Below are 144,179 nucleotides of genomic sequence, written 5' to 3'. Positions count from 1 at the left end.
TGCGCCTTATTACCCCACATTAAGCCTCTCTGTTATTCAATCGCTCCGCGGTTCCTCGGCCGGGCTGCCATTGGCCGGTGCCGGGCCGCTCCTCCTCTTCTTCTCAGAACCCGCCGGTCAGTCCTAATCACCCCCACCGCGGTGCGAGCCGGAGGTGCATGCCTTTGCACATGGCAGCACACATTAAAAAACGTCGCCCTAATTCCCTGGCACTGTGCCCGGCCCCGGCCCACCAATTACCGCCCCTGTACCTCCCCCCACGCCGCGCAGCCAGCAGGGGGCAGGACGCCTTATTGACATCAGGCTGCTCCCGTCGGTCAATAAGCGTCTGCAGGACTAAAGCGCTGACGTTGGAAACACTGGGGTGGTGGAGCAGCGAGGGTCGGGTCATTAGCAGGAGTCTTGTGTGTAATTACGGGAGGGAATGGGAGGTTAGGCTGCGTTAATCTATTTAGAGCGGCGCGGGGAGGCCTTATACAAGAAGCAAAGGGTCTGAGCTGTGAAAGGGCTCAGTTTGGATCAGTGGCTTTTTAATCTGTCGCGCTGGCTCAAAGTACTGTTTGCAGAACTTTTGCATTGTGCATGGAGTGACAGTTTGATAATTTCAAGTTTTCTCACCAAACAAAAATTCAATTTCAAGTGGAGCTCATGGAACAAAGGAAAATGGAAGAGAAACCTCACCAGGAAAAAAAAAATGTCACATGCTCTATTTCCTTGGTCCGCCCTGGATTACAGCACCGTTAGCTATGGCTTTGTCACAATTGAAATGGATCTTTTTGACGTTGCAGAAGCTTAATAATAAGATTCTTCTTAGAGTCAGAAGATCCAGTCTAGCCAAGATCTTGTGGTAATGATGGGAGAGGGTGACCACTGAGAGTGTGATGTCCGGCACATCCCAAAGATTCTCAATTGGGTCAAGATCTGGACTCTGTGGTGGCCAATCCATGAGTGAAAATGATGTCTTGTGCTCCGTGGAACGCTCTTTCACAATGTGAGCCCGATGAACCCTGGTATGGTCATCTTGGAATATGCCGTGTCATCATGGAAGAAGAAATCCATTCATGGAAGAACCTGGTCATTCAAGATGTTCAGCTGATCTCGTTCTAGTTGTGGTTCACTAAATGTTTGTTTGAGAGAGACAGTTTGCAGTTTATTTGGACAAAGAATCCCATTGACTTCAATGCATTTCAGCGACCGTATTTTCAGCTTTGTTCTACGTCACTTCCGTTTTATTTTTGCCAGATTAAGGGAAATTTTTAACTACGTATCTGTGAAAATGTAGTCGAATGTGTATATAGAATTTGTGTGACATTTCAACCAGGTCTGAAAATCCTAAAATCTCCGAGCTTTAGCTGTAATATGCATCATGGGTGAATCACGCCAGGCGAAAAAGAACGTAAAGAACAGCAGTGAACACAGCAGACTTCAGAGGCTCGTGTTAAAATGTTACAGTTCGCCACAACAAAGCGCAGCCCAAAAATGGATGAAAATGCTATAAATTTGAGTAAGAAAAGTTCCTCGCTTTGTTCTCCGCCGGCCACATTCATGTTCTGGCTTTTATACGACGGAAGAAATGGCTGGAAAACACTGCAGTGCTAAGTATTGTGAAATCGTGACCGCAGTTACGCACATACGGAGACAGAAATGTACATGTCCAGAACAGCCCCTCAGACTAAACCCAGACACCCACCGTTTGTTTCTTCAGTCCAGGTTTTCAGCGTCTAAGAGAAAAGTGGAGAGGCTTATGTTGAAATGAACAACCACAAGCTGCTATTTTTAGCCCGAAAAGAGTTGTTATTATTGTACTTTTATGTTTTAAAGGTTTCTGTCATCAGAAAAAGCGCTGCTGCTGCCTGGTCTGGCTGAATGTAGACTATAATGTACATACACTATCAGACTCAAATACACATTGAGCTACTTTTATGTAACAAAAACGTCGGAGAGCTTCTTGTCCCCCACATGTCAAGGGGCGCTCCATTAATGGACCAAAACTAACTACTTTGGCTTTGCAGATATTTCAACATAATTCAAGAAAATGAATTGAATGTTGTCATTGAATTTAAGGTGAGACACTGCAGGTGAATAAGGATTTTCTTATTTATTTATAGATATCAATTTGAAACTTTTGCTGTAGATTACTGGTATAAATATGAGAAAAAATATATTGCAAGTTTTCTGCCATTTTATGTTTTCATACAAAAACAAGGTGTTTTATATCGAAAAATGCCCAAAACGGATTGAGATAGATTCAAATGTACAATTTTTATTTATTGATAAATGAGTTACTGAGACTTTTTAGCTGGGATTTTGGATAGCTTGTTTTCTTTTAAAATAAGCATTTTTTTTTGCGTGGAAAAATCTGTAAAAATTTAAATTTCACTTCCTTTTTTGACATTCAAATCTCAATAAATCAGGTTAGGAATTAGCTGTTAGAAAATCCCTCTGAAAAAATCTTCAAAATATTAGAGACGGCATCTCTGGAGTCACCCATATGGTCATGTTTGAAAACAGTTAAGGGGGAAAACAATTTGGAGAAAAATCTAAACTTTCTTTATTCAAAATCTACTACTACAAACGCTGAATTATGAATATAGTTTTCTACTAAATAAATATACAAAGACATGGAGAGGAGCAAAGTGGTTCAACAGCCCATAAATACATAAATAACGGAGAATGCTAACATGATGCTTCATGTTTGCAACGTGCTAATGCTAACGGCTAGCTGCGACTGCCGTTTTTTCACTTCTACTGAACAATCTGCTGTAACGAAATATCCACATGGGCCTGAGTTACACTTTACTTTATTTATGTGTGATAAATAAGTTCATATTCCACCGGAAAATGGCTTAAAAGAGTGAAAAATTGTGTTTTCCAAAAGATTGTATTTTTCCCCTTGGTGAAGCCCCACCCCCTTCTATGACGAGATGCCGTCTATACTGACGTGGAGATAGTGTCGCCACAATGAGAGAAACATGCATTTTGAGAAAATGGTTCTTGAAATTACCTTTTCTTATATAAATCTATGGGAAAACATTGAATTCAGCGCAATATTTAAACATGTTTTTGTGAAGTATTTGCCTGTAGTGTCTCCCCTTAAAAACATAGATGCTTTCAGATTCTGTTCAAAACTGATGTTGAAGCGATGAATCCATCTCGAAGCAGCAGAACCATCTCACTCTCATCCATCGCTTGTGTTTGCTGTGTCTATTATCGGCACAAACATATAAAAGCATTTACTATCACTTTTATCTCCACGAAACACTTATATATCAGGCATTTCCCCGTAAAGTGCCCGTACATTTGTGAGTGAGTCCGTGTTTCTGCTCGTGTGGTGTTTTTCGAGTGGCGAGTTGTTTTGAAGCGTTCCTGCCGGCCCTCTGTTCTGGGACACATGTACTCTGGACGTACGATGTTAGGCCAGTGTCAGGTAACCAACATGACCCACTGCGCAGTGTAAACAACACTCGTCACGACATGTGCTACAGCGCGGGGGCATGAATAAAAGTGTGAACGCTGCTGTCGCCCACAGCGCCAGGTAAATAAGAGGTTCAATGATATGTGTACTACGACTACTACTACTACCACTGCAGCTACTTTGGCCTTTCTTTTTGTTTTGTTCGGATCCAGTGAGAGGGAAAAACAACAACACCTCATTTTTGCCCCCCGTAGAATGTTCCAGAGAGTATTAGTTACAGCAATGTTGATAAAACTAATAACTATCAATGCTTTATCTGGGGTTGGGTCGTGGAGGACGTCTGAGCAGAGATGTCCAGACTTCCTTGTCCACTAGCACCTTCTCCAGCTGTTCACCAGCTTAGAGACATCGTCCCTCCAGCGTGTCCTAGGTCTTCCCTCACTGAACTCCTTACCCTATCTCTCAGGGTGTATCCAGCCACCCTGTGGAGGAAACTCATTTCGACCGACTGTATGCACAATCTCATCCTTGTGGACATGACCCAGATCTCCTAGCCATAGGTGAGAGTAGCATAGATTGACCAGTAAATCAAGAGTTTTGCCTTTCGACCCAACTCTTGATGAAGCCAGTTGTGACAGATTTGGGTGTCAAAATGGATTCAGACTTGAAACTTGACCAGCCAATTACCTTTGGTGTTTAGTCAAGCTTTTTTTCAGTTTAGGCAACTTGCCAAAAACCTTTTATTGGATTTTTGTTTTACTGCACAGACTCCATAGCCATGAAGGAGCCATGAAGGACCCATGTTTGCAAAGAGGCACCAAGAGCCCCCACACCTGCAGCCCAGTGGAGACGACACAAGCGGAGATACAGGAAACAAAAAAGGGACAAACAAGGTGGTGAAAGACTGTTGTGGAGCAGAGGGAGCGGAGGGAGCGGAGGGAGCTGCGCAGGAGTAAGAAGGAGATGGAGGAGCTGGCCAGTGCAGGACACAACGCTCTGAAACAGGGACAAACCAAGGAGGCTGTGCCCCGTTTCAACCAGGTTTTCTCTGCGGGTGCTTAGGTTGGCCCACTATGCCGGCGCCAATCGGCGAGGAACGTGCTTCCCTGTGGTCCTTATGGCGGGGAGCTGACATTGCTGTAACACCACCCCCTGGGGGCGACTCCAAGAGACACTTGGGAGCTTTGATTCTCATGGGACTTCAAACGCCCCAAGAACTGGTAAAAAGCCTGGCTCCAAAGAGTTATTCTTTTTCTATAAATCGCTATGATCCATGTGACAACGCTGGGGTAAGTCAAATAAGGCAAGGTAAGAGAAATATTTTTAACCACGCTGGTTTTTGTTTAAAAGCCAGAAATGGGAAGCATTTTCCAGTGCATTGACTGGGTCCAGAGCCTGTCAATCAAGCTCTGGAGCTCCGCCCACCCCGCTAGTGCAGGGCTTCACGCCTTTTTGCACTTTAAAGGAACAGGCCTCGTGGGTGGAGACAGTGTGGCCATTAAGTGTCACACACGATTCGGGAACCTTTACAATGAATGGGGCTGAATGGGACCTGCTCATCTTTATTATATTATATCTATGGGCGGTGCTCAGTCGCAGCGGCTCAGGACTAACACAACACTTGAACGCAATGTTGATGAGGATTACAAACTAACATTTTGTGCTCCATGTTACATGAATTTCTGTGCTTGTGAAATCCTGACTAAAAACCCTCCCTCTCAGAACAAATAGAGTTGGGAGAATAAATCTGTAAAGCTCTACTCAGAGAACCAGGGTTACATTTTATTAGCATCTGCAGGTTGACGCAAATAAAAAGGCTCTAAAGTGAGAACATTTAGGATTCACAATCACCAATGTTAAAATAAAGGGACATTTCTAAGGAAAATTGATCAGAGTTATGTTTAGTACGTTCTGCGATATTACAATCTGGATGTTTTGTTGGTGTAGTTGTAGTAGTAACCATGACTCACTCCAGTGCCTCTGCCCTTACACTCCGCTCTGTTGTTGTTGTATTCCCTCTCTTTTGTCCGTCACAGTCCTGCCATAGAAACCCCGTGTTTACATCCTGTCTGCTCTCATCTGCGGCCTGTTTATTCTGCCTGTGACTCTGCAACTATCGCTCGCAGGAAATACCAGGAGTGGCGTGCCAGTCCCGGCTGACCGCAAACCCAAACCGGGCCGGGGGAGGGGTGTATTTTTTTTCATATAAATCATGGAATATGGCTGCGCAATGGGCGGGTCTCTTTGCCAGGCTGCTCAGTGAAGATCCACAAATAGACCGGGGGCATGTCGTAACAGCACAGAGCAAAAACAAAGGCCGCTGCAGTGACGAACTGTAGGAGAGAGGGCTGTCATTGTTATGCGCGCAAAGATATTAAGAGGTCCCGGACTAGGTCAAATGTTTGTACCTTCGAATAGACATGTCCAAAGGGCGATTTAAGGGGCACAGGGCACCCGGATCTCATGACATTTTACCCTCCAAACTCTGCTGCAAGTGTTATTTCCATTTTATCCAAGACCATATTTGTTATGTTAAACACATGTTGTTGGTTAGAAAAGGCAATATTGATCCAGAACAGCTGAAACAAAATATCCAGTAGTTTTACTTCCTGATTTTCAAGCAGTCTCACCATAAGCTCCTCCTACATGGTCCTTTTTTCTCCCCTTTGCTGTGCAGCTGTTTCAGCAAAGGCAATAAATTAATAGATGGTACTGCTCGTGTGGCTGTAGTAAAGCTATGGCGAGTGTTTATACTTTGAGGTGAGAGGATTAAAAGGACCAGATGCAAGTTGGCCATTTTATACTCACTACTGCCACCTCAGGTCTTACACAAAACTGCAGGTTCTATATTAAGCTTATTGAAACATGGACAATGTATCAATAAAGGCCTTTTATTTATCCACTGCAGAATGCCTTGGAACCTTGACTGAGTTTTTACATTACATAAATTGTTCATAGACTGCTTTGCATTTATATTTCCTGGATATGTAGGTCCCAAGGAGGAGATTTTGCTAAGAACCTCCACTGGAGAAGGTAAAAAGATTACTCAAAGATGCGTGAGTGCCGCGAAATACAGCTCCAGGTGTTTTGAAGAACATATCTCAGTATGGAAAAACGGCGGTGGCCTATTCCTTTAAACAGTGTCAGGTCAGGGGTGACTCGCAGCTCGACTGCCTGAACCAGGACCTGGGCACATCACAAGACCATGTAAACAGAGAAGCTTGGACAGACTTCTATCAGACTTAAGATAAGGGAAACCATAAAGTGCAGCTCTCATTTCTGAAAAAAAGATTACTACTGTAAACTGATGAAACACAAAAAACAACATGTGATAACAAAAACTATTCGGCGAAGCAGCTGTAGCCTGCTGTCTTTACAGTAATTGTGATACAAAGCTTTGTTTTTCATAGAGATCTCCAACCAAACTTTGGAAGGTTTCTACGTTTACATTCCTTCGATGAGTCTTTTGATGCATTTCTTTTCTCTTCTGAACATGCACAACACCATCTGCAAACTTTAAGGTAAAAAGTGAAGTATAAAGAGGACACTCAAGTGATTTTCCTTCTTTGTGTTGAAATACTGGATCATCTTCTATCGCTCCAAGATGAACTCCACTTAAATCAAGTGTATTTGAAGCTTAAGTAGCTCTCTGCCCTTTTCATCACACAAAATTAACTTTACTTTTACTAAAGACGGCTGTCAGGGAGTCTGGAGAGACCCCTTTTGAGCCTCAAGGGCCTCTCCACATTTTGTTTAACATCTTCTCTCAGAGCTGGCATCTTCATTGAAAACCACAGCGTACACAGAGCGGAGTGGTCATGAAAATACAACGTCAAAGTGTGGGAGTAAGAATGTTAAACAATCCGTGTCTCTCACGTCCACGACGTAGGACTGCAAAACAACATCGCTCAGAGACGAACGTTTCTCTGTAGCTACAACAAATCTTTTTCAATATGTTTTCTATTTCATTTTTGCTTTCGTAATCCATGTCAGCCAAGGGTTTTTCCTAGTTTTGTCATGGTTTATGTTAGAGAAATAATAAGAGGATCGATGAAAAATAGGAGTCTGGAGGTCTTATGCTGGAGAAGTTTATTTTCCATCAGTGCAGGACCCGGAGACATGAACTCAAGACATTGCGCTCGTCTGACAATTCAATTCTGCCTCTGTTTCCACTTGAAGAGGGAAATGACTAACTGTCGCGCGTCATACTGATATGTAAGTTGAAACATGCGGTGCCTGGGAGCCAAAGTTATGGCTATTTATAAACCCGGCTTTATAAACTCAGGGGATCCCAGTTACCTCTTAAACTAGGGATGCAGGATTAAGTTTATATCATCTTATTTTGACAGTTGTTTTGATGTTTTACTTTTCATACCACTTTGGAATCATCTGCTCTAGATTTCATCATACATGACTGCGCGGTTTGAGACTTCCTTTGCACAGTTCATTCCAGGGAATATCTGCTGAGCTCAGTGGTTCTCAAACTCCTCACATTCCACCTCATAAAATCGTTGACCTTTCAAGTACCGCCAGGCCTTGATCAAGGTCAAATCAGGACTAAACCGGGTGGAAAAAGCCTCTTAAACAGATCTAAATTAGACTAAGTGGGTTCTGGACTGGGTGTAATTAAGTCTTAAGCAGAAAAACACTAAAGAAGAAATGTAATGAGTGCAGTCTAACATTGCAGGGATCCTTTAAGCAGCACCTGGTAAAGACCAAAGACAGAGACCTTTATGCATTTTAACTTACCGTTGATACTCTGGCCTCTTCCTGGCTGCCTGACCTCTGTGTCTGTCAGTGGGACGTCCTGCCACGATGACAGATAGCAAACTAATACCAGGAGTTCTCTCAGACTTGAACGTGCGACAGGAGAGGAGCTATAGGCAGTGAGACCGGTGAGGAATGCTGCTAACCTTGAAGCAGAAGTCACTCCGGGCTAATCGGTTCCAGACAGCTGAGGTGAGCGGCGGCACGCTCAGAAACATATAAAATAAAAAAAGAAGAGCAGAGAAAATGGCACCAGCGTGAGTGCGGCGTCTTCAAACGGACTTATCACAGAGGTCGAGTCGGGACATCCCCTTTCCACAATGCAGCCCTCGAGACGGGGCCATAAACTCAATATTTAACCTGCTGATGCATTTAGGTCAGCTGTTTTCTGACTCACACGAGGCCCCTTTGATCAGCCATGCTGCTCTTTCTGTCACAGCGAAGAGGAAATGGGCTCTTTCACTCAACATAAGAGAAAGTGGTGGGAACTACTGATATCTTTAGACTCTAATTCAGTCGGTTTCTAACGGTTTTACCTGTGGTCCATCTGCACGCCACTATTCGTCTGTTCGTTTGCCCTATTTGTTTAGTTGTTGTCTTTTTGTTTGGGTGAAACTGAAGCACCATGAAGACGCCCATCCAGTCTAGCAGGGAACGTGCAATTCCACACAGAAAGGCCTACAGTGGTCCAGAGATTGAACCAGAGACCTTCTCACTATATAGTCCATGGGCCAGACCAAATATCGGTACCGAAAAGGTGGCAAAGGCTATCATTGATTTTTAAGTAGGTCCATGTCTGAGGTTTATATTTTTGTATGATAGCCTTTTCAGAGTTACAGCTTTATCATAGTTTTCAGCTGTTGAAGTGAACCACCCCCTTGTCAAAAAAGTCGCTTTTGACACTGGTCCATATTTTGGTTTAGGCCATTTCCAGCCCATTAGATACTGATTTACACCATGGTATTTGGTATCATTGTAAAGAAGACATTTTCAGGTTTCATTTGAGCCCAAATGTACTACCCTGTGACTATTACCGTGGTAACCAAAGCTCCTCAAACACAAACCTGAGGACGTTTTTTCACCATTTTCACAAAAACAGTTTTACTATGTTTAACGCTGTTTCTTCAAGGAACATCACAGAGACAAATGTTTGATACTGGGAAACTCTCTAGACTCAGAGGATTCAGGAAATGTACAACATGTCAGTACTTTCTCAACTTAAGGCCTCACAGTGAGCCATGAAGTAAAAGAATGTCCACCTCACATGAGCCTCTCCCATTGAAATAAGCCTATATCTGCCATTCTAAGGTTGGAACAGCTGGTGAGACTTTCTGTCCAGGACAGGCCAATGCAACTTGAACATACATTTGTGGAGAAGAACAGTTCTGTATTTCACCAAAAAGTTGTTGATATATTTTATATATTATAGCTATTTATCATATACTATGCCATACACACAATGGCATTCTGTTTCTTTCACTACCATACGTAGTCCTTTACATTTGTCTAAATGTCTCAATAATCCAAGATAATTCCAAAGGTTTTTCTTTGTAGACACCACATGGTTATGAAGCTGAAGCTGAATTTGCCGTAAACCACACGTTTTCTATGAACATCACCCTTTTTTACTGATTAGTAAATTAATAAAGTAAATAATTTTGTAAGGTCATTTCAGTAAAGTTGTTTTATTTCATTACTAATAAATCAAATATAGTAGTATAAAGATGGTGAGGTGTGAGGTGTTAGAACCAGGACATGAGTCAACACAAAACTACAGCTTAGCCTCATCCAGAACTAAATCACAGAGGCAGTCGACTAAGCAAAACAGTCCATATTTTTATTTGATTAAACAATTTCTCCAGCTTTTCTGAAGTTATTTTAAGTTCTTTGTACATGAATTGTTTTTTTGTGTATGTATGTGCTGTATTAACATATTTGAGTTTATTTTTTATGTTGTGTAATTTATTTATTTTCTTCCCAGGCATATTGAGTCTGTGCGCATGAAATATGCTGTATAAATGACTAAACAAAAGTTTACTTATTAGTTTTATGGACAGAACCTAAAAACACAGCCAGGAACCGGAGGGTGTCCGATTTGGGAACCCCAGGATCTCAGGTGTTGTTCTGTTGGCTTCATCAAACCAGGACCTTCAGCTGCCCTGGGGCGGTTTGCAACCGACTGTGAAGCGGGTTGAGTATCAGCACCTCCAAATCCGAGGCCATGGGTGGCTTCCCCTCTACAGGTCGGTGGAGAGGCCTTGCCTCAAGTGGAGGAGTTCAAGTATCTCAGTGTCGTGTTCACGAGTGAGGGACGGATGGAGCGTGAGATCGATAGACGGATCAGTGCGACATCGGCAGTGATCATTGTTACTGTGACTGTTGTGGTGAAGAGGGAGCTGATTTACTGATCGATCTATGTTCTACCCACCTATGGTCATAAGATCTGGGTAATGACCAAAAAGACAAGATCGCAGATACAGGCGGCTGAAAGGAGTTTCCTCAGTCAACTAAGAGGAGCTTGGAGTAGAGCCGCTGCTTTTCCCATCATAACTTAGCAGATAACAAACCTGTTGATGATTGTGGAGGTTTAAATGTAGAGTTGTGCCCATATCCTGAATTATTCTTCATGCTCTTCAGAAAATGCTGGAAACAAATCTTTTGGCGATGGCACTTATTGAGTTGTCATCCTGGACTGTGCCACCTCTGCAGGGTTCAGTATCACCTCAGGCTGACAATAGTTATATCGAGCCCAGTCAAATGCTACTAGAAAACTGTCTCTCGGAAGCTCAGCAGGCTCCACCTCTGAAACCATTCCTGTTTGGGATTGTCTCTTGTTGCCTCTTGTGCACATTTTATCTCAACACCTCAACAAGTGTAGAGTGAAAAAAGAACATGCAAATTGTAGCATGAGAATACTTTATCCAGCACAAGGAATGTATCACAAGAGTTCTTTTGTTGAAATTTGTGTTTTTGAAGATACTTCATATGCTCAGACTGGACTCAACAAGTTGCACATGAATGTTGTATGAGGAGATGAAAACAGCAAGTATGCATAGGGAAATGGTGAGGACAATGCAGAAGAACAAGGGTCTGAGGCCAATTGATTCTAGATTTGGACATGCACAGAGTAGGGATCGAGGTCCAGAAGAAGACAACGAAGTGAAGATTTATGGATATTCCGAACTTTTACAACTGTTTGTGAACTGTAATTCAGATAATGCATTTCAATTGGGGCCACAGATCGGAGCTGTATGTTATTGTCCCTTTACAATAATTAACCATTTAACCCATCCATCTGCCCCTGGAACATGTCAGGAGCAGTGGACAGCCATGCTCATGTTCAGAATCACCAAGTTAGAGGATTATCCTCCTGTTCATCTTTTACGTTGATGGAAGAAACCAAAGCACCCCCAAAAAAATCTGTCCAGACACAGAGAGTGGATGTAAACTCCACACAAAAACACCTAAATTGAACTTCATGCTGAGAGGCAAGAGAACGCTAAGCACTAAGACTAACCACTGAGGGCATGCAATCTCTCCTGCGCATTCAACACTTTTTGGGCCAGTTCTTCCACCTGGCACAAGGACAGCGCTGCTCCAAACAAGACAAGACCCACATTCTTTTCCTAGCTTACATCGTGCTGTCTCATGTTCTTCCTTTAGTGTTATGGGCTTCTATAAGCTCTATCAGGTCAAACTTAAAAACTTGAGTTAACCAGTGTCCGTATCTGAGAGAAAAAGATGTGAAGCCGGTCCTGCTGTGGTTCCAGTCTGTACTCAGCCGTAATTCACCCCCACTCTTACACCACCTTTCTCCCTCGCCCCTTCCCGGTCGCGGAGTCTGGTTGGAAGAAAACACAACATTGCCATTGGTCACGAGTCGCCATTGTCAACTGTTGCAGGAAAAGCTTGGTTCTTGGATAACCAACTGTCTAACCAACTGCAGTTTGTGTGTCTTCTTGGACATAAAGGTATTCCCTTCGCCCTTTTCTATCAGCATAATGGTTTTTGTACAAGGGGATTCAAGAGTGACTAAATGTCTAGCTGTCACCTCACAGCAAGACGTTCCTGGGTTCGACATCCCAGGCCATGTGGGACCTTTCTGTGTAGAGTTTGCATGTTGTTCTTTTCGTTTCATGTCCCCTGAGTTAATTTTCTGTAGAATCCAGTTCTAGTACGGTAGAACACCTTGGTGCTTCTAACCTAGCTTTTGACTCAAAATCTAGCGATAGTAAACCCTCTTTTGTCTTTGTCCCGAGGGCTATTCGACTGCACAACTCTCTAGAAGCAAAAGACAATGGTGTCTGCAATGTTATATCGCTAGAAATGTTATTCATTTACCAAATACAAATGTAAAATGATGTGGTTTCAGTAGTGAATGAGTGCACGTGAATGAGACTGTCAGTGAGTGCATTGTGTAGGCTACATAATATGGATATTTTTTTTACAATTTAGGGTACAGTTTATACACTGCTTACAAAAACTTAGGGCACACTCAAAAAACACAATGTAACTCCAAGTCAGTCAAATTTCTGGGATATCAGACTGTCCAGTTAGGAAGCCACGCTTATTGAGAATCAGTTTCACTTGGTGTTGTGGAAATTAAACAGACACAGGTGGAAATGAGAGGCAATTAGCAAGATCACTCCAAAAGAGGAATGGCTTTGCAGGTGGTGACCACAGACCATTTCCTTGTCTTCTTCCTTTGTACCGTATTTTTGGAACACTTTTGCATTTGTCCAGTGTTCTCACCACTAGAGGCATCATGAGGAGCATCTACAACCCACAGAAGTCGCTCAGGGAGTGATGCTCATCCAAAATGGCACGTCCATTTGTGCTGTGGCAAGAAGGTTTGCTGTGTCTCCCAGCGCAGTGTCCAGAGCATGGAGGAGATACCAGAAGACAGGCCAGTACACCAGGAGACCTGGGGGGGGGGCGACCGAGGTCAACAACCCAGCAGAAGGACCGCTATCTGCTCATTTGTGCACGGAGAAACAGGAGAAGCACTGCCCGAGCCCTACAAAATGGCCTCCAGAGGGCCACAAATGTGCATGTTGGTCCTCAAACGGTCAGAAACCGACTCCATGAGGGGGGTATGAGGGGGGTATGAGGGCCCGACGTCCACAAGTTGGGCCGGTGCTTACTGCCCAACACCGTGCAGCACGATTGGCATTTGCCCGAGAACACAGCGATTGGCAGATTGGCCAATGGTGCCCTGTGCTCTTCACGGATGAGAGCAGGTTCACCCTGAGCACATGTGACAGACGTGACAGAGTCTGGAGACGCCCTGGAGAACGTTCTGCTGCTGCAACATCATCCAGCATGACCGGTTTGGTGGTGGGTCAGTGATGGTCTGGGGAGGCATTTCATTGGAGGGCCGCACAGCCCTCCATGTGCGAGCCAGAGGTTCCCTGACTGGCATTGGGTACCGGGATGAGATCCTCAGACCTATTGTAAGACCATATGCTGGTGCTGTGGGCCCTGGGTTCCTTCTGATGCCTGATAATGCCAGGCCACATGTGGCAAGAGTGTGTCAGCAGGTCCTGCATGATGAAGGTATTGATGTTATGGACTGGCCTGCCCGTTCCCCAGACTTAAATCCAATAGAGCACATCTGGGACATCATGTCTCGGTCCATCCATCAACGCCACGTCGCACCACAGACTGTCCAGGAGCTGACTGATGCTCTAATCCAGGTCTGGGAGGAGATCCCTCAGGAGGACATCCGTGGTCTCATCAGGAGCATGCCCAGGCGTTGTAGGGAGTGCATTCAGGCACGTGGAGGCCACACACATGACTGAGGATGATACAGACTCGTTTGGAGGAATTTCTACAGAATTTGGATCAACCAGTGACCTGATTTGTCACTTTGATTTTGACTATAATTTTGGATCCAGACCTCCAGGGGCTGAGAATTTGATTTCCATTTATCATTCTTATGTTATTTTGTTCTCAACACATTGCCCTATGCTATGAATAAAGATTTTCATCCGAAAAATCGAATTGATTGACATCTAGGATGTGTTTTTTGGGTGTGCCCTAAGTTTTTGTGAGCAGTGTATTATACCGAATAATTGTAATTTTTATAAATGTATGTTCAAGTTGCATTGGCCTGTCCTGGACAGAAAGTCTCACCAGCTGTTCCAACCTTAGAATGGCAGATATAGGCTTATTTCAATGGGAGAGGCTCATGTGAGGTGGACATTCTTTTACTTCGTGGCTCACTGTGAGGCCTTAAGTTGAGAAAGTACTGACATGTTGTACATTTCCTGAATCCTCAGAGTCTAGAGAGTTTCCCAGTATCAAACATTTGTCTCTGTGATGTTCCTTGAAGAAACAGCGTTAAACATAGTAAAACTGTTTTTATGAAAATGGTGAAAAAACGTCCTCAGGTTTGTGTTTGAGGAGCTTTGGTTACCACGGTAATAGTCACAGTGTAGTACATTTGGGCTCAAATGAAACCTGAAAATGTCTTCTTTACAATGATACCAAATACAATGGTGTAAATCAGTATCTAATGGGCTGGAAATGGCCTAAACCAAAATATGGACCAGTGTCAAAAGCGACTTTTTTGACAAGGGGGTGGTTCACTTCAACAGCTGAAAACTATGATAAAGCTGTAACTCTGAAAAGGCTATCATACAAAAATAGAAACCTCAGACATGGACCTACTTAAAAATCAATGATAGCCTTTGCCACCTTTTCGGTACCGATATGCCAGATTTTGGGGTTTGGCCCATGGACTAATAAGGCTGTCTCCTATATTTAATGGCCTGACTTTGTGAATGTAAAAAGTTTCAAATGCAGAGGGCACATTTCATTATACAGTTGTATAATTAAAGCACCTTAACCTTGAGCCTCTTCTAATGACAGTTCTCAAGTGCAAATGGTGGGATTTATGGGATTTGTTGCTGGCCACAGAGTTGAAATAGTTCTCTTGTGTGTTGACTAGTCTTAGGCCCTGTCCTCACGAAGTCGAGCTCAATCCAGCGAATCATCCACACGAAACCAAACTAGGTCCCGTGTGGAAAGATCTGACCGTGCCGTTTACGTAGCTCTGTTGTTGCGGCGTTTCCACAACTTTTCCTAAAACGATGACGTTGTATCTGTTATCCATCGGCTTTATCCACACAAAGACAAAACGCTTATGTTTTCAGAAACTTTCTTTGTAAGCCTGAAGCCGGCTTAGTAAAAGTGTGCGTCCACATGGGTCGACTCAGGTCTGTGAAAACGGTGCAATTCATCTTCCAGGCCTGTGTGAGGCGCTGTGACGCTAACACAGATGTAGAGGCGCATGTGCAGTAAACTTTAGTGGAATGTAAACAGTGACAATGAAACTGATTCTAGGATTTAGGATCTACAGAAGAGACGAGGAGGAGAGTTTATTCAGACGTAACGGGACTAAAGCAGAAAAACCTGTCAGTGACTTTGACTGTCAGTCCAAAAACACAGACTGACTCGTGTTTTTCTTCTTGTCACCTGTGGCTTGTGGACTGCAGTGGAGCAAAGAGGAGCAGAGTAAAACCATCATAGATATAAGGTCAGCAGATAATGGATAACAGACACCACTCTGGAGCTGTGATGTCATCGTTAAAAGTAAGTGAAAGTTGCGGAGGTGTTGTAACAAACGGCGTTTTGAGATCTTTCCACTCTGGGATCTAGTTTGGAAAATGTTCGTTTACAGACCCCCTAAACACCGGGCTCGTATGGACGATTCACTGGATTGATAAAATATCTTTGCGTTTGGTCCACAGCTTGACTTCCTATGGATAGGGCCATGATCTACTGACCTTATTATTACTTTTACTCCACATCGAGCCACAGGTGACGAGTAGAAAACCACCTCAGAGTTAGCCTCCATTCAGTCTGTGTTTTTTGGACTGATATTGAAAGTCCGGTCACTGACAGTATTTCCGCTTGAGCCGCACGAGCCTGAAGAATAAATTCACCTCCTCGTCTCTTCTGTGGTAGATCGTAAACCCATGAAGCAGTTTCATTTTTATGACGTGTTACTGTTTACTGTCCAAAAGTTTAAAGCAGTACTAAGTAACTCTTCCCCCTAGAGGCCATAAGCGCAACTGCAGGTGTAGTAGCAAGTTAAGATTTTTTAACTTATTAATTATCTTGGAGAGTAAATACTACGCTGACAAGAAAGGCGAAGGGAGAGAGGGTTACTGTGCATCCAATTATTCAATGGAAATATTTTTTTTCACTCAAACCTGGCTGTAAATACTGTTTAAAGTGACGTTAGCCCGCAGTTAGCTTTGCCCGTTAGCATGTTAGCTTCTTCTTCGTGATTCCATTAGTGTGTATTGCTTTCTCCGCACCGGTGGCAGTGAAGTTGCAAACATGGTTTTCTGGTCAGAGACACCAGGGGGAGATGAAAGACCCTCCAATCATCCCATAAACACTTGTATTACCCCCACAGGGACTACGAAAAGGATTTATTAAGGTAAACACGTTACTTAGTACTGCTTTAATGCGCATTTGCTGTCTACAGTCTTGTTCTTTTTCCTGTGGTATAGCGCCACAGCGCCTCACACAGGCCTGGCAGATGCATCACTGCATTTTCAAAGACGTGAGTCAATCCATGTGGACGCACACATTTACTGAGCTGGCTCCGTGTTTACGTAAAGTTTCTGAAATCTTTGTGTGGATATAGCCTTAAATTCTGACCACAATAGTTAGAAGAAGACGATATTTGAAAATCTCTACTACGATATAAGGCAATCTAATCAGGGGATCATGGCTTCCATATTCTGTGAGTGGGCTTCCTCTGGGATTTCAGTTTTCTCCCTCAACAAACTATACTGTAGATAGAACCTGGAAATGTTCTCTGCATTTTCAAAGCTCATTAATCACCAGACCCATTCTGAGCTCAAACTACGTCTATTACTACTCCGTCAACTTTATTAGCATGGAGTTGGCTACAAACTGTGGCTTGTGTCCACCTTAACTTAACTGGGGATACTGTTTGCAGATACAAGAAAGTCATCCTTCACATGTTCCTTATTGCGTAGTAACCAGTTGCTTCAGACCTCGCTGCAGCTTTGGCTCATGCCCTGGTGAGCAGCGCTGAGTGCGGCCGGTGGCACCCGCGGGCTCTTCTCTGGATACAGGCCCCGTCTTGCTGGCGTCCTCCGGGGTCGGCGGAGTCGCACCGGGACCTATTTGCGTCGCCTGCCGAACCGTGGAGACGCTCCCCTGACACACCGAGCGCGCAGAGGGCGAGTCCGGACCTGCTTCGGAGGGACACGGCGGGACAGAGAAGGCGGCGGTGGATACAGTAAGGAGTGTAATGAGTCAGAGGGCCCACGGCGCTCACTTAAGGCAGGTGCTTTTGACGTTAAATAGGTTTGTATCGCCGTGGTTAAAGACACTGTGGCAACATCCAGGAATTGTAAAGATCATGTGTTGTGCTATAGCTAGGCCTTTACACTGCTTTTCAACTAAAATAAAACCAAATACAGTTCAGTCCTAACTTATGTAGCCTAACCTGCCAGACCCGCATCCTTCTGATCAAGAGAGGAGTCTGGATGCAGCTGATGGGGCAGCACATGATCAATGGAGCTCCACATGAAATGACATCACATAGACAGGGCAATGCTAGCGAAGAAGAAGAAGAAGAAGAAGAAGAAGAAGAAGAAGAAGAAGAAGAAGAAGAAGAAGAAGAAGAAGAAGAAGAAGAAGAAGAAGATTTGTTCATACCTGAATTTAGACAAGTTGATGTGTAAGTGTCTGGTCTTTGTGCCCGCTGAAGAATGTGGTAGTTTCCAACTTCACCCCCATTTGGAGCTATAGGAACACATTGGGAGAGGCCAAATGCTAGCAAATTCTTTGGTTGTTTTGCGTGACTGAGGGCACGCACAAAGACCAGACAGGTACACATCAACTCGTCTAAGCACAGGCAAGAACATATCTCAGTATGGAAAAATGGTGGACTGTTCCTTTAAGGAGAGTGGAGTTTACTAAAGGGGTCTTTTTGAGATTCATTGAAATATTATGTGTCCTTTCCTGTGGAGGCGAGAAGCTCCACTAAATGGTTATATTTGTATAGCGCTTTGAGCACTCAAAACATATTACATCAAGGAGCCACTCTCCTATTCAGACACCAATGTCAAACACTGGAAGCCAGGTGGGTGAAGTGCCCAAGGACACAATGATTGTGTGCACCTGCAGGATTTGAGCCATCAACCCTCCAGTCACAAAACGACCCGCTCTACACTCTCCCCAAATACTTAACACTCCATCCGCTGCATTCAGACTAACTTGAGTGGGTTTGGGGATGTACAGATGGGCAGTATCTGTAGACATTCAACCCAGCCAATCCGAGCGGCTCCCTGAGGGTCAGCGCTAGGGCTAACGTGGAGCTGGCTCAGGACTAGCTTAGCTGTGGAGGATTGTGCTTCTGTGACCTGAGCAATTTCATCTAAACTTCAGCAGACTCTAAAGTTCTTCTGTTTTGGCGTGACTTCCACAAACAAGTTGTAGCTATGTTACCGCTCACGCTAATATTTCTGAAGTCCTGGAAAAAACTAATTGAAATGGAAGTTCAAGTGGAGTCTTCTATAATTGGATTTGTCTCATTTTCCGCGTGAGAGAAGACAGAGGAACGGCAGATGGTACAGTGTTTTTTTCCCCTCTGTTTGGTGGAAAACTTGCCCCACACCCTTCTCCAGAGCCACCAGTGCGCCGCCATGTTTTATTCTGCCACTCGGCCTTGATTGGCTACAAGTCACCCGGCTTCGTGTCCGGACTACTCTTCCTCTGACTGATCAACAAAAAAAAAAGTTTGATGATGATGGTGTACAGCATTGTCTTGGTAAATATTGACCCATCCAGAAGCAAGCGGGGGATTTCAAAGCTTCAAAGAGATCCACTCTACATCAAGCAAAGACTCGCATTTTCTGTTTTTATTGCCTTTACAAGGAAATGTAAGAGATGAAATATAGGCCATGCAAGGCTCCCTATGTGTCCTGACACGGCCCAAGTTCTGAGAATCCTCACAGTACACGTTATTAACGGCCTTTCGGTGTTTTCTGGGTTTGCTTTGAGGTCAAGGCGTGATTTAAGCAACAACATACAAAGGAGACACTATATTATAACGTCCATAGACAGCTATGCATAATGTAAAGTAAGTGGAATGGCCCTATACTGTCCGGAAAAGGATCCTGGAATCTCTTCACTGACAGAAAATTGTCTGTGCAAACTGCTGTCTGCTTTTATAACAACCAGCTTTAAGGACAAAATGTTCTTGTTGCTTCATGTGACACACTGTCTATGAAATGTTCATGTAGAAAAGGTTAACAGGCAAGTGTAGACATATGCTCATAGGGTTAGCCTGAGAACAAAATGTCTTCACTTCTTAGACTCAATATTGTCCTCACCACAGGCAGGTAGGGCTTGGGTAACTTTATGAAGTAAGTGTACTTCTTTGAGTACTTTTATCACATAATATCAAATAATATTAATTGAAAACAGATTTCAATCAACTGAAAAAAGGACACACTCATTTTGTTGATTAAAAAGTGAATAAAATTTGAATAAAGATGAAATCATGGTCAATAGAACTCAGCACCAGATATTTTACCAGACGTAGAAATGTTTTCAGTGGATGAATATTTAAAGATATCTTGCAAAGGCTCGCGACCCACAAGTTGAGAACCAGTGTTTTCAAGGGATATTTCAGGATTTTTGACATAGGGCCTCATTTCATAGTTTTCCAGAGTGTAGTTGATTTCTGGAGATGTGTATACTTTTTAATTCATGCAGTCCTTACATTTGAAGAGTTTAGTGGTGCTAGGCTAGTTCTAGGCTAGCGCATGTCTATGGTAACTAGTAGCCTGCATTAAAAACCTCTTCAAAATCATGGGGTCGTCCTCCAAACGTTGCCATATCTGATTTGTAGAAAGCTCCTTTGTGATGTCCACGTGTAGTAACGCCGGCCGCAGGTAAACAAACTACTGTAGATCCGGTAACTGAGCAGATCACTCCGCCGCTGCGTAGCTACAACCAGGAAGCTGATGCTGCTCAAATATAAGTTCTTTTAAATGCAAAATGGTTATATATCAAAAACGATTGAGTCAACACAGACATTTGGGTAGTCTGGTGTTATAATCAACTGTTTTGTTTTTAAAGTGCATCATAAAGTAAAGCTGGATTGTATTCCAGCACACATCCGCTGTGGCGTTGTTTCAATGAGCTTCTGCAATCTCAAAAGATCCCGTGTTTCATTCATTCTTCACCAAGATCTTGTATTGATGATGGGAGAGTGTGACCACTGCTCTCCAGCACATCCCAAAGATTCTGGTTAAGACTCATTCAGGTGCTCCCTGAGCCACTCTTTCACAATGTCAGCTGATGCATCCTGGCATTGTCATCTTGGAATATGTCAGTGCCATCAGGGAAGAAGAAATCAATTACTGGAATAACCTGGTCATTCAGAATGTACAGCTGATCTAATTCTTTGGGCTCATAATGTTGCTCAACCTACACCTGACCAACTAAATAACATTTTGTCAAAAGACTAAAACTTTGTCGTCAATATTGTCACTTTCACCAAGTACTTTTTACTTGATTATCTGAGTAATGACTTTCTACTTGAGTGATGATCATTTAAATCTACTCTGACTTGAGTCGCTTTAGGTTAGGTTGGTGTTAGGTTATGTCAGGTTACTCTATACCCACACGGGTCTTACGGCAAGAACTCATTACACTCCCCTCGCACAAAGATTCTTTGTCCGCTTCAAACAAAGACGAGCACCTGTAGTTTTCCGGCGCCTCTTAAAGGGGAGTTATATGACATGAAAATGCGGGCCATGCTACATAACGATTCCACGTTGAGCGCACATGAACCCGGTGACTCCTCTCTCTTCCCCGCGCTGTAACCCGCTGTCCTGACATGGCCCCGGCCGTCTCACCGCGCTCGGACTCCTCGCTCAGGGGGAACATAAGGATCGCATATGGCCTTTGGCAGCGGTCCACACCCACATTCCTCAGCTATGTGCTCACAAGCGTCTTGCGCTCCCCTCCCTCCCCTCGGCTCACCCCTCCTTCTTGCAGCCGAAGCGTGGCACACTTTTCTCCCTCTGCAATGTAAAGAAACTCAGAGCCCTCACTGCCCCGTGTTTACAGCCGCAGACTGGTGTTTTTCATGTATCTGTTGCAGATGTGGGCCTCGGATGGAAGGGGCATTCGAGGTTATAGTTTCAAGCCGGGGAAACAAGCGAGCACTGATACTGTATGTAGGTGTTTATTTGTGGGAAATGTAAACAGTTGTGATGAAAGTTTTATTTCTATTAAACAGAGTATTAGTTCTGTTTACTCAAGAACAAATAGCACAATTAGTCTACAATATTAAGTTACTTTTTCCAACGTGTTCAAGTCTGGAAGTGAAAAGAGCCAAATGAAAATGGACTTCAATTTATCTTAAAGGAACAGGCCACCGTTTTTCCATACTGAGATATGTTCTTACCTGAGTTTAGACGAGTTGATACGTACTTGCTGGTCTTTGTGCCCGTGGAAGAGATAGCTTCTAACTTCACCCCCGTTTGGAGCCATAGGAATACATTGGGAGAGGCCAAATGCTAACAACATCTTTAGTCATTGTGCATGACTGAGGGCACTCACAAAGACCAGACAGGTACACATCAACTCGTCTAAGCTCGGGTAAGAACATATCTCAGGATGGAAAAATGGAGGACTGTTCCTTTAAGACTCATTTATTTTATGCAGTATCTTTTATGTTGCCTCTTCTTTGGATGTATTTGATATTCGTCAAACTCAAAGTGTGTTAGTACTAGATAGTAGGGCTGAGACAAAATATCGTTTTGCAATATGTCGCAAAATGTTTGTGAAGGATCTCATTCGTCCAGGAAGTATTCATCGTAGTCGACTGGACTCGGTTTGGACGGTGACATGTCCTTTTGCCACGAAGTATCTATTATTATCAATTATTAGTCACAAAGTTAGTTTGTTTGTTTGGTTGATGACCGCTAATGCTAATTTGCTGCAAAGTAAAAGGTAAAATAGTGACATATCTCGAATGATTTGCATAAAAAACAACTGTCCTGACTTTATTGTTGTAGAGATTTTCAAATATCGTCGATGGGACGGGTTTGTTTGATTGATTGACTGACGTTCCACTAACAGGAGTTCAGGCCATAAACCTGACAACTAGAGCTCTTTAGAAGAGGCCAGACTTTAACTAGACCTCTCGTGTGTAGGGCACAAGAGGTCCCCCCGATATCAGTACTTTAACGATACTTGGTTTACGATACCGATAACTGAACAATGTTTGTAATCAAGAACCAGAAAACAGAATAATCATGTTCATTTATTCCATAAAATACAATTTCCCTTAACCTCTTACCCCTTGCATGATCCAAGTGCGTTTGCTCCAGTTTGGCTTTACCCTAAAAGCTTCTCAACAAGAGAGCAACAGTGTAATGCCTCATTTGAAAGCTAAGACCTACAAAAGTGATGGTAGCTTTTCTGTCACATTGTCGCCGCGCCGCGTAAAGGAACAGGCCACCGTTTTTCCATACTGAGATGTGTTTTTTCCCTGAGCTTAGACGAGTTGATACGTACCTGTCTGGTCTTTGTGCCTGTGGAAGAGCGTGGTAGCTTCTACCTTCACCCCCGTTTGGAGCTATAGGAATGCATTGGGACAGGCCAAATGCTAACAACATCTTTGGTCGTTTTGCGTGACTGAGGGCACAAACAAAGACCAGACAGGTACCCATCAACTCGTCTAAGCTCAGGTAAAAACATATCTCAGTATGCAAAAATCGTGGCCTGTTCCTTTAAAGCTTTCGATTTGAGTCAAGCCAAACTGGAGAAAATGTGCTCACTTCAGGTGGGGGTTGAGAGATTATATTTGTCTCCGAGAAACTTCATTTAATGTTGTCCTAGGACTTGGTCTCTCTCTCGTTTTTTCTCGGTGCCTCCTTTCCACACTTTTATTTGTTCGATACCAGAAGTACCTAACCTTGTTTTCTCGATACCATACGGGCATACCAAGCCCTACTCGCTTCTGATTGCTTATTGCAATGAATATGCTGTTTTATTATTATGTTTTAACACTGTGAAGCGCTTTGTGACTCTGTGTCTGTGAAAGGCGCTATACAAATAAAGTTTACTTACTTACTTACTTACTGATGACACAGTAGAAGCGAAACGTCCTCATCCCACTCAACCCAGTCCACAACAAAATGCAACACTAATGTCAAACATCCACGAAAAGTCAAAGCCAAAACTATGGAGTCACCACTTTTACTGCTGTTTCTTGGCCGTACAAGTATATGCTGTAATATTTAAGGAGCTGAACATTTTGTCTTACGTACAGACTGTTTAAATACGAACGTTTAGTCGACTCTGGCGCACGTTTCTGAGCAATAAAAGCCAACTTTGAACTTACTGCACATCGGGTACGAACGTCTCCAAATAACATTACAACTCCTGGCGCCGATTTCTGCGGGGAAGATTTTCCTGGAAGACGATTCACTTCGGCATACACCATATTAATTATAGCCCCGTATACATCCCCCCATACATCGCAGAAAAACAGATTCCTTTGGTCGAAGCGCTCAGGAAAAAAAAGCCCCTGTGTGCGGCACTTTTTTTACGAGCGTCCTCCCCAGGGGCCTGTGCAGCGAAGGGTTATCTGTTAAAGTCAAAGACACGGGGCCCACGGGCTGCCGTTTCGCCGGGGTGACTGGGTTCAGGGGTACGAGGGGTGACAGCGAGGGGGGAGGGAGGGAGGGGAGGGAGGGGCGGGGAGGTGCGTGTTTTGCGGAATGTGGCTCAGAGGAAAAGCCGGGAAGAATCATTACTGGGATTCGAGGGAGACGCCAGGACCAGGCGGGCGGGACGTTTCAGGGCCGTGCAGGGGAGGCCGGGGCTGGTTGTCACCGCTCATCAACACAAACGTCCCACAAGCGCCATGAAAGCCTGGAGCCTTGACTTGAAATAGGCCTCTCTTCCTTTTTCATATCTTATTGCAATGAGTAGATATTAACCGTCAAAAACATGGAAAATAGACAACGACAATGACCCATAATAGGTTGTCCCTATTGATGTTGATTGGGTTTTTGGTTGTAACATGTGAAAGTGATTATATACTGGGAAACACTGCATTTACATTTCTTGAAGGACATTATGAAAGTAAAACCAAACACCTGTAACACGTTTGTGGATGGTGAATTGGGTTTTGGGATTTCCTACATTACAGTCAAGAAAAGAGTGATAGGACAGACACACTAGGGCAGGGGTAGGCAAGTTGGTGTTGCGGAGGGCCGATTTTCCATATTGCCAACACACCAAGGGCTGGACCTCACAATAGCCTATTTAAAAAACTTTTTTTGTGGAAATGCCAATTATCGCCATTACCTTAATGACAAGCTGCAACCCAAATGAAACTGTAATTTGTCATATATCGTATAGAATATTGTATTTTCCACACAAGCTTTTATTGATTAAGCAGACGATGTGCTTTTAAGACTGAATTCATGAACCAAACAGCCCAATATCATTGATTTGATCAGACTCCGGTTTTCCATACAGTTTCAGATGGAAAATATTGAAAAAAAAGTTATCCTTGAGAATGGTTCCGTGACCCACTATTGGGTCCCAACCCACAAGTTGAGAATCACTGTTTTACATTATATAAACGGAATGTTCTGCCAGGAAATTTTAAAAATACTGACACTATTTTTCACATTTTTAGAGTACTTTAACGAGTATTTGATCTCTTATTTGCATGATAATATTTCTCAAATTCATCTTGGAGCCAGAGGTTCTGTGCTTGAGGGCCGGATTTGGCCCCCGGGCCTGACGTTGCCTACCCCTGCACTAGGGCTTTGCAGAAGTAAAGCTGGTTTATTTTGTTGTCATCAACCTGTGAGACATTTCTGTGATGTCCCTGCAATGTCTCCTCGGATACGAAGGAGGTCTTCAAGTGACAGTAACGATGACATTGCAGAGAAGTCACAGAGACATCTCTGTGACTGAGAGTACTGTATGTCTCAGAGAGGTCATGTGACTTAGCCGTCATGTTGTTTGGAGAGATGTTCCGGAGACATCTCTGAGGCGTCGCAGTGATGTGTGCGAGATGCAGAGAGGTGGCAGCGACCAGAGCCACCTTAAAGGAATAGGCCACCGTTTTTACATACTGAGATATGTTCTTACCTTAGCTTGGACGAGTTCTTTAGGACCTGTCTGATCTTCACCCGTGCCTTCAATCACGTAAACACAGCGCAGACGGCGTTAGCATTTAGCCTCTCCCTCTCTCCACTATAGCTCCAAAACTGGTCAAGATAGAAGCTACCAAGCTCCTCCACGTTTTCCCTATTTAAATATGGTTACGTGAAGTGTTACACTACAAAGTATAATTACACAAAATTAAACAATGTGGATTTTTTTTAAGGATAAAATACCAGGAGTAGTTTGGCATCCGCACAGTAAAGTGAAGATTAGGGCGCGGATTTCGAACTACTCCTGGTATTATTACGCCTTACAATATAGTTCCCCCTTTTAGGCCCGCCCTACCTGGCCCAGAGGGATGCATGTAGGAGGAGCAAGGTTAGAGTTTTTGTGGGATTTATGGTTAGGGTTATACTTTAGCATTAGGGTTAGTGTTTGCACTGAGGGGTGGTGGGGGCCTACCATTCTGTTTAAGCCCCGGGGCCTATGGGTACATACAGTGGGCCTGGCAGCGACGTCTCTTCCGGTGAGATATGGTAAACTTGCACAGCGCTTTTTCCACCTATATTAGACACTCAAAGCACTTTACAGCAAGGAACCAAACACACATTCACCCTGTCATTCTTACACCAGTGTGCGCTGACACCGAAGGTCAAGTGTCTTACCCATGGACACGACGACAGTGTGCACCTTGAGGAGGCGGGATTTGAAACGTTTTCATATTGAATTTAAAGTGTTTGTTTTTCGAACCGCTTCATGGTCTCGGGTTATATCTAACTGAGATGTTGACTGTACTTGGTCAACTGGTTCTGGACATGCCCAGGTACAAATGGTGGTGGCGATCGTTCCTCTGCGGTTGCTGCGCCTAAACTGTGGAACAGCCGCCCCTCAGTCTGCGTGTTCTCACGGACCTGTCCCTTTTGAAGTCCAGATTAAAGACTCCTTCAAACTGGCCTTTAATACTTAGAACACACTAAATTATGTCTAGGATACAATAATTTTGTGTTTTTATTGAAACTTTTTAAATATTTTTTTCTTTCTGTGAAGCACTGTGGTCTTCCTGGTGTCGTTGTACAGTTACCATGGAGATCCGCCATCTTAGCAGCTGTTAGCATACATTTCCATAGACGAACATTAGCTAAAAACAGTATTAAAAGTGGAGGAAAAAGCTGTGGAACAACTTAGCTGCTGAGTTACTGCTGGTAAATATATAACACACTTTGGCGTTCATGTGTTTTAATGTGAACAATAACTCAGTGTTTTAACTTTTTAAATCTCCATTAGTTTACAATTGCTGCTAATCCCATAATGCTTAGCGATATGACGTCACATTCCCAAACTCTATAGAAAAAAACTTTGATTTATTGATTGATTGACTGAATGCCGGGATATATATATTTGAAAAGTTCTTGCTATGCATCTGCCATCTGAAATTTCAGACCAAATGGAAAGAAATAAGAGAATATGTGTAAATACAGTAGTTGTCGTATTAGAGAGAATATGCCTCTGTGTATTTCAGTCTCAAAGCACAAAACAAAAGTACTTCTACTCAAACCCTTGAAATGCTCAGTTTACAAACTATCCTTCGCTGTCCATCGAACAGGGATCATTCCTCTCCTCCAATCACCATCCTCCGACCAGACTCATGCCCCGCCCCCTGCCGTCACAAACTCGTAAAGACGCCAAGAACCACCGAACACACGTTTCATACACAGAAGTACATTTATTTAGGTCTTAATACATTAATATAGAACAAGTTACATATTCTTATTGATTGCAAGTCACACAAAAAAAAACGTCCCAATCATTTCCGTATAAGTTAATGTAACAGAATTTAGTTTCAAAACGGGCATCGGGCCGTCGTCCTCTCAGCACGAGGAGCGCTTTGTTACAAAATATAGGCAAGAGTGCAACGTTTTACTCTGAAAAAATTACAAAAAACTTGGTCCGGGATTTCTTCATCGGATTAAATATGTGTCTACTGTGTTAAAAATGCAATATATATATATATCTTTACAAATATCTTTTTTTTTCTCGAGGCTACTTTCTAAAAACTGTAGCTAGATACATGAAATACAACAATGTCAGTTTTACAAAAGCTTATAGCATATCAATCACTGGATCGTCTAATTGAATCTAAATAAACTTAACCCCCCCCCCTCATAGAACTATCTGGAACATAGAGTTTTGACAATGACGATAACCATATAATCTCACAGCGCTATGTTACAATAATAATAGAATATCTCTGGGGGAAAAAAAGTACGACTGCGACGCAAAATTAAGATTATACAATGCATAGATTCGAATCACGGGTGAAATATGGAGCTATAATTTAAGAGCGAACCCCCGGCGACTATACGCGGATTCGGTACAAACTAAAACTCGAGTGACCGGCACGATATATATATATTTATATATATTTATATGTACAAATCTGAGCGTATCACATGGTTAAAAGGCAGAGAGATATAATAAACACGTAACTTTAAACTGTTGAAAGGCAGATTTTGGCTACACCAGAGAGAGAGAGAGAGGCGGAACAGCAGCTTCAGAAACGGCTTCTCCTCAGAGTCGCCTGAAACGTGACAGTAAAGAGCAGTGGTTCTCAAACTCCCAGCGGCCATTTTTATAAACGGCATTTTAATGAGAATAAGTGAAATGGGAATAAGTGAAAATGTCATGTATATTTGACTTTAAAATCTGTCTCTTTGTACATTAGTTTACCTCTTAACCCCCACCTTAGCGGAGTGCATTTTCTCCGGTTCAGCTTTACCCGAATCTAAAAGCTTCTCGACTGGAGCTTTTCAGGATATAAGCCATTGTGACGCCTCATTTGAAAGACCTGCAAAACTGATTTCAAAACCCTAATCCTACAATTGCAACTTTCTTGCCACCGGACCGGAGCCACCAATACACACTAATAGAACCACAAAGAAGAAGCTAACAGGCTAGCGGGCAAAGCTAACTGCGGGCTAGCGCCACTTAAACAGCAAAGCCAAGTTTGAGTGAAAAAACTGATCTCCATTGTGTAATTGGATGTACAATATCCCTCTCTCCCTTCTGTAAACGTAGTATTTACTCTCATGGACAATTAAAAAACCGTAACGTTCTACGACACCTGCAGTGGCGCTTATGGCCTCTAGGGGCAAGAGTTACGTAGTACTGCTTTAAGTGCTTTTGTAGTTTTTTTTTGCCGTATTTCAGTCACTTTTTCATTGCATTTTTGTCGCTCTTTCGTGGCTTTCTTACTGATTTTTTTTTTGCTTTTTCATCCCTCTTTAGACGTGTTTTTGTGGCATTTTTTGTTGCGTTGGTGCTTTTCCATCACCTTTTTGTCTCTCTTTTCTTTTTTCTTTTTTCTTCCATGTCACATCTTGTCATGTTTTTGTCGTGTTTTCGTCACTTTTTCATCTCATTCTTGTCACTTTGTTGTTGCGTTTTCATCAATCTTTAGTTTTTGTCGCTTTTTTTTATCGTGTTATTGTTGATTTCCCGGCAAAAGATCAGTTTAGATCAGTATTGTGGCTTTTCAAATGAGGCGTCACACTGGCCTGTAGCCTGTACGCTACAGTCAAGATGCTTTTAGATTTGGGTAAAGCCGAATAGTTAAAGTGGGGGGTTTTAAGACAAAATAAATGCAGAGACATCAATCACTGCTATAAATACGAGACAAAACTGCATTGCGAGTTTCCTGTTGTTTTCTGTATTTGTGATTTAAAGCTCAATGAATCAGGCAGATACTTAGATACTTAAAAACCTCTTGAAAACCTTTTAAATGTTTTGTTAAGTACAAGAGTGGAAAGTTTGGAGTCTGTAGGAGCTACTAAAGTGGAGTTGCAAGAGCGTTAAGGAAAGGAAATGACCATATTTGGATAACAGCCTCATCTCGGCCGCCTTTCGTGCTACACCTGGATACCAAACATGTCAATATGAATGAACAGGCTATTTTAGACTCCTTTTAGTCCTTGTTAGGTCAACTTTATACGAGATGATATTTGGTATGAAAAGTTTGAGAACCACTGATACAGAGCGTTCTACTTTTTCTTTGCTTCTGTGACAGCGATGCAAAAGAGTCAGGGTACAACGGCACGAAATCCAACACGCCCAAAGAGTAAGTGCTTTTACATTCACACTAGAACAGAGCATATTTCAAACAATATCCTTGGTATTTGTCTCCATTGGGTCCTTTTAGGTTTGACACGTGGTAACCCTGTAGTTTAAATCTCTGTTAATATAATCTTAATTCCTATTTCGGCTTTATTTCAATTAATAATGCTCCTGGACCAGAAAAAAGAAGAGTTTACATTATGCATCATGCCCACCTTTAAAGTGATAGTGTGTAAGTTTAAATGTTTTACATATTTCAAAGATTGTGTATAATTGACCGCCTGGGCCTGACGTTTGACACATAGGTAATAATAAATAACAATGACTTCCTCAGCAACTAATGAGAATCACCGGGATACAACTTTGACCAATGAGACAAGCTTTTCCTTTGAACCGGCCTGTCAGGTCCAATCAGGATGGAGGGGGAGGAGCTTAATTGTTTACTTTGTGCCTGCTCTCCTCAAACTATAAGGAGTAGATTTAAGGGCGGGACAAATTTGATTGTTAACCTTCTTATCTCTCCTCACTTTGCAAACTTACAGACTATCACTTTAAGAGAAAAGTGGGTCTCGTAAAACATTTCTTTATCAATGGAGACAAAAGTAGGATTATCTTTTCCGTTTTTGCCCAGCGAGTTCAAAGGCAACTGGGAAAAAAACAACATAAATGTGAAATTGAACCGTTATACCCTTACTACAGAAAATGCGACATATTTTTCAAAAGTTAAACATTGGCAAAACCACTGACACGATTTATATAAAGGTAGTTTTGCAAACCTTCAATTCATTTGCGTGAGACGCCTTCTTCTGAGTTTTTCTCGATCGACAAAACACAACTCGATATATCGAGGCAGGAAAAGATCGCGATAAACGATATCATTGAAGACCTTCAGAAACGAACTCTAAAGCTTAAAATGACAGAAAAAGCTACGTTTGTCCAAACATATCCAGCAGCAAACATGAAATACAATAAAAGTACTTACTTTGGGGAAAATATACAGCACTACATTAGAAAAACAGGGAAATAAATGCGCAGACGATAAATATTGAGCTAAAAAATGTATAGTTTATCTGTTGATTTATTTATTGAACTTTGATTTTAAACTGACACTTCATCTGGCTGATACCGATCCGATGTAGTCTTTTTGTATTATTATATTTTTATACAATATATATCATTATATATTATAGTCAATGGATATTGCAGTAGTTTTACCAGGGTTTACCAGGTTAGATCCATGACCACAGATTCACGGCCGTCTTGTATCGGACCCGTCCTGTCATCAAATCCGATCCAATCCGATACTCTCAAAATGTCTGGATCGGCTACCGATACCGATACTGAATATCGGATCGGTACATCCCTAGTAGTAGTTACATTATATTTCACGTTTATTGCTTGTGTAGTATCTTGGGATATGATTATGTACTTCTAGAATACAGGTTATTGTTATGCTTTAAAAAGTATCAAGTATCTTTCAAGTCAATTATATCGTTTATCGTGATATTTTCCTGCCTCAATATATCGATCTTCAAAAATGTTGAAGATCGAAATCTGAAACTTTACACGATGCAGAGGCTGGCAGTTCGTGCAGATGTAAGAAAAAGGCAGGTCAGAAATGCATATCAACAAGCGAGATACAAGACTTAACACTTAGTGGCGCTTTTGAGAAACAACATTGAAAACAATTAAGACGAAAACATTATCTTAAAAAAAAAAAACATCTGCGCTTATCGAGTCACATGTTCAATAGAAGTTTTTTTTTCCAAAACACGTAGATAGAGGTAGGAGGGGCGGCGTCAGGCGGAGTCTCGTGGAAAAAGCGTAAAGCATTTGGCCTCGAAAGAGTTGGTTACAAAGAACAGTCAGTCACACGTCGTGTTTCCCGGACACAGATTTGGAGTCGTTGTAAAGGGACAGGCTCACAGTGTCTCTGAACGTTCACAGTGCCTCTGAGTATCGCTTTACACAAAACCACTTCCAAGGAAAAGTCAAACAGAAACTTTAAACAATAGGTTGCGTTCACGGCGTCATAAAGTGAGATGGAGCGCAGTGGCCTCTGCGTGACTCTACGGGAGATTCGGGTTTCTGACAGAAATATCCTCATGGTGAACTTTGTTATTGTTTGAGAGCGAGTGTGAGTGTTTAGCTTTTGTATCTATGAAAGAGCAACTGTCAACAAAAATCTCTCTCTCTTGAACTTATCTTGAGCAATTCTGACTTTGACAAGGAAAAAAAATCATCAGAAATCGCATTTATTATGTTTTTTCCCCCCGGATCACTGAGATATTTTAAATATGTGTTGTTTTTTTTATTCTAAGTGAAAAAATACTCACTTTACTTTGTTTTTTCACTGACTTTTAGATTAGGGGATGGGCGGGTTATACCATAGTACTGATGTATTTATACCAAATGAGTACTTTTTGAGTGTTGACGTATGGGTAAAGAGTACTGATACAATAAGGCAGCAGTTATCGTCGAAAGGGGCGACTTGCTATTTGTATCATTATGTTTCCTATAAAGCTCATTGTCCAATAACATTTAATTGTATTCTATACAGGGGGAAGAAAACTTCTAACAATTTTTCACTCTTTCTAGCTGTTTTCTGGTGAACTGTAAACATTTCACCAATAAAGTGACTTTATTTCACCAATAAAGTCAGGCTAAAATCAGGTCCAAATGGATGATTTTCACCTCAAATTGTTCAGTAGAAGAGAAAAACTGCACTTGTTGCTAGCGTTAGCATATGTAGCATGAAGCTAACATTAGCTTCCATGGCATTGTCGTTTTTTTTATGTATTAATGGGCTGTTGAACCACTTTGCTCCTCTCAACGTCTCTGTATCTTTATTTAGTAGAACAATATATTCATAATTCAGTATTTGTTTTTAAAGGGGCTAGGCGCAACTTGGCCATTTTATACTCACTACTGCCACCTCAGGTCATACGTGTAAATGCACCTTCTATGTCAAGCTCGTTCATGACAAAAATTCAAACCCGAAGTAACAACTTTTTGAGTGACAGTGCAGGATTTTAGAGGCAGTTGTGGTGAACAGGTCTGGGCTCATTCTACACATTAGGACATGGCTGGAACATGTAGGGGGAGAAAAATACTTAGTTTTAACATTTTTAAACTCTGTATAGTCCTTTTAAGCAATGGGGGAGAAATGAGTTCAGTTTGTTTTCCCTCTGGCTGCTTCATACATGACCATATATGGGCATTTCCAATGATGCCATATGTATCTATGTAAAATGTGTGGTTATAGGAGAGAGGGCTAAAGGAAGGAGAGAAAGAAAATCACTTTGCTGACTGAGAATGAGAAGATTCTGAACTTTGTGCCAGATTTAGCTTCATGAGGATAAGCCCGTAAACGTCATCACAGCATCTGCATTTTGACATCGAGTCGTGGCCTGTCCTCCATCTGCGACGTCGAGTGAACGCAACCCAGTCACCGTTACTTCAACACAGCTGAGGATCTCGCGGACCGTGGCTATTTACAAACAAAAAGAAAAATCTGCTATTTCAGGCACGTTGAGTAGGCCCCTGTGGTTTAAGGTTTACAGGCTTGAGACAAATAAAAACTTTGAAACAATCGCTGCGAGCGGCTTTCGCACCAGCACAAATTTACACCAATAATTTAGGTCTCAAATATATAATCAATCTAGTAAACATCCACTACATCATTTTAATTTACATTCGGAAATATGTACACAAAAAAAAAGCCTTGAAGGAGATTCTCTACAAAGATCTGCGTTTAAAAAAAATAAAAATAAAAGAAGAAAAGGCCTTGAAACAAACGTGTCCAGTTTTCAATCCGGCTGCCCTGTTTTTTGCTTCTACTTTTGTAAACACTATTTACAGCGGTGGAAAGTACACCGTGAAATGATTCGTCTGACAATATTATATGTACATTCAGGCGATGACACGAGTTGCGTAACATCCCGTCATCCCGCGCGAAACCGCCACTTAACGTGACGCTGGCCCTGACGCCGACGCCCGCCGTGTCATTACCTCCGCAAACGCGACGGCAGCTCCGGCGCGCGGCTCTTCACTGTACAGAGCAGAAAGTAAACAGTATGAAGATTGTGCTGGTAGATGCTGATGAGATGTAGCTGGCGTTGTTTTCAAGCCTTGTTTCCACCAATATTCCAAGAACACGTCTGTCTGATACGGATTGTCCATAAAAAGCGATAACAGCTCCTCGCAATTGACTCTAGCTTTGGATTAAAGGGGAGGTGATGTGTGATTGTGAAAAGAGATGCATCGATCCAGCTTTTTTGCTACTGATGCCGATACTGGGGTTTGAGCATCTGCCGATATCCGATATTTACCGATACCAAGAAGTGGTTTTCTTTGAGTGAAAAATTCAATTGACTCTTTTCTCCATTTTAAGGTCAATAAAGTCATATTTTATTGTTATGATGTTACATATCAATTATCAATTACATTTAACAAGGATTACTGGACTTTTCTCCACTAAATATCCTTGGGTATATGACAGGCTTTAGTTTGCAATAATATAAACAACTCACATGAAGTGATCTGATCATTACAAATATGTGAGATCAGATATTTCTTCAAACTAAAATACAAACACTTGGCTTCAGCAGTGGCCGATTTGATTGAAATAGGCTTCATTTCTATCATAGTTTCTGACCCAGCCTTGATTAGTTTGCGTTAGCATTAGCTCCCGCTAGCTCTAGCATGCTGATGCTAACCACTGCATTTTGCGCGAGGATCAACAGTACATTTGCGGAGGTTAAAACTAACTGATCGATTGGATTCTCCGGGTTCTGAGGTTTAAAATGATATACAGCCCTACATATGCCCATATTCACTAAGATTAAGGTGGTAAAAGAGAGAGCCAAAACTGGTATTGGTTCAGTATCGGATATTTGTTTTTCCAGTGTCGGTTCTGATATTGTGCATCCCTAATTGTGTACCTATTGAATGGAAATATCTGAGCAGGGAGTCAGTTGAGGAAGAAAAGGTTTTCATTACCGACTGGGTCACTTCATGATACAGATAAGACAGTCTGGTATTAGTCTATTGAGCCTGGTGGTGGGATTAAAGTTGCGCTACCTGAATAAGGTGAAAAATATAACTCATGAGAGATTTGTGACAGTCTCAAATTCAAGGACTTTGCCCCAAAATGCAAATCCAGTCCAAAACTGTGGCTGACAAGCGGATTGCTGTCAACTTTGAGAACAGAGACAAGAAAGACCTCAAAATGCATCAGTGTTTGAACCTCTTTCTCCACTGTGATTCTTAACTCACTCAAGCTACATTGTGTTGATGATCAGCGGAAAAAACACTCCCTGCTTGTGTCATTCAGACAAGCGTCGGCGATTGGTAAAAATGCTCTATATTTAGACACATTAAGCGTTTCTTACATAAATGCTACGTTTACAATGTAGATAAACAGTGGAAACAAGGAGTTTACTCTGCTACAAGAAAATACATAGCCTTTCCTTTCCTAAAACTGCTTTAATCCAATCAGGTTAATATGAGGTTTACGTCTTTGTGAAGAGACAGCTGTAGATCATTTCAAAATCCAGTATCACGGTAAATAATGGCGTCTATTGTTGAAAAAACATTATTTGAAAGCAGCCACTTCCTCATTTCTCTTAAAACAGAAGCACATTGATACAAACATGATTCAAAGTGTCTGATTTAAGCGCTTAAATGTTTGGGTTTCTATTCTATCTCCCTCCCTCTGCGCTGTGATTGGTCCGGTCAGATTTGCCTGGAGGGAATTCAATCTCTATAGAGCTGTGCCAGACTGTCTTACTCTGTATAAAACCCAGCCATCTGGATCGGAACGATCTTTGTCACGAAATATGGGAAGGCCGATGTAATTCCCAAACATTCCTTTAAGGTGTTGGCGGTGGTGATTCTTCGATAAGCGTTCGGTGTAATTGATTTGGGTGAAATCATCGAAAATCAAGTGGTGGTTGGTGGAAACAAGGCTTAAGGACTAGAAATGTCGTCCTTTGTAAATTCAACCCCTGAAATAAGTTCATTTATGTGATAAGGCAAACATGTTTGGCACTTTGTTTCGAGTTTACCCAAAATAGAATTCAAATTTAACAGTTCTGGGGCCACGAGAAGAAGTCTTTGCAATGAGGTGATCCGTGAAATGTGGATGAGATCCAGAGAACGTCCCGTGTCCGCCTTCACCCCGACACCCAGCTGTGCGTGGTGGTCTTCACTCCGTGCGTGAACCCCTGCTGCCCCACCACGGGCTCAAAGTTAAAGTCGAGCGAGTCCCCGTCCATCAGGGTGTCGTGGAGGACCGTCTCCATGTCGAACTCGAACCTCTCGATCGACATGTCGTCCAGGTCGCTGGGCAGCTTCTCCGCGTGCAGGGGGGGCGGGGGGCCGGGCCGTCCGTACCCGTTGGTGTTGAGGGGGCAGAAGCTCCCGGGGATGCCGCCCCCGACGCCGTGGTGGAGGCCGTAGGGCAGGTGCATGGGGGTCTTGACCGACGACGGGAGGCGGGTTTGGTTGAGGGACATGAGCATGCGTCCGTTCATGGAGGGGGCGCTCGGGGCTTGGGTCATGCTGTGCGGGTGAGCGTGGGGCATGCAGGGGTGCCCGTTGCCCCCCATGATTTTGTGCTGGGTGCTGTTGTAAGGCGGCAGCATCGACTGGGACACGACGCTGTCCACCGAGGGCATGAGGTCCCCGTGTGGGTCCGTGTCCGAGGTGAGGAGTTCCTTCAGTAACCCCGCTGTGCAGCCGTACTGTCCCATAACTCCTCCGAAATTGGGCTTGGCCTCCGGGACGCTCTGTAGCGGCATGGGCGGCAAGCTGCCCATCCCCGCCTGGCCGTACCCGCATTTCCGGTAGTCCTGCTGCGACGGCGAAGTGTAGGCAGGATACCCGGGGCTCTGCTGCATCATGGGAGAAGGCGACGACTGGGACGAGCCTGGAGTCACGGCCCCCCCGCCCCCGACCTGGGAGTTATTGGGCGAGAGCAGGTTGAGGTTGTCCAGAAGGTTCTCCATGACGTTCTCCGAGCTGTGTCCAAGAGATCCGGTCATCTCCGACAGGCTGGGGAGCGTGGCGGTCATTTTGGCGGCGGGGGGCCCCGGGTATCCCATGTGCACGTCGGCCTCCCCCAGGTCATCCTCCGGGACAAAGGGGGACAGGCGGCCGCTCAGGGTGCTGGCGTTAGAGCTGGCTCTGGGCCTGAAGCTGTTCCAGGCGTCGAAGTCGTCGTTGCTGTGGGAGTTGGGGCTGCCGGGCCACTTGGAGTACGAGCTGGGACTGTCCGCTCCGCCGTCGGGACCGCCCTGCATGGACAGCTGTGCACAGACAAACACACACACAGTTTAGAAACGCGCTCTGACTCAGGGTTCATTTTGACAACATCTCAATTTAGGACAAGGAACCAATCACAGCGTCACAAAGCAGGTCCATGTGAGAAGGTGCTCCTCAGGAAACTACAATAGAACCATAAACTACAATGTGTACATGGACACCAACACGTTTTCGACCAATGGGAAACGCTTTTCTTTGGTCCTCATGGCAGGGGGCTGACATAGCTGCGATACCACCCCCTAGTGGTCAGGGGCGACTCCAGAAGTTTAACATGTTTCAAAAGCAACACAATGGCCTGGATCCAAAGACTTTCATTGTTTCTAAAAAATACAGTTGATTCCTGTGACAACACTGAAGAGAAGAGTAATATTTTTTAACCTAAAACTTTTATATTTATTTTAAAAGTTTTAGCTTTGGGCTTTGATTGACAGGCCCAGGAGCACTGTCGAGGCTTGGTGCTGCTCAGCCCGCCTCACAAGGCCGAGTTCCACACCTTTTTGTCCTTTTATCGAACATGCTCTGTAGGAGGAGATTGAGCAGCATCATGGATTCTCTCTCAAATGGATTAATTACTGTAAAAGGGGAGGAGTGAGCTATGACGGTCTATAAACGATAAATATTGTCCCTGAGGCCCAGAGAGAGAAACTTTTACCCAAACTACAGTCACTGTCTATTAATCCTTCCTCACAAGTGAAGAACCTGGGTGTGATTTTTGACTCTGAGCTGACTTTTATTTCACACATTAAGAGTATCACAAAGGGTAGGTTTTTTACCATCTAAAGAACATAGCCAGAGTCCGCCCCATTCTCTCTCGGGCCAACACGGAGACGCTAACGCATGCTTTTATCACCAGTCGTACCCACTACTGTAACGCCCTGCTATCTGACGAAGACCAGGAGGCGGGACCACATTACACCGGTTTTAGAATCGCTGCATTGGCTCCCCTTGTGTTTCAGGATCAACTTTAAAGTTCTTTTAATGATTTTTGGCCATACCGCCTATGCTATGCCCAATCCCGTCAGACCTTGGAAGCTAAGCAGGGAAGGGCCTGGTCGGTACTTGGATGGGAGACCGTTTGGGAACACTAGGAAGCCTAGCGAATGTAATTCGTGAGTAAGTGAGTGGTGGTGGTCGGAGGGGCCGATGGCGCAGACTGGTTGCCTCGCTTCCGTCAGTCTACCCCCGGGCAGCTGTGGCTACAATAGTAGCTTACCACCACCGAGTATGGAGTGAATGAATAGTGCAATGTAAAGCGTCTTTGAGTGTCCAGAAAAGCGCTATATAAAACCAATGCATTATTATTATTATTATTTTTAAATGTCTTAATGGTCTGGGCCCTTCTTATCTTTCAGAACTGCTTTTACCTTATGAACCTTCACGGTTAACTGACATCTATTTATTTAGTCCTAATATACAATATGGGAGGTTGTGCCAAGTTTCAAGTTTAATGGTTTTGTATAGCCCAATATCACAACAGAAATCGCCTCACAGGGCTGCACCAAACATTAAGGCAATAAAACAGAGCAATAAATATGACAACAGAGCAATAAATATGACAGGCGTATTGCTTTAAATGTTTTTGTGATACCTTTCGGTATGAAAAGTGCTTTATAAATAAAGTTTGATTGATTGAAACATTAAGTCTATGGCTTTGACACAGACTTCATAAGGGCAATCAAAAAGATAAAACCATAGATTTAAACCTGGCTCTACCTATTATTTATATTTAGCTGCTGAAATAGACACAATTTTAGACATTTTTGTGCTGAACCCTGATGAAGTGCGTAACCAAAACGTTGCAATAACAGAGTGAGAGTGTTTTAATGCTAAAATGCCTGTTTGATATTTTTCATTTTTTCTGCCTCATTCTACTGCAGTGTTTTCGCTAAATTCTGACACCAAATCAAAAATTGGATCAAATGCCAAAAAAAAACAGTTTTAAAAGTTCAACCTTTTTGTAGTAAGATGAATGGGTTTATAAAAGTACAGTAACAGTTTTGCTCACTGGTGTCCCTCATGTTGCCCTGCGTTACAAGCCATTGTTTTTATCTCATTCCCAAAAGCTATTTTCAGGAGGCTGGACTTACATAGCTTCACGTGATTGTTTTTCTAACTTGGACTCATGTCATTTAAATCTTGATTAGAGCGTGTGCCCGTGCACTCTGACAACGCCAAGGCCATTCACAAAAACAAACCTTGGAGTGATGCCAGTAATCTAATGAATACAGATAATGATGTATTGCTAATCGTAAAACCTAGATGTCGTTAATTATACGACCAAATATGTAATAAATCCATGTCAATTCAAGTTCAAAGGAAGTTTATGAGTCTGTACTAAGATCTCTGGACACGGGCGGACTGAGAATAAAGAGGGGTGCGACTCGGACTGGGACTCCTGCCAGTGCTTTTATATTGATTTGCATTATATTTATGTACAAATGAGTCATATAATTAAAAACATGTAGACTATGTTCATTGAAACGCCTCTTGTAAACTTATTAGGAATGCAAGAAGTGCTTTGTAAATGCACTAGATCACAGCAGATCACAGGACGGTGCACATGTGTGAGTCTTAAATCTTTATTCATGTTTTGGGAGGAGAGACAGATCATTGATTATCATGTAGCTAACATTAAAGGCGCTATACCTGTTTTTTTTCTAGTTATGGACTGAAATTTGTTTTGTTTTCCTTTAGTAACTCAGACATTTGTGGGGAAAACAATGTAGATCTAATCATAAAGCATTTGTATCAATTTCATGAACTTGCAGGATAGTTTTGTAGCATTTATTGCGTAAGTTACCCTGAAAAATGACCCCGCAAGTTGTGAAAAGTGCCTATAAACATGTCCCTGTAAAGAAGTGGGATGTTACAAATATGTTAGGAAGATTGGGGATAAGTGTGTACCTCAACCAACATTTTAATTTACTGGTTTCCTCTTTCATTGTTTGAAATGAAAAAAATAGGTATAGGGCCTTTAATGTAAACAAATCAAACTAAACTAGTTTGAAAGTAAAAGTGAGGTAATGCCTCACAGAGATAAACTTTCCTTGATCGTTTCTTTATTATGAATGTGCAATATGAAGCTGAAATATAATGATTAAATACTGCAATGTATTCCTTTGATTTTAGGAAACTAACTGTATTCTCAATACCCTCACATGAAAGAGTAACTGTACCCAAATACAGTTACTCAAAACGAGTATTCTTGATACATGTAATCAGTTACTCTCCAACACTGGAGATCGACAAGTAGCCGGAAACTTGTTTATTGAGAAAACCTTCCCCCTTTAAAGGGAGACATGTCGTGCAAAATCAACTTTTTTTGCTTTTAACAACGTTATGATGAAACATCCCCCGAATAGTTCTTTTCTTCATTCCCACATTCTGCACTTTTGTATACTTTGGTTGCTTCTTCTTCTACTGCAGAAGTGCTTTGAACTGTATTAGTTGGATTGGAATTCTATAAACCACAATCCCTTAACCCTTTCTGAACAGTTCTGGTTTCAAACTGTGCTTATTATAGTGAATAAACAATAATAGATGCTCATGTATTGGTTTTGGCATGTTTAGCAACGTATAATAGTTATGGGGAAAACAAAATGTCAAAGCTGATGTCCCCAAAATCAGGTTTATAGGCCACAATATACTTCTACTAGGTATTTTTAAATCAAAGCAAATATAGCTGTAGACATTGTTACCTTTTTCTTGGCCGCGCGGCCTCTGCTCTTGCTGAACTTGCTGTTGTTGTCCATGGAGGCGGCCCTGCGTCTGGGGGACTTGCCGCTCTTGCCTCCCTCTGGGTTCAGCATCCACCAGGAGCTCTTCCCGGTGCCCTCGTTCTGCACGCGAATGAACCGGCTGTGCAGCGACAGGTTGTGGCGGATGGAGTTCTGCGAGAAGACGACAGGGGGAGAACGACCTTAAGTGAAGGCAAGTTTCAAAGGATCATATGTTTCAGGAATTGTCCCAAACAAATCCAAGTCAAAGATTGAGCTTAGCGTGAGATCGAGAGGTGAGGAAAGCATTTCTTACATAAGGATCTCAGGAGGAGCTTTTGTAAGAACAGCCTCCAGGAAAAGATCCAAAGATTAATCAAAGGTGCGCTAGCGGCTCGAAACACAACTCCAGACATGTTTATGAAGAAAAAACACATAGTAACACAGTTCTAAAAAGTCAGTTTAGCAGAAAAACCCTCCCTTTAATTGGAATTACTTTATTCAAACACTTATTCCGCAGTTTTGTTACACAACACATTCTTTAGACACTTAAAGGGGCTGGATGCAAGTTGGCCATTTTATACTCACTACTGCCACCTCAGGTCATACGTGTAACTGAACCTTCTATATTAAGCTCGTGCATGACGGCAATTCGGACCCGAAGTGACAACTTTTTGAGTGACAGTGCAGGATTTTAGAGGCAGTTGTGGTGAACAGGTCTGGGCTCATTCTACACATTAAGACATTGTTGAAACATGTAGGGGGAGGAAGATACTTAATTTTAACATTTTTAAACTCTGTATAGTCCCCTTAAAAAAGGATACAGAGCCGTGGGAACTTACTTTGGTTATGGGGTGCTGAGGGACAGGATTTCCCCCCCAAAACGCCTTTTCTTTTTTAATTTAATAATATTGCTTGCAATGCACAAACTATCCACCAGGGCATGCTGCAGCACCCTCAGCACCCTGGGTTACCACGGCCTTGAAAGGATATCATGTCAAATCTGTTTACTTTTGTACCCTCATATAAACAAAAATTTGAGGGGAAAATGGGGGAAACATTGAGGAAACAATGGGGGAAATTTGAGCGGGAAGAAAATAAAGGAAAATTGGGGAAAGGGGGGAAAAAATGGTGAGAAAAAAGGGAAAATAAATGGGAATTGAGGAAATAATGGGGGGGGGAACATAAGAAAAATAAAAGGAAACAATGGGGGGGATATAGAAAATAACCTAAAAGGGAACATTAGGGAAAAAGCAGGAAAAATGGGGGAAAATTAAGAAAATATTTGGGAAAAAAGGAAAAATATTGAGTAAACAATAGGAGAAAATTTGAAAAAAACAAATGAGGAAAAACAAGGGTTAAGTGGGGAAAAGTGTTTTTGTGCAGTTTTGTAGTCTGTTTAGGACAATTATCTTTGAGAGCGACAAAGCAAGGGAAATGTAGATGTAAAACATTGCTTCATCATCGTGATCGAGATGTTCATTTTTGTTAATATTACCCATTCAACCAATAACTCCATGTGACATTCGTAATCGTGATAAATCCCTCAGATTACGGCGTGAAAACACATCTTTCAGTGAATCTTATCTGCACATACTGTACATGTGGGCTTTGATTTCCTCCACAAAAGCACTGGGGCCCGTCTTCCACGCTGAACCAACAGAACATTCCAGGCCGAGCGAGTCTCGTCTAAAACAGCGCCGCCTGAAAGGGACGTCCCGATCTCTGCGCTTTCACCGACGCCCCGATACACTGCTCCGATGTTGCCTGGTGACGCGCTCGGTGGAAAAACTAATTTCTGCGCCGGAAGCAAGTGGAGCATTATTAAAACTGTGCAAACAAGAGAGCGCGAATATTAGGCAAACATTTGCTGCTTTGGCAAACTGGGTGAAGCAACGGCCGCGTCTTTCACTGGTGTTTTTACAACTACAGAAGTGATTCAGATCAGGGAAAGTGGAATGAGGCGAGACATGAGGAGATCATCAGGGAACATGACTCAGAACATTTCACCGTAATTTGAGTAACCTTGCCAGTGGAATACGTATTTTTGTGCTTAAAATAAAGAAAAAACATCTTAGCAAACATCAAGTACATTGAGATTTGAGATTTATCGTCTAATTTGTCCTTAACCTGAATGCAAAAATACCAATAACTAATCAATGACTAGTATCCAAGTAGTAGCAGTACCAATGATGCATGTTCAGTTTCCCGGTGCAGCTTTCACTGTGGACTCTTGCATGTTCTCCATGTGTCTGCGTAGTTTTCTTTACTGTGCTCAAATATCCCCCATACCACTAAAACAAGTACAATAGGATCCCTGAAAAATAACTCAAATTCAGAATGTTTTAAGTCAGTGGAGCAAGTATCGTGGACTTAGAATAAGTAACTGCTCTTATTCTAAATGAAAGTATCGAAAGCAACCAAAAAGAAATGTAAAGAAAAGTTGAACAAAAATGAAAAAATTGGGAAAAACAAGTAGAAAAATGGGGTTGAATTAAAATAATAATAGTAATAAATGGAAAAAAAAAGAAATAAAAAAATTGAGAATTTCTTGGGGGAGAAAATTGGGAAAAAAACACGTTAAAAAATTGGGGGAAAAATTGAACTGAATTGACAAAATTTTTGGGGAAAAATGTGCAAAATGTGTTATTTTTGCCCTTTTATCGTTTAAAGGGACTATGCGGAGTTTAATAATGTTAAAATGATGTATTTTCTTCCCCCTCGATGTTCCAGCCATGTCCTAATGTGTAGAATGAGCCGAGGTCTGTTCACCACAACTGCCTCTAAAATCCTGCACTGTCCCTCAAAAAGGTGTTACTTCGGGTCTGAAGTAACACCTGCACGAGCTTAATATAGAAGCTGCAGTTACACGTATGACCTGAGGTGGCAGGAGTGAGTATAAAATGACCAACTTGCATCAAGTTTCCTGGAGGAAGTTTCTTGGTTGTTTCACCTCAAACAAATGATCCATGTAAAATAAATTATATGGAAGGAAAAGGAATAAATTAACATTGTTAATCTGCTTCATGGTTCTAAATGACAAATAGTTTAGTGTGGTAACGGAAAAAGTATTGTTCGGGTTTCGGTATCGGAAACCAAGTATCGTTAAAGTACTGATATCATAAAAAATGTAATGGTACTCAGCCCTAGTAACTCATACACCTAAAATAAGACAAAAAATAAAAATAAAAACTTGGAATAAAACTAAACAGTCCATTGGCAGTAAGACAATCCACTTTTATGTAATTTTTTAACTAGCAGATTTTGTATTTACTAAGTCACAACCTATTCCTAAAACTCCAATCAAAGGCAGATTCTTATTTCTTGATGACTTTTCGCAGCCTTTTGCCAGATTGACTTAAACTGCAGATAAAGATATAATCCAGAGGAACGTCTCCCACCGCTTCCATCTCGGCTGCGGATAATCATCTACACTCCACTGTTTGCTAACGCGGCGTAATGGTCTTTGCCCAGACATTACCACGCCGGAGCGAGGCCGCTTGTTTTGAAGGAAGCGCTGAAAGTCCTGACACGCACGAGCAGTTAGCGTGTGTTAGCGTGTGTTAGCGTGTGCTCGCGTGCATGCCGGACTAACGTCATCACGCGCGCTCCCGCCGTGAGTCACCGCAGCTCCACATCTGGTTCAGTCTGAGGCGTAATTCAGCTGAGCTTCCCCCCAGCCCGACTGTCTGCCCCTCTCATGCGAGCGGCCGGGGCTTACGGGATCAGCACCGACGTTTTTCTCTCTCTCTCTCTCTTTTTTTTTTTTTTGCCGTGATCGATAACGTGTTTAGTCTGAAAAAGGCGTCGACATGTGTCCGCCATGTGTCGTCCGAGAAGTTGACGAGGGTCTGGAGGATTTTTCCAGAAATGCCACACACGAAGGAGCTGGATGGGTGGCAGGGGCAATCGTTTCGTTGAAGAATCATCAGTGAGATATTTATGTAAAGGGCCAAGGAATGACAGGGCCGTATCGCTATGACGACGACAACTTCAATGACAGAAACTCCATAGAATCGATGGGAAAAAGCCACTTTGTCCATCGTTCATTTACTTCACTTCATTTACTGCAGCCGATCTTCGAGCCACAAAGTACAGTCATTTGTATTTACATATTTACTCAAGTAAGAGTTACTTTGAAGAAGATGATGATGAAGAACAGGAAAAAGAAGAAGTAGAATGAAAAGAAGAGGAAGAAGAAGAGGAAGAAGAGGACAGAAGAAGAAGAGGAGGAAGAAGGACGAAAGAAGGAGGAAAGAAGAAGAGGGAAGAAGAGAAGGAAGAAGAGGAAAGAAGAAGAGGAGGAAAGAAGAGGAGGAGAAGGAGGAAGAAGAAGAAAGAAGGAAGAGGAGGAAGAAGAAGAGGAAAGAAGAAAGAGGAGGAAGAAGAAGACAGGAGGAAGAAGAGGAGGAGGAAGAGGAAGAAGAGAAAAGAAGAAAAAGAGGAAGAAGAGGAAAGAAGAAGAGGAGGAAAAAGAAGAGGAAGAAGAAGTAGAGGAGGAAGAAGAGAAAGAAGAAGAGGAAGAGGAGGAAGAAGGAAGTGGAAGAAAAAGAAAGAAGAGAAGGAGGAGGAGGAGGAAGTAGAAGACAAACAAGAAGAGGAGGAAGAAGGAGGAAGAGGAAGAAAAAGAGGAGGAAGAAGACAGAAAAAAAGAAGAGGAGGAAGAAGAAGACAGAAGGAAGAGGAGGAAGAAGAGGAGGAAGAGGAAGAAGAGAAAAGAAGAAAAAGAGGAAGAAGAGGAAAGAAGAAGAGGAGGAGGAAAAAGAAGAGGAGGAAGAAAAAGAAAGAAGAGAAGGAGGAAGAAGAGGAAGACGACAAACAAGAAGAGGAAGAAGAAGAAGAAGAAGAAAGAGGAGGAAGAAGAAGACAGAAGGAAGAGGAGCAAGAAGAGGAGGAAGAAGAAGAGGAAAGAAGAAGAGGAGGAGGAAGAAGAAGAAGAGGAGGAAGAAGGAAGAGGAAGAAAAAGAAAGAAGAGGAGGAGGAAGAAGAGGAAGAGGAGGAAGAGGAGGAAGAAGGAAGAGGAAGAAAAAGAAAGAAGAGGAGGAGGAAGAAGAAGAAAGAAGGAAGAGGAAGAAAAAGAGGAAGAAGAGTAGGGGAGAAAGAGGAGTAGGAAGAAGAAGAAGAAGAAGAAGAAGAAGAAGAAGAAGAAGAAGAAGAAGAAGAAGAAGACAATACAATACAACGGCTGTGAAGAATCAGCTCAAACTAAAATTGTGATCGTCTGAACCAGTAACAGAGAACGTTGTCGCTGCAGAAGTGACTTAAGTGCTTTTTGACGCTACAATGAGACTGACGACCTGGTGCCATGATGTTCCTCAAGACTCTGACCCGGCCCTCACACGTGGAGGACCTCACGCTCCGGCCCTCACACGTGGAGGACCTCACGCTCCGGCCTCACGAAGCTCCCTCTTAACGCAAACAAATGCAATTACCTTCCAATCCAATGAGCCCACCTCCTCGGCCAATGGTGCGGGCTCGGCTCGCATGATCCGAGCGGGACGGGACCGCCCACGCCGCGACAGAAGTGAGGTCATGAGCCTCCGCTTCTCATGACCCGCCGAGGAGAGGGTAATTTTGGCCTGTGCGGCGGGAGGAATGCCGGGATGTCCCACTCTCTGGGGCTGAGCCTTGACTAATGACAGGACGCACGTGCTCGCTCTCGGGTTTCCACACAGGACGACTCGATATGTGCAAGGGCAACGGAGCCGCGGGGTATTACATCAAGTCACTCGCTCCAAATACTCAAAGGTACTACTGTGAATATCTCATATAGATCGCGTATAGTTTTACACGTTCTTTGCCAACACAGATGGAAACAAAGATACGTCAGTGACTTAAGGCGAGACGCTGGAGGTAAATGAGGAAACTTTTTAAATTTAGAGATATCACATTGGTGTGACAATATCTCTGAGTCACAATATCACTTCAGTCGCTCCTACAGACTTCAACCTTTCCAGCCTGGGACCAAATAATATTTTGAATGAGGAGGGATAAATCATTTTAACCATTTTGCATTTAAAATAACTTATATTTGAGCAGCATCAGCTTCGTGGTTGTATAAGCTACGCTGGGGTGGAGTGATCTGCTAGAAAATAGTCCCTCAAAAAGCGACAATTCATGTGATGCAAGGTCTGTTATATTCCAAAAATTATTCTATGGACACAGACATTTATATGGTTTTTAATGCAGGCTAGCTGATACCATAGAAATGCGCTAGCCTTGCACTAGCCTAGCGCCATGAAACTCTTCAAACACACTCTGGATAACTAGGAAATGAGGCCCTGTGTCAAAAATAGAAATATCCCTTTAACCCTAACCCTAGAATGATTACTGATGCTTATTAATACTTGAGCACACCTTAATCTAAAGCGATACACATTTTTTATATCAAACATGGTGGTTCCCAGAGTCAGGACTAAACACGGTGAGGCTGCGTGTCAGTTTCATGCAGCTAAAATCTGGAACAGTCTTCATGAAGATGCGAGACAGGCCTCAACTCTGACAATGTTCAAATCCAGGCTGAAAACGGGTATTTAATCTGCACTCGTGCTTTTCATGTTGATCTGCTTTCTTGTAATTTTACGCAACTGTGAAGCACTTTGAATTGACTCTGTGCATAACTTCAAATCATAACAACACCGCCCAAGAGCTGACTTCCTGTTTCGATCCAGCGCGCCAAAATAAAAGCACACAGCTCGTCTTATTGAGTTGTTCAGCAGGTACTTGCAACATTACAAGAATATAGTTAAATACGCACATTTTAAGTGTTTTGTCTGTTAATAGTTAGGCAGAAAGAAAGATGAACAACTGAACTGCTGAACTAATGAATAAGATGGTGCTTTTATTTTGGCGTGCTGGAGTGAAACAGGAAGTCTTGGGCGGCATTTGAAGTTATGCACAGAGTCAATTGCCTTGTGTATGACTGAAGTTGCCTCACTGATAATGACAAAAAAGCAATACATTTTTTCCTCATGTTAGGGCTGTGCAATTAATCGAAATTCGATTACAATTTCAATTATTCCGCTAAACGATTACAAAATTAGCATAATCGGGACTTTAAAAAAAATATATATATATATTTTGGCAAAGCACACTTGCATATTTCATGGCGCTGGGATTATTTCCCCTTCTCATTTCACGTGCCATGGCTCATGCTTTTGCCTGGCTTAAAAACAAACAGTGCTGCTCAGTTTGCTTGTGCAGGTGTGAGGGCTGGCCAGCAGGGGGCAGGTGTGAAACAGAGACCTCTCCTTAATCGAGGCAAACTTGAAATCATCTGTACTTTTATGACTGTTCAGAAAACAGAAAATATTCAGCATAGTTTTTTTTTATTAATAAATATATAAATAAAATAAAGACCTTTTTTATAGGGAACAAATAATCGTTAGAATAATCCTGATTTCAATTATGACAAAAATAATCGTGATTATTATTTTGTCAATAATCGAGCAGCCCTACCTCATGTTTATGCCAATAATCCACAGCAAAAGTTTCAAATTTAAATCTCTAAATTTAAAAATGTTCCCTATTCATCTGCAGCGTCTCGCCTTTGTCCACATAGGAATATCAAAGGTGAAGTAGCTTGACAAAATACTTGTAATACTTGACTTTGCAGCACTAAATCTAAGACTAGACAAGCTTAAACTGGAGGATCCGACCATACCAAAGTACTTAAAGCAGTACTAAGTAACTCTTCCCCCTAGAGGCCATAAGCGCAACTGCAGGTGTAGTAGCAAGTTACGATTTTTCAATTTATTAATTGTCTTGGAGAGTAAATACTACACTGACAGGAAAGGCGAAGGGAGAGAGGGTTACTGTACATCCAATTATACAATAGAAATATTTTTTTTCACTCAAACTTGGCTGTAAATACTGTTTAAAGTGACGTTAGCCCGCAGTTAGCTTTGTCCGTTAGCATATTAGCTTCTTCTTTGTGATTACATTAGTGTGTATTGCTTTCTCCGCACCGGGGGCAGTCAAGTTGCAAACATGGTTTTCTGGCCAGAGACACCAGGGGGAGATGAAAGACCCTCCAATCATCCCATAAACACTTGCATTACCCCCACAGGGACCACGGAAAGGATTTATTAAGGTAAATAAGTTACTTAGTACTGCTTTAAGGGGAGACACTACAGGCAAAACTAAATGTTTTCAGTTTTCAGGTTTTGGGCCAAATTGGTCTCTGAACATAAAAGCTTTCACCCGGAAACAGAAAATATACCTAATCTTCACAATAACATGTTTAAATATTGCGCTGATTCAATGTTCCCCCATAGACTTATATGGGAGAATGCAATTTCAAGGCCCTTTTTCTCAAAACACATTTTTCTGTCATTGTCGCGACACTATGTCCACGTCAGTAGGACCTAAAGACTTCAAATTTTCCAGCCTTGGACTGAACAATATTTGGAAGATAAGGCGAAAATTACATTTTTACAAAATTTTCCACTAAAAAACAGCTTATTTTAGACCTAAACAAGAAATCCAAAATCCCCTCTGAAAAAGTCTTGGAAACTCATTTACCAATAAAATGAAACCATAAATTTCAATGTAGCTCAATCCATTATTCAGATTTTGTCGCCGAAAAGATGGGAAATTTGGGGCATTTTTAGGCATAAAACATATATGAAAAGATAAAATGACAGAAAACTTGCAGTGTATTTTTTTCTCACATTTATGCCAGTGATCTACAGCAAAAGTTTCAAATTGATATCTGTAAATATACATTTTTTCCCTATTCACCTGCAGTGTCTCGCCTTAACCAGATTTAAACTCTCCAAATAAGTTTAAACATCAAAAGGCCGCCTCCACAACAGGGAAGTGTGCTCCTTTGTGACTCGACCTCCCGCCTGTGAAATAAACAGCGTTTCCACCGGACCGTCGTCGTGACAAACGTTTATCTCGCGGCGCAGGAATCTCCGCATTCCAGCTAATCACAGTGTGCAAAGTGCGCGGCGTAATCGCGGCCCCGACTCGCCGGTATCTCTTAGGAAACAGCGGAGGCAGGATTCCCAGCCGGGCAGCCATCACAATCAACATTCCACGGCAAGGTTACAAAAGCGGCGCTCTCTCACACACACCGCCGCCGGGGCCTGATTACCCATGTCCCCCTCTGCCTCTGCCCCGGCCTCTATCTGCACCGGAGAAACAACACCGCGACGAGCTTCCTCTGCCGGGCACACACGCCAAGCGGAGTTTAAACAAATGTCACAAACCGCTCGGAAAGAACGGGCGACTCTGAATAAAAGGTCACACGCGCTGATATTTGCCTGTAGCGCCGTTAGCTTTGATTACGGCGCAGATTAGCGGCGGCGTTTTTCCATTAAAGCCACTGTTTATCTATACAAAGATATGTTGTCACCTGAGCTTAGACGAGTTGATGCGGACCTGTCTGGAGTCATCTTCGGTCTTTGTGCGTGGCTGAGCACACGCGTAAAGACTGGACAGGTACGCATCAACTCATCTAGGCTCAGGTGAGAACATGTAGATACAGGCGGCATCGCGTCATAGAAGGGGGCGTGGCTTCACCAAGGGGGAAGAAGAGGAGGAGGAAGAAGAAGAGGAGGAAGAGGAAGAAGGGGAAAGAAGAAGAAAGAACAGAGGAAGAAGAAGAAGGAAGAAGTAGAAAGAAGGAAGAAAGAACAAAGGAAGAAGAGGAAGAAGAAGAGGAAGAAGAGGAGGAGGAAGAAGAGGAAAGAAGAGGAGGAAGAAGGAAGAAGTAGAAAGAAGGAAGAAAGAACAAAGGAAGAAGAGGAAGAAGAAGAGGAAGAAGGGGAAGAAGAAGAGGAGGAGGAGCAGGAAGAAGAGGAAAGAAGAAGAAGAAAGAAGTACAAAGAAGGAAGAAAGAACGAAGGAAGAAGAAGAAGAAGAAGAAGGGGAAGAAGAAGAGGAGGAGGAAGAAGGAAGAAGAGGAAAGAAGAAGAAAGAAGTACAAAGAAGGAAGAAAGAACGAAGGAAGAAGAAGAGGCGGAAGAAGAAGAAGAAGAAGAAGAAGGAGAAGAGGAAGAAGAGGAAAGAAGGAAGAGGAAGAAAAAGAGGAAGAAGAAGAAAGAAGAGGCGGAAGAAGAAGAACAAGAGGAGGAAAATAGAATCTTTTGGGAAACACAATCTTTCACTCTTTCTAGACATTTTTTAGCGAAATATGAACTTATTTATCTCACACAAATAAAATTAAATCTAAATCGGGTCCATGTGGATGTTTATTCACAGCAGAATATACAGTTTGAATAGTATTTCATTGTAACTTAGAGACAGTCGGGACCAAACCTTATAAAACATGCTTATTTCTGACTCTGAAAGGCCAGCGACTATTCGTCCATGAGTTATTATCTCATTGATGCGTTTGGGAAGATATAAACTGACCGTGAACCAAGTCACTAATCATTTCACACAACTATATCTTCTTCTTCTCTGAAAACTTCAGCACTACAGCAACTACAGCACCTTCCGCTACAGAAAAAACAAGTGTGCTTACAATCACATATGAAGCGTATCACGGGCAATTAGGCGGATTTATCACAAAAGACCAGTAGCATCATTGCTTTACAAGAAAGTTAGACTTAAGGCCTTACAGGGACTGGATGCAAGTTGGTCATTTTATGCTCACTACTGCCACCTCTGGCCATTTGTGTAACTGCAGCTTCAGGCTTTTAAGCTCGGCTTTTTGAGTGACTGCAGGATTTTAGAGGCAGTTGTGGTGAACAGGTCTGAGCTCATTCTACACATTAGAACATGGCATCATTTTAACATTTTTAAACTCTGTATAGTCCCTTTAAGTGCATTTTCTCCAGATCAGCTTTACCCAAATCTAAAAAGTTACAGGCTAAAGGCCTACAAAACTCATCTAAATGGATAATTTTCTTCCTTGTACTCACTTTTTCTGACATTTTTCTTTTCACTTTTTGTATTTTTTTTTGTTGCTCTTTTATTGTTTTTTTTTTGCATTTTCATCACATTTTTATCACTTTTATTTTAAACAAATTTTCTGTTGCTCTGATGTGCCGGTTTTGTTCGGTTTTCTGTCACTTTTTGCCACATTTTTTGGCTGCATTTTCCTCCTACTTTTTGGTCTCTTAACCCTCACCCTAACCCCAAGAAGCTTTTAGATTTGGGTAAAGCCAAACTGGAGAAAATGTGCTTGGTTCAGGTGTAGTTTAAGAGGTTAAATGACAATCAAGGCTTTAATTATGGCACATTTAGTCGACCTTTACTGCTTTTCAACGTCCTGCAGAAGCACGGATTTTAGATTTGCATTTTTTGTCGAGAAAACCGGCTCCAGCCTTTAACCACGGACAGATGACAACAAAATAAAAGCACAAATCACAGTAAACACGAGGACATGACCTCACTCCTCTTCCTAAAGGTGTCGAGTTTTGCCCCGTCGTAGGAGACCCCCTCGTTCCCCCTCGGCTCTGGCAAAACACCGGGAAGTGGCCACATGAAAGAGGCCAGTGACACGGAGCCGCGCTGACTTCCTGCCGCACAGGAAGCGCGGCGGTGGCGAGGCGGGGGGGGAAACAGCCGTGGAATGCCCCCCCCCCCCCCTTCCCCGTCTTCCTCAACCTGACGCGCCGACTTCAGCACCGGGAGCTAATCCCCCGAGCGTTTATGAGACGGAGGTGTTGCTGACACATGACCTCATGGTGAGTGTGTGCTACTGCAGCTCACACAGGCTGTTTTTAAGTCAGTGACGCCATTTCTGCCTTACATTGGAACCAACAAGCATGAAATTTTCAATATTAAAGGGATATTTCAGGATTTTTGACATAGGGCCTCATTTCCTAGTAATCCAGAGCGTTGCTGATTTCTGGACATATTTCCTTTTTGTAATTCATGCAGCTCTTATATTTGAAGAGTTTCGTGGCGCTAGGCTAATGCAAGGCTAGCGCATTTCTATGGCATCAGCTAGCCTGCATTAAAAACAGTCAACAATCAGCAACACTCTGGATAACTAGGAAATGAGGCCCTATGTCAGAAATCCTGAAATATCCCTTTAAGAAGATCTTGACCCGGAGCGCTCTCTGCAGGCAGAAGTGGGAATGGCGTGTTGTGAAACTGAAGATAAGCTTTCACTTTTGGTTTGGAACACCTGGAGCTGTGATGAACAGACGGCGAGCGCAGAAGGAGTCTGGGGGTGGATTATGGGATGGCAATCAAAGGGGTTTACTACATGGCTGGATCAGAGGGTTAGCGGGGTAAGTTTAGCGTTACCCCTGGATAACATTCTAGCAGGGTATATCTCCATGGAAACATGCCCTTAGCTCAAAACCTGCTCTGGTTTAGTGCCCAGCTGTGATAAGAAGATGGCTCTTTGACCAATCAGAGGAGAGAATCCTCCGCTTGGTCACCCAAACTCTGCTTTGTACGGAGGGAGTGAGGAGCAGAGAGGGAAGTTCTTTATTTGAAAGCACACATGGATAAAGTATAAAGTAGTGACATGGTGTGTTGTATAATTTCTATGTGGCTGATGCAGATTGTGGATGACTACCGGAAAAACGGCTTATTTCTTAAAACAGTACTAAGTAACTCTTGCCCCTAGAGGCCATAAGCACAACTGCAGGTGTTGTTGCAAGTTGTGATTTTTTTAACTTATTAATTGTCCGTGAGAGTAAATACTAGACTGACAGAAAAGGCGAAGGGAGAGAGGGATATTGCACATCTAATTAATGGATGGAAATTATTTCTTTATTCAAACTTGGCTGTAAATACTGTTTAAAGTGGCGCAAGCCCGCAGTTAGCTTTGCCCGTTAGCCTGTTAGCTTCTTCTTCGTGATTCTATTAGTGTGTATTGGTGACTCCGGTCCGGTGGCAGTCAAGTTGCAAACATGGTTTTCTGACTAGAGACACCAGGGGGAGATGAAAGACCCTCCAATCATCCCATACCCTTGTATTACAGTACAGTACGACTCAAACTGCATGATTGAAGGGTAGTTCTTCTCCAGGTATGTTTTTTGGCGAGGGAACAGCGTTGGGTATAACTGCCGCCTCGCTCACAAGTGCATTCATGGATCTGCATCTCAGCATCTCCTCTCCTGACCCTCCACACACCATCACGACGCCTCTGTAGCACCAACAGCCTTTCTCCTTCTTCGCACCAGGACCATATGGGACACCACGAGAGACAGGGCTTCTGAATCATCGGCTCCTATAGGCTCCGGGACACCCTGCCTGACCTCAGGGCCCGACAGTCTGAGGACATGGAAACAAATTGCACCGCTCTGATTTTTTGCATCATTTTGAGATTAGTGTCCGAACGTTAAGTGCATTACAAATGAAATGTGATTAAATCGGATATGGTTATATGAGGATAATCTCGTAAATTACTTTCCTCATGATGTCTTCTTGAAGGTTTTTTGTTTTCAACTGGTTCCTTACTGTCACATGTTGATGAGAATAAAATACACAATATAATATCAATAATAACATGCTATTGTTGCTATTGTTGAGTAATTTTAGGCAATGTTGGCCACCTGAGTCTTTCCTATTAATGAGAAACAATGGGCCCCTCTGTAAAAGCTGTTTTACTGTAGTCTATTATTACTGCACTCCGCTCTCTGGTGGTGCAGCTGCAGCTCCAGACTGACATGACTGTGGCTGACATTATCACACAGTCACACTAACATATTTGTACGGGCACCGCATGTGAAGAGCCTGGCACAAAGACACGAGATACAACAATACGCAACAATACGACGGAGATCAAACCTCGACGAATTATTGGGCTGATATTTGCTTTTTTTTTTTAGACAATATCAATAAGGCCTGGAGCTCCACGGGTCATTGTTTTCTTCAGGCACACGAGTCACCCAAAGGAACCTTGGCCTTTTTGACCGACAGTAGTCCCTTCAACCACAAACAACGACTAGCACGCCACTCAATTTAATCAACTCAGATCCACAATGGTGAGTCTCATGCTCGGAGTTTCAATGTTTTCAATGCTATTCTGCTTTGTTTAACATTTTCCTGATGCAGCAGTGCAGAGAAACCAGGAATATGTCAATCCAGACTCTCCATTGTCATGACTGTGTAAGTCTTCTGAACCAACCATGTGGAGAGTTAGTTTATGTGTAGGGCTGGGTACTGTTAAAAAAAGTTTAGGTACTGTAAAAAATGAAAGCATCAAAAGGTACCTGAAAAACTCATATCTTTAGATCCAAGTTCTGATGATGTCGGTCCAGCATTACAGAAAGTGACTTGGTTGTTTCAGCTCAAAAAAAATGTTCCCCTTTATTTTTTATTTTTTTTGCCCAATGTTTGCCCCATTTTTCCCAATTATTTACACATTTTATACTTAATTTTGCCCCAATTTTTTATTATTTTTACTCATTATTTATTACGAATATTTTCACTATTTCCCCCATATTCTCCAATTTTTTGAATTTATTCCCATTTTTTTCATTTTTTTTTTACACAATTATTCCCCATTTTTCACAAATATCTTGATATTGGAGATGAACCCTTATTGTAAATGTGCAGATGTTCCCCACATTATTGTTCTGTTTTCAGTTTCTAGACAGACAAATATTCTAGTACAGGGGTGGCGAACACGCGGCTCTCGAGCCGCATGCGGCTCTTGGCCAATCAGAGTGCGGCTCTTTGCATGACTGGATAATACAATGCTGCTCTTTACAAGAGTATTGGAACATATTTCCCATAAACTGTAAAACAGTCTTTGCGAATCTTGACCAGAAATCCAACCATAGTCCTACAGACCCTGTTTCCATCTCCAAATGAATGAGAGCCCGTATCACCCTCGTTTTCGAGGCGGCGTGTAAAAGGTGCCCGTGCAGCCTCACTCACAGCAGGATGTAGGTTGAACAACAGACAGGCAGATCATGGCACTGGGATCAGCTTCTGTGCTTTTCAGGTTTCTGATCAGCCTACTCTTTATTTGATGGAATTTGGCCTCATATTCACAGAAAAAGATCAAAATTAGGAAATGGAAAAAAGCGGAGCTCTTATGAAGCATATGATGCGAAGCGCGACATCGCGTATCGCAGGAATACGCAAAGTCATTGACCTTTCTTTCACATGTGACAGTAACTGTAACAAATACAACTTAAAACACAATCTCAGACGTCGTCCAGAGGCTCCTGATTAAAGTTTATGAACTTTGTGCAGCCTAGAGTGCGTTCTCTCTGCACAGTCCAGTCAGGACCGAGCTGCATTGAGCGCACGGGGCAGGGGCGAATCAGAGGAGGGGTCTCAGTGGGCAGGGCCCCCATACAAACATACCCCAGCATTAAAATAAATAAATAAATCTAATTCAGATGTCAGAACAGAACACATTATATTTAATCACAATAAAGTACCACCCCTGGATCTCGCAAATGGTCGGTGCCTTTGTGGCTCTTCACAGGATCAAGGTTGAAAATTTCGGCTCTTGGTCTCTGACTAGTTAGCCACCCCTGTTCTAGTACATGTATAGGGAAAAGTATCGTTCAGGTATCGGTATCGAAACCCAAGTATCGCTGAAGCTCCGGTATCGGAAAAATCAAATGTACCGCCAGCTCTATTCATGTGGGGAGTTCATGTGGATATGGTTCGGGTGGGGAGTTCGGGTGGAGCGCAGATCTCTATGATTCATTTCTGGTCAAACATTTGCAAACAGCAAGTCTCCAAGACTCCAGCACAAAGTCAGACATGGCCGCAGGTCTGGGCTGCCAGGCCTGAGTGGAGGTGGCTCTGCGGATGCGCTGGGAGAGAATGAGGCTTGTGTGCGACAGAGGAACACGATGTGATGAATGACTGGACGACTGAAAGGCCTCTGTGTTCGCTCTCCCGCTGCATCTTTCCTGGCAGCCTCACCTCGTCTCACCTCCTTCCTACTCTTAAAGTCGTCGCTCTGACATGGACTTGAAAGAGTTTCTCTATACTTTATAGTACTTTGTATGTACATGGAAAATGGCTTAGAGTGGAGACATCATGCATGATTTTGGCTTAGAAACTGACTTATTTTTCACATTTTCAAACTTAAAATAATATCTATATCCGCAAAGACTATATTGTTTGTTCTATTACATGAAAATAAGTTGGGCACTTGTGCTTTGAGGTACAAAAATACAAAATAAATTTGTTTTGTTTTTGCTGCGATGTGAAAGGGACTGTATGGAGTTTAAAAATGTTAAAACTAAGTATTTTCTTACATGTTCCAGCCATGTCCTAATGTGTAGAATGAGCCCAGACCTGTTCATCACAACTGCCTCTAAAATCCTGCACTGTCACTCAAAAAGGTGTTAATTCGGGTCCGAAGTACTGTCATGCATGAGCTTTATATAGAACCTGCAGTTACAGGTAAGACCTGAGGTGGCAGTAGTGAGCATAAAAATGACCAACTTACATCTAGTCCCTAGATGTTAACTCCCGCTTTAACCAAGTGCATTTTCTCCAAGTCACCTTTACCCAAATCCATAATGTCACAGCCTATAGGCTCATTTGAAAGCTAAGCCCTACAAAACTCCTTTTTTCCTCACATTGTCGTCACTTTTTGAAAAGATTTTTCCGTCGCTTTTTTGTTGGGTTTTGGTCCCATTATTGCAACATTTTTATCACTTTTTGTCCCTTTTTTTGTCCCGTTTTCTTCACTTTTCTGTTGCTCTTTTTTTGTTGAATTTTTGTCACTGTTTTGTCACTTTTTTGCTTTTGTGGATTTTTTTTTTATTGCGTTTTGGTCACACATTTTCATCACATTTCCATTGCTTTTTTTGTCACGTTGTTGTCGCTCTTCTGTAGCATTTTCATCTTTGTTTGTGTCTCATTTTTGTTGATATTTTTTTCCCTGTGTTTATTTATATGGCACATTTCATGTACGTGACAACCCAGTGTGCCTCACAGCAACACCAGACACCCAAACACGAAAAAAACCCCAATAAAAACACAATAAAATCAGTGAAACAGACCTGAGTATCGTATTGTGATTGGACACATTGTTGTAAAATCAAACTGGAGAAAATATCCCTGGTTCAGGTGGGGATTTACCGGGATACATCTGGGGGTTAGATGCAACACTGCGCTTCACACTCTGCCAGTATGCTCTCGGGCAAGACACTTTTCCTGCATATTGTTGGACTTTTTGATGATGTAATAGACAATTTTGGTAAAAAAGAGCAAACACTGACATTTAATTCCCCCTGGTGTAATTTCCTTTCTCTTGTCCCTGACAATCATCCTAATAATGGAGGAAGGAAATAAGGTGATTATGTGTATTCTGGGTTTATGCCTAAAATATTCCCTGATAGAAGGAAATGGACAAAAAGCGACAATCACAGACTCTGAGGTGGTTCAGGTTAGACCAGAGCTTCTCAGCTGGCGGGTCAGGACCCCAAAGGCGGATCAATCTACGGATGTGAAGAAACACTATTTCAACCTGGATAGACTCAAACAGACAAAAGCAGCGATTAGGAAGATTTATTGACATGTATGTTAGTTTTGGCAATCAGACCCCGGGGATAGACGTCGATGTATGAAAGTCAGTATGGATGAACAGCTTGGAGTTAGGGATGTGAGATCAATAAAGGATTATCTTATCTATTTGATACCAGTAGCACTAGGGCTGTCACGATAATTACTATATTAACTTATCGTTCAATAAATAAGAGATAAACGATACATTTTTGGCCTTGATATTTATCGTCTGTACATTAATTAGCATTTCCCCCCTATTTGTTCTTTGTAAAACTTTGATTTTTAACAGAAGCCAATTTAGTTACATTATATTTCATGTTTAGTGCAGCTTGTGTAGTATTTTGGGATATGATGACGCACTTTTAGAACAAAAGTTTATCATTTTTAAGCCTGAGAGTTGACAGTATCGTTAGAGTCAATAATATCGTTTATCACGATACTTTCCTGTCTCAATATATCGAACTTGAAATTTGTTATCGTGACAGGCCTAAGTAGCGCCTAAACCTTCTTTTTTCTATTACCAAATCGTTTAGCGGTGCCCAGTCCTACTCAAGAGCATGTTTTCTGATGGTAAAACATACTACGGTTTGCTAGCCTAACCTTTTCTCGTTTCTGAAACTGGCCCGTCATCTCTTTTTTTTTTTTTTTTTTCCACCTCTGCTCTGCTCCTGCCGCTGACACTCGCACGTTGTCGCACATTACACACATTGACCTGACATTTTCAGCAACCGTTTCAAATGCAAAACTGATAACAGAACAAAAAGATAGAAAGTAAAAAAAAAAAGAGAAAAAAAATCCCCATTAGCATTCTGCACGCCACCTACGTGCGAGGCCGCGGCGCTTCAGATCCTGCACGGGCCACAAGCGAAACCGCCGTTTTTCAGGTTATGCATTTCTTTTTCACACGCACACGCTCGCCTCGCCCACTACACACGAACGGAGCAGGTTCACATGTGGAGGGGCGCCCCGGTCTGAAAGTGAAAGCGGTTTCGCAAGAATTTCCATCAAAGTCAAATGTCACTAAACTTTGGCTTCCCCTCGCGTGTCTCGCAGGTTTAAACAATAGAAAACTTGACTATCCAGTTTAGGCTTTAGAAATCATAGAAATCTCTTCAGCTTTATGAGCGTGTTCCAACAAATGCGAACTTCTACAGCCAACAGCTTCCATGAATGGTGAAGCCAGGCCCTATATCAAAGTATGGCGAGGCATGATTTGTTCCATTTCAAGACATACACTGTGGTTTCTCCATCATTAAAGCTGTGGTTATTAAATTATTTTCTCGTAGTAGAGCAAACTTCACTCAGCACCATAGATCTCCATAGTAAATGCAACATTTGTGAAAGAAAAACAGACCCTGTGCGCTTTTGTGTGTCTAAATATAGCACATGTTGCTCCAGCGTGAGGCTAAATTAAGCTCTGACCTCTGACCTCTTAGGCTGAGCCATAACATTGTGGAACCAAAAAAGACACAGCAGGGCATGAAGAAAGACGTAATATACAAAATATAATCAGGCCAGATAATTATAAAGTAAAGCACAACTTAAAGGGGCTAGATGGAAGTAAGCCATTTTATACTCACTACTGCCACCTCAGGTCATACGTGTAACTGCAGCTTCTATATGAAGCTTGTGCATGACGGCACTTCAGACCCGAATTAACACCTTTTTGAGTGACGGTGCACGATTTTACAGGCAGTTGTGGTGAATGGGCTCATTCTACACATTAGGAACATGTAAACTCTATATAGTCCCTTTAAATACCCAAAATAATAATATACAAACACATGACACAAATCTAATACTACAGTTTGAATCATGGTTTGATTCAGGTCGTACAGCTTCAACATATTATAAGACAATGTTTAGTTGGCAATGGATGTGAATCTGACATCACAAAAAGGGGAAACTTGATGGAATTTGATTTAGCATGCAGCACAGAACGATATATCGCTGGTGTTTTTTCAATTATTAATTAATTAATATCCTGAATGCTCATATCTCGATATCGATATGATAACGATATCTCTTTCAGCCCTATACTCTATATATGAAAAGATCATAGTGTGTAAAAACATTCTAGCAGCTTTCAGGGTCTTAAAAGGCCTTATGTGTCTAAAGTTCTGTACATTAAAGGGCTAGATGCAAGTTAGTCATTTTATACTCACTACTGCCACCTCAGGTCTTGTGCGTAACTGCAGCTTCTATATTAAGCTCGTGCATGACGGCACTTCAGACCCGATTTAACAACTTTTGAGTGACGGTGCAGGATTTTACAGGCAGTTGTGGTGAACAGGTCTGGGCTCATTCTACACATTAGGACATGGCTGGAACATGTAGGGCAGGGGTAGGCAACGTAAGGCCCAGGGCCAAATTCGGCCCTCCCACATAAATTTTTTGAGGAAACATTAATGTTTCTTCAAAAAAGAGAGCTTTGAAGAAACATTAATTCATAAATCAGAGACCAAATACGTGAAAAGGACTCTAAAATCTGGAAAATACTGTCAGTATTTTCACATTTCACAGCAAAACCCCCCATTAGGTCATATAGGATGTGCAAAACGTCCATTTGTAGAAAAAAAGGTGCTTTGCTTTCAGCTACAATTGTGACTTTTGGCCCTTGGTGTTTTGGCAATGAAGAAAATTGGCCCTCCATGACACAAACTTGCCGACACCTGATGTAGGGGGAGGAACATGCTTAACAATTTTAAACTCCCTATAGTCCCTTTAAATTTGACTGTATGTGTGATCCTTTTGATGTGCCTTTTAAGAGTGAAATATGAATCCAGGGTCAAGCCTAGGTATTTAAATTCAGTTACTGGGTTGAGCTCAATGTCACCTAGGAAGACATGAGACTGCTGAAGTTCAGATGGTCGCTAACCAAACATCATGCAGTTTTCTTTGTGTTGAGTTGTAAAACAAGGCCTTGATCCAGTTTTGAAGCTGAGCCACAGCTAAAGTTAGAATTTGAGAAGCCTCCTGTGATGTTTATGTGTCAATATAACAGCGTCATCAGCATATAACTGAACATGACATTGAATTTGCTTTGGAATATACAGATGAGAAGATAAAACGCCATAAAAAAATGCAGTTATGCAGATTATCGTCATCCCCAACTATCAGCAGTCTGTGGTTTATAACAATAATAATAACTTAAACATTTGCTGCTGCTTTCTCTCTGCTGTCTATTTCCCGCGTAACGTCTGACCTATAGACGTGATACTGTGCCATTTGTTGACCGCCACAGTTAAGTAAGTCGCCCTAAAGCTGCAGCTAGGTCATGTCTGGAGAGAGGATTGCTTTGTGCTGAGTTTGGAAGTGCGGTCAGGGCCAAAACATGCAATTAGCCCCGGCACTAGCTCAGCACGTCTGCAGCCGGAGCGACAGGCGGCAGGTGAGTGACTGCAGCACGGCCAGGACTGAAGAGGGAGAAAGGGAAACTACCCAGGCCTTATCAGGGCTTTCCCTCCGAGATTTATTACTACAGGGGTGAGGAGTTAGGAAGAAGTCTCATAATGGTAATGTGAGGCAATAATGTGGTATAACGTTTGACTTTAGATCAGAAACACCAGCACTGACTTAAGCACACTGGGAAACGTGTATTGTAGCTGCAGGTGAATGGGGGAAAAATTGTGTAATCTGGAGATAACAACCTGAAACTTGAAACTCCTACATATTACTGATATAAACTGGAGGGAAGATTAACAAGTCAAGGTTTCTGTCATTTTTTGGTTTCATAGAAATAAGGTGTGGACACAGGGGCGTGCTGGGACTGAAAAACGGCCCTGGACTCTGGCCCAAGTTAGTGTAAATGCAGCCCTTCCACAAAGACATCTTACCTCCCGTCTTAACTGAGTGCCTTTTCTCGAGTTCAGCTTCTAAAAAATCTAAAAAGATTCTCAACTGGAAAGCAACGGTGTAACGCTTAATATGAAAGCTATGCCTACAAAAGTAATCGCTGCATTTTTGTCACATTTTATGTTGTTTTTTGTTGCTTTTTCATCAAACTCTGGCCCTCGAGATGATTTTGAGAAATATTATGACCCAAATCAGAGATCAAAGGCCTGTTAAAGTACCTTAAAATGTCTTAGCAGAGCACCCTTTTAGGTCTTAATCCTAAATTAATACTCATCTATAGGTTGAAATGACTTAAATCTACTTGAATTTAGATCTAAAGTTTGGAGTAGATTTGGTCTGGCCTTAGAGCAGATAAAACCTATTCTTGCCAATGGAACAAGCACAAGTTTCTTCTTAATTCAGATTATTTTGTATAATTTCAAGTGAATAAAAAATATTTTTTACAGTAAAAGTTAATTTACCTGATTTCCAGTGGGATTTATATTTGTTCCATTGGCTTTAGCGTTTTTATCTGATTTATACAAGTGATTTTGAGTCATTTATCTAATTTAAGATGGACATTTTAACAGTGTATATGATGTACAACACTGACATATGTAGAAAGTGATGCTTTACTTCAATTGCTTCAATTGGAGGGTCCGGCCCTTGGTCTTTTGACGATAGGGGGAAAAAAGGCCCTACACCGAGCAAACTTGCCTACCCCTGGAATATTAGATACAAAGATTTTTTTCAGTGGAGATTTTTGATATCTTGTTCAGTTTTTGAATCGGCTAGTTGTTAGTGGGAAAAAATGGACGTTTTGCCTTGTATTTTGGGATGCAAGAGGCTAGGAATGAGATAAAAACCTGTTACATCTTAGGGTTAAGTTAAGGGTTAGCAATTATGCAAACCTTGTGCCTATACCTACCCTGATCAGGTAAGGATAAAAAACCTTAATATATAAAATATCGTTAAGTACAAGACTGTAAAGTTTGGAGGCTGTGCGTGAGTTTTGCCACATCTGCACATGCAACTCTCTGACTTTTTGCTGCTGTTTCTCCCAGAAAGGAAATGACCTTTTTACTTTACAGAGTCATTTCGGTCGCCCTGCGTACAACATGCGGGCATCAAACATGTCAATATTTTTGAATGACGTACTATGAAAACGTGTGGGAAAGACGAGTCGATGAATAACTACCTGGTCTTTGTGCGTGCGCTCAGTCACGCAAATGTTGTCAGCATTTTTCCTCTCCCAGCAAAGGTATAGCTCCAAACTGGGGTGAGTTAGAAGCTCCCAAGCTGTTCCACGTTTTCCCGATTTAAATACAGTTATGTAAGCCTTTACATGATCCAAGTCTAGTTACACAAAATTAAAAATGTCGATTTTCTAAGCGGCTAAAAAAGGGAACTATATTGTGAGGCGTAATAACACCTGGAGTACTTTGACTCCAAAGACCGGACAGTTATACATCAACTCGTATAAGCTCAGGTAAGAACATATCTCAGTATGTTAAAACTAGCATAATTGAAAAAAATTAAAAAAATAACTCAAAATGTATTATTATTTTTTGACTTGCATTTTTTTAATGCCGCTGGGATTATTTTCCCTTCGCATTTCGTGCTCTGTGATGATGTCATCAGGCCGCGCTGCTCAGTTTACTTGTGCAGGTGTGAGGGCTGGCCAGCAGGGGGCAGGTGTGAAACAGAGACCTCTCCTTAATCGAGGCAGACTTGAAATCATTGGGCGGCACGGTTTAGCGTTCACGCCTCACAGCTAGGAGGTCCCGGGTTCGATTCCCACTTGGACGGGGCCTTTCTGTGTGGAGTTTGCATGTTCTCCCCGTGTCTGCGTAGGTTTCCCCTACCACTAAAAACATGTAGGGGATATTGTATATTGTCTAGGTTAGGTTTGCTGATTTTACCTGCCTTAGGATAACAGATGAAAACTAGCTACTGTGCTAACTCCGGCATATTTACATTGATGCTCTTAGCTGACATGTTGATTAATATGTACTGCCCTAATTCAAATAAATAAATAAATTCCCCTCTGGGGCCAGGACTCCCCTGAAAAAGAGACTCTTAATCTGTTATTTAACCAGATTATCCAGGTTAAAAAAGGTCAATAAATAAAAAAAGTAACAATTTGTGCTTTTATGACTGTTCAGAAAACAGAAACTCTGCATTTTTTATTCATGAATGAATAAATAAAATAAAGATAGACTTTTTTTTAAATGGCAACAAATAATCGTTTGAATAATCATGATTTCAATTATGACTAAAATAATCGTGCTCATAATTTTTTCAATAATCACGCTTTCCCTCTTTCATCGTTTGCAAACAAAGAAAAAACAAATTAAGTATGAGGCTTTCCAATGTGCAAAGTAAAAATAAAACTGTGTGAATGCCAAAACTCACACATAAACCACACGCATTGTGAACTGTAGGGGAGGACACGCAAACTCCTCCTAACCGGGTCACGACTTTCACAACCTGCGAGTTGAATCAAGACGCAGAGGTTACTCATAACGGTCCTAATCCTCTGACTGAAGCTTTGCTATGTCGCCCTCATTTTGTGCATTAAAATAAAGGTTCTGTTTACGGCGAGTGACTCATAATTTCTCATCTGCACAAAGTGTTTATACTGCAGTTCATCCCGCCCCGATGCCCTTCTTTAAATCTTATTAGTCACTTTTAGTAAAGCTGCAAAAACACTCCGCTGCTCCATGACCTCGCCTGGACAATAGGGCTGGAGTGACACAGAGGAAGGAGGTCCAAAACATGCACAATAGGGGGTTAGCGCTCCAGCCAGATTCCCCTCCTCTCCGACACACAGACCGCAGTGTCCAAAGGCTAACTCTCGCCGGTAATTAATGGCTCACGATGATTACATAATAGATTGCGTAAGGCTCGTCCTGACTCAGCACTTTTGGTTTACATGGACCGTGGTCGGCCCCTGCGCGGGACCAAGAGTTCAAACTCTCCAACGTCTCCTACGCACAAGCCAGGCCGGGAGCTCGTGCGGCCGCCGTCTGGACACATCCATCCTCACACCCTGTCAGCGCGCAAGAAATTCAGCAAAACAGACCAGATCATGTAACGTGAGCACGATGTTAGAGTTTTACAGATTATTACAGTAACGGCTTGTAAAAGGCTGCAATTGTTTATCTATATATCATTACTGCGATCTTTTACAAAAAACATTTCAATACTGACTAGAATTCACATTTTTCCATATGCCCAACAGCTCAACAGCAATTTAGAAAATAGTATATGTGTGGGCATGTTGCATCAACGACTTAGAAAATGTGCTTTTGGACGTGCTGTTCATTTTGCACGAGAGGAAACACTCTATTAGTGACACCTATGTAGTACGTACACAATGGAATAACTTGTATTAGTACATAATGAAATAGGACACGAGGTTAGAGTTAGAATTATGTCTTAAAGTCTTAAATCGACTTTTTCAAGCTTTACATCATGTTATTATGTCATTCCCTCATTAAAAACATGCCTGAAGTGTTGCCTTGGCACATTCATACGTACTTTTGAGTAATCTCTAAAAACTCTGATGGCAGCCATTTTAGGGACGGCTTTGCCTGAGTCCTCCTAGGAACGCCCCCACCTCCTGGTGACGCCTCCGAGCTTTCGTCACCAGCCGAGTAACCAATCACTGCTCCTCAGCAGAACCCCCTCCCCACTGATGCCACAGACAGCGTGTGGAGGGGGCGTGTCGGAAAGGGTCAGAGGTTCTTAAAGAGACAGAGGCCTATTTCAAGACATTCACTACAGCCATTTTGAAAGAGCAATTTTATACAAGGCAGTTATTCTAATTTACTGCATTTACAGACCAACAGAAGGTTGCGTCATCATTGTAGTGTGATATAGACTGGTGCTATGTGATTGAAAAAAGCTTAATACCCCCTCTTTAATACATTATGTACCAACAAACTACAGACACATGTTATTCCATTGTATATTGAACACATAGGTACAACTTATTACACAGCAAATTACATTGTACTAAATTTAGTTAGGTACAATGTATCAAGGGTAGTATAAGATGAAGTGTTTTGTTGCATTTTGTTTGGCTATTTTGACACTTTCCTCAAGAAGCTTTTAGATTTGGGTAATGCCTGGATAAAAACGAAACTAAATAAAGGCCATACCGCCTTCGCTCTGCCTGATCCCGTCGGACCTTGGATGGGAGACCTTTTGGGAACACCAGGAAGAGTGAATGAGTGAGTGAGTGAGTGAGTGAGTGAGTGAGTGAGTGAGTGAGTGAGTGAGTGAGTGAGTGAGTGCCTCTCGCTTCCGTCTCTGAGTGTCCAGAAAAGCTCTATATGAAACCGATGCATTATTATTATATTAACTGGAGAACATGTGCTCGGTTAAGGTTAGTGTAATTGTTACATTGAAGCATTATCCTTCAATGCCTATGAAACAATACAGTGCCCAAGGTCCAATAACACATAAAAACCAACATAACAGGAGGTTCTTGCCTATTGTGCATATGTATGTGCCGTTGTGTCCTTGGGCAAGACACATGGGTGAGCGATTCCTTTATGTAAAACACTTTGAGTGCCTCATGTAGGTGGAAAAGTGCTGTATAAATAGAGACCATGTACTATTAGTAGGTTTAATAAAAAAATAAAATAAACTTAAAGCTGGCATTTCACCACAAAACAACCAGCAAATCCGTTTAATCGTCTGGTTTCAAAGTGAGAGTGCAATGCTGTTGTGTCCTTGGGCAAGACACTCATTACAGCAGATCAAATCAGCACGATTTCCACTGCCTCTCTCCTCATATTCGCCGGCACTGAGGGAACTTCAGGCCTTTGACTCGGTGTTTGCACTTTGATATCATCAGCCGCTGTTATGAAGGCCGTAACGGTAATCACTGACCAATTTGCAGAAAGTCAATGCGGCAATGAACATAAACGCAGTGGGATAAAAGCGGAAACATTGCGCCGCGGGCTTTTACTGTGATATTTGCTCTTTCTCAAACGGGCTGGAAAAGGCCTGCGATTGTTAGCGTCAGTGTTGCGTAGCAGCCGCACAACACTCCGTGGCCTGAGGATCGAGCGACTCACAGAGGATCAATGTGTCAGTGTTTGCCGGGGTATAAATAAAGATTGTGCTTTACGGACATTTCTGTATTTAGACCGATTCAGGGGTAAAATTGGAAAGTGACCCGGGGACATAGTAGCACCGACCACAAGCAGGACAAATCTGGCTTTTTTCTCCCCTCCCAAAGCAAAAGGCCTCGTAGTTTATACATGTTTTCTGGCTATTTCTCTTATTTGAAGCAACACTGCGGGGTGTTAAAGGTTCTACTTTGCTATGTCAGAAGAACTAAGCCAAACATGCTCCCACGGTCCGACACGACAGCACTGTTTCTGCAGTGGGTTCTGAACCTCATACCCTCCACCTTACTTTTAACCCAGCACTTTTTCTCCAGTTCAGCCTTACCCAAATCTAAAAGCTTCTTGACTGGAGCTTACAGCCTCGTTTGAAAGACCTACAAAACTGATCTAAACTTTTTTGTTGCATTGTCACCGCATATTTGTCACATTTCTGTTGTGTTTTTGCAGTTTTTTTGCCATGTTTTTGTTGCTTTTGTGTCACTTTGTTGTTGCTTTTGCATCAGTTTTTGTTTTCATCTTTCATCTTTGTGTTTTCATCTCTATTTTGCTGCTTTTTTTTAAAGAAGCTTTTAGATTTTGGTATAGCCAAACTGGAGAAAATATGCTCAGTTCAGGTGGGGGTGAAGAGGTCAAAATAAGGATGCTAACCATAAAACAAAGGTTAGCCGTATGCTACATGCTAGCAACTAGAAACTAGCTGATGTTTTTTTTTACTTATATACGGAACAACTTATCACATTTGCAATTTTGATGTTGTGACATTATTCTACATAACGCAGTTTCCAATTGGCAGAGGCACATGTTTTTGGCCCAGGGCGGCCGTGGTCCATAGATGTGAATGCAGTGGCGAAAGTTGGCGACGTGAAGCACCACCATGTCACCATGTTCTCTGTCTAGTTAAGGTGTGATTGTTGATGTATTGTGATAATATCAGTGTTTATAATGCAGCCACAGCAAAGGACTAAGCTTTCTTCTCTGTTAGCATTAAGTTAGCCGTGGCTAATCACTCATTCAGAGTCCTGGGCCGAGCTGCTACACGCTCCCCCCACACAGACCATGAGCGCTGCTCTCGTCTCCATAATCTGCTCGACAGCCTCTGACTGGATTCACGTGTCTCCGCCCTGCACAGGTGAAGGTGAGCCGCGTGCTGCTGATATAATAGAGTCATGAGCAGCGCTCAGATGATCAGGACGTGTTAAATATCTTATGAGCAATAACATTGTTTCAGTTTATGTGAGTTTTACGCAACAAAAAGTAATTTATTAGTTAATGAAAGAAAACATCAAAAATTGCAATTACATCTTTGGCTAAATCGAAACATTAATAAGAACCCGATTTTGTTTGATCATGCTAAATATGCTTAGTCCCCTAGAAAAAAAAAATTAAAAGGGTGAAAAAAATAGCAATTCCCAAAACGGTAGGACCTAATGTGGTCACCCGTACTCAAAGCAAAGCAGCAAAATCTCCATGGAAACAAGCCTGCTCCCAGCTTCTTTAACACTGGTATGTGCGATCAAAGCTCATTAAGTTAAGCTAAGTTATACTTTATTAATCTCTGTGGAGAAATTTGTTTTCTTCATTTGGCCCATCCTCCATGTCGCTGGGGACCTGTAGGAGCACATCATGGACCCATCTCCATGATGTGGAGCCAGGCTGGTGGTCAGAAACACCTGTCTGGAGGATAAACCTACTGCACATGTTTCTATCACAAACCTACGCAGACATGGGGAGAACATGCAAACTTCACACAGAAAGGCCCCGTCCAGGTGAGAATCAACCCCGGGACCTTCGAGCTGTGAGGCACGAGCGCTAACCGCTGTACTACCGTGCCGCTCATCATGGCATCACTGATTATCCAGCAAGCCGTTAGCTAAAAGTAAAAAAAAAATCACAGTTTTATATGTCATTCCCAGGGAGCGCCAGGTCAATTTGAAATCCTTCTTTTTTTTTACAAAGACATTATTACTAATCTAAGCATGTAAAATGTCCGTGCAGAGAAATGTTTCCAAGCCTCAAACATGCGTGTCCACTTTAGTACAAACCATTCCCCTTGTTGGCCGCTCGACTGGCCTCTGTGCATTCAAACTGGAGACCCACAGATGACGGGGCAGAAAGGAGGCCTTCTCTGACCGGGCTGACGTCAGGCCACATGCACTAACTCGATTTGGGGGCGAGGAGACGGGCGAGGGCGGCCGGCGCACAGAGCGGCCACTGTGGAGCTAACTCGACTCACTTGAGCGCAGCGCGAGCCAAAGGAGCACCCGATGAATTTCCAGGAAAAAAAAGAAATAAATCTGCTCATTGTCCCGAGCATTAAAGTGCTGCAAAGTCACACGGCGGGACGGAGAAACGGGTAATATGCTTAGTCAGGGTCACTTTGACATTCAAGATATTCCCTTTAAGTTGTCAGCTTAACAATGTTCAATGGGCTGGACTTAAACATAGACCGACTTTCTTGATCCACACGGGAAATCTCATTATCACAGTGGAAATGGGGGTGGGATTGAATAAGTTTTCTTCTCCCCACTCTCTTTCAGGCTCAATTGGTACTTAGTATTATTTTATCCCCAATACCTCATGTGTGTCAAAGATACAGTGTTGCATTCATTTTTCATCAAGAGCCTGTATTGCTGATGGCAGAGTGTGACCACTGCGCAAAGCCTTCTCCAGCACACCCCAAAGATTCTCAATGGGGTTAAGATCTGGACTCTGTGGCGGTCGATCCATGTGTGAAAATGATGCCTCATGCTCCCTGAACCACTCTTTCACAATATGAGTCTGATGAATCCTGGCCTTGCCATCTTGGATTATGCCCCTGCCATCAGAGAAGAAGAAATCCACTGATGGAATAACCTGGTCATTCAGGATGTTCAGGTCTGATCTCCTTCTTTGGCCTCATAAAGGGCTTTTTCACCAAGGTGCTGGTTCGGAGCTGGTTCTGGTGCCGGTTTGGTTTCGTGCTGACTTGGTTTTCCACCAAAATGAGAGCTGGCATTGTGCCTATTGCCATAGCAACCCTTTGGGAAGTCAAAAATATGCATAGTAACATCATACTACAGACATGTTTGGATATAAAGTACACAAAAATAAGTTCATGCTCCTGTCCCAGCAGCCGTTAACATTTTGATGTCTTCTCTCTAACTGCTCCCTCTTGTTTTAGCTGTAGCTAAAGAGCATAAAGCAAAACAACAGTTAGTTTCCTCCACAGAGACTGTTTTCTTCCCCAGGAAGTTATCAGCACTAGCATTGGTTGTTTGTCAAAAGAGAAAGCCACACCCCCATTCGCCAACATCACGGGTGCTCCTTTCTTGGTCCAGCTTTTAACTGGTTCCCAACCAGCACCAGTTTTTAGAGCCAAGAGCCAGCATTTTTTCAGTGGAAAACGAAAGAGCCGGTTCTGAAACTGGAACCAGCACCGGCACCAGCTTGGTGGGAAAGGGCTAATAAGTGTCGCTGAACCTAGACCCGACCAACTGCACCAACCCCAGGTCATAACAGTTAGTAAAGGGGACTTTTATTTATGGTCAGGCAATGTATATGTAAAATGCCCACAACAATGTGCTATTTTCCATCTAGAACTCGCAATTAAGCCTTTGGGGAGTAATTAACTTGATCACATTAGTGGCACAGTCGGAGAGCGGGTCATATCATGATCACAAGGTCAGGGGTTCGAATCTCAGCTCCTGAAGTTGAAGGTGGGAAAGCGCAATATAGGTTGAGACCATTTACCATTCCCACAGTTTTTGTTCGACCTTTTTTTGGTCAGGCCGTGTAAAAGCATTTATAAGACAGGCACAGGGAACCAGGACAGGCTTCCAGGTCAGATCAAGAGGGGAGGGGGCGGGAGCTTGCTGTCTCTCTCATCATTTTGCAATCTTACAGACTATTTGCATTTGTGGCATTATAAAGCCTCATCGTGCGCACATTGATCTCCTCTCCAAATCTCCCTGAGCTAAACTTGGCCCCTGCAGAGCTGCTGATCTGGAGACGGATGGCTCTCCTAAACTCCGCAGACAGTTTGATAAATACGCCGGCTTCTCCTCTTCCCGAGACCCTCCGGGATCTTTTCTGCACCTCGCGACGGAGCGGGGCGAGCGGCGCACTGGGGAAACCCTGTTAGACTGACTTCCCCCTCCATTGTGAGAGAGGGAGGGCGCAGGAAGAGCTGGTTACTCCTGATACTGAGGCCACTCATGCGGGACCTTCCATGCCAAAAAAAAAAAAAACGTGGTAAGAGAAAGCAGTGAGTTTGAGAGGCGTAGATGAATGTGGTTTTACAGAGAGGAACAGCAACTTTCAGGTCTAGGTTGGGCAACACTATGAGCCCAAAGATTGAGATCAGCGGCTCACCCTGATGGCACATATTCCATGATGACAATGCCAGGATTCATCGGGCTCACTTTGTGAAAGAGTGGTTCAGGGAGCATGAGATGGACTGGCTACAGAGTCCAGATTTAACTCCACTGAGAATCTTTGGGATGTGCAGGAGAAGGCTTCATGCAGTGGTCGCACTCTCCCATCATCAGTACAAAGACCTTGGTGAAAAATGAATGCAACATTGGAGCTTTTTTCTTTGCAGAAGCTAGAATCAAATCTAAAAGTGGTCCAACAAAATATTACAACATGTGACCTTTTTTAATGGCAGCCTGACACTTTATTTACCTTGATACATTGTACCTAACAACATTTAGTACAGTGTAATCCACGTTGTAACTATCTCTAATAACTAGCACCTATGTAGAATGATTTTGAAGAGTTTTTTAAAGCAGGCTACTAGTTACCATAGACATGCACTAGCCTAGCACTAGCCTAGCACCACTAAACTCTTCAAACATAAGGACTGCATGAGGAAATGAGGCCCCATGTCAAAAATCCTGAAATATCCCTTTAATGTAAAAGCTGCAGTTACGCATAAGACCTTGCATAGTCTCTTTAAGGTTAGGGTTAGAGTCTTATGTCTTATTACATTATGTACCTCCAAACTATAGTATTGTATATTATGTATGTAACCCAGAGGTACTAGTTATTACACATTGCTACAGTACATTACATTGTACTAATTTCAGCAGGTTCATTGCATTAAGGGTAGTGTAAAATAAAGGGTTACTCAGCTTTTTCTTTGGGTTAGTCAATACATTACACAATACACACTGCAGTATGGGGCACCAAATCTGATACGTAAATGTGCTACAGTGGAATATGTGCAGATTCCTCTGCTGCTGATCCACTTTTGCACATCCTGCTAAGTTTGTTACAAGCAAACCCTTAAAGAGGGGGTATTATGCTTTTTTCAATCACATAGCACCAGTCTATAGCACACTACAATGATGACCAAACCTTCTGTTGGTCTGTAAATGCAGTAAATTAGAATAACTGCCTTGTATAAAATTGCTCTCTCAAAATGGCTGTAGCGAATGTCTTGAAATAGGCCTCTGTCTCTTTAAGAACCTCTGACCCTTTCCGACACGCCCCCTCCACATGCTGTCTGTGGCATCAGTGGGGAAGGGGTTCTGCTGAGGAGCAGTGGTTGGTTACTGGTGACGAAAGCTCGGAGGCGTCTCCAGGAGGTGGGGGCGTTCCTAGGAGGACTCAGGCAAACCTATCCCTAAAATGGCCATCAGAGTTTTTATAGATTACTCAAAAATACGTGAATGTGCCAAGGCAACACTTCAGGCATGTTTTTAATGAGGGAATGACATAATAACATGATGTAAAGCTTGAAAAAGTCGATTTTGCATAATACCCCCCCTTTAAATGTCCACCCAAAGCCTGTTTTTGACCAGAGGAAAACTTTCTAACAAGGTTAAAGGCTGAATTTTGCATCACGCGTGCTGGTTGCTCCTCGCCGATCTGATATCATCATGTTTTCACCGCATGAACCCACGCCTGTGTATATCGCTGACTGTGGCGGGGCCCTGGCGTCGCACACTGGCCCGTCTTGTGCTGGCCCGGTGCTCCGCGCTAAAATATGTGCATGTGTTTCAATGGGCCGCACAATGTTCGTCTGTGACACGCACAGAGCGGCGACTGTGGAGCGGCCGCGGGCATTTTTCACCCCGATGGCCGAGCGGAGAACGGGGGCCATAAGGCTGCAGTGTAAGAGCGCTCTGCTGGGGGCCCGGGCGGGGAGGGAGGGGGGACGACGGGTTAAGAGGAAATACAGATGCCCTGGTTCGACCTGGCAAACACGGGATATCCCCAAGGTTTTTCCAACGCTTCCAACTGTCAGTCAACGCCAAGCCCCGGAGCAAAGAGGATTCCTTCTGATGAAGAATGTGCTGCTGTCGCACAACCAGCAGCTCCACATTCAGAGGCATTTAAATATAGAGATGTCACTTTGAAACCTGTAGATTACTGCCTAAATGTGAGGACAAATGTGTTCTTTAAAGGGGCTAGATGCAAGTTTGCCATTGTATACTCACTGCTGCTACCTCAGGTCATACGTGTAACTGCACCTTCTATATCAAGCTCGTGCATGACGGCAATTCGGACCCGAAGTAACAACTTTTTGAGTACACATTAGGACATTCTTGGACATGTAGGGGGAGGAAAACACATAATTTTCACATTTTTAAACTTTGTATAGTCCCTTTAATTTATTGTTTTCATACAGCACAGCTCATGCTTCACAGCTAAAAGGTCCCGGGTTTGATTCCCACCTGGACCGGGCCTTTCTGTGGAGTTTGCATGTTCTCCCTGTGTCTGCGTAGGTTTCCTCTAAAAACAATGGGATGGCTGAGAGTGTGATTGTAGAGTGTGATTGTTGGACAACAATCACACTCTCAGCCATGGGTTAATTTGCAAAGGCAAATTAACCCATGGCTTCAACCCGGTGTGGTGCGTTCATTAACATGTCCCTTCCAAAAAAAACAATAAAAATATGATAGTGTCAACAAAAATAATTGATGGTGCAGGTTTGAATTGATGGTTCTTGTCATTAGTTACAAAGATTAGGTTTTGAATAAGCTAAGTATAAGGGTTTATGGGGTTCAATAAATTGGGTGATGGTAATTTTGTATCTGTAGTGCTACATGCAGTGGCTCTTTACCTGATTTTATTTCAAGAAATGGAACAAATTTTGTTTTTTCCTCCTTTAGTATACTGTAAACTCAAAGATTTGTGGGGGGGAAAAAACACTGTGTATCTAATTATAAAACATGCAGCAATTTCATGAACTTTCAGGCTATTTTGTTTTTGTGAAATGACCCCACAAGTTGTGAAACAAGCCTCGTCGATGTCTTACGAGTTTTGCGTTTCCAGGTGAAGGTTTATGTGCTGAGAAAGCTCAAACCCTGAACATTTAGTACTTCTTATCCTCGAGAAACTACATTTCACACACCTGAGGCGGAGGGCCCGGCGTTCAGACAGATCAACTCCCTGAAATGTGCAGAGATTCTCGTGAGACGAGGTGTAAAAATGTCTCAATTTTAGCTCGAGCCATGAGGTGTAGATTCCACTTTTCTCTCTATAATTATGCATTTTCTATCACCCTCCGATCGTAATTTGCTGCATGTTTTTCAGCCGTAACGCATTTAGCTGTTTTCCACGTCCAACATTAGCCTAATGCTTTTTTCCCAAACCGAGAAAAACACGCGAAAAGAGGAGACCCGATGAATCACGGTGACCCTCTTACCGACCACATAATGGAGCATTGTGGTGCACGCAGATACCACATTTCTCTGTAATGCATTTGAATTTATCTCTACAACTGCGGCGTGAAAGTATAAATGTAGTAAAGACCTTTAAGGACACTGATGGTGCGATAGTAGTTTTTCACACATGTACACGTGGGGAGTGAGAAATGAGCTTTAAAATGATCCTATCAGTGTTATTTTTCCATATAGCCATGCATTTTTCATATTTAATTTCAGTTTGTTGTCATAACTTCTTTTGTTTTTTCTTCTATTTAACCCCTGCCTACACAAGCACATTTTCAGGCTTTACCCAAATCTAAAAGGACCTGAAAAAAAAAAAAAAAGTCAAAATAGCCACAAAAACTAAAGGAGTGCCCCAGGGCTCTGTTTTGGGGCCACTCCTGTTTTCCATTTATGTGTACCATTATATGTTGGCCAGGTTCTTGTGGACACTAAATGCCATGTTTATGCTGATGATATGGTGATCTATAGCTTTGCCAGTGTCTCTACTTTACAAAACGCTTTTAATATACAGTAGTTCAGAGCATGTTTCTACAATTAGATCTTTCTTTAAATGCAAATAAGAGCAAGTTGATGCTATTTTCAAAAACAAATAATCTGCAGATTAAATATTTTAAATATCTAGGTATTTTAATTGACGAAAATGTAACTTTAAAGTAGGGCTGAAAGATGCATTGTTATCGTATCGATATTGAGATATGCACATTCAAGATATTAATATCGAAAAAGCAACCATATGTCGCTATCGTATTGATATCGAGATGTCGGGAATGTGACATCATATCGCTAAGCATTATGGGATTAGCAGCAATTTTAAACTAATGGAGATTTTAAAAGTTGAAATACTGGAGTTATTGTTCACATTAAAACACTTTTTACCAGCAGTAACTCAGCAGCTAGTTGTTCCACAGCTTTTTTCTCCACTTTTTATAGTGTTTTTTAGCTAATGTTAGTCAATGGACATGTATACTAGCAGCTGCAAAGATGGCGGATCTCCATGGTAACTGTGGAATTTCTCGAACTCTATAAAATTGTACTCTTTTGTATTAAGTTTTTATTTTTCTGAAAAATGCTTGTTTTTCACTTAACCCATAGTTATATCGCATCGTACCTATATTCAGATATCTGGCATGAATATCGTTCAGCCCTACTTTAAAGGCCATGTTGAACCATTAGTTAGGAAGCTGAGATTGAAAATCGGCTTCAGAAATAGGTTATGCTTTTCTTTTGATGAGAAAAAGAAACTAGTGGCAGGAACATACACACCACTGTGAACTTTATACGCGTGTGGGCCGACCAGCACTGAAACTCGTAGACTCACTCACTGGTTCTTTTATAAGGGTATTCTGCGTCTGCTCCCACCATATCGGCTGGTCGGTATTCTTTATGTTCTCAAGAATCACTGCTACTGTCTGCACCAAGTGTTCTGCCCCCACAACATGGAACAATTTACAAAAAAAGACTGAACTGATTTCAATCGGACAGTTTAAACTATAGCTCAAAGGTTTGGAAATGAAATCTATAGTTTGTAAATGTGTTTAAATAGTTTTATGAAATTGTTGCTTGAAATTTTTCCTGTATTCTAAATTGTCTTGACTGAAACTGTTCATTGGGGCCTGTTTGGTTATTTTTTTAAGTCCTGGGCAGGAGTTATTTCACTTTTTAATCAGTTTTACCAGAAAGTAGTTCCAGCTCAGTTGTTTATCGTTACTATGGAAACAGCTAGAACGTGATTTAGCTGTTGCCGGGCTAGATGTACATTATAGATAGTAGATAACAGTTAAGGGGGAAAACTTAACTGTTAACTTAACTTATTTCAAAAACTACTTTAACAAATGCTGAAATATGAATATAGTTTTCTACTAAATAAAGATACAAAGACATGGAGAGGAGCAAAGTGGTTCAACAGCCCATGAATACATAAATAACGGAGAATGCTAACTTGATGCTACATGTTAGCATCGGGCTAATGCTAACGGTTAGCTAGTGCTTGCTACAACTGCCGTTTTTTCACTTCTACTGAACAATCTGCTGTGAGAAAATATCCATATGGGCCTGATTTACACCTGACTTTATTTATGTGTGATAAATAAGTTCATATTCCACCAGAAAATGGCTAAAAAGAGTGGAAAATTGTGTTTCTCTAAAGATTCTATTTTCCCCCTCAGCGAATTCACGCCCCCTTCTATGACGAGATGCCGTCTGTATCTATCACTTTTTAACGGACACCTTCCAATCAGAATCGAGTATTCACCCAGACCATGGTATAAAAAAATAAAAAATAAACAACGCATGGAAACACGAGGAAAATGGTAGATCAGTTTTGTAGGTCTTAGCTTTCAAATGAGGCGTCACTCTGGCCTGTAGGAAGATTTTAGATTGGGGTAAAGCCGAAATGTAGAAAACGCGCTCCGTTAAAGTGGGGGTTGAGAGGTTAACCACCACATGGATTCAAACTTCTCTTTTCAGGGGAGTCCAGGCAACAGTTTCCCAGCCGTGAGCGGGTCCGAGAGGAAGAAAGCAAAAACAAAACCCAACATGGCGGAAGCGAGGAGGAAGGAGGAAGTCAATCATTTGCTTCCTGTGGTGACGTGTGCAGCACTCGCGCTCTCACAGCCGCACTTCCGCTCTCACCGCTTCACCGCAAGAGCAGGTGGGGCAAGTTATGCAAGACTGGCTCCAAATGTAAACACAACATTATATCCGTGGAAGGTCTTAAGTTCAATTCCTAGACTGTGAGAAACTTAAGTGTTTACCTACTTAAGAGGAGCAATTATTATAAACACAAACCTTAAAATGGGGAATGAAAGTTCAGTATGTATTTTGTGTCAATATTCCTCAGTCGATTTGCTCTTTTATCGTATGTGAGCGGTCCAGTAGTCGACTGGACCGGTGTGGATGAATGACTACGACAAGTCAAAGTTCAAGTGCCAGGCCGAGCCTTCCAACATGGCTGACTCACTGACCAGTTCCCGATGTTTGAGTTTCGCCGAGCGGACGCTGCCAGGATGTTTTCACATTCTTTGGCTCCGGTCGGTTTCGTTCCCAAAACATGACGTATGACGTAAACTTTCGAGCGAAACTATTAAGAACACGGTCTTAAAGCTTGATCGAAATATGAAGTCCCTGCTGCCATGTTGCATCTGTAAATAAACTTTAAAAAAAATAAAAAAAATAAAAACAAACTACAAGCCTCTGTATGTGCTGTTAGCTTTAGTATGCTAAAGCTAATTGGAATTGTTCTCGTAGTTTTTTTGTCGTGTTTTTTTTCAACATTTTTTTCATTGCTTTCTTGTCACGTTTTTGTAGCTCATTGGTTTTGTTTTTATCACTTTTTTGTGTTTTTTGTCACTTTTTGTCATGTTTTCATAGTTTTTTGTTGTTTTTTCATTGCAATTTCATTGTTTTTCCTGTTGCTTTTTTGTCGTCTTTCGCCTCATTTTTTTCCGTTTTCATCACATGTTTGTCACCTCTTTTGTTGTATTTTTGTTCTGTTTCATCCTCGCTTTTAGATTCGGATAAAGCCAAACTGGAGAAAATGTGCTCGGTTCAGGCGGGGGTTAAGAGGTTAAAACTTTAAAGTAATAGTCTGGAAGTCTAAATGTTTAACAAATGTTATAAAATGTGCTAAATCCACCACCTGGTCTTGCATTTTGATGTAAAGTTAGTAATAATATATATACATTGTTTGTAAAGTCCCACCTTCCCAGATCTCAGCAACTAATCAGAGTCTAGTATCCTCCTGCATTGACCAATGAGATGAGCTTTTTCTTGTGAACCAGCCTGTCAGGTCCAATCAGGAGGGGGGGAGGAGCTTGATCGCTTACTTTTGAATATTCTGCTCCTGTTCTCGTGTTTGGAAACTAAGAAGGGCTTTCTGGTAGAAGAGGGGCGGGCTTTGATTGTTTACTTTCAAATTTCACTCTCTCTCTCTCCTCTCTTTGCAAACTTACAGACTGTCACTTTAAAACAAACTCAAACCAGGACCAAAACAAGGCTAAAATGGACTGAAATCCTTATAATTATCACATTTTGCGCACCTAAACCTACTGTACATGATTGTTTTCAGAGATATAGATAAATATTGTATAACCCTTTTCCCAAACTGCACCTCAAAGTGACCAAACATGGCAACACTACAACTATGCTCCACTCCCAAAACATCACGTGGTTACGCCGGAGCTACTACAAAAGCCGCGGGCAGAAAAACACTGGCGGTGACTCACGGTAAATGACTGTTTACCTGAGCGCGCTGTGGAGTGATGAGCCCGTACGTGTGGGCGTGAATGAGAAAGTATGAATGAGGACGGGACGGGGTGGACGGGACGGGGCTCTGGCGCAGGGAGAGGATCGATACTCACTGAGGGAACGCTCAAGCAAATTCACAATGCTCCGTTTGACCTGATTTGTTTGAGCTTCGGGGAAAAAAACCTGCAGAATTTACAAGAGATTATCCAGGGCTCTTTCCGAAGAACTGAAGTGAAGGTTGTAACTGCAACTGAAGCCTCCAGTTTCAAGTTGCCAATGCAAGACGAGCCAAGCGCAGAAAATGTCATCATAGTAAAGAAATAAAAGTATCAAAAGGCTGTAGTTGTATTTTTGTCACTTTTTTGTCGAATTTTTTGTTGTATTTTTGTCGCTTTTTGTTGTGTTTTTGTTACTTTTTTCTTGTATTTTTGTCACTTTTTTTGTTGTATTTTTGTCACTTTTTTGTTGTATTTTTGTCACTTTTTTCTTGTATTTTGTTGTATTTTTGTCACTTTTTTCTTGTATTTTTTCACGTTTTTGTTGTATTTGTGTTGTATTTTTGTCAATTTTTTCTTGTATTTTGTTGTATTTTTGTCACTTTTTTCTTGTATTTTTTCACTTTTTTCTTGTATTTTTGTTGTATTTTTGTCACTTTTTTGTTGTATTTTTGTCACTTTTTTGTTGAATTTTTGTCGCTTTTTGTTGTATTTTTGTTGCATTTTTGTCACTTTTTTGTTGAATTTTTGTAGCATTTTGTCACTTTTTTGTTGTCATCATAGTAAGGAAATAAAAGTATCAAAAGGCGATGACGCTGTAGTCCATATATGGTCATGTCCTTGCCCTGGCCAAAGACGAAGCAAAACTTAAGGACCCGTTGCCACAAAATGAGTTTTTTTTTACACTCTTGCAACGATATCTCCACTTTAGTAGCTGCAGCAAACTCCAAATTTTCCGGTCTTATCAGAGGGACTTTCCTCGCCTGATTTGATGAGCTTTGAACCACAAAAAAAGGCGAAATGTTCACTTATAAATAACCTATTCAAAAGCTAAACTAAATATCCAAAAAGCAAAACAAATCAGTGCAACTAATATATTAACAAAATGAACTCATACATTTAAACCTGACTCTATGCATTTTGTTTTGGCCTTGAAAATATCAGATGATTCCCACCTGGACGGGGCATTTCTGGGTGGAGAAATGCATGTTCTCCTCGTGTCTGGTTTCCTTTGGGTACTCCGGTTTCCCCTACCACTAAAAACATGTACAATAGGTTCCCCTCTGGAGCCAGGACTGGAAATGAGATTCTGGTAACGCTGGCATATTAAGGTTTGCTTCTTAAGTATGAATAAGCATTAATAATTAGTAGGCCATGCAAAATATGCTTATTCATGGCCTACCTGAACCTTAATCCTTACATTAAACCGATTATTAATGCTTAATAATACTTTATTAATACTTAAAGGGGCTACATGGAAACTTAATTTTTAAGGTTCTTTTTGAAAGACACTAGGTAAAAAAAAGCTTGTTCAGATACCTTGCGCGTTTCGACGGACAAGGTGTCTTTCAAAAAGAACCTTAAAAATTACATTTGTTTTCAAGAAGACATAATGAATGAAGAAGGGCTAGATGCAAGTTGGCCATTTTATGCTCACTACTGCCACCTCAGGTCTTATGCGTAACTGCAGGTTCTATATTAAGCTTGTGCATGACCTTCGAACAACTTTTTGAGTGACAGTGCAGGATTTTAGAGGTAGTTGTGGTGAACAGGTCTGAGCTCATTCTATACATTAGGACATGGCTGGAACATGTAGGGGGAGGACAATACATAATTTTAACATTTTTAAACTCTGTATAGTCCCTTTAAAGGCCCTATACCTGATTTTTCCATTTCAAACAATGAAGCCACTAAATTGAAATGTTGGTGGGGGTAAACTCACCCCTAATCTTCCTCACATATTAGTAGTATCCCAATTCTGGGACCGGGACGTGTTTATAGGCACATTTCACAACTTGCAGGGTCACTTTTCAGGATCACATTCACAACAATGCTAGAAAACTAACCTGCAAGTTCATGAAATTGATACAAATGCTTTATAATTAGATCTACAGTGTTTTCTCCACAAATGTCTGAGTTGATAATAAACTTAATATATACTTCTACTTACTTACGAGCCCTCATTTTTTACATTAATGATCTCCAGCAAAAGTTTGTAATGGATATCTCTGAATGTTTTCGTTTTCTCCTCGTTCCCCTGCAGCGCCTTCACATCTCATGCTCGTGCTGATTCCTGTATTGATAGTAAACACTCGCTCCCAGCTGTACACAAACACAGCGCGGTTACTACGGCCCGTCCCGCTGCTCTGGGTCGGCCCAAACCTGTCTGCTCCGGCCCCTGACCTGCCTCTGTGGGACTGGCCCGAGCAGAGGGGAGGGAGGAGGGTAAAAACACACGTGGTGGAGCTGTGTGCGGGACGGCAGCAAAACAGTGCATTGTGAAACAGAGTCACACGAGTTACTCAATCCAAACTGACCGACTTTACATCACAGGGCGAGGAGCGGGACATGGACACGCTGCACGGGGTCACGCTCCAACGGGACAAAACACAGGAGCCAGTCAGACTAATAAATCAGTACTGCAGAAGAGGCTACAGTTTTAACCTCTTAAACCCACCTTAACCCGTTCAGCTTAAATCTTAAAGCTTCTTGGAGCTTACAGCCTTACAGACTATAATGCTGAATTTGAAAGCTAAGACCGACAAAATTAATCTAAACTTTTTCCTAGAGTTGTTACAGCATGCGTTTTTGTTGCATTTGTGTTGTTTGTTTTGTCACTTTTTGTTGTGTTTTTGTCACTTTTTTTGTTGTGTTTTTGTCACTTTTTGGTTATGTTTTTGTTGAATTTGTGTAACTTTTTTGTTGTTTTTTTTAATATTTTGGTATTTTTGTTACTTTTTGTTGTATTTTTGTTACATTTTTGTCACTTTTTTGTCGAATTTTTTGTTGAATTTTTGTCGCTTTTTTGTTTAATTTTTGTTTAATTTTTGTCACTTTTTTGTTGTATTTTTGTCACTTTTTTCTTGTATTTTTTTCACTTTTTTGTTGCATTTTTGTTGTATTTTGTCACTTTATTGTTGTATTTTGTCACTTTTTTGTTGAATTTTTGTCACTTTTTTCTTGTATTTTTCTCACTTTTTTGTTGTATTTTTGTTGTATTTTTGTCCATTTTTTCTTGTATTTTTTTTACTTTTTTGTTGTATTTTTGTCACTTTTTTTGTTGTATTTTTGTCACTTTTTAGTTGAATTTTTGTCGCTTTTTGTTGTATTTTTGCTGCATTTTGTCACTTTTTTGTTGAATTTTTGTAGCATTTTTGTCACTTTTTTGTCGTTTTTTCTCACTTTTTTGTTGAATTTTTGTTGTATTTTCGTCACATTTTCATCACCTGTTTTGTTGCTTTTTTTTTTTGGATTTTTTGCCACTTTTTGTTGTGTTTTCATCCCGTTTTTTGTTGAGTTCTGTCACTGTTTTGTCTGTTTTTGCCAGGTTTTTGTCACTTTTTTGTTGCATTTTGACGCCTGAAGAAGCTTTTAGATTTGGGTAAAGTCAAACTGGAGGAAATGTCCTTGTTTTCATGTTGGGGTTAAGTGGAAATAGAACTTGCCGTACTGGGATAACTGAGTGAATTACAGAGCAGCATTCGCAGCAGCGGCTCCCCCACCTGTTTCCAAGTGAATAATAATTAGTAAGACTTTCTCCGACGCACTCGCAGTATTTGATAAAGTGTGGATTACAGGGCCGGCGCCTCCATCACATCTGCTTCTCCTCCTTTAGTTAAACGTGACTCAGCGTCTCAAAGCCTGGAGTCGCTCGATCGCTGAGGAAATCCCTCTTCAGGCTCGGCTTTTTAAGGTGATCAGTCGCACTTTGACCTCTCCAGGAGCGTTTACACTCGGAGCACGCGCCTTCTCTTCCCATTCCTACAGAAGTCATTTTGCAACATTGACTGTTTATTTGGGGAATGTCTTCTTCGTCTAAGGGTCATTATTCACTATTTCCTGGATTCTGTTGCTTTCATTGGACCTTACAGCGCCATCCACTTGTTAGCCAGCCGTTAGCAGATACAATACTGCCCTCTTTTTAGCAGTTCCCATTGTTGCCTGCGGAGGGCGTATACTTTTTTTCTGTTTCGATTCCTTTATTAAATTATTTGTCATTTAGAACCATAAAACAGATTAATAAGGTTAATTTATTCCTTTTTCTTCCATTTAATTTCTTTTACATTTTTTTGTATCATTTGTTTGAGGTGACACAACCAAGAAACGTCCTTTAATGACAAAACGGCGGGGAAAAAAACACTTTCCAAGTTTTTCTTATTTTTTTCTCCCATTTTCAACAAAATTTTTCATGTTTTTTCCCCAAATTTTCCAAATTTATTCCAAATTTTGTCCCTAAATTTCCCAAAATGTTTCTTTTTTTGTCCAACTTTTTTTTTCGTGTTTTTCCCCCAATTATTCACCAGATTTTTACATTTGTTTTCATGTTTTTACCTAAATTTTCAATGTTGTATTTTTTTCAATTTTGCCTCAAATTAAAACCAAAAAAAAGTCTAAATTTCCCAATTTTTTTCAACATTTTCCCAATTTTGAATGTGTTTTTTCAGCATTTTTTTTTTTCAATTTTTTCCCCCAAAAATCTTTTTTTCACCCCAAATTTACAGAAAATATTCCACTTGTTTTTCCTAATTTTTTCAATTTTTTTAAACTTGTCTTTAACTTTTTATTCATTTATATTTTGATGACAAACAGCATCAAAACTTGAATACAAAGATTCTATATTTCTTTTTGATACCTGCTTTTAATACTTTAGAGACTGCTGTATCTGACGGCGCCCCCTAAAGTCCGGGCCGATCACTTTGACTTGCATTCCACCCTGAGGAGGAGGTGGAGGAGGAGGAGGAGGAGGAGGAGGAGGAGAAGGAGGAGGTGGTGGAGGAGGAGGTGGAGGAGAAGGTGGAGGAGAAGGAGGAGGTGGAGGAGGAGGAGGTGTCGAGCGCACACTGGATTAAAACGCTTTTGGCAGGAAGGCCCTATAAAGGCGGTATAAAGAAGGCGGTATAAAGAAGGCGGAGGAATGCTGGCGCACAGGGCTTTAATTACGAGCTGTGCACATAAAGAGGGAGAACAGTGGAAGAGGGAAGAGCAGTTCCGCTGACTAACCAGTGGCACCAGACTTTGGCCCCGCGGCTCCAGGATTCCAGTAAACGTCTCCGTTATGCAACTCCCAACAAGTGTCGCTGTGAACCACACGGGCTGCGCTCGCACTGAGGGGAAATGCTCGGTATGTCGGAGGAGTTCAAATCTGAGGGTAAACGCTTTTCTTGGTTGTGCTGTGGATAATAGTCATTTATCTCAAGATTGCACCTAAATTTGCAATGAAGCCAAGTTATAAAAGAAGAGTAAATTCACTATATGCACATTTTAATAGAGGAGAATAAAATATGAAATGCCAGACTGATACAATAAGCACAACACTGGAAATTACATGAATTTACTTAAAAGATTAAATCTAAAGTTTGAGCAGGTTTGGTCTCGTCTTAGATCAGATAAAACCTCTTATTGCCAACTTTTTTTTCTTAAGTCATATAATTTTTGTATCATTTCAAGTGAAAAACACGACAAAAAGTGAATATAAAGCATTGGCTTCAATGACTTGAATTGAGGAAATGTATCTTGTTTTGAGCGGTTTTCACTCATTTACACTTTTTTCCTGATCTAGTTTGTAATAAGAAAGTAAATCTGCCAATGGGACAAAAACTAATTGCCTACTAAAGTCGGTAATGAAATGAATGTCAAATAAAGACAAAATGTTTTGTCATGAGTCAGAAACAAGTCATTTGCCAACTACATTTTAACTCATCCAAACTACTTATTATGCTCAAATTGAGACATTTAAGGTAATGCACAGTGGTCACACTCTCCCATCATCAATACAAGATCTTGGTGGGAAATGCATGCAACACTGGATCTTTCAGCATTTTGTTTTTCCAAGTTTTTCCCCAAATGAAAAAAAAAATCTTTTTTTCATATTTTTTCCCCAAAATTTCCATTTTTTTAATTTATTTTTTTCATCTTTTTTCCAACATTTTACTTTTTTTTTTTTACTTTTTTTTTCATATTTTCCCCCAAATTTTCCATATTTTTTTCTAATTTTTTCCAGTTTTTTTTCTATTTTTTCCCCTAATTTTCCATATATTTTTCACATTTTTTTTCATCTTTCTTTCCCAAATTTTCCAGTTTTTTTCCATTTTTCCCCCCTAATTTTCCATAGTGTTTTTTACATGTATTTCCCTAATTTTCCCCAATTGTTCACATCTTCCCCCAATTTTGTTCCAACATTTTCCATGTTATTTTCCCAAATGTGCCCACATTTTCCATCTTGTCTTTCACTTTTGTTTCTTGAGTCCTTAAGAAAAGACATTTTGTAGTTTATCTTACCTTAATAACTGTTGTCTTTGTGACTCACTGATTGCCATTTCATTTTCTATTTAATGTGTGAATTATGCAGCTCCAGTTCACACATGACTAATCCAACAGTCACCCTCTCCTCAGCCAGACCTGTTCCACTGTGTGACATCATCAGGTGGTAATCCAGGAGTACAGTAAAAATAGTGTGATATTGTGTCATAAAGCCTCGAAGTGCACACGTTTAAAAACTGTCTCCTTTGCGACAGATTTAAGACACAGATCGCCGTCTTTGCTGCTACAGAAACTCGGTCGTTTGATTTAAAAGATGCGCCTCGTTTCAATCTACGGTAAACCAGATGATTTCGGATTCGCCGCCTCGTAAATCTCGCCGTAAAATCTACGCCATGTTGTAAAACTTCAAAGCGCACGTTCAGGGGTTTAATTGCTAAATTGTCTCATTTTTTGGTCATTTTCCTCAATCATAAGGTAATCACAGTGTTTAGGACAAAGTGTGAAGAATGTGGGCGGGCCGAGTCGCACGCTGGATTCTGATTGGCCGAACCGGGAAAAATAAAAGGCTTTCACTTTATTCTGACATCTATGAAAGAAGAGAGGTCTTTTTTAACTTTACCGTGACAGTATTGGTCCTTCAAAGTACCAGGATGTATGCACTGTGAGGCAAGTAGAATGGATTTAATGTCATTTTTATGCCTCGATTGGAAAACCTGTCTCCCTACAAGCTCCTCCCACCCCTCCTCTTGCTCCCCTTTTGCTGTGCAGCTGTTTGAACAAAGTGACTGGCTGTACTAAGGCCATGGCGATTCAGCTCAGTAAGAGATCGAGAGGGGACGAAGAAGAGCGGTTTGGGAGCTGCTGCTAAGAATGGCCACCAAGGAAAACTCTAAGATGGCTCAAAGATGCGCGAGGTCGGCTCCAGACTCGGCTCCAGGTTTGTTTTTGACGAGGGAACAACATTGGAACAGGGATACTATTTGCACGATCTTTGTCAAGTTCACTTCGGGGGCCAGTGTGAACACGCCCCGGGACCTTACACTAATCTACCCCACTTCTTTCTCCCCTTTGTGCGTCCCCCCTTTTCTCCCTGCGAACATTAAGTTGTTAGCTTCATGGGGTTCGACCGGGGGGGCCTCCTCTCGTCAGTAAGCCTTTTAAACTCTCATTGTGGGCCGCTTTGTTGCACGCAGCGAGGCGGGCGAAGGCTGTGGCGAAGGCTGGATGGATGGATGGGACGGGGGGCCAGGAAACAGAGGAGGGTAAAAAGGGAAGAGGGGGGGTGTTTGAACACAGCTGGGCCTCATGTTTTGGGGTCATGCCAGGTCCGGACTGCCTGGGGACTGGAGCGTTTGGAGACAGAGGACGGGGCTGTTCTGGGGGGCGCTAATATATTTTAATTCATATTCAGAGACGCCGGCCGATGTTGATTCGGGATTACAAAAACATTACCTGCTTTGTGCTCGACTGGAATCGCAACAACTTGGTTCAGTCTTAATCAGAGTTCTGGTAATGTCGAGTACAAAGGAAACTAAGCAGAGATTAAACAGGCAACAGCTGCTTTACATTTTATATATACTGTTGCTCCCAATACAAAACATGCTCCTAAAGAAAATGCTATTCTGTATGTGGGTAATCACAGAATGAAGACCTATCTCTATTTTATTATATTTATTGGGTGAATGATAATAACTTAGACTTGTTTATAAGATAGCTGGGAGCGAGGCCCCTCCGATGACAAAAAACAAGTACAATAGGCGTAGGAAATGTCCGGCGCGGGAATCAAACCTGGGACGTTGTTGCTGTGAAGCTCGAGCCATTGAGCTGTGTAAGGACAGTAAACGTGGATATCAATACAACGATGGTTACTTTTGAATCAAACTGTATTTTTAAAGGTGCATTATGCAACTTTTTGGGTGTAACTGGTCAGCATGGCGCCTTTACTTTCCACCACAGTGGTTTCTAGGACGCTCCAGGATCAATTGTTTGGAAGGTTTTCACTGCTGACGGAGCCTCTCACCAGAAAACCTTCAAAGCAATTGACCTGGAGCGTCCTAGAAACCACTGTGGTGGAAAGTGAAGGTGCCCACGCTGACCAGTCATATCCGCTCGGTCACTACAAGGTCAAATACGCACAAATATTAACCTTTTTTTTTTCCCGCATAAAAATTACATAATGCACCTTTAAGCATTTTTGAGCCGGTACAGAATCCGTCAAAAGTTCGGAAACCCTTTTTATGTATCTGCTTTCCTTTCCGTTTCCTTTAAAAGGCGGCTATTTTACAAGAATCTATCTATCAACTTTCAACTCTCATTCATCCAGGGAGCATCCATTGTAGAAAAGGTTAAATCATCGACTGGACAGGGTTTTGGTAAAGTTGAGGACGTTTCGGTTTCTAGTCACAGAAGCTTCTTCTTAGCTCTTCAGGTCAGAAAAGACAGTTCGGGTAATTCGCCTTGGGGGTTCGCTGCTGTCAAAGAGACTAATATCAATCTTCCAAACACCATAAAAAAAATATCAAATTGCACTAAACCAAAACTTAAAAAAATCTGTGCTTTTTTATCAATTTACTTTGAAAAGTCGATCTTGAAAGTTCTCGCTAACTTCGTGTGCAGAGCTTTGTAGTTCCGGATCACGTTTTCGATTGTTGGAGCGATTAATGAGCACGGCAGAAGGTGTTTTTCATCATTGTTTGGCTGTAGCTTCACTCGCCCTCAAAGGCCTCCAGGCTGTAGCCACCCCCCAAGACGCAAAGCATTATGGGTCATTATGGGTTATGCAAGGAATAAATAGTGTCTTTTCTGACCTAAAGAGCTAAGAAGAAGCGTCTGTCCATTCATGAATTCAGTGAGAATCCACAATAAAATGGTCTTCAACGCATCAAACAAGCCCCTGAAAGGTTTGCCTACTTATGAATGATTAACACAGGTTTGTAAAACTGTGGGAAAGTTTCATTAATGATAAATGAAGTGTATTACAAACTGCCGAACAACACTTTCATACAAATCCAGCTTATTTGTTTCCTTGTGTGGTTGGACGCAGCCATAGTACAAGGACAAACACCCTGTCCCCTGACACCTGACCCGCCCCTCGCCCATATGCATCGGCCAGCGGAGTCAGCGGGTGCAGCGGAGTCAGCGGGTGCAGCCGTTGACCCCGGTGCCGTCCGTCCGCTGGCTGCGCCCGGTCCCGGCGTTGTTTGTGCGCTCCCGCTCGGCGCACTTTGTTTTTCGGGCCCGCGTGGGAGTGCGTCCCCGGGGTCAAGAGCGTACACCCGGTGGAGCTCCATTGATCGGGCCGTCCCACATCAAAAGAAACCTTACAGGCGTCCAGCTCCGGCGGCTGCAGTTCAATATTGACCCAGCGGTGACGTGCGCGGAGCGGACAAACACGGGAAGAACTGGCCATGCTCAGACTTCTCACACCGAGTCCCGTCGCCGGGGTTTGAGCCTCAAGGCAACGCCTCGGACAGGGATGGGAAGTCGAGTCGTTCAAAAGAGCAAAAGACATCATTTATTTACTGCCACAAACGTAAATAATACAATTATTAGCTCTAAAGACTTACAAACTTTCATTTTCTCCAGTTCAGCTTAACCCAAATCTAACCGGTTACAGCCTATGGGCCAGTGTAAAGCCTCATTTGAAAGCTAAGACCTACAAAACTCATCTAAACTGATCTTTTTCCTTGTGTTGTTGCCATCACTTTTTTGACTTTTTTTTCCCTTGCTTTTTTGTTGTTTTTTGTCACTTTTTATTGATTTTTTTGGTCACTTTATTGGAGCTCTCATGTTGCATTTTCATCCTCGTTTTTGAGGTGTCATTTCTGTTGCTATTTTGACACTTTTTTTCAAGAACCTTTTATATTTAGATGAAGTCAAACTGGATGTAATGCACTCGATTAAGAGAAACCAGCCGGAAAACTTTGTCGTCATGTACACATTGAGGCGGCGCTGTTTTGGGATTTAGTTGAGTGGCAACAATCCAGACCATTTTTCATGATATTTGTTGCACCACAGCGTATTCTATGTTATAGATATGGACACATGCTATGGCTCGTTTGAAAAATAAGACTCTAAGCTCTCTGCAGGTGAAAACAGTTTTTTGTTTCTAAAGCTAAACAGCGGCTAGTTTTGACCAAAATCACAGATTTTTTTCTAAATTCAGAGATATTGCGTGGATTATGAAACACTCTCCTTTCTGATTAACTCCTCTCTCCTCTCTAGACAGACACTAACGTTATGGGAAGAGGCAAATGCCTAAATATATTTGTTTCAAGTCAATTTCCAAAGACAACATTGTCGTTTTGAAACACTGCGTGTTGTCGATCACTTTTGCTCATTATCGCGTGTGCTTTTAAAAAGTCTGGTTCTCGGATTGAAGACTTTAACAGGATGTTTCTCAGCCGTCCTTGGACCGATTGTAACCTTTTAAAAACTCAGAGAAATGTTAAAATCTCAGCTGTTTCGACCCTTTTTGTCAAACGCGCTCCAGAGAGCAAGAGAGAAGTGTCGGCTTTACAGCTGTTCACTACACAACACCGCGCTGCCTCAGACTAGAAAAAAAGAAAACGCAACATATCTAAAATGTCAAAATCGTGACTTTTCACAAGTTTTTGATCGTCATTTATTTCACTTCTGTTCATCACAGAGCTGCCAAAATCACACATAAAGTGTATTAGAGTGTCTCGTTTCGCAATAGAAAAAACAAATGCAAACATTTGTTCCGTTTTGGCACTCAGTGTGTTAAAAAAGGTGCACCAACGTAATGATGTTGTTATAGGCTTTGTTGACAAAAACGACACTGGCTCCAGGTTTGTTTTTATTGAGAGAACACTGTGACTAGAGAAGAGCGTTTTGAACTCTTGATACTCAAACAATGCAACAACAGTATTACCGGTTTTAAAGCTAAATGACTCGGCAGATTCCCTGTAACTCCAGGTCCGCTCCGCTGAAACTGTACCTCACAGTCCGGAGCGCTCTCTTGCATAATACAGTGCGTCTGGTGGAATATGGCTGCGAGCTGCGGTCTGACTCAGCCCGTCTGCCGCGCTCACACATGACGGGGCCGCGGAGGAGCCAGGTGGGGCCGGACTGAGCTGGACACCCGCCCCGGCACCCGGCCCTCGCCAACGGGAGCGCCGGCAGATGGAGCGGTGATGCGGCGCCCTCGCTGCCACGGACATTTATATTTAAGTCCTGTCTCTAAGCAGAACGCGGCCGCCATGATCCGTTTGAAATGTCTTCACACTTATACGAGGAGAAGGAGGAAGCGCGTTCAGGCGGCGGCAGCGGCATATTTCTGCTCATATGGCGGCGCTGGAATGACACTTTTAGGCTTTTGGTCTAAACCTGAGGCCAATCTTTGTGCATTTATAGGTAACAGAAAGTCAAATGTACTCATGTAATTGACTAAAACTGGACTAAAATTTGACTAAAACCTACAGAGTTCGGGAAAATCCACTATCGCCATGGAGATCCGCCATGTTTGTTGTTGTTAGCAAAGCATACATTCTCCATAGACTAACATTAGCTAAAAGACAGTATAAAAAGTGAAGAAAGCAACATGGAGCAACTCCATTAACTGCTGAGTCACTGCTGGTAAATAATCTAACTCTGTGGTGTCCAAGTGTTTTTAAAATCTCCGTTAATTGCTGCAAATCCCATGATGCTTTGCGGTATGACATCATAGTTATGAAATCTATTGAGTTTCACATTGGTTAGTGCTAGATCGTATGCTCCGGAGGGACTGTCTGCTGTGAAAACGTGGGGCCAGGGAAATGGTTAACCTCTTAACTCCCGCCTGAACCGAGAGGATCTTTTTCCTCACGTCATCAGATTTTTTTTCCAACATTTTTTTGTTGGGTATTCAACTCATTTTTGTAACTTTTTTTTTGTGTCACATTTTGTCACATTTTTGTCATTTTATCGTAATTTTTTTTTGTCACATTTTTGTCACTTTATTATCACATTTTTGTCATTTTTTTGTCACATTTTGTCACATTTTTGTCATTTTTTTCGTCAATTTTTCGTCACATTTTTGTCATTTTTTTGTCACATTTTGTCACATTTTTGTCATTTTTTCGTCAATTTTTAATCATTTTTTGTCACATTTTTGTCATTTTTTGTCATTTTTTTAATCAATTTTTTGTCATTTTTTGTGACATTTTTGTCATTTTTTGTCATTTTTTTAATCAATTTTTTGTCATTTTTTGTGACATTTTTGTCATTTTTTTGTCCATTTCTTGTGACATTTTTGTGACATTTTTGCCACTTTTTCATCAGTTTTTCGTCACTTTTTTGTCACATTTCCATCATTGTTTTCGTCTCAGTTTTGTTGCTATTTTCACAGCTTTTTTCCAGAAGCTTTTGGATTGGGGTAAAGCCAAAATGGAGAAAATGTGCTCGGTTCAGGTGGGAGTTAAGGGGTTAACTTTAAGGATTAGGGTTAGGATTAGGATTATTTGTATTTTTACACAAACAAACTCATAGATCTATACAAAATCACAGCAGACTGTCCCTCCGGAGCATACGATCTAGCACTGACCTTTCACATTTGACTCATTTAGAATTGACTAAAATGTGACTAAAACTAAAAGCATTTTCTCCCAAAAGACTAAAACGAAGAGAGCTGCCCAAAAAAAAACACTGGCTGGAGCTGTGTTTCGAGCCACTTGCGCAACTTTGAGTCGTTTTTGCTTTGCTGAGACGGAGAGGTGAGGAAAGCTTTTGAAGAACCTCAGGAGAAGTTTTTTTGGGAGCTGCCGCCAAGAAACGCCACAGAACAACATTAAAAGATGACTCGTAATACGCGTAATCCACACCTTTACAGGGCTCATAGGGCTGTGGTGGGTTCAGTTCAGGAGAGCCGTGCTCAGCTCCGTCACATGGATAATGACTTTGTCCTGAAGTGAAGTACAGGGAGAACTAATGAGAACGTTAGAGGCGCCTATTTAACACGTGTCGGATTTGTGGGAGTTCATCAGCGGGTCACGGTTTGAGAACGGGGCAACTCAGGCGGTCACTGTCACCCGCCTTCCACAGCTTTTGTGTAGTTTTCCTCAAAGGGAGCTCATATTAAGTCTGTTTCGTCACTGGGATGGACACTCGGGACTCTTTAGGTCCACTGAGGTGTCAAATGGAGTGTATGGGGGCGCACTATAACTACAACTGAACTTGGGTTGGCTTAAAGGCGACGTATCAACTTTTTTTTAAAGGTGCACTATGCCAGGGGTTCCCAAACTTTTCAGGCCACGAGCCCCAAAATCACCAGACCAACAACTCAGGAGGAGTCAGGGCCCCCCACTGTAAAATATAACTAGTATTTATAATATAATCAGGTGCACAACATTTAAAATCTGCTGTAATAACGTTTGGTTTGAGAGCATGTTTGATATTTGCTCCTTTCAATCAAAAACACATCAAATTCATTGCTATGAATTTTGAAGAATATTGTCTTGAAAACATCTCGCGGCCCCTGGAGTGTCCCGACTCTCTTTTTTACATTAAAAAATAGATCAGTTAATCAGTGTACCAGTGACTCAGTGGCTGCACTTTCCAATCCCGGTGGCACCCATGATGCTTCAGGATCTATTGTTTTTCAAGGTTTTTAGGGTTTCTGGTAGGGTTTCTGAAAGGAACATACACGTAACCATGGAGACCACAGTGAAAACTACCAGGAACCTAAAAAACAGTTGATCCTGGAGCGTCATCAAAAGTGGCATGGCGCACCTTTAAAGCTTTAAAGGGGCTAGGTTCAAGTTAGCCATTTTATACTCACTACTGCCACCTCAGGTCATATGTGTAACTGCACCTTCTATTTTATCAACCTTTTTGAGTGACAGTGCAGGATTTTGGAGGCAGTTGTGGTGAATATGTTTGGGCTCCTTCTACACTTTAGGACATTGTTGAAACATGTAGGGGGAGGAAAATACTTAATTTAACATTTTTAAACTCCGTATAGTCCCTTAAAACAATGTTATAACATTGCCCCAAAAAACAAACCCACACTGCACTGACGTAGTTTTGAGTAAATTCTGTTTCATTTGGCTGTTTCTTCTACTGTTTCAGCGCTTCGATCAATACTTCCTGATAAAATTCCTGTAATATTGTGTCTTTAGTATAATCCCAAACGGTCCTCCACATTTTTAAAGCCCTTAAGCCAACATTGTGTCAGTCACAGATCACTCTGCGCTCAAAGAGTGTTCATCACCCGTGCTGAAGCTGTAAACCGCGCTGTAAATCAAAACTGAAAGCAGTTGTTCACACTTCTGCCTGCGGGGGGAGCTCCACGTCAAGTCTTCACCAGCTCTCGCTCCTGCATTTCATTGTTACTATTTCAAATGATAAACGAGACGCCCACAAAAAGGTTTTTAAGTCCGTTAAGTCTGAACCATCTACTTTAAGCTGCACATGACGACACAAGCACGACATCTGTTCACAAAAAACACAAAAACATTCCTTACTTGAAAGAGTGAGTTCAGTCATTGAGCTTTAAGTACTCAGAATGAAAAGTAAATGCATCTACAAAGTGACTCATCGTGCATAAATGTAGAAAGCCTTTGGGGAGGTACTTGGAAAAGGGAGAGGAGCTACTGCTTGGAGGTCCCTTTACTTTCCCCACTTTGAATCAATTTTCTGAAGAGGTAAAATAAAACTGCACATTCACGCGAGCAAGAAAAGTCTTAAAACTCCTCAGAAAACTTCAAATATTGCCAAACAGCGTTGCCATAAGCCCCACGCTGCGCTCTGCTCGCCTGGCTGAGGACAATGTGCCAACTCAGACGGTGGGGGGGCCTATGAATAACTCTCCTCACGCCGGTCAAAGGCACCGCGCTTTTTCCCAGGCATTACTCAGCCTATACCCCCCGCCTCTCGCCGTCTTGGAGCGGCTTCACCAGACGCCCCCCCACACACAAAGCACCGGCTGAGCGCACGGGCCCGAGCTGAAGCTATAACGCACAGAAAGGCACAATGAGGATCCATATATCAGCGGCGTTATTGTGGAGCATGTGGTGGAGTCACACGGCGGGAGGTGAAGTCGGGGCAGGAGCCAACGCCTAAAGCATTTTCTATAGAACTTTCCGATATGTTGTGGTTTTAATTGTGTTTACGAGACAGTCTATATCCAAATACAGCTTCATCGGGACGTGTAAAATGAGAGGATGTTACCAATAATTCTGCCTAAAAAAGGGTTTTGTGGTGCTAGGCTAGTGCTAGGCTAGTGCATGTCTATGGTAACTAGTAGCCTGCATTAAAAACCTCTTCAAAATCATGGGGTCGTCCTCCAAAGGTTGCCATATCTGATTTGTAGAAAGCTCCTTTGTGAATTCCACGTGTAGTAATGACGGCCGCAGGTAAACAAACTCCTGTAGATCCGGTAACCGAGCAGATCACTCCGCCGCTGTGTAGCTACAACCAGGAAGCTGATGCTGCTCAAATATAAGTTATTTTATATGCAAAATGGTTATATTTCAAGAATTATTCAGTCGACACAGACATTTATATGGTTAGTCTGGTGTTATAAGTGATTTGCCTCAGGTGCACTTGGGTCAGGCTGTTTTTAATGCAAGCTACTAGTTACCATAGACGTGCACTAGGCTAGCACTAGCATAGCACTAGCCTAGCGCAACTAAATTCTGCTTTTGGGCCAATTTGGTCTCTTAACATAAATAAAAACTTTCACCTGGAAAGTTCTCAAGAGCATGTTTAATTATCGCACTGATTCGATATTTTGGAATACATTTATATGGGGAATTGTTATTTCAAAAGCCATTTTGTCTAAATGCATTTTTCTCTCATTGGTGCGACAGTATCTCCACGTAAGTAGCCCCTACAGACTTCAAACATTCCAGCCTTGGACATAAGTATATTTGGAAGGATTTTTAATAGATACAGACGGCATCTCTGGATTTGTCCATATATGGTCATGTTTGAAAACAGTTAAGGGGGGAAACAATTTGGAGAAAAATCTAAGCTTTCTCTAATTATTCAAAAACTACTTTAACAGACACTGAATTTTCTAATAAAAATAAAGATACAAAGACATGGAGAGGAGAAAAGTGGTTCAACAGCCCAGAAAGACATACATTTCTAACAGGATGCTTCATGTTAGCATCGTGTTAATGCTAACGGTTAGCTAGCGCTAGCTACGACTGCCGTTTTTCGCTTCTATTGAACAATCTGCTGTGAATAAATATCCACATGGACCCAGTTTAGACTTGACTTTATTTGTATGTGATAAATAAGTTTATATTTCGCCAGAAAATGGCTAAAAAGAGTGAAAAATTGTGTTTCCCAGAAGATTCTATTTTCCCCTTTGGTGAGGCCACGCCCCCTCTATGACACAATGGCGTCTGTATCTATAGGGATTTTTTAATATCTAATCCCTAACATGATTAATTGAGTTTTAAATTTAAAAAAAACAAGGTGAATGTATATATATATATTTTTTTTTTACAGATTTTTCCGCTAACAAACAGTTCATTTTAAAACTAGATAATCCTATATCCCAAATCCCCCTAAAATGGTCTTTGTAACTAACATGTCAGTGAAATAAAACAGTAAACAACAAAAGTTTAAAATTGAAGTCTCTAAATTTAAAAGGTTTCTCTATTCACCTGCAGCGTCTCGCCTAATAAAAAAAAAAGCCCATTGAAAAGCTCCTTTGTGTGAGCTCCATCCTGTCCTCGGTCCAGAATCCCCTGTTTCTCACTGAGGCGTGAATGATCTGCCGGTGTGATGTACGACAGCGCCCCGGAGCTTCACCTGAACTCCCCTCTGAGACATAATAACGTGATAATCACACACGGAGCTGCGGCGAGGCGAACACACCGATCCTCTCATCTCAGAGGTTAATCTGTGAGCGGCGCCGCCTCAGAGCAACATCGCGGCACTTCCAGGTATCGCCGTCGTAAAGACACGCCGGAGGAGGGGAGGCGGCGGGAAATGGTGATACACTGTGGATACACATGTCCTTTACATGATATAGTAACACGAAAGATACACAACAAAACTTTAGGCTCAATTTAGTGAATTCACTGAAAACACAGTGAGTGGATTGAAGGGATAGTATATCAGGATTTTTCTTCTTTTTTTTTGACATAGGGCCTCAGTTATCCAGAGTGTTGCTGATTTCTGGAGATGTTTTTTTTACTTAATCTTAACATTTTTAAACTCTGTCCCTTTAAATCCCTATTTATTCCCATGAATTCCCTTATATTCCCGTTAAATCCCATGAATTGCTGTAAATTCCCATGGAAAATGGCAAACGTTGAAAATTCCTGGTATTTGACATCGCTACTGTTGATTAACTTTTCCTCCATTTTGAAGTTACTGTGTACTGGTTTGTGATTAACTGCAGCTTCTTGTAATGTGGATATTGCAATAACGCTAATTTCTCAACCTTTTGTGTGTCCGGAATTCATTTTATCAATCTCTAATAGAGGTGGGATGAGAGTTTTGTGTAGGAATATGGACAAAATGGAATATTACATTACATTGCATTGTCTTGTTACTCCATTCTCATACTACACTGTACAAAAACCATAACAAACAAATAAAAACTAAGCTCCAGTGTGTCCTAAGTCAGTCTAGTCATTATTATGGATGTTTTGAGATGGTTTGTTACTGGGAATTCCCTTTAAAAAGTGACACACAACATAAGAAGCAACATTCATCCAAGCCACAGCTGAGTCAAAACTGCGCAGTCGACCCGAGACGTGGAGGCCTTTACAGCGGTTTTAATTGCGAGAGGAATTGGGAAAAGGGGGCGGGACGAGAGGCAGCCCCTGTCGCCACAGCTCCCAGCTCCGCAGCCGGGGCCGTTGCGTAATGTTTTGGACGCGCTTCAGGAAACACGAATGCTTTTGGTATCGCGGCGTTTCCGTACACACACTGGAGCTGACATTCCAGGCCCAGTCAAACCCCCGAGTCAATGGAAACACTGAGACTCACTGTCATCTCGGCCTCTTTCTACTACGGAGCCGCTGCTGGGATTTATTTACAGGCGCGAAAGATACTTTTTGTTAGTACTCGCTCGGTCACACTGGCAGACGTTTTGCAGGGAAGGACCATCTAGATCTGCTGCTTATATTTCAATCACTACAGTTTCAAAGATTTTATATCATTTTTACTTTTGAGTCATTCATTCATTATCATACTATCAGTTAAAAGTGTGTTTTCTTTATTGTTTGTGGATCAAAATACTTTAGGACTGTCTTTTGTTTAAGGTTCCAGACCCATGCCTTTGCTTTATACGACATTTTTCATATGTTTTTGTTCCGTAACCCTTTTCTGTATGCTATGACAACGTTTTGTAGATTTTGGTGCATTTTTGATGTGACTCATTTCCATTTCGTTCAATGAGTGGTCAAAACTTTAAACCTAAATATCTCAGATAGCAACGACATATCACACACTGATTAAAGCCAACTACCTATAGGTTTACGCCTCACCAAAGGTCCTATAGCGCATGGGGTAGGTAGAATATCATTATACAAATCTGAGATCAAATACCTGTGAAAATACTTTCAAAACTCAACACCCCATTAGGTTATAGATACAGATAGCGTCTCTGGAATCGCCCATACATGGTCATGTTTGAAAACAGTTCAGGGGGAAAACAAGTTGGAGAAAAATCTAAACTTTCTCTAATTATTCAAAAACTACTTTAACAAATGCTGAATTATGAACAGAGTTTTCTGCTAAATAAAGATGCATGGGGAGGAGCAAAGTGGTTCAACAGCCCATAAATACATAAATAACGGAGAATGCTAACATGCATTAGCATCGTGCTAATGCTAACGCTAGCTATGATTGCATGATTGTGGACCCAATTAAGACTTGACTTTATTTGTATGTGATAAAGAAGTTTATGTTTCGCACAAAAATGTTGCACTGATTAAGATTCTACTTCTGTCTTCCATCGCTCAAACATTTAGGTGAAGAGAAAGCAACAAGGTCTGTTTCTATGCAGCAAAAATACATTTACACATTTACTCTATAACAACAAAAAGTCAGGTACCCCAGCTTTAATGGCAGAACTAATTTTACATCAACTTCCCTTTGAAATTAATGATGAAATTTAGTGCAAAATCAAGAATGTGAACTGTTCAGATAAACAAATGTAAACTTCAGTGCTGTGTCTCTGGTTGGAACCACTATGTCAGGGCCATTGTGCCGTTGAAATGTTTATTTTCATCAGTTTATTTGGTCGGGACAGTGCATGTTAATGAACATACAAGGCAAGGCATGTGTATTTATACTGCACATTTCGCACACAAAGCAACTCAATGCGCCTAATACGTGGACACATGCATGTAAACACGCCACGCCGGGTTGCAGACTTAGGCTAACTTCCATCTGTTTTCCCACACGTGAGCTCTCAAACACACTCTCATCCACCCTGGCCTAGTGTACATGTTTTTAGTGATGTGGAAACCGGAGTACCCGAAGGAAACCTACGCAGACACGGGGAAGAACATGCAAACCCCACACAGAAATCAAACCTGTGACCGCGCCGCCCAGCCAGCAGCTGCTCCCTGGTTAATGTCATTCATGCATAAGCTGTTTAACTTCCTTTCATTCATGCCTGTTTTAGACTCCGTTTCTTCTCCTGTTTTGATCTTGATCCAGAACAGCTGATACTCAGAAGGTCAATTATGTTATGAGGCACTTATTATTATTCGTATTACTTGCACATGACGGCCCAAAATGACAGACTGGATGCTTTCTAGGCCCCGCGCACACACAGAGGCGGAGGAGGAGGAGGAGCGGGCGGGCGGCTTGAGTCAGCAGACCTGTGCAAATCACATCCAGCAGGCAGCGGTCAGATGATGCTAAAGTCACACCACCGGTCGCTCTGCATCGGACACGACATGTGCGCACCGTCCCCGGGTCATGTGCGCCAAGGCCGTTCTGTTTTATGTGCAAGGAAAATGCGATGAGAGGCCGTCACAGCGTCGCAGGGGCCGGTGGGATCCGAACAAAAGACGTATTGGTCCGGCTGTAATGAGTATAACTTTGATTTGATTCTGCGGTCAACACAATCTGCCGCTGCATTAGATATGCCATAATATGCAGTGTATAAGAGGAAAATCGTAATAGTACGGCCTGCACATGCAAATAAAGACATCTTGATAAGTTAAAACCACTCCAATTAAAGGGACTATACTGAGTTTATGCTGAGTCCAGACCTGTTCACCACATCTGCCTCTAAAATCCTGCACTGTCACTCAAAAAGGTGTTACTTCGGGTCTGAAGTGCCGTCATGCACGAGGTTAATATAGAAGCTGAAGCTACGCATAAGACCTGAGGTGGCAGTAGTGAGCATAAAATGGCCAACTTGCATCTTTAAGAGTCTTAATTTGACAGTGAAGTAAGTATTTTAACCTCTTAACCCCCGCCTAAACCAAGCACATTTTCTCCAGTTTGGTGCCACCCAAATGTAAAAGCTTCTTGGGGGAAAAAAAAGTGTGAAAATAGCGACAGAAATGAGAGGAAACGAGGATGAAAATGCGACAAAAAGAGCAATAAAAACCTGACGAAATAGTGAGGAAAAAGGGACGAATTGCACGAAAATGTAGCAAAGGTGAAGACAACACAAGAAAAAAAGACACATGCGGCAGCCAGAGGAGAGGACCTGTTGATTTTATGTGTAAAACCAGCTACAAAGTTGTGCTAACTCGTCGAAAGGGCAAAACAGAAACACACAGGAGCCTCAGAGGACCAGGACACTCACACAGGGATGAAGAGTTTCCCTTCGAAGAGGAAAATTTGGACCATGTGGATTTGTTTTGAGGCTGCAGCCGTGGATTAGCTGGACTTCTAACAGTGAAGTGTAAGTTTGATCGTCATTTTTACTAATAAATGCACGGTTTACTCATTTCTTTATGTAGATATTAAGTTGTTGGCACATAGGGATGTCGCACTGTGACGCTAGAAGTGTGGAGTTTGTTTTTGCTGCTGAGTTAGCTGTTTTTTTCAGTTTGGCCACAGCATTTGTTTACTTGAAGTCCAGGAAAGACCACATTTATTGTTTCTTTCCTTAAAACAAAAGATCGATCAATATGGGGAAAATAATTTGTGATTATTTAAAGTAAGTTTTTCCATACTGAGATATGTTCTCCCCTGAGTTTAGACGAGTTGATGCGTACCTGCCTGGTCTTTGTGTGTGCGCTCTGTCACGCAAAAAGACCAAAGATTTTGTTAGCATTTGGCCTCTCCCAGTGTGTTCCTATGGCTCCAAACGGGGTGAAGTTGGAAGCTACCACACTCTTCCACGGGCACAAAGACCAGACAGGTACGCATCAACTCGTCTAAGCTCAGGTAAGGACATATCTCAGAATGGAAGAACTCTATGCCCTCAGTCATGCAAAAGGATCAAAGATGTTGCTAGCATTTGGCCTCTCTCAGTATATTCCTATGGCTCCAAACGGGGTGAAGCTAGAAGCGACTAAGCTCTTCCACGGGCACAAAGACCAGACAGGTACGTATCAACTCGTCTAAGCCCAGGTAAGAACATATCTCAGTATGGAAAAACGGTGGCCATGTTCCTTTAAGTGTCAAAATGCCCAAATGAATGTCAAATACAAATCTGAATGGGAGTAACTGTGCAATGGCTTGACCAAAATAACAGACTGAAGTGTTGCTAAAGTGTAAAAAAAAACCTTTGTATCGGCAACGGTGTCAAAAAAAGGTGGTTTTGCAAACGTCAATCCTGCAAGGCGAGATTATTTACAATGCGCATTTCACACACAAGGTAACTCAACGCGCCTAAACAGTCAAAGCTCTGAATGACAAGAGAAAACGCTCGTACAGAGAGGCTCCAGTCTGCGCCGTGGTGGCTCTGATCGTGGATAAAAATAGCTGAGATAAGGCTCTGAGATAAGGGTGATCCCCCGCTTTAAGGCACAAGCACAGAAAAAAGGGGGTAAAGAGACACCAGAGTCAGAGCCTGCAGCGCGTTACGCTCATCCACGCGCACAATGAGGGCCCTGTTGCAGCCGCTCGCTCCCCCCCCCCCCCCCCCCCCCCCCCGCCCACTCCCAGCACCCAGACTCCGACTATACAGCGACCACCTCGGAGAGTCGTAGTAGAAGTGGGACATGTGCGGAGTGTTTGGACAGAGGAATGAAAACTTAAGACTCGGCTTCGAAGCTCTTAACCCCCCACCTCAACCTATGCACTTTCTCCAGTTCAGCTTTACCCAAATCTAAACGCTTCTACAGCCTAGAGGTCAGTGTGACGTCTCATTTGAAAGCGAAGACCTGCAAAACTCATCGAAACTCATCTTTTTCCTCACTTTTTTGACAATTCTTATCATCGTTGCTTTTTTTGTCAATTCCTGTCACTATTTTGACACTTTCTTTCAAGAAGCTTTTAGATTCAGGTAAAGCCAAACTGGGGAAAATGCACTCAGTCATGGTGGGGGTTAAGAGGTTAAAAGCGTTTCATTTGCTGTTTTGTCTGTTTACATTAGCAATAGGTCACTAAATAGGGAAACACTTTATTTTACCCTTAATACATTGCACCTGGCTATATTTAGTACAATGTAATGTGCTTTAAAACAACTAGTATAACTTGTACCTGTGGGTTAGATACACAATAGAATAATATGTATTTGTAGTTTGTAGGTACATAGCATACATAACTCTAACCCTTAAAGGAACAGGCCACCGTTTTTCCATACTGAGATATGTTCTTAACTGAGCTTAGACGAGTTGATATGTACCTGTCTGGTCTTTGCGCGTGCCCTCAGTCACGCAAAATGACCAAAGATGTTGTTAGCATTTGGCCTCTCCCAATGTATTCCTATGGCTCCAAACGTGGGTGAAGTTGGAAGCGACCGAGCTCCTCCACGGGCACAAAGACCAGACAGATACACATCAACTCGTCTCAGGTAAGAACATATGTCAGTATGGCAGAACGGTGTGTCTTGTGTCCTATTACAGTATGTACCTACAAAGTACTAATACAAGTTGCTCCATTTTGTATGAAGCGCATAGGTACAGGTTATTACATATTGTTACAGAGCACATAACGTTGTACTAAATTTAGTTGTCAAGGTAGTGCAAAATAAAGTGTGACCCTAAATATTCTAAGATACCCAATCTGGCAGTGAGTGTGGATGTAATGTGACAATCTCAGCTTGAATCGAACATAGCAGCAGTGAAATAGACAGAATCCCAAAGTGGTTGTGCAGAAGCTCCAACCAAAACAGGGACAGGTGGTCACAGAAGCGCTCCTGGTCAAAGCCTGGCCCTTACCTTCCATCCCGCGGAGCTGTTGCTGTCCCCCTTGTCCTTGAAGTAAGGCACGCTCTTCACCATCCAGTCGTAGATCTGAGACAGAGTCAGGCGGCTCTCTGGGGAGCTCTCTATGGCTTTGGTGATGAGGTCCGCGTATGACATGTTCCCCCAGGCGTTCCTGCGGGACGAGCTGCTCTTCCTCTGCGCGGCGGCGGCAGCGGCTGCGGCGGCGCCGGAGGAGGAGGAGGAGGCGCTCCCGGCCGGGGAGAGCAGCGGCACCTGCGGCTGGGGCAGCTGCTGCGGGCTCTGGTGCTGATGGAGGTGATGCTGCTGGTGGGGAGGGGGCTGCAGCGGGCTCTCCTGGCAGTAGTCCGCGCACAGCAGCCCGCCGGGGTCCTGCTCGGGGAAGTCCTCGCTCTCCTCCAGCAGGCTCAGGTTGTTGATGAAGTCCCCGCCGCCGCCGGGCTCCTGCTTCACGGACGGCGCGGGGGAGGACGTGTTGGAGTCGCCCGGGGTGAGGAACTCCGGTCGGGGCAGCGGCCAAGTGCATGAGCGCGGGCGGGAGAGGGGCTCGAACTCCGGGTCGATCTCCACCAGGTGCTGCGGAACCGCCGGCTCCGCCATGGTCCAGGAAAGAAGAAGAAGCTCCGCGTCCCAAAAGTATCCAAAGTGTCAAAGCGACTGTCCCCTCAAAAGTTCGCTTCCTTCGGTAAAGTCCACTGGTTCGAGGGAGAAAAAAAAAAAAAAAAAAAAACAAAGTCAGGCGATGGAGGAGACACAGCGGAGAGTCACATCCCGCTGTGAGCTGCCTCTGCGCGGGGACAGGCGTGTGGTTCGTGTGCGTCCTTCGGTCCGGTGCGGAGCGGTTGTCTGTTTCTGCCTGTTGACTCTGTGGTGTACAGCATGTGAGCACTTACTGGAACTATCACTCGGCCGCAGGTCCCGCCCCCTCATCCCTGACTGACGCACGGGCCGCGCCAATGACAAAACAGGACTGTTGTTTTCATTTTTCAGGCGCAGGACACACAGCGAGGGAACCGGCTGAGAGTGGAACTTTTTTACGTCCTGAGGAGTCGACGAAGGCTACTATCGATTAAAAACAATAACAATGGGTTCTTGGCTCATGCTTTGATTTCATTTTAGCGAGGAAATAGGCGTAGCTTTGTCTTTTGCGTCTGTTAAAGTAACCACTGTCTTTGCAAGTGTGTCGCTTAATAAGAGTAAATATTCGGCGATCTTTACATTTGAACACAGTCGTTCTGCCGTGGGAAGGAAAAGCCTTTTACTTTGCGCGTAATGAAGATGATTCAATAATGGCTGAAATAATCTGGCGTGAGCGCGTGTCGACTGAACTCATTTTAGAGGCTTTGGCTTAGAAATAAACTGATAGAAAATAATTAAACTTCTTGCAGGGTGAACATTTGAATTCTTTCTAGCACATGCTGGAGAAATACTGTTTATCTGCTGCCAAAAAACAAACCGAAGTGAAGCTCTGAAGGCGCGTGGCTCTTTCCCTGGAATCTACCGCCATCTTGTGGACATTCTAGTGCGTTACAAAAAAGGCCACTGCGCTCATGAAGCAACGCGGTGGTAAAGTAGCCAATAAATAAATTCATGAAAGGCTTCGCTCACAGAATGGGACGGGCTGTGACACCGAGGAGCTCCGCAAATTTCGCATTTATTAAGGCGAGACACTGCAGGTGAATAGGGAAAAAATGTATATTTACAGATATCAATTTGAAACTTTTGCTGTAGATCACTGGCATAAATGTGAGGAAAAAATACATTGCAAGTTTTCTGTCATTTTATCTTTTCATATAAGAACAAGGTGTTTTATGCCTAAAATGCTCTTCTTTTTGGCGACGAAATCTGAATAATGGACAGAGCTACATTAAAATTTATGGTTTCATTTTATTGATGAATGAGTTACCAAGACTTTTTCAGAGGGGATTTTGGATTTCTTCTTTAGTTTTAAAATAAGCTGTTTTTTAGTGGAAAAATTTGTAAAAAGTTAATTTTCGCCTTATTTTTTTGACATTCAAAACTCAATAAATGGGGCCAGGGATTAGATAATAAAAAATCCCTCTGAAAAAATCTTCCAAATATTGTTCAGTCCAAGGCTGGAAAATTTGAAGTCTCTTGGTCCGACTTACGTGGACATAGTGTCGCCACAATGACAGAAAAATGTGTTTTGAGAAAAAGGCCCTTGAAATTGCATTCTCCCATATAAGTCTATGGGGGAACATTGAATCAGCGCAATATTTAAACATGTTATTGTGAAGATTGGGCATATTTTCTGTTTCCGGGTGAAAGCTTTTATGTTCAGAGACCAATTTGGCCCAAAACCTGAAAAACTGAAAAAATTGAGTTTTGCATGTAGTGTCTCCCCTTAAAAAATAATAATATCGTGATTAAATATGGTTAAACCTCAGGCGTTTAATCAACCACAGCCATGTGGAGTTTGGACTGGAGGAATAAAAGGGAAACTATTTTGTAAAACAGGTTTACTGGAGCGGAAAGCTGAAGTTTTAATCCAATCCAGCGTTTCCAAAGTGCTGCACGTGAAAAAAAGATCGACATTGCAAACCGTCAGTCAGAGGTGGGTAGAGTAGCCAAAGTAATTACTCAAATAAGATTAGGCCTAATAAAATTAATTTAATCAAGTTGAAGTTCTAAAAAAAAAGTAGCGACCAATTAATTATTCAAGTAAGAGTTAAAAAAAAATACCTGGGGAAAATGCTACTTGAGTATTGTGAGTAACTGAGTCACAGCATGAGTCCGATTTACGATTCAGTAATGACATAAACAGAGAAGAAACAAAACGTGAAATGATGTACAAATCCTAGTAGTATTACCAAAGGAAATGTCAGTAAAATACTGTAAAAATAAATAATTATGAAGATTCAAGAAAATATAATACAATGTATCTATTTTGTGAGTTTGTCACTTAAATATTTACTCACAGTGGAAAGAGTACTATTTTTGTTACTGAAGTTAAAGTACAGTTACTTCAAAAAGTACAGAGGTGCATTGTACTCAGCTACATTTACATAAGTACATGTACTTAAAGAAGCTGTACCTGATTTGTGTATGGAATGACATTTGTTTTGTCTTCCTTAAAGGGACTATACAGAGTTTAAAAATATCAAAAATATGTATTTTCCTCCCCCAACATGTTCCAACAATGTCCTAATGTGTAGAATGAGCTTAATATAGAAGCTGCAGTTACACGTATGACCTGAGGTGGCAGTAGTGAGTATAAAATGGCCAACTTGTAACTAGCCCATTTAAGTATATTCCGCTGCCCGTCTCCTCACACACACTCGCTCCCGTGAACACATCACCCCTGTCCTTCAGAACCTCCACTGGCTCCCCGTCCTTCAAGGTCCTCCTCATCGCTAAAGCATCATGAACTTGCAGGTTAGTTTTTCTAGCATTTTTGTAAAAGTGACCCTGAAAAGTGACCCTGCCAGTTGTGAGATGTGCTTATAAACATGTCCCTGTGAAGAATTGGGATGCTCCTGTTAGGAAGATTAGGGATGAGTTTGTATACTCACCAACATTTCAATTTCGTGGCTTGCTCTTTCATTGTTTCATTGTACACTGTGAAACATTTTGGACTATACTGTTAAAAAAAAATGACCAGCTCAACACAGAAAATGCTGTTACTGCAGTGTGTAACAAAAGGATTTGGATGAGAAACTAACCTGTTAAAATCTTCAATTCTACTGCCTTTCATCACATCGCCATGGAGACGAGCTGGAGACGAACCCACTCCCAGTGAAGTTTACAGTCATACTGTATGTTAGGGGAGCTGAGCCTCATAAATGTTTGTTTGTACATTTATGAGGTATTTTTCAATGATGAAAATATCTGTCATAAAATAAATTAAGTAACTGATAGAAGTAACTTTATTTTTTCAAGAAGTTTTTTCATACAGCACATTTTACATAGCCTACTTGAGTAATATTCAAATGAAGTATCGGTTTCTTTCTTGAGTAAAAAAGATAGTAACTCATGCCACTATAAGTACATAAACCTCTTAACCCTCACCTTAAAAATCCCAACTCTAAAAGCTTCTTGACTGGAGAGTTTACAGCCTAGGCCAGTGTAATGACTGATTTGAAAGACCTACAAAACGGAAGATTTTTTTCCTTTTTTGTGACTTTTTATCACATTTTTGTCGCTTTGTTTTTGTTGCGTTTTTGAGTTTTTGAGTTGTATTTTTGTGCCTTTTTTGTATTTTTGTCATTTTTTTGTCGCTTTTCATGTTGTGTTTTTGTGACTTTTTTGCTGTTTTTTGTATTTTTTTGTTGCCTTTTTGCCATGTTTTTGTGACTTTTTTTTAAGTTAGTATTCAAAGTACTCAAGTAACCTTTTCTCCATGTACTTTTTTACCCTTACTTGAGTACTTACTTGGGTCACTACTTTTGACTTCGACTGGAGTGAAATTATTTTAAAGTAACGCTACTCTTATACTTTAGTAAATATTTTGGCTTTTCTACCCTCCTCTGTTCAAGTACACGTACTTAAGTGAATGTAAGTACTGCTCTATCAGTTAGCCAAGGCAATAAATAATGAAAACGATGAGTAACAAGCCATGTGATCAGCCTCCAGGAGAGTGACATCATGTTTTAGTTTGATGATTCAAAGACTCCCAAAGACCTTTCCCTTCTGGTTCAGACTATCATCCACCTGGCCAAATATCACATTCATAAAACTAAGTGGGCACAAACAAAGCCAAATGGACATAATTTTATAAACGAACTGAATCAATATCTTAAAACAATAAAGACTGTGGTTAATCAAAAAGCCATCAAAGCCCATAACGCATTCTGCAAATACCACATAACAACACAGTAAATGCTGCATTTATGTCATCCTGTATCATAATGTATTGTTTTAAAATCCCCCTTTATGTATTGATCAATTCTGTATGACTCTATTACTTTATTTTCTGTATTTCCCTTTTTTCTTTCTTTTTTTTATGTTAGTTTTGTTTTTGTTCAACGTCTCCCTCCTGGCCTTAAAAATGTGAATATGCTTATACTGTATGTATACATGTACTTCTTATTTTGCAATCACATCTGTTAAATAAAATTCGAAAAAGTCAAACAAAGTATATCCAGTCTAATATTATAATAAATAAATCAATGGAAAATTGAGATTGTTCCACATGGAGAAAAAAAAACAGACCATCTAATTTTGACCCAGCCCTAACTGGACAGTGAACTGGTCTAAACCTAAACTCTCCAGACTCCCTGTAACAGTTTGCAGAGACATAAACATTTCCTCGACACGTTTGTCTGCCTCTGCTCCGCTGAGCCAGTTCCTGTCCCGTCCTGTCCGCTCCACCTGACTCACCCGCGCGCTCCCGTCGTGCGTAAAAACACACCACTCCAACCCAACACCGCACCACTGTTTCATCAGCGCTGCGGAGAAAACGGAAGTACAGTGAGCAGATGTCAAAACCAGGGGCATGGCCGACATTAGGGTAACAATAACATGTGATGGTTTTCGCTTTTTCTACGGAAATCTGCCGTAACTGTCCGTCACCGGGAAACCACTGCTCTTAAAGGACGAGAGCGCACCGTGGGGGTCACTGCTGTCCGAGAGAGCGAAGAGACAAGAGTCAAGGTAAGGACTCTTCACAGAACAATCTGGATTTAATTAGGTTAAAACAGAATATTTCCATTAGAGCAGCAATGGGGAGTTTTTGTTTCTTATTTTTAAACATTCAACAAACTTTTTCTCATAACGAACAACATTATTTGTCACTGGAGTCAGATTGCTTTTATTTTATTAAGTCAAAATGATATTGTTGAGGGAAATTAAAAAACGATTTCTAGTCAATTTGAGATATTTTGCAGGGTGATCAGTTCAATAGGAAGAAACGTTGCTGTTGTTTTCCCAGCTCTAGCTTTAAGCTCTGGGCGTTTGTGAATTAGAAAGTCAATTATTAACGAAACTTTATTGATCCCGAAGGAAATTGTAATATTGCAAGTACTGCCATAAACATGCAAGTACTGCTATAAACATGCACAGCAAAATAAATAGATAATTTACAGTAGATTAGAAATGCAGTTTTGGCTGTTGCTGGTGTTCAATTATTATAGTATAATCTAACATAAAAGGAGAGCAGTTGTAGCTGTGAATTTGCTCTGACAGTTTAGTAAAGCTGATCTACAACAGGGGTTCCCAAACTTTTTTGGCTGGGACCCCAAAAATTGACACGTAAACAACTCGGGACCCCCATTACATAAAGTTATTGCGTCTTTTGCTACTTTCGGGCAACTTAATCAAGTTAATGTGTATGTAAACTGTTTATTTTGATATTAGAAAGGATTTCACAAATTATACGCCGTTTAACACTGAAAAATATGCTAAAACAGTAGTATTTTTCTTTTGATTTCATCTTGAAGTCATCTGGGGACCACCACCCATAAGGCCTCGCAACCCCCCACTTTGAGAACCACTGATCTACAACACAAATAGTGACTGTGATTGAACCTTGGCGTTTTATTTGTCGTTGTCTTTCATGTTTTTCTATCCCAGTCCTTTTGGATACACTTTGGATTTTTATATGGAAGAGGCTAGTTTTATTTTATTTTGTAATGATTATCTTCATTAAAAAAAAGCAGAACATGTGCAATCAACAATTGTGCGCACAATCTGAAGAGGAACATCTATTTCTGATATACATTTTCTAATTTTTTCCGCGATGTGACACGGCTCCCGGAGGCGGAGAAGGACCAGGAAAGGGTCGTCTGAAAGCTTGACAGTTCTAGTTTCTAACACATGTCACTTTCTGTTACAAAGTTATGCCCAAAATCTGAGATGTTGTAGTGTATCTCCTCAAGCAGATGCCCAGGGCCGACCATTTGACTTTTTGTTCTCTGTAAATGTCTTGATCACTCTTTAGCTCAATCTATTTAACTTTTGTTCTCCATATTATTGTCTATGAACAGCACATTTGGAGACACCATGGCCACCAATCCTGTGATCCAAGCCATCATCGACTTCTCCGCCGGAGCCATAGGTACCATTTCATATTTTAAACTACAAACTAAACTGTAACACCAGCTCTTTCCCCATGACTCCAGGCCAAAATATGACTCCGCCCCCTCCCTACTGACGTCACAGCCTTGTTGGGACATGGTGGCTCTCACTCATCAGTGAATAAGACTGTTTATCTTCATATTTCTGAGCCACTGCAGCCGTTTCTGTTCATGAGCTTCACTTAACAGTTTAGGGGAGGCCGGATAGAAGGTTTATGCACAACTGCAGCCTCTGGAGGGCCAACACCTTGATGTTCGGGAGACTCCAGAGGCACCAGCAGCTTCAAATACCTGAAAAAAAGGTCAAAGGACATAGCCTTGTTTGGAACCGATACGCGTGGATGAAACCAGCAATATGTTTTAAAGATTTTAAGATTCATCAGCCCAGCACAATAAAGGCTTTTTAAATGTAAATAGAGAATAATGATGTGGGAGGAGTGCCTTGGTTTTTGGTTTTTCTTTTGAGCTTCATATACTTGTTTGTTGCTTTGTAGCAGCTGTTCTCTTAATCTGATGTATTTGTCTGGCAGAAACCCGTGTGTGCTCTGAATCAGCCACAAATCTCTTATCAGTACGATGATTAAGCTTAATCTTTCATGAAATATTGAAGGTTTTCATACCTCGTCCAAGGCATTCAACTATTTCACACTTTTCATCGGCAGAGAGATCCTTTTTCTTTCCCATATTGCTTGAAAATGGTGGTCTGCTTAATAATGTGGAATGTCCTTTTTCAGTGTTTTTGCCCTTAACTGGCCTTGACCTGTTGTGATAACATGACCTGGACATGACTTCCTTTAACACAGAGGTTTCCAGGCATTTAGTCATGACTAAATACTTCTTTGCTGTTTTTAATGTTAGACTATAACTTAACTGACTTTTCATCAGCAGAGAGATCCTTTTTCTTTCCCATATTGCTTGAAAATGATGGTCTGCTTAATAATAATATAATTAATAATTAATAATTTTTAACCTTCTTAACCTGAGAACCACTCATCACAGGCATCTGAGATTGATGTCAGTTATTCAAAGACACAATACCATCCATAAGTTTCATATATTTTTTACCTTTATGACACTGAAATACAATTTGCATAATCATTTTGAATGTTTATACCCACTGTGTCATCCTATATTGGAAAGAGATTTGGATAAATGTCAAAGTGTCGGCTGACTCAAAGCTTAATATGGACTATGAAATATGCCCCTTTTCATCTTACCATCCCCCCCACTGTAGAGCACTATATCTAACCTGCCCCTCCTCTCCTGTCTCCAGGTGGGACGGCCTGTGTGCTGAGCGGACAGCCGTTCGACACGACCAAAGTGAAGATGCAGACCTTCCCGTCGCTGTACCGCGGCTTCACGCACTGCTTCGTCTCCACCTGCAGGTCGGGAGGACTCCACGCGCTCTACAAAGGCACCACTCCGGCTCTGGTGGCCAACATCACGGAGAACGCCGTGCTCTTCCTCAGCTACGGCCTGTGCCAGGACGTGGTGCGCCTCCTGTCCGGCATGCAGAGGGGGGCGGAGCTAAGGTAAGGCGTATAAAGCTTTTGAGCATCTCTGCAGTAATATTTCACATTTTATTAAATACATGTGTGTAGAGAAGGTGGTTAAAGGCAGCTCTTGTGTTGTTTGGATCGCCCTCTGCAGGCAGAATGGGGGATTTCCCATTGTAAATGCAAAATACAAGCCATCATTTTAAGCCGAAGGCATGCTAGCAAATCAGTGGTGTTGTGTTAACCTCTTAACCTTAACCTGAACCGAGCACACCGTCTCCAGTTTGGCATTACCCAAATCTAAAAGCTTCTTGAAAAAGGGCGGAAATAGGAAGGATGAAAACGCAACAAAAATGTGACAAAAGAGCAACAAAAACATCACATTTACATAATAGAAAAGTGACAAAAAAAAGTGACAAAAACAACAACAAAGCATGTACTAAAGAGCGACAAAAACACGCCGGAAAAGTCACATCTACATAATAGAAAAGTGACAAAAACGTGATGAAAACACAACAAAAAAGTAACGGCAAAGAGCCACAAAAAAGTGACAAAAACAACAAAAAAGCAGAAACTAAAGAGTGATAAAAATGTGCCAGACAGGCAACAATAACACAACAAAAAAGTGACAACAGAGCGACAAAAAGTGACAAGAACGTGATGAACACACAACAATGATTTGGGTGAAGTTAAACTGGAGACAATGCGCTCGGTAAAGGCGGGGGGTAAGAGGTTAACCTGGCTGGGTTAGTTAACCCTAATCAGGATATGATTAGGGTTAAAAACAGCAAATGTAACGTCAATTGTGTTTCACTCACACAGATCTCACATATATTTTTAGAAACTAGAAGGTCTTGGCTTTCAAATTAGGTGTCACACTGGCATATAGCCGGTAAGCTCTCTAGTCAATAAGATTTGAGATTTGAATGTAAATAATTGCTAACCCTAACCCTAAAGTGTCATTTAAATTTGAGTGCAGAGCGGCTCAGACTGGGCCCAGGGATGGATTATGCAAATTTTAGATGCGAAAAATAATTTGCGTGTTTTTTTTAACAAGGAAACAATGTTGAAAAAAGTTAAAGCTCAAAAAAGTAAATTTTGCATGATTTGAAATAGATATAACCAGTTTTCATGTTTATTATTTATTACATAGTTTGATGGGACAATGTCCACAAGTCGTTTTACACAAGTGAAAAGAAGACATTTCTATGTTTTATGTGAAATAGGAAAAGAGGAATAAAAGTGTGACTCGCTCACAACCTTGTACTATATATATAATAGTACAGTGTTAGAGAATAACGATTGTGCCATGTTTGTTGTGTCACAGCAAACATGACCTGGACATGACTTCCTTTAACACAGAGGTTTCCAGGCATTTTAGTCATGACTAAATACTTCTGGGCTGGTTTTAATGTTACACTATACCTGGAACTGCGAAACAAGATGTTTTTGTGGTGAATTTCATCATATTCACAGGAATGAGAACGAACTGAGCAGAACAACTGATCATCCGGTGACTAAAAACAAAACTGATTATTTCAAAACCCATTTCTCAACACTCAACAATCATTATGAAACTGAAAAGGTTTCGGCTCAGAGGAGATGTGGTCAATGGATCAAAATGTCAAAGCACTTATGGCTATTACCATCTAAAAAACATTGCTAAAATAAAAAACATAGTGTCTAAACCGAACCTGGAGAGACGTGCTTTGTAGCGATCTTGCAGGAAATAGTAATAGTGTAATAGTGTTTGGTTCTGTTATTATGTGAATAGTTCAAACAGTGGTTGTGAGTCAAAAAGCTGTACTGAAAGGAAACGAGTTCTTCATTTTTTGTTTTGTTTTCTTTGCTATTGTTCCTTGTCGTTGTTTTGTTTACACTGATTATACTATGAGAAATTAAAAGTTCATCATTTTGAGTTGGGGGTAGGCGCTCATAAGCTTTTGCTTCAGCCTACTCCTTTTGAGCAAAATGTATGCTCAAATAAATAAATAAATAAATAATTCATGCATTTGTCTAGACTATTGTAACGTCTGCTCACTGGCCTGTCTACACAAGCTGTTAGAGCTGCAGTACATCCAGAACTCTGCAGCTCAAGTCCTGGCCAGAACCAGGATATAAGTCCATAATAGCTCCAAATGCTCCGGTCTCTTCAGTGCTGAAGTCCCTTCATGGTCAGGCACCGAGGAATATTTTTGACGTGTTACAGCTGCATGAACCACCTCAGGCCCTGAGATCCTCAGGGAGGGGTCTCCTGGTGGTTCCCAGAGTCACGACTAAACACGGTGAGGCTGCGTTTCAGGTTCATGCAGCAAAGGTCTGGAACAGCCTCAGTGAGGACGTGAGACAGGCCTCAACCCCGACTATGTTTAAGTCTATGTTGAAAACGCATTTATTTACTGCTGGCTATGACAATTGAACCTATTTTAACTAATTTTAATATACATTTACGCATATACAGTATATATATATTCATAAAATGGTACTGATTTTTTTCTTTTTTATGATTTTTATTGTATTTCGTATTGAGTTGTCTTGTACATGAAATGTGCAGTACAATTACATTTGCTTTTGCCTCGCCAACTTTATTTGTGGAGCACAATTCATACATAAAGCAATTCAAAGTGCTTCACAGTTGCATACCATTACAAGAAGGCAGAAATGATCAGTTTTCAGCCTGAATTTGAGCCTTGTCAGACTTGAAGCCTGTCATCTTCAAGACTGTTCCAGATTTGAGCAGTGCAAACCTGAAACACAGCCTCTTGTGTTTAGTCCTGACTCTGGGACCAGCAGGAGGATAGACTTTAAAACAGTTCAGCCCTGAGAACCTGAGGGAGTTCTCAGAGCTGAACTGTTTTAAAGTCTATCCTCTGGGCGCCAGTGCAGAGATCTGAGCACTGGACTAATTTGGTTGTATCTCCTTGTTCCATTGCAGCTGTCTTAAAGTACAAATTGTTAGCGTTTATACTGTCCGTGCACCAATCTCTATAGAGGATGGTATTGTACAATTTGCATGTGTTTGACTCATACCCTTGGTGAATGTGGACTCACCCTTAGGTCCACAGGTCATGACAGACTTTTCCTCTTCATTACAGTGATCTCCAAAAGGCCAGTGCCGGTTCCCTGGCCTCTATCTTCTCTGCCACGGCCATCACCCCCACAGAGCTGGTCAAGTGCCGCCTGCAGGCCATGCACGAGATGGAGGCGGCTGGGAAGATCGCCGCGGGACAGAAGAGGTGAGCACCTGCGGGAGAACAAACTCAGAATGTCTGTTTTCTGAAGTCCACCTCGGTGTCACGTTGTCCCTCTGCTGCAGCACGGCGTGGACGGTGGTCAGGTCCGTCCTGCAGAAGCACGGGCCTCTGGGGCTCTACGCGGGCCTCTCCTCCACCATCGTCAGGGAGATTCCCGGGTACTTCTGCTTCTTCGGCGCCTACGAGCTGTGCCGATCCACGTTCGCTAAACACATGGGCACGGACAAGGAGGGCATAGGTATGTAGCAGATCATACAGAAAACAAAGTACATTTACTCAAGTAGGAGCTGTATTTTACTTGAGTAGTATTTTTGTTGGGAATTCATTCATTTTACTCCACTACATTTGATAAAAGATGAAAAATAATACTTTCTACCCCACTATACTTCTACATATTTTGTCCCATTTTAAACCTTGTACTGTATTGCAAGGGTACTGTCAATGAAAATGAAGTATATTATATGAAGTATTTTTTAGAGCAAATACTTCAGTACTTTCACCACGAGTAATTATGTAACCAAGCAACGTTTCCCAAAACTACAGTTGAAAGAGTTGTGAACATCATTTCTGTACTTCAGACAAATCTATGCAGTAAATACTGTTTAGTCAAGCAACGCCATTATTTCCTAAGAAAGTTCGATTTAATCCAATCCAATCCAGTTTTTTAATCCAATTCAATGATTTTTATAATGATATTTACTGTTTGTTGTTGTAGAGTATATTTGTTTTTACCACCTCAGAGTATGTGGTAAACACAGCCAAAAACAGACCGTGTTGCACTGTCTTAAAGGAACAGGCCACCGTTTTTTCCATACTGAGATATGTTCTTACCTGAGCTTAGACGAGTTGATGCGTACATGTCTGGTCTTTGTGCGTGCGCTCAGTCACGCAAAAAGATCAAAGATGTTGTTAGCATTTAGCCTCTCCTCCTCTCCTCTATGGGGCCAAACAGGAGTGAAGTTAGAAGCAACCAAGCTCTTCCATGTTTTTCTTATTTAAACATGTAGATTTTCTCAGCAGATAAAAAGGGGAACTATATTGTAAGGCGTAATAACATCGACATCTGCTCAGTAAAGTGAAGATATTGCTGCGCGGTAATAGGGGGAAAAGGGGAAACGTGGAAAAGCTAGGTCGCTTCTAACTTCACACTTAGTTTGGCCCCATAGAGGAGAAGAGGAGAGGCTAAATGCAAACAAGATCTTTGGTTGTTTTGCGTGACTGAGCGCAGGCGTAAAGACCAGACAGTTACGCATCAACTCGTCTAAGATTAAGTAAGAACATGTCTCAGTATGGAAAAACGGTGGCCTGTTCCTTTAACCTAAATGTTTATTGAAAGATGGAAGACAGATGTAGAACCTAAATGAGTCCCCCTGCTTCCCTTTAGCACGGCTCAAAGCTGAACACGGGTGTGAAATGTGCATACAATCAATATGAGGGATAGTAACATCTTTAAGTGAGTTTGGAATTTGGAAAAATCAGGTACCCTAGCTTTAAGCAGTGGTGGTTAAAGTACTTGATTTTCTTACTTGAGTACAAGTGCAGATACTACATGTCAAATATTGCTGCGTTTTGCTTTTGATAATCCAAATTTCCCCTCATTCCTGCTTGGTTCTCAAGAAATTCATGAACTAATCAGATATTTTTCCTTCTTTAGCCACGTCATTATGCTGCTCCTGTATAAGCCCTGTCCACACTTTGCCACCAGTGTAACTCACACTCAGCATCTATTTGATCATAAGAAAACTTAAAAACTTTTGTTCCTTTTCTTTTTGGGTTCCTGGCACTTGTAGATGACTCAGTGATCTGCTTTTAGACCAGATTCTCGTTGCCAAACACATTGCCAGAGGCGGTGATCTCACTTTAGACAGTAAGGGTGGTGGTCAAACTTTCGGAGAAGTTCACCAGCTGCGCAACAAGAGCGATCATTTGACTCTCGGTTTAATATCTGTTCCTCTTTACACAGCTGCGTAAAAGGGCGTTTATTTTTCCATTGCACGGTCATTGATATCCCACTGTTTCCAATGGTGCCAAGTGATTAGCAGAGGTGGGTAGAGGAGCCAAAATATAAAGTCTATTCAAGTACAAGTAAAAAGAAGTGACCAAAATAAATACTCAGTTAACCCCTTAACTCCCACTTTAACCATCATCATCATTTATTATTTTGCTCTTCACCATATACGTGGTATGGACTTAAACATGTCTTACTGTCAGACGAGATAATATACAAGTACAATTATTTGCCTGAGGAAGACCCTGTCTGGTCGAAACGTTGTAATATAAATACATTTGATGTTGTGCTGGAACTTCTTTTTTAGTCTTTATAAGAAAATATACAAAACTAAACAAAGCAACATACTTCACTGATACAGTGGGAGAACCCTCTTTAAGAAGGCACCAAGCAGAGCCGTGGGAAGATATTTGAGTTAGGGGGCGCTGAGGGACAAAATTTACCCCCAAAATACTTTTTCTGTGCATAAATCCTATTAATTAACTTCTTAACTCCCGCCTGAACCGAGAGCATTTTCTCCAGTTCAGCTTTACCCAAATCCTGTAGGCCAGTGGAACACCTCATTTGAAAGACCTACAAAACTAAATTGATCTTTTTCCTCACATCAGATTTTTTTTCATCACTTTTTTTGTTGGGCAGTCATCTCATTTTTGTCAAATTTTTTAATTTTTTTTGTCACTTTTCCTCCATTTTTTCTCCATTTTTCGTCCATTTTTTCTCCATTTTTCGTCCATTTTTTCTCACTTTTTTGTCAATTTTTTGTCCATTTTTGTCATTTTTTGTAAAATTTTTGTCACTTTTTCGTCAATGTTTTCTCACTTTTTTCACATTTTCATCCTTGTTTTAGTCTCAGTTTTGTTGCTATTTTCACAACTTTTTTCCAGAAGCTTTTGGACTGGGGTGAAGCTGGAGAAAATGTGCTCGGTTCAGGTGGGATTTAAGGGGTTTATATTGCCTGCAGTTCACAAACTATCCACCAGGGGGTGCTGCAGCGCCCTCAGCACCCTGTGTTCCCACGGCCTTGGCACCAAGATTACAGATGCTCTTTGTCACAAACCTAAAACATGGATGGATAATTACAATAATACAGAGTGCATTTTCTCCAGTTCGGCTTTACCCAAATCTAAAAGCTTCTGGACTGGAGCTTGCAGCCTAAAGACCAGTGTAACGGCCGATTTGAAAGCTAAGGCGAAATTATTCTAAATATTTTTTTTTTCCTTGCTGCATTGTCGTCACCTTTTTGACGTTTTTTCCCCCATCACATTTTTGTCACATTTTCATTGCTTTTTGTGGCTTTTATGTTGCATTTTCGTCACATTTTTCCATCACTTTTTGTGTCACTTTTTTGTAGCTTTTTGTTGTGTTTTCATCACATTTTGGTTGCGTTTTGGTCACATTTTGACACTTTTTTCAAGAGGCTTTTACATCTGGGTAAAGCTAGACTGATTACAACACATAAGTTGTCGCAAAGTAAAGGGGAACTCTTTCACCACTGCTTTAAAGGAATAGGCCACCGTTTTTACATACTGAGATATGTTCTTACCTTAGCTTTGACGAGTTCTTTAGGACCTGTCTGATCTTCCCCCGTGCCTTCACTCACGTAAACACAGCGCAGACGGCGTTAGCATTTAGCCTCTCCCCCTCTCCACTGTAGCTCCAAAACAGGTCAAGATAGAAGCTACCAAGCTCTTCCACGTTTTCCCTATTTAAATATGGTTACGTGAAGTGTTCCACTACAAAGTATAATTACACAAAATTAAACAATGTGGATTTTCTAAGCGGATAAAAGGGGGAACTATATTGTAAGGCGTAATAATACCAGGAGTAGTTCGAAATCCGCGCAGTAATCTTCACTTTACTGTGCAGATGCCACATTACTCCTGGTATTATTATGCCTTACAATATAGTTCCCCCTTTTATCCGCTTAGAAAATCCACATTGTTTAATTTTGTGTAATTATACTTTGTAGTTTAACACTTCACGTAACCATATTTAAATAGGGAAAACGTGGAAGAGCTTGGTAGCTTCTATCTTGACCTGTTTTGGAGCTATAGTGGAGAGAGGGAGAGGCTAAATGCTAACGGCGTCTGCGCTGTGTTTACGTGACTGAAGGCACGGGTGAAGATCAGACAGGTCCTAAAGAACTCGTCAAAGCTAAGGGAAGAACATATCTCAGTAAGTAAAAACGGTGGCCTATTCCTTTAACAAATGCTGAATTATGTTTGTAATTTCTGACAAATAAAGATACAGAAACATGAACAGGATCAGAACATGAACTGTAACGTTAGCATGTCTGTTTTTCCTTCTACTGGACCACCGGCTTAATTTTCTACTGCGAGAATGAGACTAAACATTCACAGGGGGCCTGATTTTGACTCGACTACATTTGTGTGTGCGAAATATGCTTACAGTCCGCCAGAATATGTCTAGAAGAGTGATTAATTGTGATTCCCATGAACTTCCTTCCCCCTCGACTAGGCCACGCCCCCCAGTAAGACACAATGCCGGTGGTATCTATTAAATGTGCAAAATCGAGTGTCTTGCTTTGAATATTGTGACCTCTTACTCACTATGATTTTAGTTTCACTTCTCCTCTTCATCACACCTCATCTCAGGTTATTGCACTTTTTTTCCTGCTGACCTCTGTGTGTGCCGTGTCGTCCAGGGATGCTGCCGCTCATGTTCAGCGGAGGTTTCGGAGGCGCCTGTCTGTGGCTCGTGGTTTTCCCCATCGACTGTGTCAAGTCCAGGATCCAGGTTTACTCCCTGGCCGGTCGACAGGAGGGCTTCATGAAGACGTTCAGGGCCATCGTGCGGCAAGAGGGTAAGATTCAGACTCACACAGGGTGAAAATGCACAAAAGATATCATCCCTATTCGTTTGAACTTAGTATATTTATATTTGTAACAAGAAAGGCCATGTGCAGTCTTTACAAGTTTACATTATTGATGTGTTACTCACTCAGAGCCTGACAGAAGCTGAGTTATGGGAGGAATGAGAAGGGAAAGTGTCTGTGTTCAAGCTGCTTCAAACTTAGAAACACTGAATCATATTATGGCATGATCTATTATCTGTCTCTCTGTGCAAATGGTTAATCATCACAGGGAATCTGCTTTTTCTTGTCCAATCATCCAGCTGTTGTTTTTAAACATTTTGATTTCATATTTTAGAAAAGAAAAAACTTTCACCCCAGTTTATTAAGCTCTTTTAGCTCTTTTTCTCCCTTAGTGCCTTCGTTATAATGTCAGAGTGAAAAGATCAAAAACCAAAGTCAACCTTTTGTGATGTTTTGTCATGTTGGCAATGCGAAGATTTCCAGAAAATGTTTGGTTTCCATGTGTAGCACGAAAGGCGACCGAGAAAACGCTGTTATCCAGACAGCAAGTTTTCTTTATATTCTTGCAACAATATCTCTACTTTAGTAAATACTCAAAACTTCCTGGTCTTGTACATAACAATAGGGTTATGATTAGGGTTAGGAGCGGCGAAATATGATGTAAGTTGTGTTTCACTCACACAGATCTTACACATAGTTTTAGAAACTAGAAGGTCTTGGCATCACACTGACACATATAGGCTGTAAGCTCTCCAGTCAATACGCTTTGAGATTTGGATATGCACAATTACAAACCCTAACCCTAAAATGGCAGGTAACAGGTTAAAATAGCCTATTCAAAAAATGAATCAGCAAATTACAACCATAAATTGAAACCTGGCAATTACGATGCTCAAAGTGCCTTATTCATGTAAATGTAAACATGAAATGACAGAAAACGCTTCCTTATATTTGTGATTGATTATATACAAAATAGGATTTTTCCTTCAATAAATGAAATATGTACAAAACCTGCTTAAAGGAACAGGCCACCGTTTTTCCAGACTGAGATATGTTCTTGCCTGAGCTTAGACGAGTTGATACGTACCTGTCTGGTCTTTGTGCCGGTGGAAGAGCGTGGTCGCTTCCAACTTCACCCCTGTTTGGAGCTATAGGAATACATTGGGAGAGGCCAAATGCTAACAACATCTTTGGTCGTTTTGCGTGACACACAAAGACCAGACAGGTACACATCAACTCGTCTAAGCTCAGGCAAGAACATATCTCAGTATGGAAAAACGGTGGCCTGTTCCTTTAAGACTACCTTACTAAGCTATGGGACTCAATCACTGATATATACTTTTTGCTTGCTTGTGTCAAACTGAAAACAAGCGTATAGTTTTGTTTGAGGATATTGCATTACGTTGCCTGATGTTGTTGTATCTGCAGGTGCAGCGGCGCTGTACTCCGGCCTGACCCCCACCATGATACGAACCTTCCCCGCCAACGGAGCTCTGTTCATGGCCTACGAGTTCAGCCGCAAGTTTATGATGGACCGCGCTGGTGCTTAGGCCAGAGGGCACTTTTACTAGAGCCATTAGTGTTAGATCAGAGAGTTTTATACGTATATATATATATATATACATGAAAGCGAGGGCAATGTGCTTTTTACAGCTCATTTAAATTGTACTGTATTTAAGTATACGCTTTTGAGCTGCCATGATATATGAACGAGTCAAAGGTTACTCAAGAGCTCTAAAAAGTTGATTTTCCTTAACATGCCTCATTTAAGTATTTGTATTGTCTGAAAATGAATTGCTTTTAATGTAAATGTTTACAATGATTACAGTGTACAGTATTTTGTAAGTTTTACACGTTTTTCTCTGGGACTGCAGATGAAGTTAGTTTTGTGTAAAGCATGTTTCTCCTGTACATGGTCCCTGTCAAATAAATGAATTATGTTTTCTCAGTTAATTGTTCTGACAAGATTAGGACGACATTGTTCCATGCCCTTGTGTCCAACATGGGATCTCCACAGGGGTGTGTGCTGTCCTCTCTCCTTTTCATGTTGTATACTGACAGGTGCAGAAGCCCTAATGAACAAACGTCGCTTGTAAAATTCTCTGATGATGCTTTTGTCTTGTCACTTCTCCAAGGGGATGATCAAGGGGATTTTTTTTTTTCATCTGTTGGTTCGGGTTGTCTATCTGTGAGAGACAAAAACATGTTGAACAGAATTGTCAATGTGTGTTTCAAAATCATCAAGACCAACTGATTCATATTGAGACTAAATAGAGGAAGTAAATCTAAATGAACTGATTAACAAACCCTTTAAACCCACACTGACACTTCTCACAGAAGCTCATGTGATGCCGGGTTTCACAACAGACTTCAAAACTGACTGAAATCGAAAGTATTTTATTTTATTTATTTGAAGGAAAAGCCCCTTGAGCATCTCGTTTACAAGGGGGTCCTAAACATAAAAGGATCAGCAATAGATCAAACCTCTTTACCCCCTCCAGTTCAGCTTTACCCAAATCCATAAGATCCCAGCCTATAGGCCAGTGTAGCGCCTCATTTGAAAGCTAAGACCTACAAAACTCATCCACTGTAAATGGAGCTTTTTTCCTTGCGTTGTCGTCACTTTTTTGACATTTTGTTTGCTTTTTTTGTTGGGTTTTGATCACATGTTTTGCGTTTTCAGTGCTTTTTAGTCTCGTTTTTGTTTCACTTTTTCCCAGAAGCTTTTAGATTTGAGTAAAGCCAAACGGGAGACAATGTGCTCGGTTCAGGTGGGGGTTAAGAGGTTAAGAATCAAGCTACGTAGTCCCACATCTGATAACTCTGATCTTCTCACCAGCTTTCACATCTCATATTATATTGTCCATATTTTCTATGTTAACCTCTTAACTCCCGCCTGAACCGAGAGGATCTTTTTCCTCACGTCATAATAATAATAATAATAATAATAATAATAATAATAATGCATTGGTTTTATATAGCGCTTTTCTGGACACTCAAAGACGCTTTACATTGCACTATTCGTTCACTCCATACTCGGTGGTGGTTAGCTACTATTGTAGCCACAGCTGCCCTGGTGTAGACTGACGGAAGCGAGGCAACCAGTCTGCGCCATCGGTCCCTCCGACCACCACCACTCACTCACTCACTCACTCACTCACTACATTCGCTAGGTTTCCTGGTGTTACCAAACGGTCTTTTTATTTATTTTATTGACCTTTATTTAACCAGGATAGTCCCACTGAGATTAATAATCTCTTTTTCAGGAGAGTCCTGGCCCCACAGGGGAATCTATTGTACATGTTTTTAGTGGTAGGGGAAACCGGAGTACCCGGAGGAAACCGGAGTACCCGGAGGAAACCTACGCAAACACGGGGAGAACATGCAAACTCCACACAGAAAGGCCCCGTCCAGATGGGAATCAAACCCGGAACCTTCTTGCTGTGAGGCGTGAGCGCTAACCGCTGTGCCACCGTGCCGCCGTGGTCTCCCATCCAAGTACCGACCAGGCCCTTCCCTGCTTAGCTTCCAAGGTCTGACGGGATTGGGCATCGCAAAGGCGGTATGACCACAAATCACATTCATCACATTTTTTTCCCATCATTTTTTTGTTGGGTATTCAACTCATTTTTGTAACTTTTTGGTGTTAATTTTTTATCATTTTTGGTCAAATTTTAGTAATTTTTTTTGGTTAATTTTTTATCACATTTTTGTAATTTTTTTGTCACATTTTGTCACATTTTTGTCATTTTTTGGGTAATTTTTTGTCACATTTTTGTGATTTTTTGTCACATTTTTGTCATTTTTTTGTCCATTTTTTATCACATTTTTGTATTTTTTTGTCACATTTTTGTCCTTTTTTCATCCATTTTATTATCAATTTTTTTTTGTCATTTTTTGTCACATTTTTGTCATTTTTTGTAATTTAAAAAAAAAATGTTTTTGGTCAGTTTTTTATCACATTTTTGGCATTTTTTTGTCACATTTTTGGCATTTTTTCGTCAATTTCTTGTGACATTTTTATGACATATTTGCTACTTTTTCAACAATTTTTCGTCACTTTTTTGTCAATGTTTTCACACTTTTTTGTCACATTTCCGTCATTGTTTTCGTCTCAGTTTTGTTGCTATTTTCACAGCTTTTTACCAGAAGCTTTTGGACTGGGGTAAAGCCAAACTGGAGAAAATGTGCTCGATTCCGGTGGGAGTTAAGGGGTTAATTGAGTTTTTCTCAGTTGTAGTTTCTTCTTTTGATAATAAAACAATACGAGCTGGACCATTCTTATACTGACCCCAGTGTTAAATTTCCAGTCTAACCCTTATCACTTATTCATGTCGGACACTCAGCAGGTGTTAAGGTCTTGGACAGAGCAGTAAACTAAACTAAACTCACAGACACAAACCTAAACCTCCCTGGTGGCTGTGAGCTTCTCCCTGTGCACGCCCTGTTTGTGTTCGTTTCCTTAGCAGTGTCTTATATATTTGCACGTATGTCCTTCTCCTGGTGACGATCATGTGACTGAGAAACCACACCCTGTAGGAGGCAGGGGAAAGAGGAGAAGGCGGTGTATGTAAAACTGTCGCCCAGGGCTGTGTTACACCAACTCCATGATCTCCACCTCGTCCAGCACCTCCGCGATGGTGACGCAGGGAAAACTCGAGATCAGCAATGTGGAAAATGTGGAAGGTCAGTGAACATTACTTCAACAAGAGATGATTTTGACTGTTTTTTTGGGGGGGTTTACTCAGTTTACACTTTTTATCTTTCCGTCTAGCTCAGATCTATTCAGGGAGGGGTCTTCAAGATTAATTGGTCTATAAGAAACTTTGTCAGAACACCCAAAGCGCAAGGGCTGAGACAAAATACTGCTAATATGTACAAGTAAAAAGCAGTGGCCTGTAGAGCCGCAATATGTATTATGTTCAAACAACAGTTCAAAATGTAATAACATTTTCACTTCTTTTTGTAATAAAACGGCATTTTGTAATAACCTAAATTTTGTGCGATAACACGATGACTAAAGCATTTATGTAAATACTCTAAACCTCTTAACTCCCACCTGAACGGATCCCATTTTCTCCAGTTTGGCTTTACCCTAATCAAAAAGCTTCTTGGGAATAAAGCACCAAAATAGACATAAAAAATGGGAAGAAAACAAGGATGTAAACACAACAAAAAATCAACAAAAATTCACCAAAAATTCAACCAAAAAGTGACAAAAATGTGACAAAAAAGTGTCAAAAATTCAACAAAAATGTGACAAAAACTCAACCAAAAAGTGACAAAAATTCAACAAAAAAATTACAAAAATTCAACAAAAATGTGACAAAAACTCAACAAAAATGTGACCAAAAAAAACCCCAAAACATAAAAAAGGTTACACAACACAGCAACAACGCGAGGAAAAAGATCAGTTTTGTGGGTCTTAGCTTTCAAATTAGGCGTTACACAGACCTATATAATGGCCAAAGAGGACAGAATGCATTTGGTTCAGGCGGGTGGTAAGAGGTTAAACATCTTCAAAGCTTTCCTCATCATTTGTTCCTCATATATAAGCAGCTAAATAGTGATTACTTTATTGTTCAGTCAATGAATAAGTTTAGACTCATTGACTCTGTACATAACGTCAAATCATAACATAACCAAAACAGGAAGTGACTTCCTGTTTTGATCCACACCACCAAAATAAAAGCACCATCTTGTTCATGAGTTCAACTTTCTTTCTGCCTAACTATTAACAGACAACACACTTAAAATGTGTGTATTTAATCATATTTTTGTAATGTTGCTACTTGCTAGTACCTGCTGAACTAATCAACGAGACAAACTGGTTTTATTTTGGCGCGCTGGATCGAAACAGGAAGTCACTTCTTGGGCGGCGTCGCTATGATTTGAAGTTATGCACAGAGTCAATTATACAATGAGCCCACACCGTTTTAATAACAATCTCTGACCTGAATCAGACTCACGGATGGTGCACATTGTCACTGTACTCTCTGTTTAGATGGTTAGACATGTTAACAATGGAAGGTAAACTGTGTAAATGTCTTATAAATGATGAATGAAGTATGTAACAATGCATTATGCTGCTTGATACTGTGCTGACACATTTTATTGCAAAATGAATTGAGATTGTGTTACAAAATGCACACGTATTACACAATGAAGTTCAAATGTTAGTACATTTTGAACAGTTATTACACAATGCAGTGTTACTACAAAATGTGGCTTAACAGGCCCAAATATCATGGAAAGTAAAAAAGTGTTTAGAGAGAATGCCCCTTGAGTACTGTGGCCAGGGGCGGATCTAGAAAAAAAATCACGAGGTGGCAAGCAGGGTCAGGGATAATATCTGGGGTGGCAACACATTTTACAATGTCAAATGTTTACAGCGGGGGTACGCCAGTTTTGCTTTATTGCAAGGTCATATTTTTCCGTTTAGATGCAAGATGAACCTACTAAAATTATATACAAATAGCAGCATTGTCCATAATATAAGTAGGGGGTTTCTAACTCAGGTAAAATGTTAACTTTTGTAAAAAAAAATAAAAAATAAAAAATAGGTTGATGACGACACTAGAATTAAGACATTTCCAGACAAGGACAAAACCTGGCTGAAATCAAAGGGGTGGCAAGACCTTTACTAGGGGTGGCAGCTGCCCCGTGCCACCCCTCTAGAGCCGCCCCTGACTGTGGGTAATAACTTGAGCGTAAATGTCTGATTTATGTTTCAGTTGTGACATAAATTATGAGAAACAAAACTGTGAAAATCCTAATATTTCCCAAAAAATGCCCTAAAAAAAAAGTATATTGCTGGAGAAAAAGGGGCACGAAACACAAAATACATGCCACGGTTTGAGGTGGGACGAGGAAAACAAAAGCCATTACTCAGGACTGCAACAAAAATTGGAGGTGTTTAATATCTGAAGAAACACCAAATAACAAAATCCAGAATGACAACATGGTGAAACAAAACTCAAAGGAGTTGACAATGACTCGACAAAGGGCCTGAGAAACACAGGGGTATAAATACAGGAGGGAATGATGCACCGGTGAAACACATTAGGGCGGGGCAGGCAAATAACACGAGGGAAGTCAAACAAAAACACAAAATAAACACTACACTGAGGACAGTGAACCTACACTCTGTGTCAGACGGATTTACATTTGATTTATTTATCTTTTGGAAAGTCAGTTTTCATTCAGGGTTAACTGTGTATTTGTTGTAATGAAAACTGATAAATGTAACACTTAATATAGTAGTATAAAACGTGCCATATCAGCCTCTGTATCTGTATAATATATAATATGGCGACAAAAGCGCGTCCTCCCATCCCTGGTAAACACCACACATGATCCTACGAGCGCCTGTAACGTGAGCCCGGCCGTTGTACTGGCTCATTAGTTATGCCATTGTTATGTAAATGAACACCACTGTCTGTCTGCTCTGTGTTAAAGACATGTTCTGACACTATTGGTCCACGTTCATGTAAACATGCACTTTTAACACACATAAAGCTCTTACATTTATGTATTAACCCGTTACTTGTCGTCCCCACTGATTAGGGAGTTGGTTTAGGGTCAGGGGTTAGGCTTATGATCAGGGTCAGGAACGGAAAATTTAATGTAAGTTGTGTTTCACTCACACAGATCTTATACATCGTTTTAGAAACTAGAAGGTCTTGGCTTTCAAATGAGGTGTCACACAGGCATATAGGCTGTAAACTCTCCTGTCAATAAGTTCTGAGATTTGGAAATGCACAATTACTAACCCTAACCCTCAGCTGGCAGAAAACAAGTTAAGGGTTCTGTATGGTTGACTTTACAAAGTATCGAGAAATCGAGAAAAGTGATTAAAGTCAGATGTCTCTCCATGTATTGGGATGTGGTTGGGCGTCTATTATTTGGCAAATTTCCGATTATTTCTCATAAAGGCAAGTTTGGGATCCCTTCTGAATAATGATTGGGAAAAGCACCTGTCATATGAATATGATAATCTATTCTGCCATGGTCATCTGCAAAGGCACTGGCCCTTAAGTTTACCTGTTTATTAAACTTTTTAAATTTCATTTATTTATTTACGTATTTATTCATTCATTTGAGCAGAAAAGTGTTTAATTTGTATTTTTTTAACAGAAGAAAGGAAACAAAACAAGCTACTGTGCTCAAAAAGAGTAGGAAGAAGTTCAGAGACAATCATACAAAAATAAAGTGGTTGTTCCCTTCGGGGTCCTCTTCTAAAAAATAACAAATACATTTTGGTGTAGTGTAACTGTATACAGGCAATATATGGCGAGTGCAAGCAGGAAAATACGTATTTATGGTCATGTTGCAACTAATTTAACTGCCTCTAAAATCCTGCCCTGCACTAAAAAAGGTGTTATTTCGAGTCTGAAGTGCTGTCATGCATGAGCCTAGTCATATAGAAACTGCAGTTACATGTAAGACCTGAGGTGGCAGTAGTGAGTAGAAAAATGTAAATCTAGTCCCTTTAAAGGGGGGGGGGGGGGGGGGGTATTATGCAAAATTGACTTTTTCAAGCTTTACATCATGTTTTTATGTCATTCCCTCATTAAAAACATGCCTGAAGTGTTGCCTTGGCACATTCACGTATTTTTGAGTTATCTGTAAAAACTCTGATGGCGGCCATTTTAGGGATAAGTTTGCCTGAGTCCTCCTAGGAACGCCCCCACCTCCTGGAGACGCCTCCGAGCTTTCGTCACCAGCCGAGTAACCAACCACTGCTCCTCAGCAGAACCCCCTCCCCACTGATGCCACAGACAGCGTGTGGAGGGGGCGTGTCAGAAAGAGTCAGAGGTTCTTAAAGAGACAGAGGCCTATTTCAAGACATTCACTACAGCCATTTTAAGAGAGCAATTTTATACAAGGCAGTTATTTTAATTTACTGCATTTACAGACCAACAGAAGGTTTCGTCATCATTGTAGTGTGATATAGACTGGTGCTATGTGACTGAAAAAAGCATAATACCCCCTCTTTAAAGCGCTGTGACCTGTAGAATCAAGAAAATCAAATTGTCCAGGTCTGTTTTCAGTCTTGCCTACGCCTAATTACAGGTTCAATCAGATTAACAGATTAAGATCAACATTCTGTGAGTCTTGAAAGCACCTTTTTTCTTTCTTTTGTAGCTAAGAACACGCGTCTGGGATGTTGCGGCTGGCTGCTGGTCATCGCCTCCTTCATGCTTGTGATCCTCACCTTCCCAATCACGCTCGGCATGTGTGTGAAGGTTCGGCTCGGCTTTTCAGTGCTACCTGTCCCAAAGCAGTACGGCCCACTTCAAACCCCGCTATGACAGATGAATCGAGAATTAAGTTTAGTTAGTTTGTGGTGGTTTAGGACGGCTTTAAATAGTGTGAATGATACAAGCGTCATTATATGTGGAAGAAATTGCAATATAAGAAATCTGTGTTGATTACTACAAAAACAATACTATTGCGATCACCATTTTCACAGAAAAAGCTTTAAAAATCAGAACCCTTCAGACTCATGTCATGTCGTCTTGCTGTCAACCATCTCGTCCATGTGCAGATCGTGAAGGAGTACGAGCGCGCAGTGATCTTCAGACTGGGCAGAATCATGGACAGAAAACCGAAAGGTCCAGGTGAGTCCTTCACAGGCAGCAAACTCACGGACGAAGGAAAGATTATACAAGAAATGTTTAATCCAAATGGTTGAAGGTCACAGTCTTGTCTTTGTTGCTCAGGGTAGTTTTCAGGTTTCTTGCAGGAAGGTGGTGACATTGGCAAGTATCCTCCATCCATCCTGAGCTTTTTTAGGCCTTATCTTATGTCTGTCTTTGCTGTGGATTCATTGGAGCTTCTCATCACATGTCCAAACCACAGCAATCGAGCTTCAAACATCTTGTCCCACATGGGTGCGACTCCATAAGACCTCACTGGTGACGTGATCTAATCTTGTGAGGCCTAACGTCCATCACCGCATCTTCAATTCCATGACATTAAGCATCACTTTTGGTTTCTTTGTCACAGGCCAGCAGCATATGAAGTGACTTCCTGTTTCGATCCAACACACCAAAATAAAAGCACCATCTTCTTCACTAGTTCAGCACTTCATTAGTTCAACTTTCTTTCTGCCTAACTATTAACAAACAAAAAACTTAAAATGTGTGTATTTAACTGTATTCTTGTAATGTTGCAAGTACCTGCTGAACTAATCAATGAGACGAGCTGTGTGCTTTTATTTTGGCGCGCTGGATCGAAACAGGAAGTCACTTCTTGGGCGGCGTTGTTATGATTTGAAGTTATGCACAGAGTCAATTGGTTTGGGTTTATGCAGGTAACAGCAAGTCAAACATATTGCTTTATAATGCCATTTTATTTTAATACTTTAGACCAGGGGTAGGCAACGTCAGGCCCGGGGGCCAAATCCGGCCCTCTAGCACAGAACCTCTGGCCCTCAAGATGATTTTGAGAAACATTGTTACACAAATCAGAGAGTACTTTTAACACTCTTAGAGTTAAATGGGAGAAATAAAGGTAGAAATACTGTCAATACACCCAGTTAGGTCATATATTATGTACAGCACTGGCATTTGAAAGAAGTACACTGGAAAAAGAATAATCGTTTTAAGGAAGAAATGACATAAATCTACTTGAATTAAGAGATTAAATCTAAGGTTTGAGTAGATTTGGTCTGGTCTTAGACGAGATAAAACCTCTAGTAGTAGTTATTCTCTTAATAACTGTTTTTTCACTTGAAATGACACAAAATTATCTTTGTCTGATTTGAAGTGGGTTTTATTGTTGTTCCACTGGCGCTATAGCATTTGTACCGACTCAAATTCAATATAGAACAACTTTTATTCAAGCAATTTTAAGTCATTTATCTCATTTAAGATGGTAATTTGTCCAGTGTTGTGCTTTACTTTGGGCTAATAATCAGCGGCTTCAGCCCTCGCTCTATTTACAGTAAAGAAAATCGTCCCTCCGCCAAGAAAACTTGCCTACCCCTGCTTTAGACTATTGTTGTAGAATATCTTAAATTACCTTTGAAATTAATAGAAAGAGCTTTCATAACACTTTAAAACTTTTAATTCTGCTTTTATGATGTTTCCCTCCAGGACTTTTCTTTGTTCTCCCGTGTACGGACACGTTTGTCAAGGTCGATCTGAGAACCGTGTCCTTTGACATCCCGCCACAAGAGGTCAGTGTTCTCACCTGTAAAGCTTCCCATCAGCCTCCCTGTTTGTCCTCATCCCCACATGTGTCACTTGCATCTGTGCAGATCTTGACCAAGGACTCGGTGACAGTAAATGTGGACGGGGTGGTGTACTTCAAGATCCAGTGTCCCATCTCGTCTGTGGCCAACGTGTCCAACGCCCACCACGCCACCCGCCTGCTGGCCCAGACCACCCTCCGCAACGTCCTGGGCACCAAGAACCTGTCGGAGCTGCTGTCGGACAGAGAGGGCATCTCAGTCAGCATGCAGGTGAGGAGCAACCAAAGCTGTGCATATTATTACAGCAACAGATGTTCTTTGGCCTGAAGACATGATGGTTTCAGTCATGGCAACCAAACAATGGACAATGGTTGAATTGAAATGTAACAGAGTTAAATTGTTGAATACTTTTGATTATGTTGGAAAGGTCTTCATATAATTAGTCACCATTGTAAGAGCGTGATGTTCTGGCTGCAGGAGTCTCTGGATGATGCCACAGACCCGTGGGGCATAAAGGTGGAGCGGGTGGAGATTAAAGATGTGAAGTTGCCTCAGCAGATGCAGAGGGCCATGGCCGCCGAGGCAGAGGCCACTCGAGAGGCCCGGGCCAAGGTACACAACTACAGGAGACGCTGTTCTCACACATCAATTATGATTCTAACATGAGATTTGAAGAATAAAGTCAGGATATTCGAAATGTGGAAGAACAGGATGTAAATCAAACGGCTCTAGTTTACCTCTGAACTGTGAGTCTATAGACGTGTAAAGCTGTTGTGTTGTGCAGATCATAGCGGCGGAGGGGGAGATGAATGCGTCCCGGGCCCTGAAGGAGGCGTCTCTGGTGATCGCCGAGGCTCCGTCTGCGCTTCAGCTCCGCTACCTGCAGACGCTCAGCACCATCGCCACCGAGAAGAACTCCACCATCATCTTCCCTCTGCCCATAGACATGATGAAGGCCTTCATCAAGTGACAGCAGTGACTCAACATCGAGCACTTCAGCGTTTGCGTAGAGCAGGTAGATGATACTTATATCACATACTGATACATACAGAATATTTCAGAGGTTTATTTTTGAAGGAAATACACTGTACAAGAGCATTCTTATGTTAAGTTGGTGGTTTAATACTTAAATACAAAGTGCGACAATGACACTACAGACATGAACGTCTTTATGGCCTCTTTACAAAAGCCTCTGGAGCTACAGCCGCATTTCTGCAGGACAAATAAATAAATAAATATACAATCACAACAATAGTTACGGTAAATAAAGCACATGACGTCATAGACATGCTCCTTATAAACTTATCGGAATACAATCTTTACAACTCAAGTCTGGTAAACGACATGAAACATGTAAACAAACTTACATCAGTGATAAACATTCATGAAAGTCATGTCCACGGGACACAGTCAGTGCATCAGTCTGAGGGACAGCGCCTCCTGCAGGCCGCGCTCACTACATCATCTGAACTTTTGATTGTACATATTTATACTTGTTGATTTGTATCCACAGCTGTTTTGCACTTGTTTGACTGAGAATGTAAACAATAAAGAAATAATAAAGCAGTAGGTGCTGTTATGGTCCTTGAACCTGAGATGGTTTCACTGCAGAGTGAGCTCATGCTTTTGTCCCAAATATCTACATTTTCTTTTACAATTGGCTTCACGTGTTATGTACAGTTTGGATGGAGAGTTGTGGCTGGACTGGGTTTGCAGTTTGAACAAAAGTCAGCACTAGGTTTGTAAATTCAATGGCAAAATGCAGTTCAAAATGAGATCTTCTAACTAATATTCTGCAAAGTTGTCTCCCATGCTGAAGAGTTTGAAGACCCTTTCATTGGTGTTTTACTGTATATGAACTAAATAAAGCCTATTATTGGATAGATACTTTCTAACTTCTGATCTACTCTACGGTAAGTAGCACTTCTGTTATTTTGTCCTGCACACAGAGAAAGCTGAACATTAGCTGGAAGACAGGTCATGCTGAGCATGAGGTTTTCTACAGTTCTCTAAGAAAAAGAGGCAGTTCATTGTATCTCAGACTTGGACCAACTGAGAGTGAAATCCAGAGAAGAATCAGCGGCTGGAGGATGAAGCAGCTCTGGGACACTCGGTGTCCAGTGTTTGTAGGTAGTGTTTCTGCTGTGACAGTCGCTGCTGGTGGAGAGAAAGGACGAGCTTTGCCTTCAGTTTGTCGAGTCTCCTGCTGCATCGTCCTGAGAGTTAATGCCACATGTGGAGGATACATTACAGCAGATGAGGCACTGTCTCTAGATTTGGTGACATTCTGTTTAGATGAACACTGGGCAGTGCTTTGTGTATGGAGGTCACTGGTGGTACGAGTGTGGCCTGGCGGGGGAGCCGGGGGCGGGAGAGCCTCGGTGAAGGGGGGAGGATGTGGGCGACATGTGGGGGCTGAGCTCTCCCGTCTGCAGTCTCCACATCAGCTCCTCGTTGGTGCGACTCAGCCGTTTCTTCTCTTTGCTCTCCTGCTCCACGTGCTCCTGCAGGTTGGCGTTATCCGCCGACAGTTGTCTGCGCAGAGACACGGGAAGAGTAATAAACATGAATAATAATGACGTTTATTTGCTCAGTGAGCCTTTCTGTACCTGGACACGGCGATGTTCTTGTCGATGCGCTCCCTCAGGTCCTCGTTCTGCTGCTGTAGCACCTGCAGTCGCTCCTCCAGAAACACGTTCTTTTCAGCCTGCTCAAAGACACACAGCAGCACAGCACCACTTTACATGGCCTTCAACACTCGGGCATTCAAGGATCAAGAACTGAAAGGTGAAGCCTTTGAGGTGAGTATTGCATGACCTTGAGATCTGGGACGTGGTATATTATTAGTGTAACATCTAGGATAGAAATCAGGAGAGCCATGCAGCGCCTTGTTTCCCATTTACACTGATCCATATCAACATAATGTTTAGACTTTTAGTGTTGATGTAAGAGCAGCATACTAGTTTCTCCAGCTCCGTGATCTTCAGCTCCTGTTGATGGATCTGTTGGTTCTTCATCTCCAAAACTTCCTTCAGACTCTTCAGGTCCTCCTCGATGTGTTTGTACGGAGCCAATGCATCCTGGGATAGAAAGGGACACTGAAAACAAACTGCTTCAACTCCTTTCTCAAAAACACGAGTGAGTTTGTGGCCGGACCGTACCACGATCTGCTCGTCCGTGCTCCGGCGCAGAGCCTCCTCAAAGCGCTTGGCCCGGTCCCTGAGGCTGCGGTTCTGAAAGGTCAGCGTGTCGACCTGGTCCTGGAAGCACAGAGCCGTGATTAAACTCATCATCTCTCACTCACGTACATGGGTTTGGACAATACCTGCAGGGACAGTCTGATCTTCTCAAAGTCCTCCTCCAAAGACTTCCTCTGCTGCTCGTGGGCCATCGTCAGATCTGACACAGAAGTCACGTTTAAATACACTGAGGAAGTTTGTGCTATGATTAAGTGATAGATTTTCAGTCGTACTCTTGACAGTGCGGGCGTGCTCCTCCTGCAGCGTGGCCAAGGTGTCACTGTGAGTCGACTCCATCTCTACCAGAGACGCTTCGTGGGTTTCACTCATGTCCTCCATCTGGAAGGAACAAAGAAATTGACAACTTAAAACTATTGCGGAAAGCTCTAGACTTCTCGGTTTGTTTATGGGCACAGGCTTTCATCAAGTCTACATGGGCATGCAGAAGATAAGCTAAATGTCCCGACAAACAGCGGCATGGATTAAGAAATGTACAAAAAGTAGCAGAAGTGAGGTGAATAATCACGACATGCAAATATAACAAATGCAGGAGGTTCTGTGTGATCTTTCACAGTCTCATTCAGATAGTGCAGCTTTAAGGCTTTTTCATTAATTTTACAGCACAAATACAATATATTGAATGCCACAAACACAAGGCTTTACAAACATTAGAATAAGTAGAGGAATGAGGCGAAATGGATATTCTAAAGTCAACAAGACAAACTTTTAAGCCAAAATGAGTGTAAAATTGACCGAATAATCCATCCATCCATCCATTTTCTTGCCGGGTCATGGGGGCAACCAATCGAGTTGCCCAAATCAATGATTGCACCAGCCCCTTATGGCGCCTCCTGCAGGTGGTGGGTTCACAGAAGGACGGCCTCATGGTTCTAACCAGGCCTGTTGGTCTCTCATAAGGGGCTTCTCTTTGTCTGACCCGTCACCTAGGACCAGTTTGCCATGGGAGACCCTACCAGGGGCACGAAGCCCCCGACAACAGAGCTCCCAGGATCATTCGGGCGCTTAAACAACCCCACCACGTTAAGGTGGCGGTTCCAGGAGGGGTTGACCAAATAAGTTACAGAACATTTGAGCAAAGAATCCAGTTAAATGTGCTTTGTAATTTCAAGGAATGTATGACGTAAAAGATGAACCATTTTCAAAGATATATAGATTTAAAGGGACTATACGGAGTTTAAAAATGTTAAAATTAAGTATTTTCCTCCCCCTACATGTTCCAGCCATGTCCTAATGTGTAGAATGAGCTCAGACCTGTTCACCACAACTGCCTCTAAAATCCTGCACTTACACGTATGACCTGAGGTGGCAGTAGTGAGAACTAGCAAGGGGAGGGAAATACTGAAAGGAAAGGTTCGACAGCTGCCGTGTCCCACCTGCTGCTGCTGCCGCTGCTGCAGCTCCCTCAGCTCCTCTCGCTGCTCGGCCTGTAGTCTGAGCCTCTCCTCTGAGTGTCTGCTCGTCAGCGCCTCCTGGAGGGCGCCCAGCTCTCGCTCCTGCTGCGCCCGCAGACTGTGCAGCTTGGCCTCAAAGCTCTGCTCCACGTCCTCCTTCTCCTGCTGCAGCTGCTCCCAGTGGGCCACGCTGAAGGCTGCGCACAACAAGCAAACTCCACACTTTACCCGAGGCGGCAACATTCTGTAAAAAATACTGTGTTTCCAGAGAAGTGTGATTTCTGTTTCACTCTAAGGATTGAGATCAGAGTGGAGCCACAATGATTCACCACATGAATCAATATTGTCCCTGTAGTTTAGACTTCTAGGCCTAGATAAAGGAGCATGTTTAAGCTCTTTGAAAAACATATTGCAACTACGAGATTGCCGTATATTCAGCCTGCTGCTAAAAGATAACAAGTTGTCGACAGAGAGGCAAATCATCCTAAACACTAAAACAACCCAGTACAGCTGGCTGCAAGATAGATATGGGAGATACAGCGGTATTCTTGACTAGTACCGTGTTACTACTACTCTGTAAAGTGAAGTGTTTTATTATAGTTGAACATTTGTGAGCGGCCTGATGCGACAGAGCGAGCGCTGCCTTCTGTCTCATGTATATTTGATGACACGGAGCTGTGAGAAGCAGGTCTCAGAGCGCGAGAGCTGCCAACACTCACCCACTTCATCCCTGAGTCTGTCCAGCTCCAACGCCAGCTCCTGCTCCTTCACCGCCGCGCTCTCACTCTGCAACAAACACACATGTATTTGGATCATCAGGGGCTCATTGGAATGTAAACGCCGCCATTTTCTTTTATCACTAATAATGTTTTTTACACAAGTTGACTTTGTGGCCCAAAATCCGCCCCTCAGGCGTTAATCTCCTGGCTCTGATTTTGAGAGATACTGTATCCAAGTGGTAATTAAATGTTTCCCAAGCAGAGGTACGGGAACCCCTGGGGCACTTCAGCACGTGGCAGGAGGTACTTGGAATTATATCAAATAGGTTAAATGGAGTGGTATTTTGCTTTCAACGAACAGTAGAGTATTTTAGCTTTATTTTGAACAAAGTACTGAATAATCTGAGTCAAGTTTATCACTTTGTCAGCCACTGATCTAATCTAGAATCCAAATATACTGAAATATTGTTAATGCCGTTAAAAATGTACCCCCTTTACGTGTATAAGTACAGTAATTTCACAGGCTCGCTCGTTGCCAAGGAAACGTGTGGATCCCTGGTGTAAACAGACCAGATTCGAGTCCAGATCTGCACAGAACATCATTTTACCATTTGACCTTTTAGCAGTTTTTGTAAATATTTCATAAATATGTTCAAATCTAATTCGTTTTAATGATAACAATTGTAATGAATTGATTTATTCACAATTATAGAAGCCTTCTTCAAGTTATTTTTATGTCTGCATTTTTTTTGGTTATTTTTTTTTGCTCTGAAAGTAGTAGCATCTGTCCTTAACCAAGTCCAAATTAGAAATAGTGGAAGCCTCCATTAGTTAAAGCTGCATTCCGGAGATCATGAGCTTTCAAATAATGTGTCTATCTTTTCAAAACAGGAACGATTGTTGACTCACAAAGAGAATAACCTTAGAAGTTCAGACTCAAACTCGTTTTGATCATCCTTTTTCTCACTCTCCTATATGTTTTATCCTGATTCATTGACTAATTTGATTAATTACGCAGCCGTAATGAATAAACTGTTCAACGCCATGTTAACATACGATCGACTTTTGACCTCATTACTCACTTCACTTTTAAATCTATTTTACAGTAAAACACCCACAGAAAGAGACATTAGTCATAAAAGGACAGATCGACACAGCCGCTTATGCGAGACATAAAAAGAGAAGTGAAACCAGGATGATGTCACCAGACTCCGAGCACCAAAGGAGACGTTATTACAGCCACACCTTTCACTTACCCACAATGCCCCGGTGCTGCCTGTTACATCTCCAGAGAATCTGTGACATGCATCCTAATGGCCTAATGACGCCCTGCACTGAAATACAATCAATCCAGATCATGGCTACGCCCACTGTCTGCCACAGTCACCACATTAATCGATGGAATTCTTTTTACAAATTCTGTTCTTTTGATCAATTAGTGTGAGGTCACTAAATCACTGAGGTTTTCCGTCTGACTGAGCCTAAAACAAAGTGCTTCATTTCTCAATCCTGATTTCATATTTTATGAAGACTCATTTTGACACAATTTGATGAAAAAGGATCTTAGTCCTCAGGGATTTGCTTGGAGAAGAGAGAGCATTTCATCAACATGTAACATTATCGTCTTGCCACACATTCAAAGCGAGAAAATCCACCGTACTGCACCATGTTCAGTCGTTACTCTGAAGGAGTGGTTCTCAGCTGGTGATTTACATTTTACACATTACATTTATGTTCTATGAAAAAAGAACATAAATGAAAGTATAGAAACATCTGAATCTGTAAAATGAAGCCTGGGTGTAAGTTCAACCAAGAAGACTTGTTTCAGCGTCTCCTGCCTCCAGCCAATGATCGCATCTGTGCAGGTCACACCTCCACCTCGGGCCTATCAGTGCAGAGCCACTCTTTCATTGCAGCCAATCATCGCCCTTTGTCCCGTGTATAAGCCTCCAGCGTCATGGCTCATCTGCTTCCCAGCGGTGCTGCGACCCACCTCCACCCCTTCACCGCCTCTTCTATCCACGTTTCACCCTGCTACATCCTTCACCGGTCTCTCACACCACCACCAGTGTCCAGACTCCAGGGGAAAGACATCCCTAACGCTAACCTACCCATCCATACTAACTATAATCCATATATCGATGTGTACTGCCGGTGTCTGATCACCTTACGTATGTATGTCAATAAATCTTTCTAATTGGTGCTTTTGTTGTTGCTCAGGTTGAAATGACTATTGTTTTGGTTCTAATTTCAGCTTTTTAGGTTTATTCAACACTAATTTGTGGGAAAAAGCAGTATTTTACATGATGTAGTATAAGAAATGCAGTTCTTATTTTGGTCGTAGGATCTTAGGATTACAGTGGGTCCTGACAGCGTCCCAGTTCAGAACCACAGCTTTAAAAAGCCAGTTCTGAGATATTTAGCACTGGGGTAATTGCCACTTTGGAAACATGATGTTCTCAATTCTCCGGAACCTTTTACACGAGGAGCAGAATCTCAATATTAACGTAATTCAAGGGAAAGAGCCCTGCTCATTTGTTCATCTCCCAATGAGACAAAAATAGCCCTAATGTGCTCCAACTCTCTGAGAACATCACTCAATTAACCTTGCAGTCAGTGCAGTTACCACGGGAACAGGACGAAGTTTCATCAAACAGACAGAGTTAACTCATCTATGTTTAAACAGTCATGTTTTAACAACTAGGGAAGCCAACAGTAAACAGCCTGTGCTCTTCTCAAATGGTCAAAACATTTAAAATCTGTTTTAATGATGTTCATTTTAGCTGTTAGTATATTGTTTTGCGATGTAATTTGACTCAAATTATAAAATACGCTAGTACAATGACATTATTTATTGAATATTCTATCTTGATATAATCTCTTAGGGTCCTGACTGCTACTTTGAGAACCCCTGCTCGCAGTCACACACAGAAATGATGCCAAAATCATAAAAAACAGGCGATTTGTGAGAAAAACCTGCAGTGCATAGATCCGACAGTGTGCAGTCTGTCTATTCCTTTTCCTTTTGGACGCTTCAAACCTGATTCGAGTGCAGCTGTTTTCTATTTAGTGCTGAAAAGGCAACGCATCTAAAAACATAACCTTTCGAAGCAGTAAAAAGAGAGCGCTAGTTGTATTATGTAACCTTCCAGTAGATTCTCTGACAGGACATATACAGTGTGACAGTAGCCATGTTTGACTCAGCATCCTTTAACGCCTGCTCCGGCTCCGTCTCTAGGAAACAGCTAACACACATGCGCACGCCGCCCCGCCATCCTCTACCGCTACAAGCCGCTAAGAGTTTACCGCTGCGTCCAGGAATGGGTGAGGCAGGACCAGCAGCCGGCAGCAGCGGTGGCCCATCATCCCTCCGCTGAGAGAGGCCGACAGACGAGGAGAGGGAGAGCGGAGGGAGGGAGTGAGGGAGCAGAGAAACGCGAGCCTCACCTCATTTCCCGATGCCGCCGCTTTCGCCGGGACAAAGAAAAACAAGGCACAGCTCCGTCTGCCCTCAGCCGACGTCAGCGCTCGACGTGAGGCTGAGGCACGACGAGCCAGCGGACACCCACACGCGGACCGTGAGGAGGAGGAGGCGGGATCAGTAAGAGGCCGGGTATTTCCTCCATCACAGCTTTGCGATGTTAGCGTTAGGGACAGCTATTTACAACTGAATCAAAATTGTGTCATTTGAGTCAAACTTTAAAGCGCTCGGGCATTTTTACATAATATTCGATAATAGAAGAGCATGATTTGGTGAATTTGGTGTCACAAAAGTTCAATGTACTGAAGATCAAAATTCATAAAATGTCCAATAAAAGGTCCAGATGCAAAATATCAAGGTTGCAGTACTTTTTTTTTAGCACAGTGATGAATAACTGGAGCCAATTTGAGGATTATTTTTCCCAGTTCATTATTAGAATGTAAATAAAGGTACACATGCAAAATATAAAGGTTGTGGTATATTCTTATTATTATGGTATGATCATTGAAAACAGAATATGTAGAAATTGATCTTACATTTTGTCTAAATAACCTTTGTTTCAAATGACCAGTTGATCTTCAAAAACATTGCATGCTGCGAGTTTCTTTATCCCAACCGACTGGCCTCCTCAGGGATGCGGCTTTTCCTCTTCCCTTTTTGCAGTTTATGGTACAACAGTAAATGGTCTCTATTCCATTACTTAATTCGTATAAACGCCACTGGCTGTGGTCGCCCTACACTTTGAAGATGCACCCTCAATCTTTCGCCACTCTGTAAAACAAATCAATCACAAACTCAGGAATTAGAACCTTCGACAGTCTGGTGGTTACTAGTGGTTCTCAACATTCGAGAAAATACCAAAAACTTTGTCAGAGAACCATTTTCAAGGGGTCACATGATAGAAATGGCATGTAGATAAATAGTTTTCCCAGTGTTATTGTATAAATCAGTGCTTAAATGAACATAACTCCAGGAAGAAACACTGTATTTTGATACTACTGCATAGGATCCAACAGCAAAATTGTATTATTTCTATTCATTTCTGCCTGGTTTGTCATGAGGTTAAAGCTAGACCTAGATCTCCATCACCTGCAAAAAATCCACAACCAGGATCCAAACAGCTGAGCCTTTAGCTGCAGCATTAGCCACAACGACATTTATCACTGACAAATACATGGAAGACATAATATCCAGGATCACAGGCAACAATCAGAGGAGATTCCAGGACTTTGAACTGAGTGAAAAGAAGGAGCCGTTTGAAGCGAGATGAAAAACAACATAAATCAGACGCCACAGGTTTCGGCTGAACTCAAGAACAAATGCAGCGCGGTGACAAACACAAATCTGTGTCGCGTGTTGCGTATTCACTGAAACTTGAAAGGACCGTATTCAAAGCCTATGAACACAAAGGTCTACAAACATCTACAGGTGTGAAGGTGAATCAAAATAAAAGCTTAATAGTCACACGTTATACAGCATTTTCAAACCACTCAATCAGCAACAGCTTTTATGCAACGTCAGACCATGGATTCAAACTCATATGGTATCGAGTCATTTTACACTTTCATACAAACATTTGAAATACATTTTTGAGAGGAATATCTGGTTAACGTTTGAGGAAACATTTTGAAAGTCTAATAAACGAATAAAAGTGATTTCATATTAGAATTTAGTTTGTAGCAGGTACGATCTTTGACATGCGTCGCTCTGCAAATACACTTTTACCAACTCCATTCACCTTAAATGGATGCTGAACTAAAGCTACAACTGCCAGCGAGTGCCTTCAATCGTTTTTAGCGTGTAGAATAATGGCAGAGAGCCGTTACCTTCCGGCAGAAGTGCTGCGTGGTGATGCTGAAGACGTCCAGACACAGCGAGGCCTTGTGGAGCTGGGCCTGCAGTGTCTCCAGCTGCAGAGCCTGGTGCTCACAGCGCTGCTGCAGCCGCTCCACCAGCTGCCGGTCGGCGTCCTGCGAGCGCAGAGAGCCGCGCATCACCACTGTCCCAGCATGCACTGCGCACACACACGAAGGTCACAAAATAAAAAGCTAGGATGGAAATCTGCCATGTTACGGGCGTTAGAAAAAAAATCTCTCTCTTTTAATACCATTATGGAATGCACCAGGAAGGGCCAGAAATCTTAGTGTTTTTATATATTTGTCAACCTGTATGGGAGAGCACAGCACAGAGTGAAAGAGCATGAAGACGGGGAGAGATATTTAGAAAATCTTCATAGCTGGAACTCAAACCCATGACGCTGTGGCCAGAACAGCAGTAGCCTTAAACTTCAACACAAGTACATTAAAGAGATTGAGTTTGAAGGGAAATTTGCTTATAATTGCTCAAATCTAGAAGTTTAAATCCTTATTTAGCCTGTAATCTTTGGCATGTGTTACATTATATGACACTTAAAGTAGTAAAACATCAAACCTTCCTTTGAATCGAATTAATTCTCATTTTTGGGAGGCATACGTAAAAGCAATGTACGGCATGTTTCATTTTGTCCCTGTCAAATAAAGGAATAAACTTAACTGAACATCCCCGAGTGATTAATTTGTTATAGATGCTACACATGAGGACAAAATGAGCCAACGTAGACAATCTAACAGTGAATGTGCATCATGTCGAGTTTAGTGAATGAGATACAGTGATTTTCAACCACAAACCACTGTGGAACTATTTGAACCCCTCGTCTCTTTTGCAGGTTCATATCATCGGTTTATCATCAGGCCACAGTGTCGACTGTGTGCTAGCATTGCGGCTACTGTAGCCTGTTGCCGTGGTAACAGTGGGCAGGCTTTTGCAGCATGGCTCTAATTGAATTCTCAATGTGCACCAAGAGAGTGTGCGGCTGAGCGATTTAAAGGCACAGAGTAACATTTGTGTCTCCGACTGCAGATCCATTTCCTGTACCGTTTATCATTTGTTGACATTTTAATCATGTACCATGTGATGAAATATGGTACTTGTGATAAAGGTGTGGACTTACCAGGGGACTGGGGCTTGGGCGGAATCATCGCAAATCGTTTCGGGGAGGACTTTGCCTGCAGCGCCTCCGAATCCCTCTGCACCTCTCGTTTGGATGCTGCAACACGAAATAAACCCAGCGTCACTTAAAACTTTTACACAATTTCTCACAATCAGTTCTTTCCATGAATGAGCTGCAACTGAAACACCTTTAATATTTAGAACAAATTACTGCTTTTGTTTATAGCAGGGATCTCCAACCAGTAGCTCTCCAGCCTGTTTTGGTCACTCGCCAAAGGCTCTCTACACATTCTGAACAGAAACTCGAACCCTTTTGCTAAATAAAGCAAAATACAATGCCAAAATTCAAGTAATTTTCTTCAATTTTGTTGAAATATCTTTACTACTAACTCTCCACGGTGAACTCCTCCTAAGTTGTATTGTTACACAATTGTATTCGAAGCATATGCAGCTCTGATTGCTTTGTTGCATAAAAGTAGCTCACTGGGTATAAAAAGGTTGGAGACCCCTGGTTTATAGGCACAGAACACTCCAGTGCAGTTTGGACATTATCCACAAGGGAGAGCTGCTCCTCTACTTTCTAAAATACTCCTTCAGACCTGTTATTCCTTGTGTAACCACCGGGTGACGCTCTAGTCTCACATGCAGGGATGCTGACTGTAATGAAGGTGCAAAGTTACAACAAAGGCCTGAACCATCAGCATCATCAGCCTGTGGGGAGGTGTAACGCTGTGCTGCAACGCTCCGCAACATCTTTATAGCACGAGATGTTTAAATAACGTGAGGCAGAGCACGTGCATGTAGTGAGGAAAGAATGTGTGATATTTGTAATACTGCATACAGTGACTGCTCAGTAATGGTAATGACTGTTCAGTAATGGTAAGCAAAACAAACCTATAATGTTTCAAAACTAACTCAAAGTCCTGACATCGCGACGCCTGCACCACATTTTAAGAAGCACTGGCCTGAAATATATGAATCAAAGTTGTCACAAAATGCTGATGAAAAAGCGTGCCTCACACTGAGATTAACAGAGTGAGTTGCCAGCGTTTCAGGGCTTAAAGATTTGCCTTTTCCTTCAGCACAGACTTGAAATTCCATCCTGAGAAAACACTGCATCTGCATTTTCCACATCCACGTTTTGTGACAGTAAGCGCTTCTTAGTGAGTCCCAGCACATAATCCCCGTCCTCCGCCGGCTCACGTCCATGAAGCGCATCATCTTTACACTGGTGAGTTCAGAGGAGCTTTCTCCGGCCGCTCTTTAGGGACGTGTGGATGACTGAGAGTGTCTTACGCAGAGGAGAGCTCCGCTGTGCAGGCAGCGAGCGCCGCTGTAGGCTCGGGGCGTTCGGAGGCTGGGGACGTCCCGCCGTCTGGGCCGAGTCAGCAGGTGGCGCTGCGGCTTTGTGGAGAGGCGTGTCATCGGTGCCGCTGTTCGTGTCTGCAGAGGGACACAGGGAGGACGAATGAAATGAGCATTATGTGCACGAACCTTTCAAAGAGAAGTAAAGCACAGTATGTTCAGGAGACTCTTGAAGAAGAAGAAAACAGAGGAAGAAAGTGTCAAACATCTGAATTATTCATAGCAGCAGGTTTTGGCCTCAGGCTGAGTGCGGAGCTTCTGGTTCATAAACAAAAAGATATTTCTATATTTGATTTATGTAAAGCAGAAATCCTCGGTTTTACGGCATAAACTGTAGGACAGCTTCATACACCAGGCGGTCAAGAAGCTGAACTCTCTCCCTCAATCTTTCTGTATGGGTAGTTTTTGCTCTGTATAAAGATAACTTTAAGGAACCAGCACTGCAAAAAGGAATCAATAAAGTAAAATAAGGAATCAATAAAGTTAAATTGAATTTATCTTTGATCCTATCCTTGGATGGATGGATAGCTAATTTTTAATGCAATCTGAGATCTTTCTTTCTTCATGTAAGTGTAAAAAAA

At 41.8% G+C, this 144,179-nt stretch overlaps 4 protein-coding genes across 6 annotated transcripts in view; 2 read left to right on the top strand and 2 right to left on the bottom strand.

Annotated features, from left to right (window-relative positions):
• Nucleotides 1-35,379: 35,379 nt before the first annotated feature.
• foxo1a (forkhead box O1 a) lies at nt 35,380-103,571 on the bottom strand. The gene is made up of 3 exons (XM_079574259.1): nt 102,561-103,571; nt 40,519-40,710; nt 35,380-36,804 (listed from the first exon to the last, which is right to left on the bottom strand). The coding sequence occupies exons 1-3, from the start codon at nt 103,164-103,166 to the stop codon at nt 35,671-35,673; spliced, it is 1,932 nt and encodes a 643-aa protein (XP_079430385.1). The 5' UTR covers nt 103,167-103,571; the 3' UTR covers nt 35,380-35,670.
• Nucleotides 103,572-109,514: 5,943 nt separating this feature from the next.
• Nucleotides 109,515-120,757, top strand: slc25a15a (solute carrier family 25 member 15a). Its single transcript, XM_079574934.1, has 6 exons — nt 109,515-109,581; nt 110,874-111,132; nt 114,192-114,332; nt 114,413-114,588; nt 119,024-119,182; nt 120,623-120,757. Exons 1-6 carry the CDS (start codon nt 109,527-109,529, stop codon nt 120,742-120,744), a joined length of 912 nt encoding a protein of 303 aa, XP_079431060.1. The 5' UTR covers nt 109,515-109,526; the 3' UTR covers nt 120,745-120,757.
• A 2,770-nt stretch (nt 120,758-123,527) lies between these two features.
• stoml3a (stomatin (EPB72)-like 3a) lies at nt 123,528-131,423 on the top strand. Of its 2 annotated transcripts, XM_079574873.1 has the most exons (7): nt 123,534-123,880; nt 128,342-128,442; nt 128,745-128,817; nt 130,297-130,379; nt 130,461-130,664; nt 130,872-131,006; nt 131,179-131,423. In XM_079574873.1, exons 1-7 carry the CDS (start codon nt 123,802-123,804, stop codon nt 131,362-131,364), a joined length of 861 nt encoding a protein of 286 aa, XP_079430999.1. In that variant the 5' UTR covers nt 123,534-123,801; the 3' UTR covers nt 131,365-131,423. The 2 variants fall into 2 exon arrangements, with proteins under 2 accessions (XP_079430998.1, XP_079430999.1); XM_079574872.1 differs by having other exon boundaries at nt 123,528-123,880; nt 130,297-130,664.
• A 1,246-nt stretch (nt 131,424-132,669) lies between these two features.
• Nucleotides 132,670-144,179, bottom strand: part of mtus2b (microtubule associated tumor suppressor candidate 2b) — a 22,422-nt gene continuing 10,912 nt past the window's right edge. The window contains exons 4-14 of one of the 2 annotated variants that reach the window (XM_079573683.1): nt 143,530-143,676; nt 142,235-142,330; nt 141,072-141,259; nt 135,765-135,831; nt 135,028-135,242; nt 133,867-133,972; nt 133,720-133,793; nt 133,556-133,654; nt 133,355-133,474; nt 133,004-133,104; nt 132,670-132,929 (exon numbers count right to left, since the gene is read on the bottom strand). In XM_079573683.1, the coding sequence (XP_079429809.1) occupies nt 132,722-132,929; nt 133,004-133,104; nt 133,355-133,474; nt 133,556-133,654; nt 133,720-133,793; nt 133,867-133,972; nt 135,028-135,242; nt 135,765-135,831; nt 141,072-141,259; nt 142,235-142,330; nt 143,530-143,676 (1,421 nt within the window). In that variant the 3' untranslated portion in view covers nt 132,670-132,721. The remainder of the gene's footprint in view (nt 132,930-133,003; nt 133,105-133,354; nt 133,475-133,555; nt 133,655-133,719; nt 133,794-133,866; nt 133,973-135,027; nt 135,243-135,764; nt 135,832-141,071; nt 141,260-142,234; nt 142,331-143,529; nt 143,677-144,179) is intronic. The other variant, XM_079573684.1, reaches the window with a different exon arrangement.

This window comes from Gobius niger (assembly GCF_951799975.1).
Source record: "Gobius niger genome assembly, chromosome: 1".
Lineage (NCBI taxonomy): Eukaryota > Metazoa > Chordata > Actinopteri > Gobiiformes > Gobiidae > Gobius > Gobius niger.
The sequence above is the reverse complement of the archived record's forward strand: the minus strand, read 5'-3'. Positions and strand labels throughout refer to the sequence as shown.

Bases quoted from the DNA above. Each gene is read 5' to 3' on its own strand.
- foxo1a (XM_079574259.1), bottom strand. From the start codon at position 103,166: ATGGCGGAGCCGGCGGTTCCGCAGCACCTGGTGGAGATCGACCCGGAG. The intron at 40,711-102,560 runs GTAAGGGCCAGG...GTCTTCTCGCAG, and splicing joins ACAGCTCCGCGGGATGGAAG to AACTCCATCCGCCACAACCT. The intron at 36,805-40,518 runs GTAACAATGTCT...GTCTGTGCACAG, and splicing joins GCCGCGCGGCCAAGAAAAAG to CTGTCCATGCAGGGCGGTCC.
- slc25a15a (XM_079574934.1), top strand. From the start codon at position 109,527: ATGGCCACCAATCCTGTGATCCAAGCCATCATCGACTTCTCCGCCGGA. The intron at 114,333-114,412 runs GTGAGCACCTGC...CCTCTGCTGCAG, and splicing joins ATCGCCGCGGGACAGAAGAG to CACGGCGTGGACGGTGGTCA. The intron at 119,183-120,622 runs GTAAGATTCAGA...TTGTATCTGCAG, and splicing joins GGCCATCGTGCGGCAAGAGG to GTGCAGCGGCGCTGTACTCC.
- stoml3a (XM_079574872.1), top strand. From the start codon at position 123,802: ATGATCTCCACCTCGTCCAGCACCTCCGCGATGGTGACGCAGGGAAAA. The intron at 128,443-128,744 runs GTTCGGCTCGGC...GTCCATGTGCAG, and splicing joins CGCTCGGCATGTGTGTGAAG to ATCGTGAAGGAGTACGAGCG. The intron at 131,007-131,178 runs GTACACAACTAC...TGTGTTGTGCAG, and splicing joins CTCGAGAGGCCCGGGCCAAG to ATCATAGCGGCGGAGGGGGA.